General features: G+C 32.8%; 6 protein-coding genes and 1 long non-coding RNA gene across 9 annotated transcripts; 3 read left to right on the forward strand and 4 right to left on the reverse strand.

Moving 5' to 3' along the window:
• Nucleotides 1–15,276: 15,276 nt before the first annotated feature.
• LOC105798168 (transcription factor MYB54) lies at nucleotides 15,277–16,867 on the forward strand. Its single transcript, XM_012628131.2, has 3 exons — nucleotides 15,277–15,773; nucleotides 15,856–16,290; nucleotides 16,394–16,867. Exons 1-3 carry the CDS (start codon nucleotides 15,404–15,406, stop codon nucleotides 16,660–16,662), a joined length of 1,074 nt encoding a protein of 357 aa, XP_012483585.1. The 5' UTR covers nucleotides 15,277–15,403; the 3' UTR covers nucleotides 16,663–16,867.
• Nucleotides 16,868–37,252: 20,385 nt separating this feature from the next.
• LOC105798171 (probable calcium-binding protein CML46) lies at nucleotides 37,253–38,030 on the reverse strand. The gene has a single exon (XM_012628134.2). The coding sequence runs from the start codon at nucleotides 37,842–37,844 to the stop codon at nucleotides 37,296–37,298; it is 549 nt and encodes a 182-aa protein (XP_012483588.1). The 5' UTR covers nucleotides 37,845–38,030; the 3' UTR covers nucleotides 37,253–37,295.
• An 8,555-nt stretch (nucleotides 38,031–46,585) lies between these two features.
• LOC105798169 (probable flavin-containing monooxygenase 1) lies at nucleotides 46,586–48,506 on the forward strand. Its single transcript, XM_012628132.2, has 5 exons — nucleotides 46,586–47,047; nucleotides 47,122–47,359; nucleotides 47,456–47,622; nucleotides 47,696–48,045; nucleotides 48,118–48,506. Exons 1-5 carry the CDS (start codon nucleotides 46,586–46,588, stop codon nucleotides 48,464–48,466), a joined length of 1,566 nt encoding a protein of 521 aa, XP_012483586.1. The 3' UTR covers nucleotides 48,467–48,506.
• On the reverse strand, nucleotides 48,495–50,942 carry LOC105798170 (cyclic dof factor 3). The gene is made up of 2 exons (XM_012628133.2): nucleotides 49,866–50,942; nucleotides 48,495–49,492 (listed from the first exon to the last, which is right to left on the reverse strand). Exons 1-2 carry the CDS (start codon nucleotides 50,062–50,064, stop codon nucleotides 48,750–48,752), a joined length of 942 nt encoding a protein of 313 aa, XP_012483587.2. The 5' UTR covers nucleotides 50,065–50,942; the 3' UTR covers nucleotides 48,495–48,749.
• Nucleotides 50,943–69,428: 18,486 nt separating this feature from the next.
• On the forward strand, nucleotides 69,429–70,596 carry LOC105798172 (hypothetical protein). Of its 3 annotated transcripts, none has more exons than XM_012628137.2 (2): nucleotides 69,429–69,626; nucleotides 69,754–70,596. In XM_012628137.2, exons 1-2 carry the CDS (start codon nucleotides 69,622–69,624, stop codon nucleotides 70,427–70,429), a joined length of 681 nt encoding a protein of 226 aa, XP_012483591.1. In that variant the 5' UTR covers nucleotides 69,429–69,621; the 3' UTR covers nucleotides 70,430–70,596. The 3 variants fall into 3 exon arrangements, with proteins under 3 accessions (XP_012483591.1, XP_012483592.1, XP_012483589.1); XM_012628138.2 differs by having other exon boundaries at nucleotides 69,430–69,626; nucleotides 69,785–70,596; XM_012628135.2 differs by having other exon boundaries at nucleotides 69,430–70,596.
• Nucleotides 70,597–77,433: 6,837 nt separating this feature from the next.
• LOC105797384 (uncharacterized) lies at nucleotides 77,434–77,923 on the reverse strand. The gene is made up of 3 exons (XR_008188613.1): nucleotides 77,868–77,923; nucleotides 77,659–77,757; nucleotides 77,434–77,547 (listed from the first exon to the last, which is right to left on the reverse strand). It is a non-coding gene; the product is annotated as an uncharacterized LOC105797384 (long non-coding RNA).
• A 61,832-nt stretch (nucleotides 77,924–139,755) lies between these two features.
• Nucleotides 139,756–140,549, reverse strand: LOC105798174 (E3 ubiquitin-protein ligase MPSR1). Its single transcript, XM_012628139.2, has one exon. It carries the CDS (start codon nucleotides 140,435–140,437, stop codon nucleotides 139,913–139,915), a length of 525 nt encoding a protein of 174 aa, XP_012483593.1. The 5' UTR covers nucleotides 140,438–140,549; the 3' UTR covers nucleotides 139,756–139,912.
• Nucleotides 140,550–144,179: the final 3,630 nt, after the last annotated feature.

Raw genomic sequence — 144,179 nt, forward strand, 5'->3', positions numbered from 1 at the left:
GTTTGAAATTCGAGTCGAATCGTCTCGGGATTTGGGCCGCCACATTCTAACTCTATTTCTGTTTCTACAATTTTTGGCAAAATTTTAAAGTTGCACTACTGCTATTGAATTGTGAACAACTTATGTTACCAAACTTAAACATGTTCATACAAATCTTTTACTCTTATAAAAATCAATTGCTAACATCATTTTCACTTATTTAAATGTCTAAATTAATCATCATTTGCCCCAAATCATTTATTCATTTTAATGAGATTTACTCTCAATTGTTAGTAAATAAAAATTCAAGATGACATTTCCTACTTTTCTCTTCTTATTCAATTCAAACCACATCAAATTGTCTATCTAACCATTCCTTTAGTCTTCTCACTCATCTATTGAATTTAAAAGTTCATCATTTTCCATTAAACCTTTCTAATTAAGATTTTCATGACACACATTAAGTTAAGCTTAAAGGTAGTATAAGCTCAATGAAAATTCATACTCTTTTATATTTCAAGTTGGGTTCAATACTTTAGCTATTTTCTTAACCAATTATCCTTTCGCGCACACACACAATGACACATACCTATATTATACAAATTCTTAGTATTTTTCATTTCCTTGTCTACGAGTTTAATTCACAAACTTGCTAATGATTTAAATTTTCAAATTTATTCTACACATTTGCCACAAAAAAGTCTTATGTCATTTTGCCACTTCTAAAATACTCAATAAAAGCATTAGACATTTTGATAAACACTATACATAAATATTCCATGACAGAATTCAAGAGAGCTCATATCTTATCAAGCTCAAAATTGACATTACTCCCTAATTTCTCCTTCTAGATATTCCCAATCTTCTCAACCTCTTTCTTTTTAGGTACATACATAAAAAAATCAATACGTAATCATTACACATTTTCAACTTAGCTAAAATATAATTTCTTACTAAAATAAAACATAAAATACAATATAAACCCAAAATTTCTCACTTTGCTTCCATAATATTTCCATGCTTTCTAAACTTTCTCTAGATTTTCTTCTTTAAATACATGGATTCAAGGGTTAAAAGTAAGCTTAGAAAAGTCCAAAAAGTAATATTTCTCATGGATTTTCAAGAAATTTACTAAAGCTTCAAGTGGAGGTTTGACTAGAGGAAAAAGAAAGAAATGAAGCAAGATGAAAATGAAATGGAAAATAAAAGTTTAATCTCTATTTCCAGCAGCCAACATGAAATAGAAAAATGGGGAGGAATTTCTCCATTTTTCATCTCATAAAATCACGTATAAAGTCCCTATTTGATCCCTAAATCTAATGGTTGCAAGTAGGCTTGAATCATGAGATTTTAAATTCAAAGGCCTAAATTAGCTTCTACTCCCACTTTCTTGAAAATTTACCACTTTGTCATTAATGAGCTCCAAGGGCTAAGATTAAATCACTAGTGTAATTCAATGACTCGTAGAATTCATGTTTTCCTATATTCTCTTTTCCTTCAAATATTAAATTCACTATATATGACATTTCTTTTAATCTATAAGTCATTTGACAAATATTCCTCTATAAATTACTCAACTTCCTAAATTGGGAAAAATTGTTCATCAAGTTATTCCACTTTTCAAATTAAACCCAATATCTCAAAATAAATTATACCTTATCATGTTTAATTATCTTTTTGTTATCTAACTAATTCTATAAATATTTTTAATAACTCTAAATTCTTTCTCTTAGAAATTTTATGATCCTCATTCTCGTAATATTATTGTTATTGATCTGAAAATTTTTGAGGCGTTACATTTACTATCCATATCGAGAACTCAAAAAATTTGAAACTATAATGAAATAAATAACCAAATATTAAGCTTATTTAAAATATGATAGAGTATGAACTCAAATACTCTAAGTCCGAGATCAAACGACTCGACCCGTTTTTTAAATTTATAATATATTATATCATGTCATGGAGGAGAAATGCCAAGAAAAATTTCAAGAATCTAATGTGATAATGTTGTTAGTGATGATACTATGGTGTCTTTGGATAGGCATCCATTAGAGAATACAATTATTTAAGGACATCCATTTAATCTGGACGTGATAGGTGTTGAAGATGAAGAAGATGATCAATCCAATAATGATGATCTTACTTTTATTAATGATGATGATAATGAGCTAGATTCAATAAATGAAGCTAAAATAAATGATGATGACAACAACTTTAGGGACGTTTAAACGATGGATTTAGTTAGTAACTAAATTCAACTATTATTAATTAAATTAATTAAAAATTTAAAATCCGTAATTGTTAATTAAACTGGTTTTTTAGAAGTCTATTAACGGATCAATTAATTCGGGTGGTTACTCACAATTCTATGGCATGCCAACTATATCCAACGGTCTCAAGGGATCACAAGGCCAACATATCTGCAAATACACATATTTACATACTATTTTAATGCACATAATCTCTATTGTAACACCCTAAATTTTGGGGTTAGAAGTTTTGAGTTCTGTGATTAAGGTCAGTGTCTCGGTCGACCAATTATGTGTGTTTTCACGTTTTAGTGTTAGAATGGGCCTACTGGTGTAACACCCCAAACCTAGCCTAGACATTATGGCCGTTTCTGGCAATGTCACATGATAGTGTTTTTGAAACCCCGTTGTTACATTGAAAACATTCCATGTTATTATCTTTAATAAACCTTTGTTAGAACTTAGGAAGTCGTCTTTATTCATTTAAAACATTTGTTTTAAAACATCTGTCGCTGCAGAAGCTTTAATAAAACAGTCTAAGTGGTCATGCATTTAGAAACTACTTTAACTTTTTGAAAACTGAATTTCCTACGACCAGCAAGTATAAATCCATAAAGTAAAATAAAGAAATAAAAACCCAAAATTTAAATCCAAAGTCCCAGAGAATCTTTAAATTACAACCCAAATAATCAATAATAATCAAATCATAAATCGTAATTGAAAACCATGAAGTCCAAAAACCACTATGGTCACCGTTAAGTCCTCCGTCGCACCGATCCGTCTACGTCTGGGGATTACATGTGCACATTAAACAAAAAGGGTGAGTTTAAGTAAACTCAATGTGTAATCCCGCAGAAACAAACAAACAATCAGTATTCATAGTACATAGTCAAACCGTCTTGGGCTTAAGCCCTTTTCAGTATCAGTGACAGTTTGGGCCTTAGCCCATCTCAATACAGTGTCAAAAATGCAGTAGGGCCTTAGCCCATCATAGTATCAGTAGCACTAACAGTTATGCAATAATCCTACCCAACCAGCCTCTACACATCATCTCTATCCAACCCTACACTCCATGTTGGGATATAATCAACCCACCCATCCCTACACTCCAAGTAGTACCGAATGCAGCACAAAACAGTAGTTTGCAGCTGAGCTGCCAGTAAATTAGGCTTAAAGCCTTCCAGTACACTTCCTCCAAATAACAACATCCAATCCAATGCAATGCAACATACCATGGATGATATGCTATTATGCAATTTCAGTATATATATTCAGTTAGATATTAACATGCTCAGTACAAATATCATCCAGTCAATTTCACACATTTAAGGGTCTAAGTAGCGCTTATCGACCTTACAGTAGGTTCACAGTCGAATTGGGCTGTCATGCTCATCCTCAGTCCTCGAATAAACCGATATGTCATCAATGAACACCACTAGAAATCGATCCAGGTAGGGCTGAAACACTCAGTTCATCAGATCCATACTTTGTCATGCTTCTCTAACCTCTCTATGATTTTTGCGAGCAATCTTTTCAATTCACTGCCAAAAAGTAATGGATCCAACGGGTTTCCTCTAGTCATAAACCAAAAGAACCTGCTAGAAGCAAAACAAATGAAAAAAATTAGAATATAATAATTAAATTAAAAAATATTAAAATTAAAATAAAAAATGGCTAAATTATAGAAATAAACTTTTCCTAATATTTTAGTCCCTGGCAACAGCGCCAAAAACTTGATGTCCATGAAACCAACTAAAAATTGACAAAAGCAAGTGCACCTATCAATTAAAAATATAGCTACAGTGAGTACAGATATCGTTCCCATGAAGACTAAAAGTACTAGTAATTATCGTCTTTCTATTATTTAACCGACAAATTAGAGTAATTGATTAAAAACTAAAATTAACTAAACGACACAACGAAGAACAAATTAGGAAAACAAACGATTAACAACCAAGAAGCGAAACAATACCCAAGAAAGAATCCACCTAGATTTCATCTGTCATTATCAAACTGAATTAAACAATTTCTCCACTTAGTATCTTGATCCGTAGAAATCCCTATATTATGCTAATATCTCTTTCAAGACTAATAGCAACTGGCTCTAGGTTGATTAATTGAAATTTATTTCTAATTAAAACCCCTATTATCGTATTAACTCGATCTATAGATCCCCCATTAGATTTGACTCTAATTCAATAGATTTATGTCGTCCTATTTCTAAGATTTCATGCAACTCCACTTAATTATGCTAGATCTACTCTTAAACAGAGACTTTTCCTCCTCTATTCAAGCACATCAAATATGGATTAATAGTCCGAATATATTAAACAAAGAATTAAGCATACAAAATTGAGAACAAGATCCAAGTATTTATTGCATAAAACAAAAATCAAAAGACAGAATTTATCCTAGGGTTCATCTCCTAGGTATTTAGAAAATTAGTTCATAGTCGCAAATAAAAATATCTTAAAGACGGTATAACCACAAAAAAATAAAGAAACTCATAATAAAATTTAAAGAAATCGAAAGGAGATCTTCTATCTTGATGGAAACGTGCTTCAGAGTCGGCTTCAATGGTGTTTTCCAAGTTGTTTTCTTGAATATTCTCTGACGGCCTACCCCTTTCTTCGTTTTCACTCGTTTTTCGCTCCTTTTGATCCAAATGCTCTCATAAATATAGAGACATGAATTTAAAGGATTAGAAGTATAAAATTCACCATTTTACATTGTATAATAATCCAAAACGCATTAAGAACGGGATTAAAACATGTTACTTTTGGCCTTTATCGAGGTTTCCCTAAGCTTTTTAGATTGAGTGTCATCAATATTGGTGGTAATCGGAAGATATCATCTTGAAAGTATTGAATGCCATGCTTTCTCATCTAAAGCTTTGATGAAAGCTCCCATATTAGCTTTCTAGTAAAAACAATTTGATCCATCCAAAAAGGGCAATCGAAAAAACAAACTTCCTTGTTTCATAAAAGCCAAAACTATGAAGCAAACACAAGATCACATCAAGTAATTTTATTGTTAGACTTTTATACCAAATGAATATATCTAATTATTATTATACCAAGTTGTTACAAGAATTTCTAGAATAATACTTTTAACAAGAGCAACAAGTAAGGGAATCAAGCTTAGAAACACCATAAATATCTACGTAATTTGATAAATTTGCCTACATTTATTGCATTTTATTAGAGAGTAAATCCTCAGGAAAAAAACACAGTACAACTCCTAATTACAATTCAACCAACCACACTCTTTTGGATTTTGCACTCATCATTTCTCACCACCTTACTAATTGAAGGTTTCTAAATAACATTCAAAGAGGAATGAATTATACTCAAACAAAATACATTGATAAAATGTTCCTTTCGAAAAGAATTGCTCTCTTCCCTCAATGATCACCAACAGGAAATGAAAAGACTCAACGTATCTTCAACCGATGATAACCAACCCTTAAAATTAGGGCTTGGGTTTATTTAGATCATTCTAATGATGTCCTCAATACCTTTGATCTCCTTTATTGAAATCCATTAAAATAGGAAAGAATAAATCTCACATAATATAGACTTTACAATATGTAGTTTCCTATATAAAGAGATGTGGACGTATCGAATGAAGACAACAATTCCTGAGACATTCAATAAGGAGCTAATGACACCAAAAGCCAATATGTGGATGAAATTTGTTTGTTCAAGAATATGACCTATAACAAAGATTTTCGAGATTAATCCAATTCAAGCAATCATAACTTATGGAGTCCTCTAGAAGAAGCAAATATGTATTGGAATCTAGATATATAAAAACATGGTTGATTGTGCGAGAAATTTAGGAAAGGGAATAATTTTCCCACATCTAATTAAGGAACTATGGAAAAGAGTAGGTTACCCATTGAACGGATGGATAAAACCACGAATCCCTCAAGGAAATTACTCGATGATGATTTATTCAAGCAATTTGTTCTTCTACAGACGAAACAAAAAGAGGAAAGGAAGAAAAAGAGGATTTCAGGAAGATGAGGACTAATACTCAAGAGTAATCTAGTAGGATTAGGAGTACAAAAATTTAGGAAAACTTGAATGCTTATTTCTTTACTTGTATTTTTTTTATTTTAGGGATTGTATTGAATTTTAGGGTAATGCAATTTTGTTTTTAGGATAGGGATAAATACATAATTCTTTGTTTTAAAGTTTATTTAAATTTTTCATTTAAAAAAAACTCAACATGGAGGAGACACAAACAAATCGAGCTTTACACGATCAAAGGAGGAAGCACCCAACATTATCCACCACAATCAATCGAGTAACTGTTGGAAAAAATGAGTTTGGAAAACGTAACGAAAAAACAAATTTAGGGAAAAACTAGAGTTTTAAATTTTTATTCAAAACAAGATCCTGGTTGTGATATCTAAAGTAATAAACACTTAATCAAAATTGTACATTTTCAATTACTCCAAGATGACCACTTCGACCGAGTAGTCTTCTCTGCTATCCTCAAGCTTACGTCTGCCGAGTGTGGGTTTGCTTCGATGCAGAAATTTTTTCACAAAAATTAGCAGTGGGGTAATTTTGCAATTTCTCTAAACTTTTGGGTCAAGTTATAAATAAAAAAATATCTCTAGAAATTTTATGGAATAATCTCTTCAAAGAATTTTTCTCTCTACAACTTTCTCTTGAATTCCAGTATGTGTAAATAATGACCCAATGCTCTCTTTATATACGGAGAGTTTAGAGAGTTCAACTATTATTAAACTTAATCACTTTAATATTAAATTAATATAATATTTATCAAGATAAATATAGATTAAATTTAATATTAAATATTATTAAAATAATAGAATGTTTATCTATAAGATAAATGTTTAATTTAATTTAATATTAAGATAATCACTTTAATATTAAATTTAATTTAATATTAAACTATTAAAATAGTATTATTTTTGGAATAATTAATCTGAAATCAAATTCTTTAGTAGAATTCCAATAGGAGTGTAACTCTTCCACTATTCAACCACTGATGACCAATCGCCATCGGCCACCAGGGCGGTACCGTCGTAGCCACTTGCTCCGCCGTGTTCGGTTGATTTATTAATTTTGTATTCAACTCACTAATTTCTCGATTTGAAAATTTAAATGGTTGATTTAAAGAATTCGACCTTGAATTGGGTTTTCTGACATCAACAAAAATTGAGTCATTATAAGGTATCTCTCTAATTAGACTTGATACATAACACAATAGTCCATTAAATCAATTGCTCAATTTTGATTCCGCAGACTACAAACCATTTAGATTACCTACTACTAAAAGTTGTCTTCTCGAATCATAATTCATCCATATGATGCAACTTATTATTATTTGAACCTTAGTTAATCATTGAACCAATATTTGTTTTCTTCATTTTGCTTTCCATGCAATAATTGATGAGGACAATTATACAAAAGATAATAATTTAACTATGGAATTTTATCAATTAACGCGTTTCAAAAATTACAAGCATAAGGAAGAAATAAATACACTAAGGGCACAAAGTCCCAACAAAAATATTAGATACAATAGCTTTAGACTTTATAGTAAAGGCAACATAGTTGCTTATCTAACCGTTATCATCTCTTGCTTCACTTTAGTGTCTTTGTCACCCTAAATTACATTGAATGCCTTCTTCTTCTTCTTCACCATCATCATCCAGGTCTTAGCGCATTCAAGTTGCCTGTGGTCAAGCCTTTACACTCATGGCATTGAATACTCTTTTATTTTTCTTTTGGCTCTTCTTTAATCATCATATGGCCAAAACTATAACACCCCTAACCCGTATCTGTCACTGAAACAGGGTTACAAAGCATTACAGGGGTTTACAGATCAATCAAACAAAAATTTTTAATGTTTCATTACATATCAATATTCATAATAAAACCAATCGAATTCAAACATATTGTCCATTATACAAGCCCTTGGGGCCCAAAATACGTGCTAGAAACAAGTCGGGACTAAAGCAGGTACTCAAAAAAAATTTCAGAAATATTTAAAATTTTCAACACTGCAGGGGTCACACGGCCGTGTGGCCAGGCCATGTGACTCACACGGTCAGGAGACACGCCCGTGTTTTAGGTCGTATAGGCATTCAAAATAGGGACACACGATTGTGTCTTAGCCTGTGTCCATACCCGTGTAACTCTCTGACTTGGGTCACACGCCCGTGTGCTAGGCCGTGTGAGCATACTGACTTTCATTCCTAAAAGATACAGCTTTCAAAAATATTTAAAGTTCTCAACACTATAGGGGTCACACGGCCGTGTGACTCACACGGTCAGAAGACACGCCCGTGTCTTAGGTCGTGTGGGCATTCAAAATAGGGACACATGACCGTGTATCAGCTTGTGTCCATACCCGTGTAACTCTCTGACTTGGGTCACACGGCCAAGTCACACGCCCGTGTGCTAGGCCGTGTAAGCATACTGACTTGCATCCCTAAAAGATATAGTTTTCAAAAATATTTAAAATTTTCAACACTGCAGGGGTCACACGGCCGTGTGGCCAGGCCGTGTGACTCACACGATCAGGAGACACGCCCGTGTCTCTACCCGTGTGGACGAAAATAGGCTATTTTCTAAGCCACATTTCTCACCCAAATTGACACCAACCTAGCCTCAAAAAATTGCACACCAACAAGCTAAAACTATGTCTTAAACATGTATTATCACCACATACAACCAATATGCTATTAAGTACCTTAAATGATCATTTTAAAAAAATGTCCAAGCTTACCTAATCATTTACCTAACCAAATTACTGAAGTTCACTATAATTCAATTACATACATACATACATATAACATTCATACTCATATCACAATATACCTCATTCTCATACCAATATGTAAGTTGGTTATTTAAACAAAATATCTATCATAATATTTTCATAAGTCAAGCCTTGACTAAACCGTACAAAAACCTATACATGCCATATAAACCATATTGAACGTTTCAAAAACTACGAAATAAGTTGGATAGTGTGTCTTGTGTGTTGATCCAATCATCCAACCTTCCGAAAATCTACAAGGACATTAAACAACGCAAATAAGCTTAATGAAGCTTAGTAAGTTCGACGAAATAAATAAAAATCTTACCAAACTAACTATAATAAATCAAAAAATAAAAATCATTCACAACAACTTCTTGTCAATCACAACTTCAATCGATGAATGCATCTGTTTTCAAGTCGATACCAAAAATAAATAACATGTTTTTAAATTTCAATAAATAAATCACCTTACCAAATATTTCCCAAATCGAAGAATGACTTATGGATAAGAGTACATCGTCAACAGAAGCTCATAAGAGCTGGGCCTCCCAAATACGCCAACAGAAGCTCGAAAGCTTAACAGAAGCTCGTAAGAGCTGAACAGAAGCTCGAAAGAGCTTAACAGAAGCTTGAAAGAGCTTAACAGAGACTCATAAGAGTTTAACAGAAAGTAAAACATGAGAGTTTGCAACAAATACTGAACCTTGGTTTACTTGGGAAAAATGTCATTGTCTCCTTCCAATATCATCATATACCAAAATACGAATGTACTCAAATCTCGCATTTCATTCAAACCGAAATCCAATTCAATATTATAATTCCAACAATAGAATAAATAAATAATATCATTCATCAATTTATACAAAATATTAAATTTTTTAACCGTATGAACTTACCTAGGCTGAATTGTAGCAATTGTAGAAGTTCAGGGACTATTCTGCTATTTTTCATTTTTCACGAGTTTCTACGAGATCTTGATCTAAAATATAAAATATTTCACTTCCAATTCATTTCACAATTAATACCCTTTTATTTTTTGAATTTACACAACTACCCCAAACTTTTACAATTTTTGTAATTTAATCCTTTAATTAGTTAATCTATCAAATTAACTATTTTTTCTTAATCAATAATTTATCCAAATATTCTAAGCCATTATAAAGCCCTAATAATCCAAAATTCTCTATCAAACCCTAATATTTTAACCTTTTCACAATTTAATCCTAAAATCAATATTTAACAAAATCACTTCATAAAATCATCATACAACACAATCAAAGCTCTAAATCCATATTATTCACCAAAACATCTAATATTCATCAATGGAAACTTCCAAAATTTTAATAAAATCAAAAACTAAGGTAAGGTTTAGTTGAACATGATTGTAACAATCTCAAAAATATAAAAATTACAAGAAACGGGTAAGAATTGAACTCACATGAAGCAAAAATTGAAGAAACAGCTTAAACTTTCTCCTATGTCTGTTTTGAACCGAAATTGAAGAAGAAATGTCTAGAAAACTATCCAAATCTAATTTGTTTTAATTTGATTTCATCAAATTTACAATTTTGCCATTGAATGGCCTTATTTTATTATTTTTTTCTCTTATGTCGCCTAATCCTTTTAATTTAGGTTTAATTCCTTCTTAAGTCCTCCCTTATTTATTTATCAAGCCATTTAATCACTTAAATATTATTATTAGCAAATTTTGTACCTTTTTCAATTTAGTCCTTTTAATTAATTAACTATCGAAACGTTAAAATTTTTCAACGAAACTTTAATACTACCTTAATGACACTCCGTAAATATTTATAAAAATATTTACGGCTCAGTTTATAGAAACGAGTCCTGATACCTCACTTTCTAAAACCCTTTGACCTAATAAATCATTATAAAACACAAATTACCAATTCAAAAACCTTTTTAAAACCACATTTGACTCATACATATTAATTAATAATATTTACGAGTTTACTCGCCAAATTTGGTGGCCTCGAACCACTATTTCTGACACCACTAAAAAATCGGGCTGTTACAAAAACCTTCTAAAAGCTTTATTGATTTTTTTAATAAGTCAGTTTCTTTTCGAATTAGTCTATTAAGGAAAATGTTTGATTGTTTGTTACAACATTAAATGCAATACTTTTCTCAGCATTAACTTTCTCATTGATATTTTCTTCAAAATTCATTTCAAAGATTTACAATGAACTTGTTAATTCATCGAACCTCATTTTTTTCGATATCACATAGCTTTTGCATTAAATTCAGATAGATTTTCATTTTTATAACATTCTAAGGATCTCAAACCTAGAAGTAAGTATCTATGGTTTTGACATCCTAACTCTTAACGTTCCTTCATGTGTTGTTTCAAGAATTCTCCAAGATTCTCTAGTGTAAACACATTTCGAAATACATTTAAACTCTTAAAGATCTACTCTATAGAAAAAGTGCATTTAGAGCCTTAGAGTTGTAGCTAGATAGTTGTTTTGTCCTCTTCAATAGTCTAGGTTTCTTCAAGCTTTTTAGATTGAGTGTCATCAATATTGGCGGTAGTCGGAAGATATCATCTTGAAAGTATTGAATGCCATGTTTTCTCATCTAAAGCTTTGATGAAAGCTCTCATATTAGCTTTCTAGTTAAAACAATTTGATCCATCCAATAAGGGCAATCGAAAAAAATAAATTTCCCTCTTTTATAAAAGCAAAACTATAAAGCAAACACAAGAGCATACCAAGTAATTTTATTGTTAGGCTTTGATGCCTAATGAATATATCTAGTTGTTGTTATACCAAGTTGTTACAAGAATTGCTAGAAGAATACTCTTAACAAGAGGAACTAGTGAGGGAATCAAGCTTAGAAACACCATAAGTATTTATGTAATTTGATAAAATTGCCTACATTTGTAGCATTTTATTAGAGAGTAAATCCACAGAAAGAAACACAGTACAACTCCTAATTACAATTCAATCAACCAAATGACTATTGTAACCTTAATAATTTCACACTCTTTTTTGGATTTTGCACTCACCCTTTCTCGCCACCTTACTAATTGAAGGTTTCTAAATAACATTCAAAGAGGAATGAATTATACTCAACAAAAATACATTGATAAAATGTTCCTTCAGAAAAGAATTGCTCTCTCCCCTCAATGATCACCAACAGGAAATAAAAAGACTCAACGTATCTTCAACCGATGATAACTCAACCCTTGAAATTAGGGCTTGGGTTTATTCAAATCGTTCTCATTATGTCCGTAATCCCTTTGATCTCCTTTATTGAAATCCATTAAAATAGGAAAGAATAAATCTCACAGAATATAGACTTGTAGTTTCCTATCTTTGTTAAAATAAGTTCAAATCAATTTTTCTCTATACAATATTGGAGTGAGATGGGGTCACACGATTTAAACCCATATCATATAGGTGCCTGACAAGAGCTTTAATAACCGTTCTTTACAAGTCAAGACAATTTAAAATTGTTAACATAGAAACAAGGCTTGTAATGATATTCACATATTATTTGAATTGTTATAACATTCACTATAACTAAATTTTATTGTAACACTTAATTTATTTATATTAAATGTGTACAATTGAATTAATATCAAAATTTACCAAATCAAAATTCTGATATCATATTACATATTGAATTAAAAAAAATTCGTAATTTAAAATATATTTCTAATTTCACTTTCAATGAACAAAAATAAAATAAATATGTAATTTTTGGATATATATATATATATATATATAGCAAAGACTCCTCAAAATTCTTGGGGGCCATAGCCCCTTGAGGGTCTAGGTACCATCGTCCCCTGCAGTAAATATAACATTGAATGGGGCCAGCAGCAGTGGCCAACTTGTTTTTTTTTAAGCTAGAAAGAATCCCATAATTGATGAAAAAGAAAGAGAGGGTTAGGGTTGTCTGATTTCAAGAGAGTTTACACGTTACATGAGGTGACATTCACACGTGTGTAAGTGATGCTAGGGAACAAATGATGAGCATGTTTCAAACACCACTCGCAGTTGTTAAAGGCAGCTAAAGATACAACACTAATATATACATACATTCATATGTATATGAATTATCATTAATTCATGAAACATGCAGTGCACTGTGAGTTTTGGTTTTGATTGCAGATTTTGCAGTGGCTGAAAAAATGCAACAGGTATAATGGCAGATATATAGGGTCATGAAAACTCAAAGGCCCCTATGAGCAAAAAAAGAAAACTCAAAGACCCCATCAAACCCTTTTTGTTTGCATTTTAATAAAGTATATCAACTACACTTCAATATGAAATTTTATAATTATATGTTATCATTAAAAAACAAAAAATGTAGTGAAAAATTTATAAAAGTAATATTTAATCATAAATAAATACTTAAAGTTTAAACTATAAATTTTATATCGAAACTTTAAATTTGTGAATTATTAGTATTTCTTTATAATAGTTATAATTAATTAATATTTAATTTTATTTAAATTAAATTATTCAATGATGAAGTATAATATTATTATTTACCGATGATACATGAAACTTATGTATACGTCAAATATTTTTCCATATTTTTCCATCTTATAAATAATGAAAACAACCTAGGAAAAAGTTTTTCCTCGTTTAAGATTCAACATGGCTTGATCTTAATATGATAATTGGATATAGGAGGATTTCAAACAAATAATAATAATTCTCGTGTATCTATAATATGTGCATTAAAAATATATATAAAACATTTTAAATGGAAAATAATAATTTTAAAAGACATAAATTATGGCATATCCATGATATTGATAAAAGAAATTATATAATAAATACATTTTAAAAATTGATGTAAAAAATAAACGGGGCTTTAGTTGAATTGGTCAAAGTAATATAAATGAACAAAATTTAAGCATGTTTAGAATTATATATATATGGGTTAGGTCAAGTCAAGTGTGGACACTTTATTAATTGTTCAAACTTTATTAATATAAAATATAAGTATAAAGTAATACAATAGCTTTTTATATTTTTTAATTTTTATAAAAAATGTGTGTGTTTTTATATTTTTATACCATGTCTACTTTAACCTATAATCTCTCACCAACCCTTAAATTGAAAGAAAAACATGCTTAAGTGCTTTTGAACTTGTGTTTTCCTCCTTTTGTAATAGTAAAGGTGTCAACCGAGTTAAAGCTTAACCAATAAAAATATTATTTGTATTTAATAACTTTTTTGGTATTTAATACTTATTTATTATTTAATTTTAATCTCCGCATTTTTATTATTTTCTACAAAAATACTTTATTTTATTTACATCATATTATTACATATTCAATTTTCATATTATACAAAATTACATAATATTTTAAAACCTAACATATTATAAACTTGAAAAAAAAAGATTGAGTTGGATCCTCAGATATTGAAGCTTAAATACAATTTGTATTTTTATTTAAATTCATTTTCAATCTTAATATTTTTATTCAAATTTCAAACATATCCTCAAGTTTGGACAAATAAACAAATAACAGACTCATTAGTTACATTATTGGATACATATACCAAATGACTCACGTATTTTGATATTTACTAAGGTATAAATGAAACATTAATTCTTACAAGTTGTTGAAGTTCCATTCAAAGAAAAGTAATTATCAAACTGAGTTGAAGTAAATTGAGCTATCAATCGAGTAAAATTTGAGTATTGTAATACTAGATTCGAACGATTCGCTAGTCTAATTTTATTTTAATATATTTATATAATATGAAATCACATTTTTACCTTTATTATATGAAAAGAGTTTAAGTACGAACAAGCTCGAACTGAAATACAAGTTTATAATTTAATAATGAAAATTGATAAACAAAATTTGGATTATGTCTTGAAAATCCTAAGGTTGGAAATTGATATTTGATCAAATTTAAACTAAATTTGGAGTCAAACTGGATGGTTACTATTCAGGTTGAACACAAGTAGAATACCCCTAATATTTACTGTAGAATTGTGCAAGTTCCACACGCACTATGAAGTAGCGTAAGAGTATATCCTTTTGACAGAAAGGGTCAAAGCTGTAGAGTTTCAGGTTCTTTTTTTTTCCTATCACAGACTAGTGAAACACTTTCAACAGAAGTTAAGTGTAATTCGTGTGGGAACTTATATTTTTTTTTTCTTATTTTCCTGTTAGAAATACAACCAAAAAACAAAAAACAAACACTTCCTAATTCCCCCCCCCCCCACCAAATCTCCCCAATTTTTTTATTATTATTTTTCAACTTTTTTGCAGACTCTCACTTATTTTCCTTACCAAAACCTCTGATATCTCTCTCACTTTCTTTGTTTTTGTATCTGCAATCTGCACTATCTTTTTACTACTTTGGGATATGAAGATGACCTTGCAACAGTTCCACAACAGCTCCTGTTTTCATCACCAAGAAAATAATGGCTTTTCCAAGTACTACACCATATATCAACCTCCTTCAAACTCATCAATGGAGGTCTTAAAACCCATAGAGGGGTTTTCATATTGCTTGGAAGATCATTTCTCTAAAGGGTCTGAAATGGGCGCAGTTTCCATGAGTGTTGTGAGGGGAAGAAGTGAATTTTTTCTCAATGGGAAAGATGTTGGGGTCTCAAAGATTTGCTCTAGAGGGCATTGGAAACCAGCTGAGGACTCTAAATTGAAGGAACTTGTTACTTTATATGGTCCTCAAAACTGGAACCTTATAGCTGAAAAGTTTCAAGGAAGAACAGGTAAAAATCAGCTTGCAGACTTGTGTGTTTTTTTGTGTTTGAATTTGTTATCAATGAAGCTTTCTTTTACATTATTTTGAAGGTAAAAGCTGTAGATTAAGGTGGTTTAATCACCTTGATCCAAGGATCAACAAAAAGGCTTTTACAGAAGAAGAAGAAGAAAGACTAATGGCAGCTCATAGAGCTTATGGAAACAAATGGGCAATGATTGCAAGACTTTTCCCTGGTAGAACTGATAATGCTGTTAAAAACCATTGGCATGTTATAATGTCGAGGAAATATAGAGAACAGGCTAGTGCTTATAGGAGGAGAAAGCTAAGTCAAGCTGCCATTGGCGACTTTACAGACTCCACTCAAAACCCATATTTAGCTTCATTTGTTGGCCCTAATGGATCTTACAACAAGGGTTCAACTTCAAGGAAAGAAGATGAAATCAACGGTGGAGATTTGTTTCTTGGGTCAAAATCTAAAAGCTTCAAAGCTTGTGAAAACTCCACACCCTTGGATTTCTTTTCTGGTTTGTTCCTTTTAGTCCCTTCTTAACACTGTTGCATTTACAAGTTCGGATGTTGTTTATTTTGCAGAGAAGCCCATAATAAATTTCTGGGTTTTGTTTACAGATTATAGAAGCCAAGAAGGTTTAATTAGCAGAAACAGCAGGCAATGGAAAATGGTTCAAGAAGAAACAATGTTAATGCAAGAATCATGTAACCATTATCAGCCATCGGGTTTCTCAGACTCAATGGCATCTGCATCTCAAGTCACAGTGACCGAACCATCGTCGTCATCAGTGAGCCATTTAGAGACGACCATTACGGCACCATCAGCAGCAGCAGCAGCAGCAGCAGCATCACCACCGTTTATAGATTTTCTTGGAGTAGGAGCTTAGTGAAAGAAGCACAGGGTTTTCTAAAGAAGGTAAAATGAATTAGAAACTGAAAAAAAGGAAGGGTCCAAAAACTAGCTCAGACTTGATTGCAGGCAAAGAGAAAAGGATCTTTGTTGTGTCATCAGCATCTTTGTCAATGTAAACCATTGTGTCACAAAATCCAAAACTTGAAGCAGTGAAAACTAATACCCTTTCTCAGTCTTCACACACCCTTACTTTTTCTTTTCTTTCATTTTTTCTTTTTTAATCAAATTAAAACATTTTTTAAATTAATATATAAATACAAAATCATAATTTAAATAAAATTGAAATTTTAAGTTAGATTTTTAGTATAAAATTTTGTAACTATTTGTTATGTTAACAAAAAAAGTGTATATAATTATATTGTTTAATAAAATTTTACTTATTTCATAATTTTAAATCTTATTACTATAATATTTTATATTATCTTCAATAGTTTTTGGATAAATATTTAATTTAATAATTTGAATATTTAATTTCTAACAAAAGTATTGAAATAATTTATTTTGAATATAGTTGTTTTTAAAAGATAACCAACTTAATCTTTTCAACATTAAGTAATAATATTTATTTTATTTCATATTTTTTTGTTAAAAGTTTTGAATTAATTAAGAATTTATTATAATTATCGAACACATGAAAAATGAAAACTTAAAAAGTTTCTAAGACAGCCTAATTTTTTTGAATAATAATCTTATTATAGGTTGTTATTATATATGCTTTTTTTGATAAATGCCTAGAATTACGTATAATCCCTCTCGTCCTTTAAATAGAAGGATAATGAGCTTCAACGCACTCGAACTCACGTCCTCCTGCATTGATAACAATGTCGATGTCAATCAAGCTAAGACTCAATTGACAAACACACCCTAAATTTAAAAATGAAAGTTTTCTCCAAAATTAAATATGCTTTGAGGTGTTGATCAAATCTTAAATTGATTGGCATCGGCATTGTTGCCAGTACAGGAGAACGTGAGTTTGAGCGCGTTGAAGCACATTTGTTCTCCTTTTTAAGATTGGGGGTTATAAATAGTTCTAAATTTTGTGTAAAAAATTAGTTCGATGTTCCAATTTATGACTGTGTAATCATCATAACTGAGGTAAGAATGATTTGTGGTTTGTACCGGTTAAGCTTACTATGATTGCAATATAGTTGATAAAATCTTATATATATTTAAAATTTTAATTGATTTGGTGTCAACCATAATCGAGTTCTAACTTAGTTATAAAGTTACAAAAATCTCTTATTTTTACAAAGTAATAGATATTATTTTGAGGGTAATTTCATTTTTTCATATAAAATTTAGAACAAATACTTTTACCTATCGGGAGTTGAACCCAAAACATTATGATTTCAACTAAAGTAATATAATAACTACCAACTCAATAATGTTAACTAATATTATTATAGTACTTTTATCTTTTATATTTTATATAATCTTTAAATAAAAATTAAACCTGCGTGTCCAAAATTGAAAACATGTTTAATAAATTGTATATACAAGCTTTTACCACTCCACCTATGGTTATTGTTGAATAAATTTTAAAAGAAATTTTTTTCTACCCAGTGACATAATCTAATGTATAGTTAAAATTTTGATTGAGTTGATGACATTCATAATCAAGTTCTAACTCAGTTATAAAGTTACCAAAAGTCTCTTACTTATACAAAGCAATAGATATTATTTTGAGGGTAATTTCACCTTTTTACATAAAATTTAGAACAAATACTTTTACTTAACGGAGTTAAACCCAAAAGTTACGATAAACTTTATGATTTCAACTAAAGCAATATAATAGGTACCAACTCAATAATGTTAACTAATATTATTATAGTACTTTTATCTTTTATACTTTTATATAATTTTTAAATAAAAATTAATCACCACGTATTCAAAACATGTTTAATAAATTTTATATACAAATTTTTTATCAGTCCACTTACGATTATTGTTGAATAAATTTTAAAAGTAAATGTTTTATAATCTAATATATATTTAAAAATTACATACATGTGTATATATTGATTTATATGATAGTGATAAATGTGATGCAATGGAAATGGAAAAGATGTACCAGAAATGAGAGATGGAGAGTGATGCTAATGGTGGTGAGAGCAGTAACAGAATAAGGAAAGTGATGGGGTGGAACAACAGTGAGGCTTATAAGTTACAAAACAGATGAAAACAAAAACAAAAACATTGGTCACTTTTCAAAACATACAATTTTCATGGGGCTTTACAATCCTGGATGAGATATACTTTCTTTTCTCATAAAGCGTATTTTAGACACCTGCTGTGTTGAACTCGATAGTTATAATTATATTACACGAAGATCAGATAAACAGATAATTTGAAGTTATGGAATAATGATAAATCTGATTTTATAATTGAAATAAGAGATGGATATAAAAGCTGAATTACGTAGTTCGAATTTTTTGCATCTATGAGGTATTGATTACAGAGTAATTCACTATAAATTAATTTGTATAAGACGTGATTTAAGTCTAACTCACTAAATTACGATCAGTAAGAACAATTTATTTACAATGAAATTGCATTAGAATAAAACCCTAACATGAATAAAATAATTTCTCTCTCAATTTCATCGAGTAACAAATAAAAGCCTTCTTTTAAATAGGCATACATTGCCTTGTAATTTTGTTTAATAAATGTAAGTGTATATCTCCTTAGTTTTTGCTTCAAGTAGGTCTTAAATAAGAAAACAAATGTTAGAATTTTGAAAATTAGATCTCTTTACTTGAAACTTGATCACATTAAAAGTCTTTAAAAGAGCTTTTATTTGACTTTTAGCTTCTTCAAAATTAATATCTTTTTAAATACACAAATCAGACTAAAACTTTTGAAAACTTTTATTTCTTGATCTAATTTTTTCTCCGGTCATAATCTTGAGATTTACTAAAAATCCCTTGTTGAAAATTTGAAAAGATCGAGAAGTGATTGAGGGAGTGCCTACTCCCTAAACCACTATGATAGAATGTTTAGTTTTCGTATTTGTGTTATTGAGAATTTATTGAACCATATTTTTCAGGATGTGCTAATATTGTGGATTGTATCTAGCACATCAATGAAGATCATATGACTTGAGGAAACATATTTGAAGAATCGGATCTAATCGAGTCATGTTTATCTAATCCCTTAGATCAAAGAAGTTCAACTAGATCGAATCAGTCAAGATTTAACTGTCAACAGTCTTTGTTTATTTTGTTTGTTATTATTAAATTGTAGTCAACTTATATAGTGGTTGTTTTATAGAGATTGTGATTAATCTTCTTTATGCTAGCAAGTCTCGAAATAGTCTATATAATTGAGAGACTAGTATAGGTTGATGTACAGGAAATTGAAAGCACTTAACATGTTCAAGTGAGGAACATTACTTGTAAGAGTGCATTTGATTGTAAAACCTTTGTGTTGTGGTTTTACATGCTAAGTTCACAATGGTGACTTTAGTGGTGAGGAATCTAGTCTTCAAAGGTACAAAAGTGAGGAAATTGCCACTGGGGTGTGATAGTTTTAGGATCACTTGTTGTAAGTGTTTGAAGATAGTGGATATTTCTCACTGAGCTAACCTCAGCAAACGTAGAAAAACTGAACAACATCAAGTTGTAAGTGTTTGAAGATAGTGGATACTTCTCATTTAGCTAGCCTCAACAAACGTAGAAAAACTGAACAACATAAACAAACTTTGTGTCCCTTATTTATTTCTTATTTTTCGCAATGCTTGAAGGAGCACCTACTCCTTTAGCCACTACTTTCAAGCACATAGTTTATATCTCAACAACTGTTTCAATCTAACATCTCAAAAAGATGTAAGTAAATAGTCAAGATTTTTTTGGGGATTTTTTTTCACAATCGAAAAAATCACATAACTAAGGTAATAGCTTAAGGAGTGCCAAATATTGCCCTTAACGATATTTTGTTGTATAGCACATCTCCTAGAATTCAGCAAGTTCTTTTGTTCAAAAGAATATGACTAGGAAAAATAAATAATTTCTTTTCTCAAAAGAACAAGGGCAGGAACAACAAATAAATCACAAGGTGAAAATACTCTTTAACTCAAGAGGATGGAGAAAAAAAGTGAGTGAGGAATATACATTTTTTCTTTCTTTCTTTCTTTTCTTGCATGTTTTTATAAAGATAATTAAGTCAGATATTTATAGCATAATTGCTGGCTAAAAATTAGATAGGCGAGTAAAGAAATATAAGATAAGTAAGCTTGACTTAGATAAAAAAAAAGTTTAAAGTAGTTCAATGAATCTAGTATTAGTTAAAAACAACCTCCAACAGTTAAGCTATTTCTATAAAAGGATCAAACTTTGTGTTATTACCACACGTTGGGGATATCCATCGGTTTACACTACATTGGTCTGTTGGGCCTAGTTCTCATGCGCATGAGCACAACCCCTCAACTTGGTTCTTACAAGCCCAATGATATATAACAGCTTATAAAAAAGGGTCTCAAAGTTTTCCTAAGAAATGTAAGATTTTGTTCTTTTGAAATACCTCAGTTTTTCTAACAATCCCCTACATATTTCAAAAGAATTAAGGAAAAAAATTTAGTTTTTCTTTTTTTGATAATGCATTGACTCTAATATCTTTTAGACTATAAACTAGAGCTAGAATAAATGAAACATAATTTACATAATAATTGGTTAAACTTTAAGTTTCTATGAACCAAGAATTCATTATGTAAATTAAAATTCTCACTAATCATAATATACCCATGATATTTGTTGTTCAACGCAGTTGTAGCTAATAAACCATTTGTGTTCCTAAGTTTTCGTGAGTGCTCTAGAGATTTCACCAAAACTCTCATAGAAGAAACTTCACTTCACACTCACATATGTCAATCCATCAAGTATACACTACAAAACACACCACCTATGACGGATATGGATTTGATTAAAAGTTTACTCAACCTTACTTTCCTTGTAGTTTTAGCACTATTTACACTATATGAAGGACATAATTTTTATAGTGCTCAATAAATCAAATAATGATTTTTATTACTAATATGAACCTAATTCATGTGATCATCAATCGCATAAGTAATAGTTCATTCCCCTTGATGTTTTATTATTAGTTTTCTCCCAAAAGTTTAGTCAAAGAATTGGTCAATTTTACTTCTGGCTACATAATTCATGGATCATGACTATATCTTCTTTACAACTACCTTATCACTGACCGTTTGCATACGTGCCCAAGAAATAAGCAAAATATGAAACAATTTAAAAGTGCAGTTTTACTGCAAGTGTACAGGTCCAATTGTAATACAGTTTTTTTACAACAAAATATGGAAGTATTCTGAGGATCGTACCCAAGGGATTGTCAAATTGGTAAATGTGATTTTCAAGTTAATTACAAGTTAAGAAATTATGAATCTAATTGAGTCAGAAATTATTAGCACAACCAAATAAAAAGGATATTTAAACTAATTCTAAATTAACAAATTAAACAAACTGATCTAATTTTCCTCCATATTGCTTTGAATGATGTAAATGATAAAACGATGGTCAGTTGACTAGTCGATTGCAAACTAAGCTAATAACCTATCACGATTATACCTCTTGCCACTCCTAACTAAGAATCTCCTCTCGGTCTCACTACTTGGCACAATTATATAAAATTAAAAAGAAAAGTAAAATATTTTCTACCCTAATTTAATTCTTTACATAAAACTTGTTCCTAGTCTAAATCTAATTGTCTTTGGTTGATAAAACAAGTTACATTTATAATAGAAAACAAGTGAAACTATCAATTACACATTTGCCCCTATTATAATATCCAACTAAGGCAAGTTTGACCAGTTTTTCCCCTTGATTGCCTTTCATTATTTCAGCAGATTTGTCAATTACACAACTTGATTTGTGATATTGAGTTTGGATGTCATGACGCTATTAGTTAGGGGGCTTTGTATCACAACACCTCAAGTCTAGTGTCATGACTTTTCTTAATCTCCTCAGTCCATCTTCAGGGTCGATGTCACGACCCCACAGGCTGATGTCGCAACCTTGAAATTCAAGGGCCTTAGTATCACAACTCGACAAGTTTGAGGTCACGACACTAAGGCTTATCAAGGTGGCCTTCTTGGAAAAATGAAAAAGTTGATGTCACGACATATCCCTGATGTCACGAAACTGAGAGCCATCATGCTCCATGTTACGACATTGACATCCCAAGGTTGCAATACCGGAGTTGCTTCCTTCCTTCCTTCCTTCATTATTCTTCCTCTATTAAATCCTTGAATATAACACTCAAATTTCTAATAACCTGAAAACTAGAGGTCATTAGAGAACTAGATTGAAAAAGACCGCAAGTTGGCGGCCTCTATTGTAAGAAATAGGAAAGCTAGAAACCAAATAAGAAATTGTTGAGAACCAAACCTGGTTCTATTATAATGGAACCCGTCAGTTCCTTAGTGGGAGACATAATGATTGTAAATGGAAAGTCCTCATAAGGTTGGAAATAGAACGAGAAGGGTTATAAATAGTTACAAAATGGCTTCCTAGGGATATTTTTCTTCCGGATTCTTTTTCATTTTCTCTTATTCACCTTATTTGGTTGTTTTGAAAAAGATGAGGCCATGAAAGGTTCTACATGAATAAGAATTCATGAGGATTAAGATGGAAAAGTAGGGACAGTAAGCTGGTACGATTCTTAGCCTCTCTATGTGCGTAAAATAAGGTAAATGAAGTTATGGATCTCCAGAACTGTCTTAAGGGTTCTGCATGTTATAAAAGTTTATGCATTAAGATGGAAAGAAAGTTTAACTAGTAGATTTTTGTTGTAATTCTTAGCTACAAAGAGAATGAAAGCTTTAGTGTTCAAGAAAGCTAAGTTGCAGAAATGATAAAGCTTCAGGTGATTTTTAGACTCCAAACCTGCTGAAATTATTTATGTTGTCTAAGTATGCCATGTTGCATACGCATGAAACAATCATAGTATAGCGTACATCTCATAGCCATGAAATATGATGATATTTGCATGCATTGCATGACTGTGAGAAAAAACCTCAATGGGATAGATGGAGATAAAAAGGGAACTGAGGAGTGAACCTATTAGTTAGGGTGTTCGAGCATTAAGGTGATGTGGTGTAAAGGAGGTAATGAGAGAATGATTCGAGAAATGAAAATTATGGAAAAGCATTTACCACGATGGTGGTATCGACTGGTCCTTCAAAGCAACACCATGACGATGGTATATAGTGGAAGACCATAGATGAAAGAGGCTATGGCAATCTGGTATGAGGTACGTAATGTAAGATCATAGATGAAAGATGTCATGGCCGCATGGTAAAAGGTATAAGGTATATGGCGTAAGACCATAAATGAAATATGCTATGATAGTTTGGTATGAGGTACATAGTGTAAGACCATGGATGAAAGATGTATAACACCCGGTTCCCAATAAACCCAGAAATTAAGAATAATGAAAGGACTAAATTGAAAAAGACAGTAAGCTAGAAGCCTCTATTGAAATAAATGGGAAAGTTGGAAACCAAGTTAGACATAGTTGAAAAACAATTCTAGTTCAAATAGGATGGAACTCATCAGTTCCTTAGTGGAAGACATAATAATTAGCAATGGACAGATCTCACAAGGTTGGTAATAGTGCGGGAAGGGCTATAAATAGTTGGGAAACAGCTTCTCAAGGATGATTTTCTTCCCAATCTTGCTCATTTTCTCTTCTTCACCGTATTCGATTACTTTGAAAAAGAGGAGACCATGGAAGGTTCTACATGAAGAAGACTCTAGGAGGATTAAGTTGACAAAGAAGGGAAACTAACAAGTGAGTAAGATTATTAATCCTTCTATGTATGTAAAGGTTAATAAATGAAGATAAGGATATTAAGAATTATTTTAAGAGTTCTGCATGTTTCTGGAAAAATGGGATTAAGCTGAGAATATTGAGTATAACTCATGATATTAGTTGTAATGCTTAGCTACTAGGAGAATAAAAGCTCTATCATTCAAGGAAGCTAAGCTGTGGAAACGATATAGCTTCAGGTGAGTTCCAAAAACTCAAACCATGGACGTTATGATTTATGTTGTTTAAGTATGCCATGAAAAGTTATGTTCTGTATGAAATATGATGATATGTGCATGTATTACATGATTGTGAGAAAAAACTCTATGGGAATAGAAGAAGATAGAAAAGGAAACGGGGAGTAAACCTATTAGATACTGCCTCGGATGAAGTTTCGGGCATTGCGGAGGGAACACTGTGGTGTTTGAGCATCAATGTTAGGTGGTGTAAAGGAGTTAATGGGAAGATGATTTGAGAAATGAAAATTATGGAGAGTTCAACCAAAGAAAGGTCTTGAGGAGAGTTGAGTAGCTCGGAGGATCAGGTGGAGTCTGTCACCCTGATAACGAACACTCTTCTTGAGTAAACAGGAAGTAAATTTACGTTTAGTCTATTTTACATTGTTACCCTCGAGTGATAAGATTTAACTATGGTGTAGTAAAGGAAATCACTAAGTTTATTTAAACTTACAGCAGTGTGGCTAATGTTCGTAGAATTTGTGAGGTTGATCGATGACTCAGAGGAGGCATCAAATCAGATGGAGAGGAGATCGAGGATCCTAAGCAATTAGATTCATGCACATAGGAAAGGGGTACCATTGGAGGCTTCACCTCAGGAATTGTTATATCCAGATAGCGCCCTTAAAATCGGGGTAATGGAGTAGTTAGCTTTTGATCGGAGTTGTGAGAGATTCATTGTAAACGAATAGTCTGATTAGAGATAGAAATATAAGAGACTAAACATTCAATGGCTTGAGGCCTTAGTTGTAAGAATTATTATTTTTAATATCATTATTAATTTTTTTTGTTTTAGACTATTTAATATTGGCTAAGTTAGCCATATATTAAAAATAGGTGAACATGGCCCATTTGTGATGCCCCATACCCGAATCCGATAAACGAGTCGAGCGTGGGGTGTTACAAGAAGTCATAACAACATGGTACAAGGTATAAGGTATATGGCGTAAGACCATGAATGAAAGATGTAATGGTGGCATGGTATAATGTATGAGGTATACGGTGTAAGACCATAGATGAAAGATGTTATGGCATCCAAGTATGACGAGTAAGACCATGGATGAAAGACTCCATGGCATCATATGATAGTACGCCAGGATGGTGAACCGGTTTAAGACGATAGGAAAAAGGCTCCATGGCATCCATAAAATAGATAGTCCATTGGGACAATAAACACAGAATAGATAGTCCGGTAGGATAGTAAACATAGAACAGAGATAGTCTGCTGGGACAGTAAACATAGATAGAGTCTCCCAAGACACTAAACAAGGGGTAAGTTCGATGGGACGAGAGAAAAGAGGTCAGAAGGGTGCAAGACCATAGCTCGACTACGGTAACCTATAGAGTCTGCCAAGATAAGATAAATGAGATGAGACGATTATAAGATCATAGCTCAGTTATGACAACAAACAGAGTCTGTCGTGACGTGAATGCATATAGTTCATCAGGACATAAAGCACAAGGTAAACTATTAGAGCGCCAAATATAAGAAACCACAAAGGTTGAAGAAGGGTCAAAAGAAATTGGTAAAGATAGATGTGTGAGCCAACAAGGCATAGGTGAAGACCCAAGAAGAATTAGAGGAAGATAGGTCATGCGAGAGCTAGCCTGATAATGAAAATGTAAAAAACAATTATCTGAGGATCGCAAGAAAGTATCAGAAATCAAGATCCACCAGGAAACGCTCTATGAAACTGGTAAGCGAGAGATGAATCACATGAGAAGATTGAGAGATGCACTCTCAAGATAAGGAATCTCCCCAAGAGATAGAATGTATATCAAGACTATTCCTAGTAGAGGAAGGTCTACTGCGGATGCAACCCTAACGTAGTAACTCCGTAGGGAGAATTTAAGTAAAAGGGATAGAAGGCTTGAACACTCGCATTGACGATGACCTATTAGATGGGTAAATTAGATTGTACTTCCTAACTAGAATATGTAAGTTCCCATGTAAGGTCTCGTAAGTAGGGTAGATTACTAAAGGTAACCCAACAGCCCGGACACCCGATAGTAAGGAAAGTGAAGGTAGATTCACCAAAGCGGCAATGTTTAGTACCAATCAGCTAGTTTGACAGGATGTCAATAGGTCTTTTGGGACTAAAGTACGAATAAGGAGTCCACCAAGGATTAGTCCAATCTATAAGGTTCAACACAGGAGGTAAAATGTATGAATGTCTAGTATATGAAAGGTACGAAGTAATGCGTGAGGGTTCACCGACAAGGCAGAGTATACGAGACTCCATCAAGAGGTTATGAGTTCAACCAGAACGGGAAGCTCAATGCCATGCTGATCCTTAGAGAGGTTTAGAGGTAGATAGGGAGTTCACCACTCCAGTTGAAGAATGAATGTTTGGATAAGAACAGGGGATTCAATATATTTTTATATGGTCTCTTACACCCTCCCAAATGGGACGAGATTTATTTTAAGTTGGCATAGACTCACTAAGTTAATTTGAACTTACAACAGTGTGGTTGATGTTTACAAGACTTGCGAGGATGGTTGATCAAGGACTTAGATGAGGGACCAAGCCAGATGTTACTGAGATCAAGTATCCGCGGATGGTTCTGAGTCATGTACATAGGAAAGGGTACCATTGGAAGCTACATCTTTGGATCAATCATAGTGTAACCAGACAACATTCTTAGAGTCTGGATTCTGAAATTAGTTAACCCTAAGTTAGAAACTAAAAGGGTCTCATTGTAACACCAAGTTAGAGACAAAAATTTAAAAGGCTAAACATTTAGTGGCTTAAGGCCTTGGTTGTAAGATTTATTATTGGTTTTATTTTTAGTTTGTTTTATAACAGTTAAGTTAGGAAAAAATTAAGGATAGTTGAACTCGGTCCATTTGTGATGCTCCATACTCAGATCTGACGAACGCGTTGGGTTAGGGTGTTATATTGAAAGTACCTTAGCTACACATTAAGCTCAAATGGACATGTAATTGAGGCTTTTACTCATAAAAGCATTAAGACAACTAAAAATTGCATTAAATATAAATTATAACTAAAATAAGAAAAAACGATAAAAAGACTTGAACAACACTCAAAAACAAGCTATTTAAGTGTGAAAATAAGTTAATTTGTCATATTAAAGTATGACGTATCAATCACATCACATTTTAGACAAAATGGATTTTTTTTATCATTTAAATTTTTATTATTGGCAATGGCTATTTCCAATTAGCAATTACAATGGACGAATATAAAAGGTGTTGGTTATGCTTTTTGAGAAGTTTTTCAACCATTTAGCTTCAATCCCAACCGACTCTAAAGCTATAAATTCTAACTCTATGGTAGATTTAGTTATAAAAGTTTGTTTGGCTGATTTTCAAGTAACTACACCACTGCTAAGGGTGGACACATAACCACTAGTGGATTTTATCTCATCTGAATCTAAAATTTAGTTAACATCATTGTATTGATCTAATACAACAAGTAATCCACTAAATAGAATACCACACTTCATAATGTCTTTCTAATATTTAATTAATCTAACTATAGCATCCTAATGCACATGATTTGAGTTGTGTGTATCTGTTAATCTATCATTCATCATATTCTATATCAAATCAAGTGAAATTAATCAAATGCACTAGACTCTTTATAATTTGTGCATACTCAAATTGACCAACATGGTTGCTGCTCTTTTTTTTTAATTAGGTATTAACATCATAAAGAGTACTCATAGGTTTGACATCAAAATCTTCAAACTTCTTTAAAAGTTTCTCAATACATTTTGTGATATCATTATACTATCGCCTTTCATTATGATTTTAACATCAATATTGTAACACCCCAAATTTTTGATATAGTAAGTGGCAATGTTTTGGAAACTACTATAGTGAAGTTTTGAGAAAATTCAATAATGAAACTAATAAAGAGAATTTTAAAAAGGATTATAAAGATTTATTGTTGGAAAAATCAATGAAGTAAATTTTGGATGTGAAATTGTGGGTAAAAGATTAAGTCAAAAGTTGAAAAGTATAAGGACTAGAGTGTAAAGTGACCAATATGAGAAATTATAGATTAATAATGATTTTCTAATATTAATTTGACATGGATATGTATTTGTATCGAGAAAAGCAAGTTTGGACTAAATTGAATAAAATGAAAAGTAAATAGACCAAATTGCAAAATTTCCAATTTTGGCCAAGAAGGAATTAAAATGCAAAAATGCATTGTTGGATAGCATTATGGACCTTTATGATGTTGTGAGAAGATTTAAAATGTTAAGTGTTGTAATTGATATTAATATGGTTGACGTCACGACGTCAACAGTATATCCGACTCGGCCTTAATAGCTGATAGGGTAATCAAATTTCCGATTCATTACTAACAGTTCAAATCATACTTTATCATTTCTAATTTATCATCAGTTCATCAACTTATCATATAATACAACATGTTTCAACTCAGTCTTATGCCAAATTTCAATTATCAATCAAATCATAAAACTTCCATTTTATTTAATTTAGTATTTGTCTCGATAATCAATCCTAACCATATCAGTTCAGCCCAAATAATAATCAATAACTCCATATAATGCAAAATGACATGAATATGCAAAAAATAAATGGTTCATAAATCATAGAAATACAAACCGAATTTTTGAGCTATTCGTCGTCCATTTTCTATTTCCCTTTCCCTCTCAACGGTTTTGGGTCAACGTTAGATAAATAAAATCATAAAATAGATAATATTCTCAAATTCTATTCAAATTATAACCAATAAAAAAATCAAGCATACTTTATAGTTTACTCAATTTAGTCCATAAACCCAAACATAACTTTAAATCCAAAGTTTTGGATTGAAATCCAATTTCAAATTTACTCATTAAGGACCTCCTATTTCCTATTCCTAAAGTAATTTCATGTAAAGTTTAAATTTTATTCAATTTGGTCCCTAATATACAAAACTAACAATTAAGCTTTACAATTTAGTCCTTTTCTTAAACTAAGCTTGATTTCTATCAATTTAACACCTAAATCATTCAATTCTCAACAATGGAATCTCATCAAAAATTCACCAATCGATCAAATTGGTCCTTGGGTTAGCTTACTCAAGCTTCCAAGATAAAAATTTTTTTATAAAAATCAAAGGAAAATGGCTAGAAACTTACTTGAAATTGAAGCTAAAAGCTTGAAAACCCTCAAAATGGTGTTAAGTATTTCTTCATGTCTTCAATTTGATTGGAGAAGATGAGTCCCTCTCTCTTTCCACCGAAATTCAGTTTATATAGCAGGATTAATTAGTTAATTAAGTTAATTAACCTTAATTTAATCAAATAAACTTAATTTTTTTAAGTTAATGGCCATTTCATTTTACCATCCACTAACACACATTTAAAAATGGTTTAATTTCTGTTTTGAACCTTTGTTTAATTGCAATTTAAGTCCCCAAGCCATTTCCTAATTAAAAATCTATAGCAATTAGATTTTATAATTTAGTCCCTATGCCTTAATTAACCACAATTTCAGCCAAATTGACCATCCAAAATTTAATTCATTTATACAATAACTTAATAAATATCTTTATTTAATATTTATGGACTTATTTTACGGAAACAAAATCCCGAAACCATAATATTTGATACCACTAGAAATCGAGGCTTTACATTAATGACTTTGCTCATTCAAAAGGGAGGTAAGTTCTCAAGAAACCATCCTTACCTTGTTGGATTAATATTGATAAATCCTTAAAGTTTAAATGGTAAAATGTTAATATGTGATCAAATTTTAATATTTAAGTAAAGAAAATAGTTTAATAAAATGAAAATAGAGATAAATGTGAATTTGCATAATCTTAGACTAAAATGTGAATGTGCTGTAATATGAAATTGAGACAAAGTTTGACTTGAACAATGATAAGTAGAGCTTTAATGAAATTTACTAAATTGTGAAGAGAGGAATAAATTACGGCATCAAATGGACTATTAAATGATTTTGCCTTCAATGTGAAAATTTAGGGATTAAATGTATAGACTAGTGTAGAAACAATAAAGTGGCTAATGAGAGGGTAATATGGTATATAGGGAATATGTCATTATAAGTCATCCTGTGTAACAAGAGAACTTGTTGTGAATAATATGTAAAATGTGGCCTATGAAGCCTTAATGAAACTTGTATTACAATGTGTTAGGCCTATGTGAAATTTCATGAAACAAAGCGTAATTATTAATTTTGAAAAGTTGCATACAGAAATGCTTTTTTATGAATTTGGTATGTGAATGCTACTTTGAGATGCATAATATGGTAATATGTAAGTATAAGGTATGTATGAAATGATATATGTATATGTGGACGTGATTACGGTAAAATGAAATTGAAATTGCTAACCAAACTTTGCCCTAGTAAATTAAGAGAAATAGTTAGGATTTAGTTGGCATGTCAATAGGGATAAATATGTACCTGAATTCCTATGCCTTCAAGTCTTTCACATATTATGTACACTCTATGTTGCCTTTAGGTTTTCTAGTCACATGCATACTCTAATGCATTCGGGCTTAACACTTCAATGCCCTCTGGTGTGTTTTAGTTGGCTTAGCACTACGATGCTCTCTGGTGTGGTTAGGAGGGATGTGTTGTGATGCCTTAGGGTGAAGCATTTTTGTGCTCTTGATGTGTTTTGAAGATGTCTCATGCATCCAAGTCTCCTACTAGAGTTTACTAAGGGCCATAGGTAATAACAAGATGAAAGCAAAATATTTGAGAATATAAGTCTTGAAACGAACACTAAAAGCTACATTTCATAAGAAAAATGAGAGCATAATATATGAGAATAATAAATTTTAAAGGTTTAAGATAACTTAACTATATGAATTATACAAAACAATTCTACATAATTAAATGGCTTGATTTAATGCCTTCTTAAGTTATAAGTTGATATTGAATCATGCGACTATAAGGAATTGAAAATGATTAATGAATCATGTGACTAAACTAGCTCAAGGAAATTGACACATAAAAAGCATGAAATGGAAATTTAAACTACATTTACATTAATTATAATAGTATTGTAAATTGGTAAAGAATGAGCAAAGCCTTAAAGTGAATTAAACCTCATAGACCTCAAGGTAAATTGAGTATTTTCCTTGATTACTTACTAAGAATTTATGCTTAACGTGTTGTTGTTTCTTGCATATAGATTCCTTTATGGATTATGAAAAACCACAACCATTTGGAAGTTTCCATCACCTTTGCAAAGTTGAAATGTACGAAATAATATTTGGTTTTTGTCTATTATAGCATTGCATGTACATAGATTATGTCTTATCTAATAACAATTTTGTATAATAGATTTTAAATTTATGAATGACAAGTTAAATTTTGTTTCTTGAAAATGTCAAGCATGTTTTCATGAATGAATGAATGTAAGTTTAAAAGTAATTTAATTGTTTTTAAAATGATTTGGAACTTAATGATTTGTCATATTACAGTTTGGGGGATGTTTTATAGTGTTTTTGGACTAATTTTTAGCTCCAGTAGTCTTACCATCGGTACTTAGCCCCATAGGTATTGCAACAAGTAAAAAATAATGCAAATGTATACAATATTAGAGAGATGTATTGGTACATATCCTCACTTGTACTGATACCATAGTGCAGGGCTCAAGCCACTACACTATTTGGAGCCTTTTTTATCTCCTAGGGTCCGGTTTGGGTCCAAGCAACCCCGTTAGCTTATGAACCATTTCTAAATGATTTTAAGATGATTTTGAAGCCTTCAATTTTTTTTTGTATTTTATTTAAATTTCCTGAAAGCTTTAAATTATAGTAAAACTATTACCTTGCTTAACCCGAACAATCTTGATTTTAACTCAAAAAACTTCAAACACTAATTTTATGATTTGAACATGTCCCTATATGTTTTTAAAGACATACAATGAATTAAAATCATATATGAATTCTTTTAAACTCGCCTCATTTGACTTAAAGAATATTAATATGTTGAGAAACAAGTATTTTATTAAAAGAAACTTTTTGGCTAAAGTTTGAAAGTTCATCAGTAACAAGTCCCCTTATGCTCGATGGTGTCAATTTATGCCTACTTGAATGTGAGAATGATGGCTTTTATCAAGTCATCTGATGAAAAGGCTTGGAGGTCTATTCTTATTGGATGGGAGCATCCATTCACTAAAGTTAATGGAGTCAATACACCAAAGTTAGAATTCACTTGGACCACTGAGGAGGAAAAGCTTTCCAACACTAACTCTAAAGCTCTCTATGCAATTTTTTTTATAGAGTGGATCCTCAAGAGTTTAAAAGAAACTCCAACTGCACATTGTTAAGAAAGCCCTAGATATTCTTGAAATAGTTCATTAAGGCGTGAATATGGTGAAACAATCTAAATCGAAGATGCTCACAACCGAATTTCAAACCTTAAGTATGTAGTAGAATGAGACAATTGGTAAGTTTTCTGTTAAACTCTAGGATTTATCCAATCAGGCATTCACTCTTGCAGATGAGTATTCGAATTCTAAACTGGTCAAAAAGGTTATTTGATCATTGCTTGAAAGGTTTAGCATCAAAGTTACAACCATGGAGGAAGTCAAAGACCTTGATACTATGTTCATTGATGAGTTGATTAGATCTCTTCGAACTTTTGGGATCAACCTAGAAAAGAGCATTGCATTTCAAGTGACTGAAGTAGTGCCCACTGATCATAGCACTATCATGGAAAAGCTTCAAGAACAAATAGCCTTATTGACTCAAAACTTCAACAAGGCTTTCAAAAATTTATCTAAAAGAAATCAAAGATTCGAAAAATTCAAGAACGTTTAGCAAGGAAAATCCAAAGGAGTTGTCACCAATGAGGAAGTTGCCAAATATAAAAATAAATGGGTTCAGTGCCATGAATGTAATGCCTTTGGGCATATTCAGACATAATGTGCAAACACCTTGAAGATGACAATGATGATGATGATGATGATGATGATGATGGTGATGATGATGAAGTCCTTGCGTATCACATGGAGTGACGAGGACACAACTACTTGCTCCAAATCTAATGAGGAACACTTGAGCAACTATGTTGCTTTTACTTCCAAGGTAAATATGGAAGATGTTGAGAGTGACACTGATGAAGCCTTTGAAGGAATGTCAGATGTTGAGTTCTTAAAGACTTACAAGACTATGCTTAACAAGTGGGAAATGATCTGTATGTTAACTCTAGATTGGTGGTTGAAAACAGTGAATAAAAGAAGGGAAATTTGAAGTTGATTAGGCAAGTAGAAGCAAAGGAGTCTCAACTAGATATTAAAATAGAAAATTTGGAGAAAATTCAAAAAGAGCTTGAGTCCACAAAGTTGATGCTCAAGAAATTGAGTACAAACAGTGAAAAATTTGATGAAATACTAGTTGCAAGGAGACGGAATCTAGCGAATTAAGGCACAACAAAATGATAAAAAAAAAAATAGAGCTCTATCATAAAAAATTAACATGGAATAAAAAAAATCATACAACATGACAATTGCTAATATGATTAAAAAGTTGATAATAATACCATGAAACATTTGATGTATAATATAATCACATTTTATAAATATATCAAAAAAAAGTGCTTGGTTAAAATATTTAGCATAAACTTAATATTAAGATTATAAAAAGAAAAGAAAATGGTAGAACAAACTGAAATATAAGAAAAATATGAAATATACGAAAAAAATGTCAACAGATAAACATAAGAAAAGAAAACATACCTAAATGAATTGATATTTTAAAATTACCCATTCATAAACATTTCATTCTGTGAAATATTTATTGTTGTGAATGAAAACAAATATTCACATACATGCTCCTTCAATTTCTCAACTTCATTATTTCAACCACCCACATTTGATTTTTATATAATTTTTTTAAATTGTTGTTACAAAATTCTTTTCACCTACTTTGTGGATATGTCGTAAACTAGTTTATGTTAAGGTTTTGTATTTCAATCAATTCTTTTTGAAATATTTTTTATTTATGATAATTATATATTTGAAGAAAATGTTAACGATTTTTTTGGATATAACCATAGATGTCCTCGTCCATTTAACGGTCTAAGCATAGTCTCGTTCGGGTCGGGGGTGTTATTCAAGTGGAGTTTTCTTAACAATATCGACTTTAAATTTTGAACTTGATCCAAATGCCTGAAGAAGAAATTCACTTTTACTTCTTCCAACTGCTTGTTGATAACTAATTTTAAATCAACGTAGTTTCTATATACGAAATGAAGTTTTTAATTATTTATATTTTTAGAGAGTTATTTCAATTTAAGATAGGTTTCTTCAATAATTGGGTCGGACTTTGCCATGGCTCAATCCCAAAAACCCTTAAAAGCCCAAGCCATTTTTTGGGCCAACTCATCTTAAAAATCCATTTCACTGTTTAAAATATTGATAAAGTTAAAATTGTAATTTTACATTAATATTTATATATATTTAAAAATTATATATTTTTCTAATTAAATTTAAATTTGAAATTATTTGTATTACTTAAATCAAATTCGGAATGGACAGCACTAACCCAAGATAAAATTTTAGTGTGGCCACTCTAATTTAAGATATGAAACGAAATTTATTAAAAAAATATAGGCATAAAAATAAATTTAGTCTCCAATGTTTGCATTTTTATTAATTTGGTTTTTTATTATGTAAATTTAGTGGTTAACCTTTTCAAAAGAGTTAAATCGCTTTTCTTAATAGAAATCTTGAATAGAATATTAATTTTTAACGATTTTTCATGACAACTGCATGGCAATTTACATGTACTTCATACTGACATGACACTATTTGTCTTATTTCACTTCATCAAATAATTTAAATATTTTAGAAATATTCAAACTAATAATAAAATTGAAATTCAAAAAATAATAAAATTTTCAAAAGAAATTAACATAAAATACATATGGATAGGGGTGAGTATTCGATTGATTCGAGTTGAATCGAGTCAAAAAATTTCGAGTTAGTCGAGTTGACGAATTCTATTTTAGCAATTGAACTTAATTTGAATTTTTTTCGAATCAAATCGAATCGAGTCAAAAAATTTCGAGTCAAGTCGAGTTGAGTTAACGAATCCTATTATTTATACTTAATGTTGCTTTTACATGGACTAATTATTTAACTAGCAAACGAAGTACAAGATTATTTAACTACATAAACAATATAATGATTTTATCTTTTAACTTAATGGGTAAACATTTATCAAAACGACATAGTTTTATCTTTTAACTTAATGTTTTTGACTTTTAACTTTAAAAAAAAGTAAACATTTATCAAAACAACATAGTTTTGCCTTTTCTTATTCGGATTTTCGGATAACTCGAATTGTGTAATTCATATTTGAGTTAAACCGAAAAACTTAATTTTTTATTCGAGTTGATCCGAATAACTTGATTAACTCAAATAACTCGAACTATTTAATTCAAAATTTGAATTTTTTATCGAATTTTTTAAATCAAATCGGATTTTGCTCACCCTTACATATGGATTGTCATGTAAGCTACCATATTTAAGAATTTAACGTTTCAGTCAGCAAGTTTGTTTAAAATAATAATAATCTAACTCTTTTGAAAGATTAATTATCAAATAAAACTCTTTTTAAAAGTTGAGGGAGAAATTTAGCTAAAAAATTAAAGACTAAATTAGAAAATTTATGCCAAAAATATAAAAGAAAATACATATTGACTATTTTATAAATAATTAAAATTTTAAAACTAAATTAAATCAGAACATTTAAATTCATAATACATATCACCTATTTAAAGTTAATTATCCACATCCATAGCTTTAGTACATATTGTTTGGTTAAATTCTACTATTAGTCCTTATATTTTATAAAAGTTATGGATTTAGTTTTTATACTTTAATTTGACCAAATTTAGTTCTTTTATTTTCAGAATCGATCAATTTTAGTCCTTGTACTTTTTAAAATTTAAAACTTTAGTACTACCCAAAGCGATGAGCAGTTAAATTTGCTTGATTCAATTCAATTACTAGTCGTATACTTTGCATGATTGTAGATTTAGTTAATATTCTCTAATTGAGTCATTCTAAGTCTTTATATTTTTCAAATTTTGAAATTTCAGTCTTGATGCAAATTATAATAGTTGTCCATTAACTAGATTTTTAGTGAGTAATGTTTGAAGATTACAAGCTAATACGACATTACATATATAATAATATGTTTGTTAGATCAGATTTTGAAAAAATAGAACTTAATGAATTTAAAGGTTACTGTTTGGAGAGGACTGACATTTTAAAATTTGAAAAGAAGAGAGACTAAAAATAACCAAACTAAAGTATAGAGATTAAATCCATAACTTTCATAAAGTACAGGGACTAATAGCAGAATTTAACCAAGTTGTTTTCTCCTTCGAGACCAGTGCAGATGTGGGAGATTATTAATTTTCTTTCTGAAATTTTCCTTTCAGACTAATAATTTCTCGCCTCCCAAACACAGATTCGTACTTAAAAGTACAACCACAACAGACCAAAAACAGAAAACTAAAGCCACATAACAAGAAACTGAGATCAAAATATTAAATATATATTAATTTTCCAAAATTAATTCAGCAAAAACCGATCTCCATAAATTTTACAAATTCTTTAAAATCTATTCTACCATCATCGTCTTCATCAAAACTTTTAATCATTTTGTTACAATTCTCAAGGTTTAAACCTTGTTTCAATCCCAAAACACCAAGAACTCTTTGCAATTCCTTTGCATCAATAAACCCATCTTTATTCACATCAAAAACATCAAAAGCTTGTTTCAGTTCATCCAAACTTGGTTCCTCCTCTTCAAACAACCTTGAAACTTCATTAAAACCGAATGATTCATTCAGTTGCTGACTTTCTTGGTCGCAAAAAATCCCCAGATTTCCCATCAATTTTTCCACGTGTTTCCTATGAATTCTCACACCATCTTCTTTCTTCGCCGATAAACTCGAAACTCCATTGCTTGAACGATCAAAACAAAGAGTTCTCTCGCAATCTGGTGCCTTGGAGCTGTCATTTTCATGCTCTGGGAAAGACCAGCATCTCGAGAGAAAGCTTTTGTTGCTATTATAACATGTTAAAGTATGAAACAATAAGGTTAAATCAAGAAAGGTTTCCATGGAAGATGAGAAGCAAGAAAATTGCTAGCCAGGTTGAGAGAGGATGATATTGAAAAACAAATAATTTTCATGTATTGATGAAAAGTTGAGGATATGGTGATGAGGTATTTAAAGGCTTAGCAATCAAACCTGGTCAGTTTTCAAAGGGTGTTGAAAGAGGAAGTTGCCTGTATGTTGCAGGCAAGACCACGAGGAAGAAGAACATGAAAAGAAATCATGAAAAAGAAAATGGGGCCTTTCCCGGGAAATTTCCAAGGTTGAAAAACCTAATTGGAAAACGTCATCGGATGCTACAATAGTCTTGACATTTTTTAAAATATAAATTAAAAATAAATTAATTTAAAAAAACAAGTATGAAATGAATCAAAATACAAAACAATTTTTAAAATATATTTAATGCTTTTATAATTAAATTTAAATGAAAATATCTTAAAAATTATTGAATTGAAATTCAGGTACTTTTAATTCATTTTCTTATATACTTTAATTAAACATATGTTTATTTAAATTATAAACTCATGTTACAGTATTATTTTTGATCTTTTATGAACATACTAATTTATATTTAATTATTTAAATCATTTTAATATCGTATATCGGAACTAATCAATACACAGTTATATTATTAAATATTTTTATAAAATTCTAAGCGAAAGGCTTTAATTTAATAAAAATATTTTAATTAGTATATATAATCAATCCGTGCATTGCATAAGTAAAAAGTTTAGTATTATATAAAAGAAGATATATATATATATATATATAAAAACTTTGAGTTTTAGGATGGTTGTTTGAATTCCAAAATATGGGGAGCATAATATATTTATCGTATTATATTCCAAATAATTTATATAAATAATAAATAAATCTAAAGTGTTATACTTTTCTACGAAATAAATAAAACATTTTGTATAAAATAATGAGAGAGCAGGTGGAAAAGAAAACTGGGTCTAACTTGGCCTACCTACGTGGCATTTGTTTACTTGAAAGTGGAAGTATCTCGTTTGTTTGCTTGGAAAATCTGCCTTATCTTCCTTCACTGCCACTTCCTTTTGTTGAATGAAGTTTCTCGGAAAATAATAATAATATTTATAGCCGGCTCTTCTTATTTATTATCTATGTTAATCCAACATTAAATTAATTGAATAATAATAAAAGTATTTTTATTTTATAAAATAAATTATATTATTTTAAAAAAAATTATCTTTTTTTCGTTTAATAAAAGGTTATTATTTAGTATAATCATATATATCTTTTAACTCTACAAGTATAGTTAAAAAATTGTCACGTGTCCTATTTTTTTATATATTTACTTTTTAATATTTTAGTGCACTCTATAGGACACATGTCATCCCTCCAACCATACTTGTAGAATTTAAAAACTCTACTAGTAGGTACTAGAGGTGTCCATGGGTCGGGCCAGTTTGGGTTTAAGCCTGGCCGATTGGTAAGTTTAGGCTTAGCCTGGCCCGGCCCGAAAAATGGGTTGATATTTTTGTCTAAGCACGGAACATGTTATATATGCTAAACCCAGACCCGACCCGGCTCAACCCTTTTTTTAAAAAATATTTTATTACATGAAATAAATTTAAAAAACAATATATCAAATAAACTAAAAAATTAAAACAAATAATTCCCAAAATTATCAAATTGCATTAACAAATATTGAAAATTGGATGAAAACTTATTAAAAAGAGGCAAATGAGTTACCACAAAGGCATCTAAGTACAAAAAAAACACATAATTGATGCAGTTCAAATGTTCAATACAAGCATCTAAGCATAATACCATAATCGATGCAAATAAGTTACCATATCTAAGTAAAAAACATAATTGATGCAATTTAAATGTTTAATATAAGCATCTAAGCATAATACCATAATTTATGCAATTCAATACAAGTATCAACCAAATATTTTTTTTCAATCTGGAAATAAAGTTGGAAATTAGCTTGTTAGAAAAAGGAAAAATTATATAATTTTGTGAATTAACAAAAAAACAGTGGAAATAAATAAAGATAAACAATGATCAAGTGTTTAAATGTGAGTGGAATATTGATATTTTTAACAATAATGATAAGGATACATGATGGACGTCGAAACCAAAAAATATAAATTCCTATGACAAATATAACAGTAAATTGAAATATAGAGTAGTAGGGTCGAATCCACAGGGACTGGTTATCTAATTTCGCCTTTTCTTGTGACCAGATCCGCTGTCGCTGTCATAGTCGTGCCCACAACCTATGCGTAGTAGTGCTAAAAAAAAGAAATAAAAATGGGGGGTTTAAATTGATTAAGATAATAAAATAAGGAAATATGAAGTGTAATAAAATAAAATAAAATAAAAACAAATTCGAAAATACAAAAATAAATTGGTAAATAAAATATTTTTAAGCTTAGCCTTAGCCTCGGTGTACTCCAATCTTGAATCAATCATTGAAACAAATTTTCCCTTCCAAGCGATAAGCTGGTTATAGCAATCAAGGATCTCTAAAACTGCCAACTCTTCCTCTCGTATTCAATCCTGGTATAACCTGCAAATCGACCCTTGCCGAATTTCCAACCACGTGGCACGTACTCGTAATTTAGGACTTCGACAGTCTTGTAATCTGAAAAGCCCAACTCGAATTAACGGCCTCAACCATGTGAGTCGTCTAAATCCGATCACTATCTCCCTTGATGAAATCCATCTAGCTTTTTCTAATTGAACACGTCAATTTGTTCACGGGATTTTGAATACAGCACCGCCAACTCAACTTCCCAACTGTACGCCAACCGTTCCAACCCAATGCGCGCTTTTTGAATTGAAATTGAATCAATTTTAAGGGACGAATATGTACTATCTCATATACCAGAGAGATAGCGAATACCGAATTGAGAGGTTTTTTTGAGCGGGTTCATATCTCACGATTGTTTTGTTGGAGCAATTTCCAGGCTAAAGCTAAAAAACGTTTAGTTATTCATGGAAAGAATCATGCTTGAAAATAAATAGTTTAAATGGAATTTTGGAAAGTAAATCTTCAACCCTTCAATCTTTATCCAGTCATCTTTGTATCTTCAATCTTTCAATCAAGCCCTCATCTTTGCTTTTTGTTCCAACTTAGCCCATTTTTGTAAGAGTTTGAATTCAACACACCAACTTTATTCCTGATAAGAAAAATCTAAATTTAATAACATTTTTTCAATAATTAGCCAAAAATAAATATATTAAAAATACGAATTTATCTTACTATCAATACAAAAAGTATTTTCACTGTATTTAAATTTTAAAAATGATGTTTTTATGATAATTGGAGACAAATGAGCAGCGGCGAAGTTGCAAAAGGTAGAGAAGTGAAAACCAGCAGCAGCGACTAGCAAAGAAGCAAGAAGCGAAAATAGCAGAAGGAAGAGAAGCAGCAATGGCGGCAGTGGCAACAAAACAAGCGAAAAGCAGCTAAAGGAGGAGAAGCAAGAAGCAAGAAACAAGCAAAAAGAAGAAAGAAGCATAAAAAAAAAATTGGGATTAGGGATTAAAGGGAAATGAGAATATCGGGACTGGGTCTGCTGGGAAGTGGGAATAAGGGTAAAAATTTCATGTTATTAAAATCGGGCTGGGTCAGACCCGGGCTAAAAAATCTTTGCATGAAGTCTGACTCATTCTTAAACTCAAACCCATTTTTCGAGCCTATATTTTTCTCCAAACCCTCTCATATTTTGGGTGAACCTTCGGGCTGGACTGGGTGACCCGACTCATGGACAAGTCTAGTAGGTACCAAATATTTTCCTTTAACAAAAGTATTATTTATTATTTATATTAATTTTTTATAAAAAAATATTTGTTACATAACTTTATTTTTCATGGGTTTGATATAATCTAATACCTTTCCAAATGTAATAATATATTTTTGTTAATAAGATCTTAGTGTAATAGAAAGGTTGAGGTCTCAAATTTGGGCGAATTCTCGATTCATAAATGTTTGGACGTAAAAATAAAGGGAAATTGGTGGATCTCTCCGTGAATTCCCATTCATGCCTCTTTCAAGGCTCTTAGTAAATGGAGGATTCATTATTTCCTGTATTTCTATATTTGTTTTAAGTTTGAAACTTTGTTGGAAATTTAAATTGGTTAATAAAAATATTAGATTGAAAAAAAGTGTTTCAACAAAAAATTTAGACTATGAATTAGGCTCAATTTCTAATATTAAAGATTGATTTTAATTCAATTTAAATATTTTTGTGAGAATTAAAAAGTATTTTCACGATTTTAATAGTTTATATATTTATAATCTTTAAAAGATTAAATTAAAATTTTATCATTTTAGAATTAAAGTTTAATTTTACTATTTATTAAATTAAAATATTGTAAAACTTAAAAGCCAATAGTGAAATTTTAGAATGGAGTAGAAAACATTATATTCAATTCAAGCACTTCAATCAAGCAAATTCCCCCATCGCCTGTCATCTTCATCTAATTTAGCACAACTACTTTCGCCCGTTCTGTACTTTTAAACGTAAACTATGGAAAAAAATTCATCATTTAATTAAAAAAATTATAATTTCATCCTTGAATTATTTGAAAATTTTCTTTTTAATGATTAGACTGTTAAGTTTTTTTTAAAAAAGTTTCATCAGCAGATGATTTAATGATTAATACGATACGAATAGAACATACTTTAGTTCCAAATCGATCTGATGATTTGTTATCATTCCACTTAGATTCATTATTAAATAAATTTTTAACATAAAATATTTTATTTCACCCACATCGCATCGCGTGCATAGCAAAATCTAGTATATATAATGATAATAATATATTAAATAAAAATAAATAGAAGTTTAAAAGATAAAAACATGAAATATGGGATTGGGAGGTTAGAGTTGCAACATGATGGGCGAAGCAAAGGATGTATTGCATCAGTGGAACTTGGATTGCATGAACAAAATACAGAATTGGATCAAATTCAACAATCCCACAATCATAATGAGTAGATTGTAGGGAGAAATTGGATATGCAAGCCCATCAGGGTTATATTTAATAAAATAATAAAATGATGACTAAATGTTAATTGTGCAAGTGTCTTAATGCAATATGATCAATCCGTCGCTTTTCCTAAAACTAATCTTTGAGATACTCAACTTCACTTTCTTTTTACACCAACACAAATAAAATTAAAATTAAAATTGTAATATGTTTTTATCAACATAGAAAATATGTCAATATTGTTACATGGCATTGCTACAGACATACCACATAGCAATGTCTACATGTCATTATGAGTTTCCTTAAAATGATTTTTCTAAAATAAATTACAATTTTCTCAAAATTCTATTTAAAATTATTAGTATTTTATATTTCGGTTAAAATTACTTAATTGCCTTATGTAATATGTAATAATTACTTAAAATTATTGGTATGATATGGATATTGAATAATTTTAACAGTTTTGATAATTTATTTTATTGGCTCAAATGTCAAAAAAGTCCTTAAGAAAATGCGAAAAAATCAATTAAGCCCCTGTATTAAATTCACACCCAATTGAGTCTCTGTCGTTGATTAAAATAATCAATTAAACCCCTCCGTTAATGATTTCAATCATTTACCACATTGACCATTAAAATAAATTGACGGACTAATCAAATGATGACATGTGGTAGCTCCTGGCTTAATCTAATATTTTTCATAAAAATGATTAAAAATAAAAAAATATAAAAAAATTAAAATTTATAAGTACAATACACTAATTTGGACCTTGAAATTTTGAAAATTGTTTGTTATTTATTGTATGATATAAAATATTTTTGGTACAATTAAATACTATCAAACCAAAATCTCATTATCTAACTATTAACATATGTCAGTATGGACTATTTTGACCAAGGTTTCAGTGGAAAAGTGTTTAGGGACTGATGTAAACTGGTTATGTGGCTATTCAATTGTGGTTGGTAAGGATTCAATTTTTAGAGTTGAGGCAAGATCGGTGTTAGAAGGGTTGCACATAGCTTGGGAGAGGAGTTTTAGACAAATTGACGTGGAGTGTGACAATGCCTTATTAGTGAAAACTATTCTAGCCGGCAGTCTTGCGGATTAAACGCACATTTAAACGACAAAAATGTGCGTTTAATGGTGGCGTAGGATTGATTTCTTTTGAAGAATCCCCAATTTCGGTGCGCGACTTGTTGTTGGTGGATAGAATTAATTCTACATGAGTTCGCTATGTGCTTATTAATGTAATCGGCTAATGTTATTTTTTTTCTACCAAAAAAAAGAAGAAGAAGAAAATGCCAAAATAAAAAAAAATTAGGGAAATGGGTCACTTTCTGAGATATTTAGGGAAATATGTTGATTTTGGAGAGAGAGCAAAAACGCGTCCTACAGTCCTTTCTTACCTTTTTGGTATATCAGCTCCTTTGGTTAGATGGTTAAATGTTAGTGGTTTTATACTTGAGTTTTAGGTTCAATTCTCCTCCTACTCACATTTGTATTTTTATTTCATGTTGTTTCATGTTTTTTTAATTAATAAATATATTGCTTTCAAGTTTTTTTGTTAATTAATAACTCTTTTATTTATAAAATCAAATAATAAATATGTAATTATATAATAAAAATATTATATATATATCATTATGTTAACAATATTTGAAATTAATAACTCCTTTATATATAATATAAACATCAACTAATTTTTTGATATATTTTTCTTTATATATAACATTTAATGTAAAATATTTATCTTCGCCACCTATAATGTGGGTATGGTGATTTCTAATATTATAAAATGAAATAATTATTTCAAATATAATTTTTTTCATCTATATTGTGAGTATGATATTCCAAATATTTTTATATGTGAAATATTTCAATTAGTTATTTCAAATATCATTATGTTTGTATGTGAAATATTTCAAATACACATACAAAAATATATAATATTAAAATTTACTACACTCATGATATGGATTGAAAAATAAATATTACACATATAACAATTATAAAAATTTACTAGTCGTGTTGGTTGTTTGGGTTTTGTCTTGTTATTGTATTCCACAAAAAATAATGATATTTGCAATAATTATTTGATTTTATAAATAAAAGAGTTATTAATTAAAAGATTAATTAAAATTAAAAAAACTTCAAAACAATATATTTATCAATTATAGCATAAAATAAAAAATATGAATGTATTTAGAAGAGGAATTGAACCTATGACTCGAGAATGAAATCACTATTATTTAAACATTTAACCAAAAAGTTAAATGCATTAAAAATTAATTAAAAGTAAAAAAATTAAAAATGAAATAAAAAAATAATAGGAGAGGAATCAAATCTAAACTTAAAACAAAACCACTAACATTTAACTATTTGACCAAAAGAGCTAATATGATAAAAAAGAGAGTCAAAAAACGCATCTTGCAGGACATGCTTTCAGCTAAGGTGGCTAAAAGCGCAACACATAAGACGCGTTTTCATTTTCTCTCTTCAAAATCGACCTATTTTCATAAATATGTATAATATATATATACATATATATATTGGCATTTTCAGCAAATTTAGCCATAAAACTATTAGATGCTTTTAGAATACTAAAGTGAGATACTTCAAAAGCTTTGTATTATAATATCTAGTAGGTTAATTTTGTTGGGTACAAATTACAAATGGGATGGGAATGGCAATCACAAATTACAAAGGAGTTTAACCATTGTTTCTTTATGTTGCTGGCAGTAAGTTAATTTGTTTTTCAAAATCTTTACTTTTAAAATAAATTAATTCCCCATTTTATTAAAAATAAAATATTCAAATTTAATCTTTTAACTTTTATCTAATATAATAATAAGATTTACTATTATCAAATGTGCTTAATTTCTATAAATACATCAAACAGTTTTTTCGTATAAATTCAATGTTTATAAAATTCAATACTTTATTTTTCAACGCTTATTTCTTTAGTTTATCAAACACGCTCTAAGTGATAAATAGTTATGTAATTACTTATCATAATCTAACATTTTCAATGGTTTATCATACAAGCCTAAGGGTAATAAGCATTCACCAATTAAATGCCATGTAATTAAGACCAAAGGTGATGAGCCTTTCTTTTCTTATTTTTTTTTATAATTGAGGGAGGAGAGTGGGATTGTTTGGTATCGAATCGTGACCCTCATGCTTACAATATCATGCTCTTGCCATTGGGCCAATTATTACAAAGCTGGTTGCTATATAAAATCGCCAAAGAAAAAAAAACAGATTGCAGTATTCAATTTATACACAACATTAAGATTTGCTTATAAAAGTTCGACTGTTGAACCAAAACAGCCATGCAAGAAGTACAGCCTGTTGCATGTTCTTTCTTTTTCTCTTGGGATTGGGAATTAAAACAGGTGATTTATCTCAACCTGCATGCAAGAAACCTCCGATTCGTCTTTCGTATGATGAGGGATGCATCGTTAACGAGACTTGTTGCAGTTTTTGACAGATGTTGATCATGAAAATGAAAGTACTGTTAAAAGTAGGCTCGCATTATATCACCAGCTGGTCCACTTCAATTGCAACCATCTGAATGGCTAATACCATCATGGTTTAGCTGATGACGACGACGATATAACAGCTCTAAATTGAATGCCATTTCTCCCTATTTTCAGGTCGGTGATCACTCGGTTTAGTTTTGTCCTCACTGACCTAAAGGGAGTCAAAAAAGCACTTTAAAAACTGTTGCATTTGTCACCTATGCCACCACACCAGACCACTATTACTAGTCCAAAATGGAGAGTGATAAGAAGAGGATAGCCATCATAGGTGCTGGAATTAGTGGCTTAATGGCATGTAAGTATACACTAGAGAAAGGTTTCAATCCCATTGTGTTTGAAGCAAGGAGTGGCATTGGTGGAGTTTGGTCACAAACAATAGAGTCTACTAAGCTACAAACACCCAAAGATTTCTATCAGTTTTCTGATTTTTCATGGCCTCGTGAAGTGAAAGAGACTTACCCTGATCACACCCAAGTGTTGGAATACCTCCATGCCTATGCTCTTCACTTCAACATCCTTCCTAGGATCAAGTTCAACTCCAAGGTAACATGCATCGATTATGTCACATCCTCTACTGCAGATTTGCATTCTTGGGACTTATGGGGTGGCTCCGGTGAGCCATTTTCTCCCTCGGGGAAATGGCGTCTCACCATACGAAATGGTCAGAATCCATCTGCTTCTGCTCCAACAGATCAGGTAGCCACTCACCAGTACAAAATTCTAGACTTTGTCTATGTATACAAGAATTGACAACTGATGATGACAAGCAGGTGTACCAAGTGGATTTTGTGATTCTTTGCATGGGAAGATATAGTGACTTGCCAAATATTCCTGATTTTCCATTGAGCAAAGGACCTGAAGTATTCAATGGCAAGGTGTTACATTCCATGGATTATGCTGCAATGGATGATGATGTTGCCGCTGACTTAATCAAAGAAAAGCGAGTCACAGTCATTGGATTTCAGAAATCAGCAGTGGATATAGCAGCAGAAGTTGCTAACAAAAACGGTACAAACCTTGGCTCATTCTCTAGGAATAATCCTCTTTTTTGTATATAATCTACTTTGTTTTGACACTCGACATAATTTTATGGTTATCAAAAAGGAGCAACTCACCCATGTACACTGCTATTCAAGACGGCTCACTGGATTGTCCCCGAATATTTACTCCCACTTGTGTTTCAAGGCTTGAACCGCTTCACAGAGTTAATGATCCACAAGCCTGGCGAAGGTTTCTTCATCTGGCTCCTAGCCATGCTGCTTTCACCTCTGGTAAGTAAGTTTTCCTGTGTTTTCGAAAAAATATTCATGCAATCATGCAGTTGATGCTCTTACTGTGTTCCAGCTCTGGATATTTTCAATGTCGATCGAGTGCTATCTCAAGTACATGTATCCATTGAAGAAATACAACATGGTACCAACACATAGATTCCTCAAACAAATTTCTTCATGTATGTTCACAGTTCTGCCAGCTAATTTCTATGACAGAATCAAAGATGGCAGTCTTTTCTTGAAGAAATCACAAAGCTTTAGCTTCTGCAGAAATGGTTTAATTGTACAAGGCGAATCTAAACCTCTGTTGTCTGATATTGTAATTCTTGCCACTGGGTACAAAAGTGAAGAAAAGTTGAAGAACATGTTCAGCTCAACTTTGTTCCAAAAATGTATTGCTGAGTCATCAGCCCCATTCTACAGGTATCTTTTGGCTTCTTTTTAGGCTGGGACATCATATAGGACATGCATGCCCATTTATCTTTATTATTGCAGGGAATGCATTCATCCTCAAATCCCACAGCTAGCGATACTTGGATATGCAGATAGTCCAGCAATCCTGTATTCCACTGAAATGAGAAGCAAATGGTTAGCACATTTTCTTGCAGGAAACTTCAGGTTACCAACAATAAGTAAGATGGAAGAGGATGTTATGGAGTGGGAAAAATGCAAGAGAAGGGATGAGAAAGAGAGCTATAGAAGGTCTTGTGTGAGTACATTGCTCCAAATATACTGTAATGATCAACTATGCAAAGACGTGGGATGCAATTCTAGAAGGAAAAATTGGTTTCTTGCAGAGCTATTTGCAGCTTATGGTCCTAAGGACTACAAAGACTTATCTTAATCAATTAAGCTATGGAAGAGATTGTGGATGTTGAAATTTAGATCACTATTTCATTTGAAATACAAACTTAGATTATGGTACAAACATTTACCTTATCCTACCTCTCACCATTTCATATGTATTTCACAAAACTTGCAAACCATCTAAACGAAAACAAATATATACATTGATACATATGCGTGTGTGTGTGTGTGTGTGCATGGTTTCTACTTCAGCTAAACACTATGCCTTCAAAAACAGTAAGACTTGATTTGTTCTCTTCAGTTAGCTTGCTTCAAAAAGATTATGAGCTCTCTTGGAAGTTTATTGACCTAGAAGATGCTGCTGGACTTGCTTGCAAGATTGGAGATGTTTCAAGAACCTGGTTCCTTTTATCACCCTTTGATTGAAATCCTTTAAACAGTCTTTCATCGCCTATTGAATCCAATTTATCATTCTTTGAACTCGATGTGACCCATATAGAACTCCTTGATGCTTCCCCTGGATCATCGATCCTCAATGTTTTCGAAATCCAAAGGCACCTCTCAGCATTGTTTTCATTCACCGGTTCATCTTCTCCGATGCTGCATGGTTTCCCCATGTCCTCGTCTCTTGAATGCTTACCCAATGATGGAGAATTCGAACCAGAACTTGGGGCCGTTTGCATTTCAGAGGAAGGTTGAGGAAGCCAAGGGACATTCCATGAGGTTGGTAGAGCACAACCCCAGTATGGAGCTGTGGGATAGAAAGGCATCGAAAAGCTCGGAGGGCAGAAAGTCGGTGGAGGTAGAGGTGAGCTCCACCGAGCTGAATTCCATGAGTAAGGCAAAAAGAACCCGGGAAAGCATGGCATATGAGGTGGAAAACTTCGACAATTCTGCATCATTTGATCTTGTGACCCAGCTTTGTAGACCTCATCATTTGAAGTTGCAATCGATGATCCATTCAAATGCTCAACCCCATTTTTTCCACCTCTATAAGAAACATGAATATTTAACTCCTCAGGCTTATGAAACCTGTTTTGTGTGGTATTGCACATTGTTTCATCTGCATTGGTTTAAAACAGATTCCATTGATTCATAAAGGGGTGTGATTGGACCAAAGGTAAGAATAGTACCATTCGGTTCATTGCCAATGTGAACTCCATTATGAATCCACCATTACAAGGATTTCATTGATTCATAAAGGGGTGTGTTTGAGCCAAAGGCAAGAATAGTACTGTTCATTGAATATGTGGACTCCATTTCAAATCCACCATAACGAGCATTTCATTGATTCAGAAAGGGGTGTTTGAGCCAAAGGTAATAATATTACCGATTGGTTTCATTATCAAATGGTGGACCCCATTACGAATCCACCATTATGAGCACTTGATTTGATTTACAAAGGAGTGTGTTTGAGCCAAGGGTAAGAACGGTACCATCACATGCATTCCGCAGGGGCTCAGAGACAATCACGTGACGATAGTGAGAGGATGAGTTCTTGCTCCTTCGACGTCCAGCGCCCACCGGTACATTCCTCATCGTCCCTCCAGCAGTCCAGTATCTTTGGCAGTTCTTACAAAAGTGTCGCGGTTGACTCACATTGTAATTGTTGTAGTAACAAAACTTGGTATCCATGCTGTTGCATCGAGGGCATGGAAGAACTTTGTTCAATTTCTTCAAGGTTTTTTCTTCTGGATTACTTGTCTCATTACGATCTTCATCGGTTTTACAAGTTTCTAAACCAGTGCTTTCATTCTCTATAGAAAGTGCATCACGCTTGTCACTAGGCCCATAGGTCACCTCCAAATTCGTAAACTCTTCAGAAGCAACCAGAGGAGCTGTGCCATCCTGTTTAGATCGGTCCTCCTTTCGATCTCCGAGTTCATGCTCGGCGTCTATCGTTTTATCTGTCACGATGTCCTGAACAATTTGTAGGGGAAATAAAACATAAGCACCAAAATACTAAATAAACTCTTAAGCATAGACAACTGCAAATTACAAATCATTTGAGAGTACTAAACGCAGTTTCTTTCCATTTTATTTTGTTTGATAAATGACGAACCAGTTTTAACACCAATAGCAAGCACAGCATTTAGCAACTACAATAGAAATTACCAAATGTTGCTTAAGAACTGATGATTTAGTATACTGTTGGGCAAGATTCAAAGCTTTTCAACTAAGCTTATTAATGCCAGGGTCCTCAAAGAATATATGTTGCAACAAAATATTAGGATCATAATTGGTTACAAAGAAACCACTACTTTTATCTAAATTTATATCTATAATTTCTTTCAAGAATGAATTATTTTCATAATTTCATTGCAGAGAATTCTCTTGAAATTCAAAGAAAAGACACCCAGAAAGCTTCATAATAGAAAGGCATATGATGATTAATTCAACTAAAAAGAATATATAAGACCAACCCATTGTTCATTTCCATGTTCTTAACAATGGGAATTCTACAAATCAATCAACTTTCAAAAACTTAAAATTTTCTCAAACCATAAACGAAACTTTAACCAATTCCTCCGCAACCATTGTTATAGCGAAAACTAAGAATCAAAAACCAACCCATTGTTCATTTCCATGTTCTAAACAATAAGCATCCTTCAAAATTCTCAGAAAACAAAAGAATCAAAAGAAAAAAATATCCCTTTTACCTTTTTATAATTATTATTATGGTTACAAGCATCATCACACGTAGCATAAATGTTAGATATTGTTGCTGCTACGACTGCTTTTGGAGATTTCACAGGCAAAGGAATCGTTTTTCCAAATAATTTAATTGTCAAGTCGTTTGGTTCCATCATTTTCAATTCCCTTACTCAGGATTTTTTTTCTCTAAATTATCTTCTAACAAAGGATAAAAACTAGAACGAAATTTTTATTTTTTAAAGAAAAAAAGAAAAATATCTGACAAGTTTGAGCCTTTGTGGTGTTTTAATGTTTTTTATTTCTAATTTTTTTTGTTTGTTAAAAGAGAAAAAAAAAAGTGTTGTTGGTCCCGTGGAGTCAACAATTTTATCGGTTCAGGAAAGATGGGTATGTCATGTCAGGTTAAAGGCAAATTCTCAACCTTAAGCCCCTTTGTGGCTTTGAAATATCTTTCCCTTTTCAACAAGTAGTTCCTTTTCCAAATAAAAAAGCAACCTTTCATATACTTAAACTATACATTTCACATAAATACTATCGTCCATCATTTTGGTAATTTTTTATTACTTTATTAATAAATATAAATGACATGTAATAAGTGTTTTTATATTATTTTGTCAATACATGTAAATATGTATCTTTAGTCATTTATTCATGCCCTTTCGAAGTAGGTGACTTATGATAGAATTGGGATATGAATGAAATGGTCAGTCAAATAGTATACGTGATCTATGTTTAAGGTTAGTCTTTTAGCATTGAGATTGAATTGATTTGGTATATGAATTGTGGTGCCAAGTGATGGCATATTAGTTAGGCATATAGGTTGATTGATTTTGGCATACTTTAGGTATTTTTTATTGTGTTTTTAATGTGTGAAAGTGCTTTGAAATGGTTTGGTTTGGTGTGCAAGAAATGGTGTTGAAATGACTTGCATTAGGAGTTATTTAGGAGCACACAGGCTGTCACACGACCGTTTGTCATTTAAATTTTAAGTGCAGGACGAACCGCACAGTCCCAAAGAGTTACACGGCTGTGTGACCAAACTTCGAATGCAGACACGGTCTGGCACACGGCCTGCGACACGATCGTGTGACCTTATTTCGAATACCCACACAGGCGAACACACGGGTTAGGACACGGTCATGTGTCCCATACTTCTAATTGTACACGGTTGGCCACATAACCATGTTTTTAAGCCACACAACCGTGTAACCCCTGTTTCCAAAAGTTTTCAGTTTTTCCAAAATATTTTGTTTTGTTTCAAAACAATCCCTGATTGTTCCTGAACTATTTTTAAGGTCTCATAGGCTTAGTTTAAGACCCATAAATGTATTTATGTTTTGAATAAATGTTGGAATGGAATGTTAATATTTTAAATTGGTTAATTGATTTTTAGGTGACGTTAAGTGATTCGATTTTTACGATAATACTCTGTAACCCTAATCGAATGACAAAGATGGGTTAAGGGTGTTACGCGAGCAAAGGTAAACCTCAATTGCTTACCTTCACTACCTTAGTATAACTCAACCAAGGATTTTTCAACTCACTATACTTAAATTGTTACCTTTCAAAGAAAAAAAGTATAACTTTTACAACAATATTTTTTTCTTGAGGTTTAGACAGAACCCTTCCCCTAGCTTTTATGGCTAAACTAGATCCCTTCCTAGTTTTTGTAGCTCAACTAGAACCATTTACAAATTACTCAAGGTTTTATACCTCAAAAACCTTAAGTAGTTTTTTGTAAATGCAAGTAAAGATGTAAACAATGAAAGCCTCTCAAAGGTGTGGGTTTACAAGTGTTTAGCTCTACCAAAGAATTGAAGTGAGAATAATAAAAAGATTTGACAATAAGTATTTAAGAGGGATGTACAAGAGAAAATGAAGAAATAAAGAATTTGATGTTTTTCTCTTGATTTCTATGTTTGGATGTTCATATTTTGTGTCTTTGACTTGTGTTTATACCAAGGAACAAGTTTGTACCTTGACAGTTACCAATCCAATCGGTTGATTTGATCCAATTTTAAAAACAATGATCGAAAGTTTCTTTTAGAAGATGTGAAGTGTGCAATAACTCTAATATATATTTTTTAAAATTATATTTATCTTTTTTACGTAATTCAATTAAAAAGCTTTAATTTGATAAAAATGGATGGACTATTTTCCATGCAAAAGAAGCATAGACGTTTGAAGAATAAACTCAAGTTTCATGGGAAAACGAATGAAAATTAAACAAAAAGTAAAGAAAATGTTTTAGGCACCGACTGTGGCACTCTTTTTCCTAAGAAAACAAATTAAATTCATGGAAAACAAACAACCTTGTCCTTATAAAAATATGGGCAAACATGTTATAAAAATTTAAATTTTAAAATTCAAGTCTAATTATAAATATTATTAAAATTTTTCTATTAAATTTATCGGGTAACGTTTGGAAATAAAAAAAGTTCATCACTTGGTAACCACGTAACAAAAAATTTAACATTATAATAAAATTAAATTTAACAAAAAATTAATGATGTTAATAATTAAACTTGAATTTCGAAAATTAAAAATAAAATTAATAATTTTTAAATAAAAATAAAGGAATTACGAAGACTAAAAGCATATTTTAATATTTTTTTAATGTTGAATTCAATCAAGTCATATGGTTTTCGTGACCTGTTCCTTTAGAGGCAAGAAAAGGTTGGAAAGTTGTAAAAGATATGTTTTAAAGCGAGTTTAAACAGGAAGGTTTGCTTAATATAGGCAAACTATAGTCATTCAATTATTAGAAATAATTTTTTATTATAAAAATTATAAAACATTTAAATATTTAAGTTTGCCTTTTCTAATTACCAGTGATTAATGACGGTAACTTTTAAAATTGGCATAATAACAATTTTAAGCCTTAACATTTAATACATTCGTCAATTTAGTATTGATTCTAAAAAATTAACTCTCAACATTTAAATATTGTGTTTTTTGGTCTTTTTACAGTTTTATTTTTTGTGACCATTTCACCTAAAAGCTAAATAAACAAATTTATCAGTTAAATTTGATTGAAAATATAAAAAATAGAAACACTTAAACATCCGAATAATAATTTTCATCTTTCTCATAAAAGCAAAACTTAAAAAAAGTTACACAATGTGTAAATATTTAGGGTTAATTTCTTTAAAATCAAGACTAAATTGGCATGATTTATAAATGTTGAGAGTTAAAGTTTCTATTATGTCAATTTTAAAAACTATCTCTGGTGACAAAAAGATAAAATTAAATAGTGGAGTGATCATTTTATAACTTTTCATAGTTAAGTGACCAAATATTACTAACAGTTGAATGTAGTTTACCTTTTTTTATTGAAATTTACCCTATTTTTAAATAAGAAATTATGATATTATTTCAAATATCTATTTAATAAACAAGATAATCATTTACAAAGTTTTAATCAATGTTACTCTTTTAGATCTCATAATAAACAAGAGAGGTGTATGAAATCTTTCATAATAATAATAATAATAATAATAAAGAAATAAAATATACATATAAGTGTTTAATATTACTATAAAAATATTTTTAAGAAATAAAATGTTTATTATAGATGTGATATTATAAAGTCAACAATATACATTTAAGTAATGTTAAAATTCATTAATATTATGATATTTCTATAAAAATATAATAAAATAATATTATTAATATTTTAATTTATGATTATAACTAGATTACGGCACACACGCATAATGTAGGTGAAAAATGTATGTAACAAATTTAAAAAGTTTTGATACAATAACCAAATATGGCTTTAGCTAGAATGGTAAAATTGAATTATTAAAAATCATAATGTTTTGAGTTTGAATCCCATTAAGAGCAAATATATATATTTTTAGATTTTATAAGAAAAGAAAAATTTACCTCAAAATAATATTATTGTTTTTTTAAATAAGGAGCTTTTGGTAAATTCTTTACCAAGTTGAGACGTAGTTGGAGGGTGACACCAACTCAATAAGAATCTTAAATATCAGCATAGATTTTAATATAATTTTGATAAGTTGAATAAGTTTTGATATGTTTTTATAATATTTTTGTCAAGTATGACTCTTACTTTCAGTTAAATTTGAGAAATAATCTTCTAGTTAAACTCTATTTATTTGTTTCAATCAAACTCGATTAGTTTACATTATTTTATTATTATTTGACCTATGAATTTAGCCGATAAATAGACTCTTTTACAACTTTAGAAAAAACACACCCATTAGAGATTAGAACTCAAAACACATTTAGAGAATTTTGTGTTTACGTTTTGAGGATTCTTTATTTTCGGGTTTCGGAGTTTAGTTTCTATCTCCATCTTTTGTACTATTTGCTCTTTTGCCATTATAGTAAATTTATCTTTTCCCATGGTTTTTTATCCTCCTTGGAGTTTGTGTGTTCGATTTCTCAATTTCTTTCACTATTTTTACTTATTCGTTGTTTAATCGAGTCGATCCCCAACAAATAGTATCAAAGCTGGTTCAATTTTCGTAGATCAATCCATTCAGAGATGACAACAACAAAAATTTGAAATTGAGAAGTTCGATGGTGTCACAAATTTCAACCTATAGTGTAACACCCTAAATATAGCCTAGACGTTATGGTCGAATCTGGGAGTATTACGAAGAAGGGTTTTGAAACCAACGATACTTCGATAAAACCATGCTTTTTTAATTTGCTAAAACGTCCAAGTTTTATAAAACATATTTATATATTACTGAAACAGTTATATGTAATCCTTTAAAGTTAACCATTTATCATGCAGCGGAAGTTTGAAAATCGTTTAAAACAAATCCAAGTAAGTGTTTCCCAAAACCATTTGTTAAAACCATTTGTTTGCGTAAGTGTTTTTGTTAATGTTGCAGAAAAGAAAGCAAAACAAAATCCAAATTCAAAAGTTAAAACCATAAAGCCCAGAGAGTCCAAAAACTTACAAACTCTTAAGAAAAACCAAATTTTAAAATTAAACCGATAATACTAGATAAAAATAGTTCCCTATCGAGTGGTCACCGCTGAGCCTCCGTCACACCGTTCTGCTTATGTCTGTGGATTATCTGAACAGAACAAACAATTAGATGTGAGTTTTCGTAAACTCAGTGTATAACCCGACACAGTCTATCATATACAATCAGATCTAGATTAGGACCTAAGTCCATAACAGATGCACATATCAGAATCAAATAAACAGAACAAATATACAGAATCTTACCCCCATCCTCTACACACCATTTCCGACCATCCTATCACACTATGAGGGGTTAAGAACATCCACTCATCCCTACACACCATATAGTGTTGATGCGACACATAAAAGATAATATGGAGTCAAGCTACCAGAATATAGGCAAAAGGTCGCCGTACAGATCACTTCCTCCACATATACAAATCTCACCCCAAACACAGATACAGAATACAGTATTAACAGAGTTAACATGCTTAACATGCTCATATACAGATATTATATATATACCCAAACAGAACAATCCTACATACTTATTAGTGTCCTACTCAAATCAGACTATCAAAATATCAGATTACATGAATTAGGGTTTGGTTAGGCCTTATCGAACCTACGATAGGTCCACAGTCGATCAGAACGATTCGTGCGACCTTAGGGAAAATTTTAGAATTTTGGGCCCACACGCCCGTGTGACCCATACGACCAGATTGGCTTTGCCTATGTGGCCCACACGGCCTAGCCCAAAACCCACACACCTGTGTGGCATACTTGTATGGGCCCACCGCCCAATCTGGCCTAGCTAGTGTGGCCCACACGGCCACACTCACATTGTCACACGGCCTTCGTCAGTCACACGGTCGTGTCTCGCACATGGCCTACCACACAGTCGGCTACACGACCGTGTAGCGTCGATAAACTCCATTTTTGACTTTCTTTGAAGCTCGATTTTTCGTGTTAGGAGTACACACATAGTTTGGTTTTGATGCGAAAACACTATCGAGATCACCAGAACTTAACATCGACATAACAAACTTCCAAAATTAGTCTAAATCCTCAATTAAACCGAATTAATGAAACTGACAATGACGAGATTCAAGTTTTCAACACTTACCCGATTCCCCGAACGATAACGACTATGATTCCGCAACAGAAGAACTTCGTACCTCATGATTCACTGATGCTAAAACCACAATTTCAGTACTTAACGAAAAAGACAACATCGTCAAAAAGAGAGAAACAACTTAAAAGAATTTACCATCCAAACCCGACTTACTAACCCTTACGAAAAACCAGAAACTCAAAACACCAAAATTGAAAAGGGGAAAAATAACACAGAACTTCAGAGGAGTAGAAAGAAAAATTGTTGACAGAGAAGAAAAAAATCAACAGAAAGGGGAGAACAAAAGTGTCGCCAGAAAATTTTTTGGGAAGAGAGAGAGAAAATTAGATAAATCCCAACTCTCCACTAACAACTCAATCTCAACTACCCACTCACTCAGACTTTCAGTCTCATCCAAACTCCCTCAGCCAACCGAAACAAAAATATCACTCATGCTTATGCTGGGATTCAAACACAAGACCTCCAACACACTAACTCCTTACCACTTGAACCTACAGGCTCATTCTGATAGGAGTTTACAAACAATATTATATAAGTCCACCCAACAAGGATAAAGCTTGGATCAAAAATAACAAAATTTTCCAAATGTGGGACTTGAACCCAAGACCTCATACACACACCTAGAATACTTGGCCACTGAAGCAGATACTCATTTATGTCAGATTTCACAAAAACAACAATAAATTAATTGGGGCGTTACAAATCTACCCCCTAAAAGAAATTTCGGCCTTGAAATTTACCTGATTCGAACAGATGAGGATATTGCTAACTCATCGAGTCCTCAGGTTCCCATGTGGCTTCTTCAGAACCATGATTCCACCACAAAACCTTAACCAACGGAATAGACTTCCTCTTCAAAACCTTAATATCTCGATCCAAAATCTGAACCGGCTCCTCCTCAAAAGTTAAGTCCGGCTAACCTCGATCTACTCAACAGAGACAACATGTAATGGGTTAAACCGATACCACCTCAACATCGAGACGTGAAACATATCATGGATACGGTCTAACTCTAAAGGTAACTCTAATTGATAAGCAACTGGTTGCACACATCTTAGAATTCGATACGGCCCGATAAACCTAGGGCTTAACTTGCCCTTACGACCAAACCTCAGAACTTTCTTCCACAGAGATATCTTAAGAAATACGAAGTCACCCACAAAGTACTGATATCCATCATTTTCAGATTCTTATAGGACTTCTGTCTATCAGAAGCCGATTTCAGATGATCCCGAATCAGTCTAACCTTATCTTCAGACTCGAAAACTAACTCAGGACCCAAAATCTGTCACACAGCTAACTTAGTCCAACATAGCAGAGTATGACACTTACAATCATACAAAGCCTCGTAAGGTATCATCTGGATGCTAGACTGGAAACTGTTATTATAGGCAAACTCAGCTAACGATAGAAAATCCTCCCAATTACTTCGAAAATCAATTACACAGCTCTGAAGCATATCCTTCAGTATATGAATCACCCTCTCAGACAAACCATCGGTCTGAGGATGGAATGCAGTACTGAAGTCCAATCTCGAACCTAGAGCTTCGTGAAGTTTCTTCTAGAATCAAGAAGTAGAGCGAAGATCCCTATTAGAAATTATCGAAACTGGAACCCCGTGTAGTCTTACAATCTCGGAGATGTAGAGCTTCGCTAACTTCTGCAGAGAATAGTCCGTCCGGACCGGAATAAAATGGGTGGACTTGGTCTATCAATCCACAATGACCCAAACAGAATCCTTCTTAGTGGGTGTTAAAGGCAACCCACTAACGAAGACCATCGTCACTCGCTCTCATTTCTATAAGGGAATTTTAACAGGTTGTAACAAACCCGAAGGTAATTGGTCCTTAGCCTTAACTTGTTGGCACGTTAAAAAAACAGGCAACAAAATATGTTACCTCCCGTTTTAAACCCTCCACCAATGCAGCTCATGAAGATCTTGAAATTACCACCAGGATGTATAGTATAAAGGTCATTATGCGCTTCCTTCAGAATCGACTACCTCATATCAGAATCATTTGGTACAAAAATTGACCTAAAAAATATAGAACCCTATCTTTATTCAGTCCAAAATCAGATATACTGTTGCTCTTAACCTAATGGAACCGCAAAACCAGATAATCATCCCCTAACTACTTTTCTCAAATCTGCCCAATCCAAGTCGGCTTAACTTGCAACTCGACTAATAGACCCCCATCATCGAACAGACTAAGACGAGCGAACATCACTCTCAAATCAGTCATCACTCTACGAATGAGAGCATCGGTGTAAGATTCAACTCAATTATACAATCATAATCCTTGAGCAGCTCAATCCAACGATGATGTCTAAGATTCAACTCCTTTTGAGTAATGAAGTACTTAAGGCTCTTATGATTGGTGTAAATGATACAACTCTCACCATACAGATAGTGTCTTCAAATCTTTAAAGCGAACATCAGGGCAGCTAACTTGAGATCGTATGTCAAATAATTCCTCTCGTGTGACTTAAGCTGATAGGAGGCATAAGCCACAACCTTACCATCTTGCATCAGTACACATTCTAAACTGACGTGCGATGCATCACTGTACACCACAAACTCCCTACCAGATTTAGGTTATATCAAAATAGGAGCCTAAGTTAGAATAGACTTGAGCTTCTCGAAGCTCGATTGTTACGCATCAGACCAGACAAAGGGAATATTCTTGCGCAGAAGCTTAGTCAGAGGAGCTGCAATCAATGAAAACCCCTCAACAAACTGCCGATAATAATTTGCAAGTCCCAGAAAACTGCGAATCTCAAAAATATTCTTAGGTTGTTTCTAATCAAGCACATCCTCAATCTTTCTAGGAACAACTCGGATCCCCTCAGCAGAAACCACGTGCCTTAGAAAAGTTATCTCTTACAATTGGAACATGTTTCTCTCGAAGCATTTGAAGCACTACTTTAATCTGCTCATCCGCAGTCTTAGAATACACCAGAATATCGTCAATGAGGACTACGACAAACTGATCTAGATACAGATGAAAAAATTTGTTCATCAGATCCATGAATGCAACCGAAGCATTCGTCAAACCAAAGGGCATAACTAGGAACTTGTAGTGCCCATAACGAGTCCTAAATATCGTCTTATGAATATCAACTTCTTTAACCCTAAGCTGATGATACCCAGAACGAAGATCTATCTTCGAGAATACCGCAGCCCTACGAAACTGATTAAATAGGTACCTATTCTTCACAGTCAGTTTATTCAATTGCCGGTAGTTGATGCACATCCTCATGGTACCATTCTTTTTCTTTACAAACAAAATCGGTGCCTCTCACGGAGACATTCTAGGACAGATGAAACCATGATCCAGAAGCTCTTGAAGTTGAGTCTTAAGCTCTGTAAGCTCCTTCGGTGTCACACGGTATGGAGCGATGGACACCGAAGCAGTTCTCGATAGAAGCTTAATGCCGAACTTAACTTCCCGATTCGAAGGTAAACCCGGTAACTCCTCAAGAAAAACATCTAAAATTTCCTCATTGTTCTGATATCTCCAACAGAAGATTTTTCAGAAACTGAAACATTAACGTAGGCTAAATATGCCTCACACTTTTTCTAAACCAATTTCTCAACTACTAGTGCGTAGAATACATTAGACTGGTAATCTCAGCGCTCACCAATCACAACCACCTCCTTATCATTCTCGATCCTCAAAACGACCCTCTTAGTTACCCAGTCTAAGCTAACTCGGTGCTCAACTAACCAGTCCAAACCCAAGATTAAGTCAAACTCCCCAAATGGTAGCTCCATCAGATTTGCTGGGAACACAGCCCCTTGTACTTCTAATGGAACATTCTTATAAAGTTTATTTACCCGAACAACTACCCTAATGAACTCAGTGCAGTAATCTCACCAGAAGTACACTCAACTAAAATCCCTAAATTCTCAGAAACGATAATAGTTACATAGGAGTGTGTAGAACTTATGTCTATCAAAACAGTATATGGAGCATTAAAAATTAAAAATGTACTAGTGATTACATTAGGTGCGTCTCTGGTCTCTCGATGTCGAGCAGCATAAACCAGTGCAGGCTGCCTCGCCTCTGAATGACTAGCACCTCTACTCGGTGCTCTCTGTCTTTAGCCCATACCATTGCCCCCTCTAGCCGGTCCTCGGCCACTGGATGGCTGCTGTACTGCCCTCTGAGGCTAAACAGAACTCAGCCCTGAAGCTTGCATCTGACCAACACGATGTGAACACTCTTTAACCCAATGCTCTAAAGACTTACACCGCAGACAAGCCTCTAATCTCCTCCAACACTCGCCTAGATGGCGCCTACCACAGTCACCACAAGGCTGAATCCCAGTAGGAGCAATAGGAACTCCCACTTTAACAAGCCTATCAGGTTTGGTCCATTTCTTAGGCCTCTGAACAGAACTAGAGGGCTCTGGATCCCTCTTATTCTTACCTCTCTCTTGCTTTGTTCTGGCACTCCACGCGCTTAACCTCTTCGGCGATCTTCGCCTTATTCACAAGAACAACAAACTCATACCCTTTTTGCGGAGCAATTAGAACCCTTAGACTATCCCTCAAACTGTCATCAAAACGGACACATTTATCATATTCGGATGCCACCATGCTTCAAGCGTAGTGACTTAATCTGAGAAAGTCAGCCTCATACTCGGCCATAGACTTATCACCCTGCGTGAGATTCATGAACTCACGCCTACGAGTATCCACATAGCTCACGCCTATGTACTTCTCCTAGAAGATAGTCTTAAAATAATTCCAGTTCAGACAATCCGGTTGAATACACTCCTCAACTAACAGGCATCACTGATAAGCTTCTTCGCGAATCAAAAAAACTGCACATTTTAATTTCTGCTTAGGAGTGCAGTCGATGTCGTTTATTATCCTCTCGGTGGCCTCTAACTAGTACTTAGCTACAGTAGGAGCGACTCTAGTGATGCCCCTAAACAACTCAGCTCCATTAGACTGGAGTCATTTAGTTACCGACCCACGACCCCTAGATCCGAAATGGGGTCCAACGATCCTCTTTTTAAAACTCTCAACATGGCTCGGAACAATGCGTCGTCCCAGTAGAACGACTTTGAGACTCGATCTTAGTAGTGTGTGGCGGTGTCTCACTCAGATCCAAATTTGACATCTCGCCTGAAAAGAAGACTCACTCGTTTCCCTACAGGCCACCGCGCCCACAAATACTACGACTACGAGTTCCACGAGCGCTCATCGTATTTTTATTTTTATCTACATTATAAAATTTTATGCATTAGTTCCAGTGTTTATTTGCAGATATTTTATGCTTAAATTATCAGAACTTCAGAAGTATTTCAGAGGTTTTAGTTTCTAACTAACTCAGTACAGTTTCAGAAAGTACTAACTATAGTGTTTTCTAAATTCAGAGATACTTATAGGATCGGCGTCGGAAACTCGGTGTACCATATACTCATTCAGGATAAACAAATTTTGCTTGAAACCAATCTTTTTCAAATGAGATTTTGAAACCCAAAATTCACAGCTCGAGTTTTACAACTTGGCTATGATACCACTAAATGTAACACCCCAAACACAGCTTAGACGTTATGGTTGAATATGGGAGTGTTACGAAGAAGGGTTTTGAAACCGACAATACTTTGATAAAATTATGATCAGTTAATTTGTTAAAATGTCCAAGTTTTATAAAACATATTTATATATTACTGAAACCGTTATATGTAATCATTTAAAGTTAACTATTTATTATGCAACAGAAGTTTGAAAATCGTTTAAAATAAATCCAAGCTCATGTTTCCAAAAACCATTTATTAAAACTATTTGTTTGCGTAAGTTTTTTTGCCAATGTTGCAGAAAAAAAAGCAAAACAAAATCCAAATTCAAAATTTAAAACCATAAAGTCCAGAGAGTCCCAAAAATTACAAACTCTCAAGAAAAACCAGATTTAAAAAAAACTAATAATATTAGATAAAAATAATTCTCTGTCGAGTGGTCACCGCTGAGCCTCCGTCGCACCGTCCCGCCTATGCCTGTGGATTACCTGAACATGACAGACAATCAGATGTGAGTTTCGTAAACCCAGTATGTAACCTGATAGAAATAGTTATGCATCATACACATTATATCATGTACAATTAGATCTAGATTCGGACTTAAGTCCATAACAGATGCATATATTAAAATAAGATAAATAGAACATATATACAGAATCTTACCCCCATCCTCTACACACCATCTCCGACCATCCTATCACACCATGTGGGGCACCATATAATGTCGATGCGACACATAATAGATAATATGTAGTCAAGCTGCCAGAATATAGGTGAAAGGTTGTCGTACAGATGACTTCCTCCACATATACAAATCTCACCGCAAATATAGATACAAAATACAGTATTAACAGAGTTAACATGCTTAACTTTCTCATATATAAATATTATATATATACCCAAATAGAACAGTCCTGTATACTTATCAGTGTCCTCCTCAAATCAGACTATCAGATCACATGAATTAAGGTTTGGTTAGCCCTTACCGACCCTACGGTAGGCCCACAGTCGATCGGAATGACCCGTACGACCCTAGGGAAAATTTTAAAATTCTGGGCCTATACGCCTAGATTGCCCTTGCTCGTGTAGCCCACACGGCCTGGCCCAAAACCCACATGCCTATGTGGCATACCTGTGTGAGCCTACATGCCTAATTTTGCCTAGCTCATATAGCCCACACGGCCACACTCACATCGTTACACGACCGTGTCTTATGCACGGCCTCGCCTTCATCAGTCACATGATCGTGTCTCGTAAACGGCCAACCACATGATCGGCCACACACCCGTGCGGCGTCGATAGACTCCATCTCGATTTTTCGTGTTAGGAGTACACACCTGGTTTAATTTTGGTGTGAAAACACTCCCGAGACCAATAGAACCTAAAATCGACAAAAAAACTCTCAAAATCAGTCTAAATCCTCAATTAAATCGAACTAACGAAACTAACAACGGTAAGATTCAAGTGTTCAACACTTACCCGATTCCCCGAACGATAACGATTATGATTCCACAAAAGAAGAACTCCGTACCTCACGATTCACTGATGCCAAAACCACAATTTTAATACTTAATAGAAAAAACAACATCGTCAAAAAGAGATAAACTGCTTAAAAGAATTCGCCTTCCAACCACGACTTACCAACCCGCACAAAAAACTAGAAACTCGAAACACCGAAATTAAAAAGGGGAAAAATAAGGTAGAACTTCAAAAGACCTTTAACGCTCACGCTCACCGAAACAAAAATATCACCCACACTCACGCTGGGATTCAAACACAGGACCTCCAACACACTAACTCCTTACCACTCAAACCAGTAGGCTCATGCTAATACAAGTTTACAAATAATATTATATAAGCTCACCCAACAAGGATAAGGCTTGGATAAAAAAACAAAATTTTCCAAATATGGGACTTGAACCCAAGACCTCATACACACACCCAGAACACTTAGCCACTGAAGTAGATACTCATTTGTTTCAGATTTCACAAAACTAAAAATAAATTAATCGGGGCGTTACATGTGGTAAGTTCAAATGATGGCAATTTTAGTTCAAACTGGCCTGAAAAAGGTTGTTATCGGGAAAAAAATCTAAGACTCTAAATCAAACAGAATGGGAAGAGCTTGATAAAAAGGCCTTGTCTGCAATCCAGTTGTACCTCGCGAATACGGTATTGCAGAAGGTATTGATGGAGAAGACCTCACCTACTTTGTGGAAAAAGTTAGGAACTCTTTATGCAACTAAGTCTCTGGCTAACCGATTAGTGTTGAAACAATGTCTATTTATGTTTTGCCTGAACAAATGTGAGCTTCTTAGAGATCATATCAGTCAATTCATTACTCTTTTAAATGATTTAAAGAACGTTGAGCTTTAGATTGACGATGAAGATCAGACCATATTATTTTTGTGCTATTTACCCCATTCATACAATTCTTTCAGGGAGACCCTGATTTATGGCAGAGATAACTCTCGTTCGAAGATGTGAAGGGTCATTTGTTTAGTAGAGACAAACTCGACAATGAGTTTGGTTTGGATAGCAAGACAGATAGGTAAGCTTCCGTTTTGATAGCATCAAAGAAGCGAGATAAAAGATGTCACTATTGTAAAAAAGTTAGGTCACGTCAAAGTAGATTGTTATAAACTGAGAAATAAAAGAGTTGCTGAGAGTAACAGGGAAGATGTAATTCGTGCTAATTTGGCTAACGAAAGCGATGATGATTTCTTGTTAGTGTCAATGAGCGAAAGCTCCGAGATTACGTCCAAGTAGATCCTAAATTCAGGATGTTCTTTCCACATGTGTCCCAATAGAGAATGGTTCTTCACATACAGTTCGATTGAAGGTGGAATTGTGCGCATGGGAAATGATTCATCTAGTAAGGTAATTGGTATTGGTACTGTTAAAATTAAAATGCATGATGGGATGATTAGGACACTCTCAGATGTCAGGTATGTACCTGGTTTACGAAAGAATCTCATCTCCTTGAGTATTTTAGAATTGAAAGGATGCAGAATCAACATCAAGTCGAGCGGCATTAAGGTATCTCATAGAGCTCTCATTTTGTTAAAAGGTAAAAGGATTGGCAACCTTTATATTCTGGAAGGTTCTACAGTGATCGGTGAAACCGGATGTCCCTCATCCTTTACAGAGTCGAAGTCAACTCGTTTGAAGTGGAGGCAACTTGGTCATAAGAGGGAAAAAGGTATGACCGTTTTGTTGAAGAGAGAGGTTTTCTTTTAGATGCAGGTTTTAAAAAGTCAGGGCATTGTGTTCGTGAAAATCAGACCCTAGTTATTTTTTATTTGGCAATGTACAAGTCGGAGGCTAGAAGTCTTCTAGTTTCTAAGCATAGATTCGACTCAATTAATTCCCTGCATAATTCAAGATAGGCTCGTGGCGAGCTTTGGCAAAGATGGCGTTGTGGAAATATGAGTCAAGGTGGAGATTTGTTAAGTATGACTCCTATGTTCAATCAAATTTGAGAAATAATTTTATAGTTAAACTCTGTTTATTTGTTTCAATCAAATTCTGATTAGTTTAAATTATTTTATTATTATTTGACCTATGAATTTAGCCTATAAATAGGCTCTTTTACAACCTTAGAAAAAACACATCCACTAAAGATTAGAACTCATAACACATTTAAAGAATTTTGTGTTTATGTTTTGAGGGTTCTTTGTTTCGGGTTTCGAGGTTTAGTTTTTATCTCCATCTTTTGTACTCTTCGTTCTTTTGCCATTATAGTAAATTTATTTTTCCGCGTGGTTTTTTATCCTCTTTGGAAGAGTTTTTCTATGTTAAATTTGTGTGTTCAATTTCTCAATTTCTTTCGCTATTTTTACTTGTTCATTGCGTAATCGGGTCGATCCCCAATAATTTTTTATTAAGAAAATAAAATATTAAATATAAGGTTAGTACGTGTCACCATCTGATAAGTCTATTAATTGGTTTTAATGGTAAATGGGTTAAAGAAGAAAATTGTTAACAAAGAGGGTTAATTGATTTTTTGAGTTAATAGCAAGGATTCAATTAGGTGCTAATAAAGTTGAGGGACTTTATTGATTATTTTATTTGTTCTTAAGGGTTTTTGAGAGTTATAATAATTTAAAATGCCATGTGATTTTGATTTTAAATTGTGTTAGTTATTTTATATTTTCATTTTACCGTGATGAATATTAATTTTTTAGGGTTCATAATTGTCCTTTCGAACAATGCCTTCTTCAAGGTCCAACTTTAAGTTCTTTTTAAGATTTGAAGTCGTATTTTAATTTCTAAGTTGTATTATATTTTATTAGATTATGACATACCACGTATGGGTGAAATTTTTTATGTAAAAATATATTTATAAAAGATCATTTAAAAATCACATGAGCCCTCGGTTAAAATAGTAAAGTTGATGTTGTAAGAATCTTGGTTACCTTAGTTTAAATCTAATGATTGATGAATTTATTTTCGGTTAGTAAATTATTTTTGAAAAGCAAAAGGTACCATTATAATAATATTTATTTTTTAAATAAAAATATTTTTAGTGATTTTCAATTCAATAAATATTCAGTTGATTTATTATATCAAATCAGTTAAAGGCTTGAATATAGTATAGATATGGATTAAAGTACCTCAAAAGTTCTTGTATTATAGGAGTGTATCAAATTAGTTCCTCTATTATTAAATAGATCAATTTAGTCCCTATACTATTAAAAAGAATCAAATAAATCCAAATTATAACAAAGTTAACATTTGTTGTATAAAAAGTCTTGAAAAGTATTTGTTCCAACTACAGTTCAATTCTCAACAAAAGATTCCATTTACGAAACCATACATATTACAAATATATTAACTCTGTTAAATATTAACTCTATTTTAATTTGACCTTATTTGATTCTTCTTAATAAAATAAAGACTAAATTAATTTATTTAATAATAGCAGAAAGACTAATTTAATAAAGTGGAGGGGCTTCCGGACTACAGTCACCTATATGGATATGTGGAGGTCATTGGGTTTGAAAAAGCAATCGTCTCCGCATTTTGTGGTTGACAATAAAATGGGGGAAAAAGTCATGGAAGCCTATCAAAGACGGAGTTGAAAATGAAAACGTGTTGCCACATTTTCTCTCTTTCATTCAAATCACTATGAAAACATGAAAAATGACTACATTACGCGTATTACTATTTTTGAAGGCTTATCTTAAATTCTTATTTATTATTCAAATTCATTTAAATTTAAATAAATAAATATTAATATTATTAAAACAAACACTTATAACTAGGGGGTCGATTTACTTGTGACAAGCGACTAACCGAAAATTTTGAGGGAAGAGGAGATAGGAATTAGAAGAAGAAAAGGTTGAGTATGCAAGTTAATGGCTTGAGTGTGTTTAGGGAAGAGAGATCCTTCATACATCGTGTGTTGGGATATTTATAGGAGAGGTTTCCTTATCATGTAGCACCATGTCGTTGACAATATTTTTATTTGAATTTGAGAATTTTTGATAAGAAGATGATATTGAACATATTTTTTTTTCATTATTATTAGATATTTTCTGAAAATAAGAATGAAATAATTGAATTAAATTTCAAAGTCAATTATAATGTTTCAAAAGAATATGATCTTCAGCTTGACTAAAATGAATAATCAAGTTTGATTAAAATTCTAAGTTTCAACCATAATCACAGTAACCTTTTTTAATGACTTATCCAATTTAAAAATTATAAACATTTTAATAAATTTATCAAAAATTTAATATTTAAAACTAAAATTCATTTAATAAAATATATTTAATTTTAATAAAATTTAATAAATTGTTATTTTAATTGGGTTTTATTTAAATTAAATGGATAGAGAGATTGAACTTTTCGGAATAAAAAAAATTAAAAATTCAAAAAAAATTATATATATGTAGAATTAGACAAAAAAAGAAAAAGAAAAGAAAGATAGCTAATTTATAGAATTAGGGATGACAATAGGGCAGGATGGGGTAAATACTGCTAAATTCATCATTTCTCCACAATTAGTACACTCTTTAAAAACTGCTACCACTCCGCATCTATCCTTACTCCACCCTACTCTATTTTAATTTAATTTTTGTTATTTATCTTTAATATTTTCAATCTTTTTAAAGTTAAGTAAATATTTAAACATTAATTTTTTAAAAAATCTATCTCATTCCGCTTCATATTCACTTTTTAAAAATCTATCTCATTCAGAATTTATTAGGGATTTAAATTTTATTGTGATAAAGAAATTGGTGATATTTTGGGTTAAAATACAACTATGCCATCGTATTATTTGTAAATATTGAAATATATGTTTGCTGTTATATTTTGGGAATATACTTAAACTTGTCTAAGTAATTTTTATATTAAACTTTAAATTATTGAATTTTTAATTAAATTTTATTATTTAAAGTTTTACTACTTAATATTAGTTTTGATGATTTGAAAACAAAATTTAACAAGAAAATATTTTAATTTTATAATTAACAATAAATTAATTTCTAAAATTATAAATTAATAAATTAATTTAAAATGAAAAACTTGGAATATATTTACTTCTTATAAATACTTGTTTTTATTAATTTTTAGTATCATATCAATTTATTATTTTTAAGTATTAAAATAAATAATATTTTGTTTATTAAATTTTGTCTAATTATTTTAAATAAAAAGTTCAAACTAAAAGTATGCAAGAGTAGTAAACGGCAAATTTGAGTGACAAATGCAGAGTCAGACATTAACCCTAAAATTTTTAAGACAATGGAAAAGGTCAAAAAAGACTATTCCTTTATTCCTTTCTATCAATTTGGGATTGAAAATTTCCATTTATTTGGTTGTTTCGTGAAGGAAATTAATCATTTGCGGACTAACAAAATCATCTGATCTTGAGGTGGAAACAATAAAGTTGGCTGCTTTTTGAGTTCGTATGAGGTGGGTCTGAATTTGGATTTAGTGTTTGGATTGAAGGAAAATTGATAAGAGTTTCAAATTTCCTTTCGTTTTTTTCTCTTTTCAATTTAAAATTCTGGGTTTGATTTCAAATGGTCAATTTCCTTAGCTCAATCTCAGTCTGCAACTCCGTTGACCAGGCTTCAATCATGGCAAATTCCGTGAATTCAAATGATTTTCTGATGAACTCCAAATCATCATCGTCAAGGAAACAAAAGGTATCCACCAATTCACCAAGTTGTTTAAAAATTCCTTCTTGTGAAAGATCAAGATCTGCTGCCATTGATGTATTCATCTTAATTGCTGTGATTGCTGCTTGTGGATTCTTGTTGTTCCCAACTATCAAGTGTATGTCTTTGAAACTCATTGAATTGATTGAAGCAGCCTTTTATTTGTTTAAAGAGGAAATTGTGAGAACTCCAATGATATATGCATCTATAGGACTAGGTTTTTCTTGTGCTGCCATAGCTACTTGGATTTTGCTTCTATGTACAAATAGGAAATGCAGGAACCCTAATTGTAGAGGTCTTAGGAAAGCGGCTGAATTCGATATCCAATTGGAAACCGAAGAGTGTGTTAAGAACTCCAACACTTTGGTTAAAGACGGTGCTAAAAGAGGGCTCTTCGAGTTGCCCCCGGATCATCATAAGGAATTAGAAACCGAGTTAAAGAAGATGGCGCCGGTTAACGGAAGAGCAGTGCTCGTGTTTCAAGCTCGGTGTGGATGTTCTGTTGGTAGATTGGAAGTTCCGGGGACGAAGAAGCAAAGAAAGGTCAAGAAGTAGGATTTGATAGAAACATGAATTAAAAGCAAATACAGAAAACTAGTCATAATGCAGAGAGGAGAGTGCCTTCTCTGGTTAGTTTAAATAAGCTCTTATGGCTATAAGTTGTAAGGATTATATACAATTGATTATAGTGGAGAATATAATAATCTTTTCTTTTATGATAATTTACATCTGTTGATCATTGAAGTTTGAAACTTTTTCAATATTAGATTAAAATGCTTTCTTTTGATATGTTGATTGCTAATGCTTATGGTGACTATTCCACTAAACTTATCCGGAAAGTGCTTGATTCGGCAAGATACTATGTAGTAAAAGTTTTGGTTTGCCATTTAGCCGATGCCCCAGGGTGTTAAATGCTTTTCCGCAGACATGCCGGACTCATTTTACCGGATACCTTCATGGCAGAGGTAACTTCTCTTGTTTCGTTTCATTTCTTTTCGTTTTTTTACGGTTAATTGGCAACTTATTATTATTCTGTTTGTTGTCCAGCTAGTTCTTCATTGGTTTAAACTGTGAAATTTGATTTTGGAACTGGAATTCAAAAACGGTACGTGGTCTCAAACCTCATTTTATGTTTTATCTAATTTCTGTCTGCATTAGAAGATGGATGAGTTTTGCTTGTCTTGGTTTAGCTATGGTTCAATCTCGTGAGTATATGTATTGTGTTTATCATATGGCAATATGTGCTGGATTAATGCAAAAATGATGGCTTGATGTTCCGGGTTGAGCTATCACGAGTGGTGTTAAAATTAAACATACCGGTGTCGGGATACATTAGATTCCTTGATATCTTCGAAGTAGGAAATCTAGATATTTGGTGAATTTAGGCAAGTAGTTGACTTTGTACATTCTGCTTTAGAGATATGTGTCGGGTACAGATATTCGTTCAAGATGTGTGGAACATGGATGGATATGTAAAGAGAAATGAAAAGTCGAAACAACTGACGACAACTGGAGCAAAGATCTGTTACAAGATCTTTCCCATCTTGCATTTCCCTGCCGAACTTGAAGTTTTTGACAGGGTTCTAGGGGGCCAGTAGTAAATTATAAATGTTTGGGAGGGTCAAAATGCAATTATACCACCGTACTAATTTATATTTTTATGATTTCTAAAGGGATTTAAAAGCAATTCTACCAATTTGGGGGTCAAGATCACTGCTTGCCCCTTCCAGCTCCGCAGGAAGAAATCTCAAGTTTAAAGTTAGTTCTGAAGATATCATTGTGGCAAAAGTACTATGGAGACTTCTGTACTAGGAGTTAGATTGTATTTTGTTTCTTCTATTAAAAAAATAGGTAAATTAGTCTTTCATTTCTATTAAAAGTTTCATTCACTTGTACTATTTAAAACTGGCGTGATTGACGAAATAACTAAATAGTTATACATGGCGTGCCACATGTACATCATGTTGATGTACAAAGACCAATTTTTTACGGTAAGAACGGAAGAAATTTTTCATAGAAGGATTAGGTTATTCTTTGATTTAACGTATGAAGATTAATTTGTCTATTTTTTTTAGTGGAGAGTCTAAATGCAATTCACCTCCTAATATAAAAACTTCCATAATACATTTATATCTGTTATTGTCGTTATTGGATATTTAATATTAATATTTATTTCTATATTAGCATAGAACATGATGCCCACTATAAATCCAAGTAGTATGATTCTTGGGAACAAGATTAGGATTAGATTGGAGAATAAAAAAAAAAATATATTCTCACAGGTGATGGTGATTGCATTACCATATATTGAAATAAATACGCATGGAATTAAGTTCTTAGATTCTACCTCAATCATGGAGCATATATCCCAAGTTTAGGCATTGCTGCCATATTCAATCAATTACGTGCAATTCTGAATTTTCTTTTGCTAGACATCTCAAATAAGTGATATAGACATGTTTATATGATTGTAGCCATGTCTTCCATTAATGTCTAGCCTGTCACTATGAAGGTTTGGCCTCAAAATTGGTCAAAAATAATTTTAATTCTTATAAGTTTTTATTTTGAACACCGAAAATAAAATAAATATGCAAATTGGGCATTGTTGACAACAATTGCTTTCATTTTAGTTATTTTATTAATTTTTCATTTTGGTCACCCATTGTTAAACAATATTATTGTACATTAGTCACTTAACTTTAATAAGTTCTTATTTTGGTCATTTATTTTATCTTTTAAAAATTAATTTTAATTTTTTAGTAAAAGAAAAATTGAGGTTTTATAGGAAAAACTTGAATTTGTAAGAGAAATTATTTTTGTTAGAATTAATTTTGGTTTTTTTTTCGATAAAAGGGAAAAATAATAGATTTTACATGGAATTATCTAGACTTTTTAGGAAAATCAATTTTAATTTTCTTTTTTTTAGAATTAATTCTATTTTTTCAAGAAAAACATAAGGTTTGACAGAAAATTACTTAGGTTTTAGAAAAAAAACATTTTATCTTTTTAATTTCAAATTTTTTTTACATTTTAGAATTAATTTTTAGTGTTTTGGGTAAAGAAGAGAGAAAAACTCTAGGTTTTCTTAGGGAAAATTTTGGGATTTTATAGAGAGTTGAAATATAAAGAAAAACTTAGATTTCATCTTTAAAACTCAAGTTTTTTTTGAAAAGATTAAAATTAAACGATTAATCAAAATAAAAACTTATTAAAGTTGAGTGACTAAAATAATTGTACAATAACATTAAATTAATGTAGTGACCAAAATGAAAGCTTATTAAAGTTAAGAATAAAATGTCCAATTTATAAATTTTTATTTTCAGTGCCCATCAATTATGTAGTTTACTCTTTCTAAATTTGTTCTGGTTGATTTATACATTAGGTTTTATAGATTTGATCATTCGAACCAGGTTTTGATAAGTCATTTTTTTAATTTCAATTCATCTAATCCAATCAAAATTATTTACTATTAAAAATATTTTGTAGGACTCAACATTTACATGTGTTGGTATTAGGAGAATAAAGTGATTCTCTACTAAACTCAACACTCGTGTTGTTGAGATCTTCATAACATAGTTCAAAAAAAAAATAAAAAATATTTGATTTGATATGGCTTGATCTCAACTCCAATCGAGGTTAGACTTTTTTGTTTCTAATTATCTCCTTTATAGAATAAATAAAGTCCAAACAACTATAGAGCCCATTTACATTTATCCAAACGCCCCAAATTACATCAACCCAATAAACCTAAACCTAAAACCCAGCCAACCCAAGCCCAAAACCAATAGCAGAGGAAGGGTCGGGAAACCCTAACAGCATATGGCCTCCAGCAGACCCCAGCAGCCGCTCGTCTCGGAACCGGTACCCCCACGTTCACCTGCAAAACAGATTCAAAGAGTCCAAACATTGTAAAACAGCAAAAAAAAGGGGAAATAAGTTGTTCTAGGTCTATAAAAAGGCCAATCTTTTGTATTGAAAAGGGGAGATTTTTTTTGGTAACAAAAAAGAATACAAAGAAAAGAAAACAGATTCGAAAATTTTTGGAAAACGGAGGTGATTATTTTTTAGTTTACTTTGTGGGTGTTTGATTTTATTTACTTATTTATTATTTAGTTTTTTTTATTTTTTTATTTTTTACTTAAAATATAAAAAGGGAGAAGGAAACTTGCCTTTTTCGCCGGAGTCGTCGAATTGAGGCCGTCTCTGCCGCAATCGGAGCATTGGCACAAGATGGAACGGCGGCTCAAGGGTTAAAAGAAAAACCCTAAACTGAGCAGGGTAGTTTTTTAGGGAAAAATTGAAATAAAAATGTGTTTTTTTTTTTAAATTTTTTTCTCTACTTAACTGAGGAGCAAAACGGCGCTGTTCGGTTTTTGGGGGGGTGAGTCCGCGCGTAGACCCGACACGCAGGTTGGGTCCGCGCGTTTTCACCCTAAATGGGTAATTTTTGCGATTGCCCCTCGGTGTTTTCCCATAGTTCCAAATCCATTTTTTAAATTTACCCGGTTTAACTTGAATTTATTCATTTTAGCCTTTGTCAATGCAGGTAGGTTATTGTTAATCTGGTCCCCCATGTCATTCGCGTGTTGCATTTTCGTCCTTCATTTTACTGTTAATCCCATTTGTTACTTGCTGATTCAATTTCAATTACAGCATGATCCTTTTTACTCAATTTATTACCTTTAGCATTATTATTTTATTATTACTACTCTTATTTTATTCCCGTTATTGATATGTTCATTTAATTCTCATTTGCCTTCTCACATACTTATATTACTTTACAATATATATATATATATTTTATATACTGCCAATTTTTTTACATGAAATTCTTTTTATAAATACATACATTTTTTACAAAGCGTATATATCTTTTACATTTCGATTTCAGAAACAATTTTTTTGTAAATATATACATATCCACATACTTTTATATTTTTTATATATTATTTTATTTTCATAATTTTTACATTCATATGTGTACATATATACATACATATTTTAATTCTTATATATCCATATTTTATATATATATATATATATATTTTATTTTCATAGTTTTTTATAACATGTATATATATATATATATATATTTACATTTATATTTTATAATACATATACATTTTCTTTATTTTATAATCCATGCACATATACATGCATTTTTATAATATATATATACATACATACTATTCTTTAGAAATTATTATAAGTTTTTTTTGTTTTTTTTGTTTTATATATTTCATTCTTTTTCCTTTTATATGTATACTTATATATATATATATATATATATCTTTTAATATAGGCATATACATATTTTCAAAATTTACCTATGTATCATACTCATATATATACATGTTTTGTAAATACATATACATATATAATTTAAATTAAAGTATGTGTTTCATGTTGTATATTAGCATTTTATCATGCTTTTAAAGAAAATATGTTTGATTTCATTAAAGCATTAAAAACATTTTTGTTCAAAGGCTTTCAAAATAATGCGATATTCGATATTTGGGATTTTCGAGAAGATTGAGCCCTAACGTATTGGGTTCCAATTTTCCTTGTCAAACCTAAATAATCGACCATATCGTTTTCAAAACGCATAAATGTAAAAATCATTTTTGGGAATTTGACTGAATTTGACTTGTTGTGTCCTAATGTATTGGGCATGATATATCGCTTTCTCGAGATGGAGATTTTCTTATAAAATAAAAGCGATATTCAAAGTTTGGGGATTTTGAGAAATTGTACCCTAACGTATTGGGTCTCGATTTCTTCGTTTGACTTAAACAATTTATTATCCTTTTCAGATTTCATCATTTGAGTTTTTTTAAAAAAATTTTAACCCTCGACACTAAGGCATTAAATAATTAATTTCGTACTGATTTTTAGGTGTTACGAGGGTGCTAACCCTTCCTCGTGCGTAACTGACTCTCGAACTCATTTTTCTTAAATTTCGTAGACCAGAATAATTTTTAAGGTGGGCCGATCACACCTCAATAAAGGATCGGTGGCGACTCCAGTTTTTATTTTTAAAGTCGACAACTAAATTTTTGTTTTCAAAAGATGGTTTCGACAATATGTTCTTCAAAAATAATTTAAAATTCTCTCAAAGTTACTTTCAAAATCTACAAACCCTAACGGTGAATTCGAGTACAATTGCTTATAATTACACATATGTGACATGTTTGAATAACCAATACAATTAGGGTGCGTTTGGTTCGCTGTATTGGATTAGAGATGTATTGGATTAGAGGTGTATTGGATTAGAGGTGTATTGGATTAGAGGTGTAATAGCAAATCAACTGTTTGGTTGAATGTAATGGAATAGAGGCGTAATAGTAATCTTGTGTTTGGTTGAATGGAATAGAGGTGTAATAGCATAGTGGAAAAAACTAAAATGACTAGAATACCCTTAGCATAAATTTGTTTTGGTAAATGATTATTGTTATTGTTATTTAAATTTTAATAATAATATTATTATCAATAATAAATATTTTAATCATATTTAAACATAATTATTATTAAATATATTTTAATTAAAATATATAATTTAATAAAATTCTTAATAATTACCGAAATTTGTTTTGGTAAATTATTATTGTTATTGTTATTTAAATTTTAATAAGATTATTATTAATATCAATAATAAATAATTTAATCATATTTTAACATAATTATTATTAAAAACATTTTAATTAAAATATATAATTTAATAAAATTCTTAATAATCAATATTCTTATATAAATTTACTAAAATCATAATATATGATACTATAAAATATAATTTAACATAATTATTATTAAAAATATTTTAATTAAAATATATAATTTAATAAAATCCTTAATAATCAACATTCTTATATAAATTTACTAAAATCATAATATATGATACTATAAAATATAATTTAACATAATTATTATTAAAAATATTTTAATTAAAATATATAATTTAATAAAATTCTTAATAATCAATATTCTTATAACAAAAATTCAAAGTAATTTCCGACGGCTAAAATGTTAAGGCTACAATTGTAATAGCATTACATGTTAGATCAGTAAACCATATAATAAAAGTATTGGCATATCAAACACTTTGCCTAAACCATGGAAAATGACAAAAAAAATGGCGATTCCAAAGTATCTTGACAAATAAGCATTCGGATTCACAACAACTACCACAGCAAATGTAAAGATGGGAAACCCCCAGTTGGGAATGAGAAGTCATTGCTTGTGCATCCTCCATTTGCAATGTATTGTTTGGAGCTTGTTGATATACTTGAACCAACAATAGGACCATTTCCCATGGCTTTGGTTGAGTCCACGTTCATGTTACATACTTTTTTGACTTTCTTCTCTTGTACCTTTACAAGTTTGAAATGACATTAGAAATACCCAGCAGGATGACAAGGTTAAATTTGTAGATTTGCTATGTTGTCGCTTTTGGGATATTGATATTCCTTGGGAAAAATAGTGGAGTTATCACAATAATAATTTGTGTATAACTTCATAACTGTAAAATCCGGAATAGAAAATATGCCTTTACCTACCTTCCATAACTTTATTGTTCTATCATTTGTCGACAAAAGAAAAAGAGCACCATTAGATGACTGGCACCACCTAATTTTGTTAATTTTCTCCTCAATTTCCAAGCTCTTCAGATAGTCAAACTGTATTAAACCAAGGGAGTACACGTTTTCAATATTCAAGTCCAGAAAGTTTTTAGCATGTACTCCCAATAATCATTATGTTTATGTCTACCACAAACCAAGCATAAATACCTCAGGTTCGTGGCTCTGAAACTCTGTTTTATAGTGAAACTCAGGATGCCTATTGATTGGATAATCCATCTTCTCTAGATCTCTTCGATGTCCAACATGCTACATATTATAAAACGGTATGACAAAGTGTGAGAACAGAACAGGAGAATCACGAAGAAGTGAAACAAGCGTGTTCGAAATATTAAAAGAAAAATGGTCAGAGAACGTACGTCTTGAGTGTCAGTCCTTTCAAACAAAACCACCCGACCCCCACGATCACCGGTAGTAAGGTGATCGCCATTTCTATTGGATTCAATTGCAGATATGATATCAATTGAAAAAGAAACAATGACATGTAAATCAAGTGAAAAGAGAAGCAGAACATGTAGGACATATAAGTACCAAGTATATCTCACCCGCAACTGTTTTATTCACACAAGCAGACTCATCAAGCAAAGTGTATCATGGAAAAGCTCTTCAAAATTTTCTATTTAATCACGCTTAGACTTGGATAATAAAATAACTATAATGAGAAAGGGCAATGCTCAGAAAGCCTTCAAAGTCGATATATATATGAGATGGAGAGTAGGTTAAAGAGTTACATGCAAATAAGACATTACCAGAATTATATTCTATCCAATAATTGAAGCGGAGTGTATTGAAGGATGTTTTATTAGATGGGGCTATCAAAGTAGGCTTTCTTATTTCTTCTAAGGGAGCTTATAATCTTAGAACCATGGAAGAATGATTGAAATGACAATAGGTAATTATTTTGGTAACTTGGAGTGCTGCTGGTTTTATGTTCTGGTAATGTACTTTTTTATGGTAGAGTTAACAATCTTGCCAGTATCATATTAGAGAGAATTAAGTTAAAAGGCTCATAGTTCTTCAATACTAATCTCAGTAACAGTAAAAAAAATCAAATAATTTAATTGCAAAAAAAACTTACAATGACTCAGTGAATACAAGAGGCTTAGTTATGGGTGGAGCAAGCAAGCCAAGGGACTAAGGGAGTAGTGCTAGTGGCCGGAGGCGAAGCAAGCAAGGGAGGTTGGGACTGAGAGGTGAAAATAAAAATACAATTTCAATAATAAAAAAAGAAGAAGAAAAAGTAAAGCAATACGTTTGAAGAAGTAAAACAACATGCCCATAACATAACGAATAAGAAACACATAAATAACATAACCCAACAAAGAAGAAAAAGCTAAATAGGAATATTTCATGATGTGTAATAGGAGATGACTAGCACTTCGAATTTAAAGGAATTTATGTTATTTGGTTTCATAGTTTAGGGATTCATCAGATGACCGTTGGTCTAGATCATTGGTCCGATACAACTTCACGAATGAGTTTCTATTTGGTTTCAATGATTTTAACTTGTCTTCATTGTCTTACTCGCTTAGCTTTGTTACGGAAAAAGGTTGCATTTAACTAGAAACTCATGGTGTCGTGGTTTATTCCAAGAAATCCACTAATTACTTCTTCAACTATGTTTGTAGGTACCATCGAAAACACATGAAAAGAAGTCTATCTTAAAGTTTTTCTCAACAATGAAAGTTAAAAGGAACAAGAATCAAACATGGAACAAAGTGTATGCGATGAATATGTCAAAAAAATTTCTTTGAATAACTTAAAGGAGGAACCTAAAAGCACAGATGATAGACTTGCATCCTAATGAGATAAAACCGTTCACCTCTTTTAGTAAGCAATTCACCATTCACTTTAGCATACTTTAAATGACAACAAAATCAGTCGGTCGCAAAATAAAACCAATCAAATGCATTGCAAATAACTTCAATTAACACAAAGTGCTTTCTTTTACACAACAAATCAATAAGAACAACAGAAGAACACATGCAACCCCAAATCCCCCGTAAAAACGCTTCTTTTTCCTTTGATTAATTAACGCTTTTAACAATTTAAACCCAAAATGAAACAACTTCCAATTCCCTGTTAGAACGAACCAATAATGCCTATATACTTAATCATGAAGTAAATAAAAAAAAAAGAAATCACCCACTAATAAAAAACATAAAGGTCTTTTTTTTTAAATGGTGCAATATAAAACCAAAAGAGCTAAAAACCTCAGTAAATGAATGATATTAACACACAAGGAAAATGATCATAGTTTATATGAAGAAAAAATACCTAAAACTAGGTTAAAACTTCTGGGTCTGTTACAGAAAACAAAGAAAGAAAGGAGAAGCAGCTCTCTTCTTGCCTTTCTCTATGGCATGCTCAAGAAGAATTTGGGGCTACTGGCCGAAGGCGAAGCAAGCAATGAAGGAGATAAAGGAGAGTTAGGGGACAGAGGGCAAATTAGGGCGTGAAAACTAAAACGGATGTAAACTGAGGAGAAGGCAGGGATTAGAAAATAGAGAATTTCGGGGATTAGGGGCGTAACGTATTAGGGGTGTATTAGGCAATACATTGAACCAAACACCTGCTTAAGAGGGGCTTAAGTGGGGCCCACGGATTAGGGGTGTATTGGCTAATCCAATACACCCAACCAAACATGCTCTTAATGTGTCATACTAAATTGAGTGTAATTAAACATCCAATTGCACTCTTTAATTCTCAAGGAAAGTGTGACCGTTGGAATAATTATATAAATAATCACACATAATTGTACTCAAATTTGATTATTATAAGCTCTTTTTAGACATTCTCATACATAGTTTATAGTTAAAAATAAAGTTAATATGTAATTTAGTAGTTGAATTATATATCTCATTCCTCAATGTGGTATTTAAAGAACTTGAATAATCATGTCATTAGACGTTATAGAAGACTGACGTGAAAATAATGAACTAATCATCTTCTCTCATTCGTCTTTCATCCCCCGTTTGAGTTAGTGAGAATCTCCCTCTCAAGATTTGGCGTTTTCTTTTCTTGCTTTGTTTTTTCGTTGGTCTGTCTTTGTTCGGTTTCACGAATAATTAGACGGTTGTGAGTGGGTGGGTTAGTGCTGTCACTGTGGTGGTTATGTTTGTGTTGCGTGTTCCATTTTCTTGGCAGTGAATTGCATCACCTTGGATGGTGGTTTTGTCGTCTTGTGCGATGGAGTGTTGGCTTCTTGAATACGTTTTGGTTTTCATTCTTTGATGGTGGCTTCGAGCGGTGATCTTGTCGTATTTGTTGTTGCATTTTTTTACGTCTTTTCTCATGTTTTGTTTTGTTCTCTTCTTGCTTTCTTTTCTGGTCTCGAGCTGATCGGGGGGTGGTTCGCTCTCGGTGTGTTGGGGTGAATGTTTTCTTGGTTCTCCGTGGTGGTTTTTGGGTCGTTCTTTCTTCGACGACTGGTGCACCTGGATCAGTGTTGATTTGGAGTGATGGTGGCGGTCCTTATGTCCGGGCTTCCTCTCGATTTTTCTTTATCTTGTTTAGTTCTTTTTTCGTCTTGTAATTTTGCTTCAGTTTATGTTATCTTGTAAAAGGATTGTATAAAGAACTGTTTAATATTTTGTTTTGGTTTGTTCTTTTTTCCTTTTGTTTCGTTGTTGTGTTTGTATGATTGCTGGGTTTTTCGATTGTTTTTTCTGTTCATGATGCTTTCCTGCTGTAGTTACTAAATTTCAGCTTTTGGTTCTTGTGCTATTATTTTTTCTTGTGTCTTTTGTCTTTGGTACCGTGGTTTAGTGGCTCTTTCCGGTTGCGGTTGGGGGAGGTGGCCTTGATTTGACTTGGTGCTCGTTGGACTGTTTCTTCGACGATGTGAACATCTGAAACTAAGCTCTGATAAGAATGATCTGTCGAAAATTCTCGAAGGGAGGGTCTCCCTTCAAGGCAGCGACCGGTGATCAGCCTCACCCAGATGTATGAAAATCTTTTGTTGGAACTGCCGTGGGGGAGGGAGCCCTGCGAAAGTTTGTGAGTTGAGACAACTTCTTGCTGTTAATGATCCTAATATTGTCTTTCTAAGTGAAACTAAGCTTCGGGCTAACGAGTTCGAACATATTTGGGTTCGTTGTAAAATAAGCTTCGGGCTAACGAGTTCGAACATATTCGAGTTTGTTGTAAAATGGATGGTTGTTTTGTTGTCGATCCAGATGGTTGTAAAGGTGGTCTTGCTTTATTATGGGGGATAGGGTTAACGTGACTATTCATAATTACTCTGAGCATCATGTGGATTCTGTGGTTAAAATAGAGGGGAATGATCAAATTTGTTTTATGGGCTTCTATGGTTACCCTAACCCTAATTAGAGACATTTGTCGTGGAGCACTATTCGGAGGGTTGGGACTCTTATGAGTGGGGATTGAGTTATTGGGGGGATTTCAATGAGGTGATGGATGATGCAGAGAAGTGTGGGTGGAGCACAGGCCTAGAGTGGCCATGGATAACTTCCGAATGGTTATGGATGAGCTTACCTTGGTTGATGTCAAGCCCGATAATGTAATATCCTTAACCCTTTTCCGTCGCTGAATTAGGGTTACAGAGTATTACTGTCTAGGAAAAAATATTAAACATCATAACATTCAATAACATAAATATATCATAAACCATTCATTCACATACATTTCGTCCCTAAATTGAGCCTTTGAGGCCCTAGAGATAGCTTGGAAGCAATTCAGGACTAATTTGAAACAAAATAGAAAGTTTAGGAAAAAGTTGTAAAAATTAGAAACAGGGGTCACACGGCCGTGTGGAATCACCCCAGGTCGTGTAACTTTCATACAAGGGACACACGACCGTGTTTCAACTCGTGTCCTCACCCGTGTAACTCACTAAGTAGGGTCATACGACCGTGTCACACGTTTGTGTGTCAGGTCGTGTAACTCTCTGAGTTGCCCCACACGCTCGTCTGTTAGGCCGCGTAACTCACTGACTTGAATACTAAGGAACTCCCATATGACACACGACTGTGTCGTCAGGCCGTGTGCCTCACATGGCTGGGTCACACACCTGTGTTCCAAGCCGTGTGAACCCAAAAATACTTATTTCAAGCCTATTCCTCACCTATTTTCACGAGTTCATACATTATGACTTAATATGCATGAACAAGCTTTCATAAACACCAAATCCAAGTCATTTCCAATTACTTAAATCATGTTCATATATTAACTAACAACTCAATCCAAATACATTTGCATATATCATTTTGTTTCACCAATTTTCAAATCTCAACTAAGCTTAACTATCCATACAAAAATCTAGAAAATTCACTTAGCATTTCATACATATTCATTTGAGTACACAAGCTCATTCATTGCAATAATACAACTACTTAAAACATTCAATACCAACCATAAAGCACAATTCAAAACATATCAACATAGCATTTTTCCTATTACATGCCATATAAGCCAAAATGATACAAAGTCTACAGAATGTGACCCACAAAACATCAAACAAATACGAGTAAGCTTCCAAAAGCTTAGTAAGTTAGTAAAAAATTAATACATCTTACCAAACATAAACTAATTCAATAGCAAGATATAAACTGTAATTTCATGTCAAAACACGACTCATAGTAAGTGAAAATTCATCAGTACAATAGCTATGATGTTGAATGTCTTTCTTATCAATTCTCTATTTCGATAATTCACAATACAGTACGAAGACCGGTAAGAAAATTTAAACATGTCATTTAACCATCCAGTACACTATATGCTCAAGTGAGCCATTCCAACCAGCACACCAAATGCTCGCAAGAGCCAATCCATCCAGCACACCAAATGCTCGTAAGAGCAAATCCATTCAGCATACCAAATGATTTATTCTGATTAGTCCGCAACAAATGCAGGACCTTGATATGTTCAGTAACACTTTAATCTCCTATGTCTTTTGGTAGAGTCGCCTGGTAGCAGGAAGCGCGTTTTGATTTTTCTCCAAGATTTTAAAGCATTCTGTTCTTGGTTCGGTGGGTGTGGTGTCCGTTTTTATTCTTGCTAAAAGAATAATTGGATGGTTGAGTGAGGTGGGTTGTCCTTGCAAATAGTGGGGTTTTAATTTTGGTGAAGTGGCATGTCGCTCAAGGTTGTACGATCGTTGTATACGTGGTTGGCTCTGAATTTCGTAGCCTGAATTAGGTTTTGCTCGATGGGAAAGAAATTCTTTCTTGTAAAGGTTTTGTCATTTCTTTTCTATTTTTAACTCTTTTCCTAAAAGATACGTAGGTTTGCATGGTTTTGTACGTTAATCCTACATGTTTCTTGTTCGATTTTACATGCATGCCATTAATGGTATGTTTTCCCTTTGACTTTTCTTCGAGAATATTAAATGTGATCATTTTCTTACTGTTTTCATAAAGCGCATTTATTTTCTAATTTTCTTGTTCTCTGATTAGGTTTTCTGCCTTTTCTTTTTAAAGTTTAGGTAGGGTTTATTAGTTTTCTGTAAGTTTTTTTTATCATCATTCTTGTTATTTTGCTTGTGTCCATCTGCCTGAGTTTTGGGGATTTGTGTTTCTTCATGCCTTAGTGGATGGGAGAGTTCGCTAGGGCGTTAGCCAGTTTTTTGGGTTAGTTTCTTTGCGTCTTGGTTTCTTGGCTGGATTTTAGTGTGGCTCACGCTTTCTTTATCTTCTTGTGTCTTCTTCCCCTTCTTAGCCCATGATATCTGTTCGTGTTATCTTTGGTTTTTTTAGTTTCTTTTCAATTCTACTGCTCTTGAGTATTTCTGGTTACTGCTGTTTTGTTTTCCTTGTTTTGGTCCTTCGCAGAGTTTTTGGATCCACAGTGGCTACTCTCGATCTTTTTGTTTGGAACGTGGTCCACCTTCCTTTCTTGGGTGTATCTTAGGGTGCCAGAATGACAGAGGATATTAACAAACTTTTGGAGAGGTTAAACTTTTGAGAGGAAGAAGTTACAAAGGTCGTTAGTACTAACATGGGATCCAATAATTCCCAGGGTTTTAAGGTATGGGCTGTTGGGAAAATAATGTTTGAGGAAAAGGCAAATAGAGAAGCAATGTATTGGGTGCTTAAGTCTCTATGGTTCACTAAAGAGGATGTTAATTTCGTGGCCCTAAAAGAAGGTGTAATCTTGGTGAAGTTTGGTAATGTGGAATATAGGAAGAGGATATTGAATCTTTCCCCTTGGTTGTTCGACTAGTGTCTATTCATTATGTTACCCAATTTCAAAGATTAGGACGTGGAGTCTTGTGCTTTCAACCTAACTCCATTTTGGGTAAGTATTTTTAATATACCCCTAGAATACATGGACAAACAAGTTGCTATGGATGTGGGCAAAGCGATTAGGGAAGTTGTTGCCGTTGATTGGCGAGACAGAGATGGTGGATGGACAGAGTACATTCAGCTTAGGGTTATAAAAGATGTTCTCCAACTCTGTGAAGGGTGGTTCAGTTTGTGAATAGTGAGGGTGCTGAGTTTGTTTGTGCTATTAAATATGAAAGACTGCCCATTTTCTTTTATATTTGCGGTCTCAAAAGCCACTTAACCTAAAAATGCGATAAGAATGAAGAACTAAGCAAGTCAAACAATATGAGTTTCCAATATGGAAACTGGCTTAGAGCTCCTATAGGAGTGCCAAATCAGAATCGTGGTTATTGAAGAAATGGGGTAGAAGTCATTATAGATAAAAAATTCATGGAGAGTGAACCGAAAAGGGTGACACAAGGAAAGAGGAAGTGAATGAATCAATAGAACCAAAGGGAAAAGAAAAAAATCAAACATATTGAGGAAGAATCAGAATCGAGTTCTCCAATGGAAAAATGACCTACAAAGTTTTTTTCATGAAGGATTTGGGAAAATGAAAAGCAAAGGAAAGAGGATAAGAGGAAGCAGTAGGGAGTTAACTAAAGAGATCCCTAATAGAACTGTTCGTAGGAAGCTTGTGGATTGCTTATCACCTTCAAAGGCGGCGGTTGGTGACCAGCCTTGCCAAGAACAGTAAAGTTTCTATGTTGGAACTGTCGTGGGTTGGGGAACCTCGCGGCAGTTCTGGAGCTTAAGCGACTCCTAGTTGCTAACAACCTCGACATTATTTTTCTTAGTGAAACAAAGATGAATGCTAATGATTTCCATAATGTTCAAAACAAATGCAGGATGCAAAATGGTTTTTCTGTGAGCTCTGAGGGTCGAAGTGGTGGTCTCGCATTGATGTGGAGGGATGGGGTGGATGTCGCCATTCAAAACTACTACAAATACCACATAGACTCCTTGGTTCGACTTGAGAATTATAACAATGCTAGATTTACCAGATTCTACGGTCATGTGAATCCAATCCTTAGAAGCAGCTCGTGGGACATGTTGAGAAGGGTTTATGGCTCGGTTAGGGAGGATTGGGTGGTTGGGAGAGTTTTTAATGCCATTTTGAATGATGTTAAAAAAAATGCTGTCGTAGGAAGGCGCGAGTGCACATTAGTGATTTTAAGGACATCATGGATAAGATGGCACTCGTGGACATTAAACCTGATATAGGGTGGTTCATTTGGGTTAACAATAGGAGTGGTGGTAGCATGATAAAGGAAAGGCTGGATAGGTTTTTAATGTCGGTGTCTCTGATTGAGAATTTCTCTTTTATGGCTACTAGTGTTGTTCGTCAAATAAAGTTTGACCATGATGCTATAATGTTGGACATATGGGGTCGCAAGCCAAAAGAGCAAATCAAAGACCCAAGGCTTTGCTTCAGGTTTGATGAATCTTAGGCTACAAACATGGAGGTAAAAAACATTATTAGTAGTGCCCGGAACAGTGGTAATTCGAATTTTGGTGATAAGCTTGATAAAGTGCGTTTGGTGCTTGGCCCGTTGCAACGTGACAAATATAGTAAAATGAAAAGATAAATTGTAAGCTTGAGCATAAGATTGATAAAGTTATTGATTCTTCTCAAAGGGACAATAGTGTGACTGTTTTGAAGGAGAACTGCTGTAGGCTTAATCATCTCTATGCTAAAGAAGAGAAATATTGGCCTTAAAGGTCTCGGTCTCAATGGCTTAAGGAGGGAGATAGGAATACACATTACTTTCATGTGAGAGCCACTTGCCGTCTTAAGAAGAACGACATTGATAAGCTTAAAGACTTGAATGGGAATTGGGTGACTGACAACAAAGATATTTGTAACGTGGCTAAAAATTACCTTTATAGGCTGTTTTAGTCTAATATTCAAAGTGTTGGCAACCATGATATGAACTATATCCAAGAGTGTGTCACTAAGGAAACCAACGAGTGGCTTGTTAAAGACTACACGGAGAGTGATGTTATTCAAACTATCAAACAAATGGATCTAAGAAAAGCTCCTCGAGTTGATAGCCTATCGGGGAGCTTTTTCAAGCATAATTCGAAGATTGTGGGCGATGATACTATTCTATTTTCCTTGGTCGTTCTTAATGGAAGAAAAGATATCTTTTGTTTAAATGATACTATGGTCATACTTATTCCAAAAATTCGAGACCCAAGTGATATTACTAATTCCCGTCCAATTAGTTTATGTAGGTTCATCTACAAGATCATCTCAAAGGTTTTTGCAAATCGGCTCAAAGTCACCCTCCCTGGTTTTATCAGTCAAAACCAAAATGCTTTTGTTCCAGGGAGAATGATACGTGATAATATTTTGATCACCCACGAATTATTACACTACCTCCAAAGTTCTAAAAATGGCCTTAATAAAGGATTTGTTATCAAGCTCGACATGAGCATGGCATATGATCGAGTGGAGTGGAATTTCATTGAGGAGGCCATGAAGAAGATGGGCTTCGTTGACAAGTGGATTGAAAAAATAATGTGTTGCATTCGTTCTGTAAGATATGTGGTTAAATGTAATAATATTTTGTCGGATGTTATTATTCCCGAGAGGGGACTTCGTCATGGTGATCCCCTCTCCCCTTATCTATTCTTATTTTACATGGAAGCATTCTCAATGATTCTTATTCATATGAAAGGCAATAAAATTTTAAGTGGGATTCGGGCCAGTATAAATGGTCCTCAGATAAATCACCTTGTTTTTGCCAGTAATGACCTTCTTTTTCTGAGAAATAAAACAAATGATGTGAAGGTTCTTCTTAATATTCTTAAGGATTTTGCTAATGCTTCTGGTCAAGAGAGTAATTTTGATAAGTTGATGGTCCTTTTTAGTCCTAACACTCCTAGAGTGCAAAGACAAATTTTTGGCGATTTACTTGGTATGAATGTGGTAGAAAATTTGGACAACTATCTAGTACTTCCTCTTTCAGTTGGTAAGAAGAAAACTTTGGCTTTCCAAGAGGTCACTAATCGGTTGTTGCAGGATAAACAGTTGGACTAGGAGGCTCCTATTATTTGGTGGTAAATAAATTTTTATCAAATTTGTTCTTAATCTATTCCAACATATTTTTTCTGGCTCCCAAAGGTGTAGTTGAAGATATGCAAGCAAAGATTAGTAGAACTTGGTGGACGAGCAAGGAGAGGGGTAGATTTTGAAAGATGCTTCATTGGAAGAGCTTATGCCATCCAAAGGGCATGGGAGGGCTCGACATCTGGGATATTCGACTATTCAATTTGGCACTTCTTGGGCGTCAAGTATAGAGGCTTATAAACAACAAAGGCACCTTATGTTACAAAGTGTTGAGTTCAAAATATTTTCGCGAAGGTGATATTTTTCATCCCAAAAGAGTTGACAAAACATCTTTCACATGGTCTAGCATTGCGGTTGTGGTTGAAGCTCTCAAGGACGGGTTCGGTTGGTAGGTTGGTAGTGGTGATCGTATCAATATTTAGATCGATAATTGAGGGTTGGAAGGTTTAAACGGTGGGGCTCTTAATTCAAATTTGTTGAACCCTAATGAGTGTAGTGTAAAAGATTTTTGGCTCGAGGATAGTAGAAGATGGAACAATGGTAGAGTTCGTGAGTTTTATGGGCAAGACTTGGGAGATAAAATTTGTAACTTACCGATTATGGGAGAGAGCCAATGCGATAGAACGGTGTGGTTTCACAACCCTCATGGCACGTTCACGTCGAAGTCAGCTTATTCATGGTTATTGTTGAAGCAAATAGGGTTTGGCCCTCATAGGTTCTTTTGGAAAGCTATATGGAAGCTGGACATTATCCTTAAGATTCGAGTTTTCACTTAGCGGGTGGGACATGAGATCCTCCCTACTAGCTTTAAAATTACATCTATTCAACGTAGTTTTAGGTAGGAATGCCCTAGGTGTGGGGCTGAGCATGAGACCTTTATTCATGCCCTTAAATATTGCCCTACATCTCAGACGATTCTTTCTATTGGTGGTCTGGACAATAGCACCATCTCAAAGGAGTACAAGTGTTGCATCGATTGGTTGGAAAATATGATGAGAGTTCTTGATAAAAAAGCTATGGCTAAACTTATGACTACCTTATGGAACAGTTGGAATAATAGAAACAATTTCATATTCAGGGGTAAGGAAGATGAGGCACATGTTATTTGGGACAGGGCCAGAACCCTTAGTCAAGAGTTTCGCATATGCAATTTGATAAATGACCCGTTGCTTTCTACCAACCCTGTTGTTAAAAGATGGGAAATCCCTCTTAAGGGTTTTGTTAAAATAAATTTTGTTGCATCGATATGTGATAATAGAGTGGGTTATGTAGTTATAGCAAGAGATGAAGAAGGGTTTGTTTTGGGCGGTGGCAAGGGCTTCAAAGAAGTGTCGATATCGGTGGAAGAAGTCGAATGTTATGCGTTTGAGGAAAGCATCAAGCTGACGTGGTAAGCTTAACATTAATACTAATGTGATCTTTGAGATGGACAACGCCTGCCTTGTCAACAAAGTGAAGAACCAACGTACAAATTTCACGATCATTGGCGAGTGAATCAAGGAGAGTACTAAAGCCTTTGCTAATTTTAAGTCAGCTGATTTAGTTTGGACAAACTGGTCTTGTAATTTGGTCACTAATTTAATTTGTAACAAAATGTGTGTGGAGGCTGGTACTTGGTTATTTGACATGGAATATCCTTTGAATATCCATGATGTTGTAATTTGTGATGCGTTTTAATAAATGGTTGACCCTTGTGGTTGTTTTATGTTTAAAAAACAAACACTTTAATCTCCTAAAATTCATCACCTTCACGTTCCTCACTTCATGTTTCCATATCAATGTATTTACTTGGTTCACTAATTCATTTGTATAATCACACAACATCAAATAAATTAATATACAACAATTAAACCAAACGAACTTACCAGACTAATTTGCAGTAATAACTAAAGTACAAGGCTATTCAGCTACTTTCTCCTTTCCTCGGTTTGCCTCATGTCTTGATCTAAAATAATAATTCTCATTAAATTAACTAAATCAAATTTATTTATGCAATTAAGTCCCATTTTTGGCATTTTATAAAATTACCCTCAACTTTCTACTTTCATGCAATTTAGTCCCCAGGCCCTAATTATGCAAATAAAACCAATTTCTCAAATAATCCAACACAACCGATTGGTAACCATCATCATATCCACCTATAATCATGATTATTTCACTTTAAATCCTTGTGATTCAACTCTTTAACAATTTGGTCATTAAACTTTAAAATCATCGAAGATTACTTTACAAAATATTCCTATCTAGCAACCAAAATAAACATTCTACCGTGAAACTTCAAAAATAACTCAATTTCATCAATGGTAAAATCCAAAACATTTAACAGTTTTACCAAAAACATGAAAATTACCAAAAACGAGCTTGATTACACATACCTTTGGAAGGAAATAAGGTAGCAGAATGGTTCCTATTCTTTCCCCTAGGTTTCAGTTGTAATGGAGGAAGAAGAAGAAGAAATTATTTTTTTATGCTTTAATTTTGTTTTTAACCCTTAACTTCCAAAATTACTAAATTGCCTTTAATTAATCCATCAAATTCATTAATTTATTACCTTAAAACTGTCCACTACACTTCTCATGGTCTAATTACCCTAGTAGTCCTCTTTAATTAACCATTATTAACCATTATTTATTATAATGAATAGAACTCCACTTTCACTATTCATACGATTTAGTCCCTTTTATTTAATTAACTATCTAAATGGTAAAATTTCTTAACCAAAATTTAATATGATACTTATGAATTCATAAATATCATAAATATTTAATATTAATAGACCAAAATGTCAGATCTATGGTCTCGAAACTACTATTTTTGACACCACTAAAAATAGGTTATTACAAATAAAGGGTGGTTCACTTGGACAAACAACTGCGAGGGGAATAGGGTGGTTAGGGAACGTCTTTATAGATTCTTGGTTTCATCTTCTTGGTTGGGTCATGTTCCATTCTTATGCTCGAGCGTGCTTCGTCAGACTTGCTCGGATTGTGATGCCATCCTACTTGTGACTTTAGGTAGGAATTCGATAGAGGATATGAGGGATCCAAGACTCTCTTTTCGGTTTGAGGCTTGTTAGGCCAAGAAGAACGAGGCTAAGGATATTATCAAAAGAGTATTCGATCAATGTAATGGGTATGTGTTGACTGGAATTGACCGTATTCACTTTCATTTTGGTAGATGGTAGTTTCGGTAGTTTAAAAAGGGGCAATACCATATGCGGAGTTTAATTGACCGGATTGATAAACCTATGGATGGGCCAATTTTGGATTTTGATGTTGAGAGATTGCGTGCCTCTCAGTCAAAATTAGGTCATTTGTATGAGGAAGAGAAGCGGTATTGGGCTTAGAGGTCTCGGATTCAGTGGCTTAAAGAGGGAGGCTGGAACATCCATTTTTTTCATGTTCGAGCTTCTAGAAGAAATAAAAAGAACATGATTGAGAGTTTGCATGACTTTGATGGTAATTAGGTTTTTGATTTTGAAGGTGCTCGCTAGGTGGCTTGGGATTACTTTCATTCCCTTTTTAAGACTGATGCTTGTGGTAACCTTGAGGAGGTGTTGGTTTTGATCCCAAATTGTATCACTTCTGATATGAATGTTGCATTGGATAGTTGTGTGTCAAATAAGGAGCTTATAGAAGCTTTTAATCAAATGGATCCTCGCACAGCTCTGGGTATTGATGGGCTTTCAGGCTTTTTCTATAAAGAAAATTGAGGGGGTGGTTGGTAAGGATGTGCTCCAGCTTTGTCATGAGGTTTTGGATGGGCGTAGAGACATCAATGATATTAATGAAATTGTTATTGTTCTTATCTCCAAAATTAGTGAGCCCAAGGATATGACTAACTTTCGACCCATTAGTCTTTATAGGGTTATCTACAAGATGATTTCTAAGGTCTTAGCTAATAGATTAAAAAATGTTCTTTTGGTTTGCATCAGTCAGAACTAAAGTGATTTTCTGTTAGAGCTTTTGCATTACCTCTAGAGTTCTAAAAATGGGCCGAAAAAAGGGTTTGTTATCAAGCTCAACATGAGTAAGGCTTATGATTGTGTTGAATGAGACTTTTTAGAGAAAGTGATGATTCATATGGGGTTTTCTGTTTCTTGGGTCACTTTGGTTATGTAGTGTGTCTGTACTGTGAGCTACATTGTTAAAGGTAATGTTTTTCTCACTTATGTGATTATTCTTGAGAGAGGGCTTCATTAGGGTAATCCTCTTTCACCCTATCTTTTCTTATTTTGCATGAAAACACTTTCTAGGTTGCTGCTGGGGACCTGGATGGAGGGAAAGATTCAGGGGATTAGGGCCAATCAGAATGGGCCCAAGATTAATCATCTTTTTTTTGCGGATGATGCTATCCTTTTTGTTCGTAATAAGAATGAGGAGGTTAAGGCTGTTAAGGATGTCCTCCACTACTTAGAGATTATTTTGGGGTAAAGTTTAATTCGTCCAAGTCCATTGTCTACTTTAGCTCTAATACTCCGAGAGATCAAAGGGTACAGTTGAGTGGTATCTTGGGTATGCGGGTTCTCGAGTCCATAGATAACTATTTGGGCTTGCCCTTGATCAATGGCAATAATAAGGTGAGGGCATTTTAGCACATTATTGATCGATTTTCTCTTAAGATAAAAGGCTGGTCTAAAAGTAATTTATCCTATGGTGGTAAGGACATTTTCATTAAATTAGTTTTGCAATTTTTACCTACTTATACGCTTTCAATTTTTCTTGCTCCCAGGGGAACCCTTGATGTGATGATCTCGAGGATGAGGAGATTTTGGTGGGAAAAAAAGAACAAAGACCGTGGTTGGGTGATGATGGCGTACGACTCTCTATGTACACGTAAGGGCATGGGTGGTCTCAGTTTTAGGGGCTTGAGGCTCTTCAACATTGCGCTCCTTGGGAGACAAGTGTGGCAGCTCATCAACAATAAGGATACCTTATGTTATCATGTTCTTTGCTCCAAGTACTTTCCGAATGGGGATTTGCTCCATCCTCATTCACTTGGATGAGTATTTTGCATGTGATTAAAACACTTAAGACTTAGTTTGGATGGTGAATCAGTTATGGCATGACAGCTAGGTTCAGGTTTGTTAAATGGGGCTTTGAGGGTCTTGATGGCAATTCATTGAGGACTTTCTTCAATGGCATTCGAGACAGTTTGGTGAGTGATTTGTGGAGGTCTAACTCGCGTGAATGGAATAGAGATCGGGTGGAGGAGCTTTATGGCGATGGGTTGAGTGGTCATATCTGTGCCTTACTAATTATTTAGCATGTTCCACTGGATCAGATAGTTTGGTTTCACAACAAGTCTAGGTGCTATTCATCAAAATTTTGCTACTATCGGCTTATTATCAAGAAGATTGGTTATGGGCTGCATCGTTTGTTTTGGAGGACTTTTTGAAAACACCATGTGCTTACCAAAATTTGTATCTTTGCTTGGAGGGTTGGTCATAACTTATTTCTGACTAATGTCAAAATGGCCTCAATTTTTTAGGGTTTCGATCGGGCTTGCCACTAATGTGGGTTTGGGGATGAAACTATTATCCATGCTCTTAGAGACTATCCTAAGGCCCAAGCGATTCTTTCTTTTGGTGGGCTTGACAAACTTTTCCTTGATTCTTCTTATGTGAGCTGTATTGATTGGCTTTAGGATGCTACTCGCTTATTAGATCTTAAGGCCTTTGAGAATCTCGTCACGATTTTATAGACTGTATGGAGTGGTCGCAACAATACATTGTTTCGGGGTAAGGAGGATGATGCTCAGTTGGTGGTTTGGGAGCAGGCAAGAACTTTGGGGGATGATTTCAAGATTTTTAATCTTTTGCATGCTCTGATGAACCTCAGGCTCCTTAGGTCCCATAGGTGGATCAAGCCTCCGAATGATGCCATTAAGATTAAGGTTGATGATTAGGTCCCATAAGCGGTTTTTTCCTCAGTGGTGAGCATTGAGATTATTGCGCGGGATCATGATGGTTATGTGTAAGGTGGTCGCATAATTTTTTTTTGGATTATAAGATGGTTGAATGGGTTGAGGCGAAAGCTTTAAGGGAAGGGATTATTTGGGCTCGTAACAACAATGTCACAAAGGCTTTTTTCGAGACTGACTGTACTAGTTTAAGTCTCGTCATGAGGAGATTTCAATCTTTGGTTTTCGATTGAAGGAAATCTTCGGTTTTTTGGATTCTTTCATCAATTTTAAGATTGAGTAGGTTGCTCTTTCGAGCAATAGAGTGGTTGATTGCCTTTGTAAACTTGTTATTAGTAAACATTGTACCTTTCCTTTTAACATGGAGTATCTGAGTGATATCCATGGGCTTGTTCTTATTCACATTGGTTTAATTATTTTTTTACCAAATTATAAAGTACAAATTTGGAATTTAAAATATACTTCAGGACCATGTATTTTTCGTACATGGGGAACTTAATTCACATATTTTATTTTAAAAATTTAATCTCTTTACTCTTTCAATTTAAAATTCAAGTCTAATTGTTAACATTGATAAAAACTCTTTGTTAAATTCTCCGGTGTGACATATTGAAATTTAAAAAAAATACTCATTTGGTAGTCATGTAACAAAAATGGCATTGTAATGGACCTGAATTTAACAAAGAATCTTAATGGTGTTAACAATTTTAAAAATATCACGTCAATTTTTAATCGAAATAAAATATTTAAACTAACTAATGACATTATAAAAGTGGGTATTAAATTATATCAAAATTAAGTTATAAAGATTAAATTTCAAATTTAAGCATTTCAAATTTAAGCATTATATAGGGATCAAAATGAAATTTGATCATTATTTTATATATATATATATATTAAAAAAGCAAAATGATGTGTTTTGGACAAATGTTAGGCATGAGTGTCTAGATTATTTATACTAAATTTAACTAAACTACATAATATTTATTATTAATTATTTATACTTGGCCAATGATCAATCGGTTATAATAAAGATTATAATGTTAGAGAAAGAATAGCACACCAAATATGAGATGTTAGACTAATTAGATAAAATTACAGGATGTCTATTTTTCTTGTTAATATTATTAGTAACTATATATAATGATTTGATTTTAGATTTGTTGCTTGTTTAAAGAAATTTTTTCAAGTATTATTGATGATTTGTATAATAATTAATATTTTATAGAGTTTAAAATTAAATAATTACAATCAATACCACGAAACGACACAAGTAATTACGATGTGTTTACACTATATCAATCAAATACATTTAGAGAATTATAATTCATTTTAATTACAAGAGGGTGTAATTATAAGACAATAATTACACATTTATCCAATTGCTCTATGGTGTCCAAACACACCTTAAACTTATTCTAATTGCTTTTAAAATTGACTACAACTCGTTTTATGGTATAAGTTTGTTTTTCATCGTTATGGTTTCAATATTATGTTATTTTCAATTGTTGGTTAATTTATAAGTGTTTTTTTGCAAAATTTATTTATATTATAGGTTATTTTATTATTATTTTTCTTATGGGAGTAAATTATTGTTGTTTTTGTTGGGTGTTTTGTTATTAATAATTATTGAATTTGTTAGTTTTATTCATAATTTTATAAATATTTTACAACCTCAATTGAGAAGATGTCTAATTAATTTATTTGTCTAATCCATTTGAGTGGATCATTCTTTTGATCGAGATTTGACATTTTGTTTCTATTGAAATCTCTATTTGATATGAAGTTTAGGAGTGATGCCATCTTAGAGGACATGAAAAGAAAGATTATTAGGAAAATCTAGTGTTACATGACTAGAACTTAAGTCTTATGAACCGCAAGGCCCTAGGCGATTTCTTTGCTTCAAAATTTCCAAGTTAGCCTGACACTTGAAAAGTGAGAATTCTTTTGAAAGTTCTCTAAGGCACCGAAAAGTATAGCAAAAGAGCAACGAGAAAATTGAAAAGTCATAAGAAAGCAATGCACACAAGGTGTTTGAGTAATGCTCTCAAATAAATTCTTTAATTATCAATGAGATGATTTCAAATGAAGGGGGAGCGATCTATTTATAGTTGATCCCCCTAAAACCAATGGTACAGATTGAGTTACATTGACAGTCAAAATTAAAGCCTATCTACAATTGAAAGTCCTAAGGATTTAAACTCTATACATCTTATCCCTTTAGGATTTACACTATTTACCTTGGTAACTTTAGTTTTACTGGAGTGCTTCACGAGGTCAAAAAGGTTTCAAGTAGACGGGCTTCTCGATGGGTTCCACGAGTTAGGTCAGGACAAGTAGGTCAAATGAGCCCCATTTCATCTGTTGACCTCAATGGGACGTTTCATGCGTATTAGTCATTGGCTTTGGTCCATTGCCCGTTACATTTCTCCCCACCCATTCTCGCGATGTCCTCGAAATGGAACTAGTTAGACTTGTCTTAGAACTAACTCAATGCCTCGACGGATTCCCGATCATTCTCTTCATCGGGTAGTTTCGCCCCTCGAAACATTTTCCTTGGCTTAAGCCTTTTCCATCACTTAACTTGACCTATTTTTCTCTTTTGTACATCTCGATCGCAAGAGTCCATTGCTCTTCCTTGCCCACATTATAACTTACCTCGATTGGGATCCCCTTGATCCGCACAATTAGGCTTTGACACATTTACATTGAACGCTTGGTTAACCTTGAGTCTCGTTGCTAACTCTGGTTTGGAATCCCCTTGGCTTACCCACTTTAAAACTCTAAAAAGGGCTCATTTTTCCTTGCAAGCTCCCCAACCCGGCCTAGACGACATACCTGGATTTAGGAGATTACATTAACCACCAGAGTGGCTCGATCCTTATCAAATCAGTTTTCAGTTCTAAACTTATTTTGCACAAGTAAATTTTACATACCAATCCATAAAAAATGATTGTGAATATAGCTGTGGAAATTAATTAACATGAATAAACCTATTTATATCATATATAAAAGAAACTATACTAAATCTCATCTAATAACCTTATCAATAATAATAAGAATAAGTAATAGTTCAACTAATTTCATATCTTCCTAATAATTAAAATCATGCATCCTAAATGATCAATCTTTTAAAATCCCATATCCCATGTTACGGTTCCATAATTGAAATAAATAATAATAATATCAATAATAATAACAATGTAATTAATAATGATAATCTTAAATAAAGTCCACGACAAGCTGAGACCCTTTATATCTCGAGCCCGCGTCCTAATCCATTGAATTATCTTGAAAGATTGAAAATAGGGGAGTGACCTATGAAAGTTCAGTGAGAGTACCTTTACAGTAAATCAAATCAATATTCGAATATACATGTCAATCATAATAATTAAATTCACATATTAATCCGATCAATGCGATAATTTAGTTTCTTTCACTTTAGTCAAGTAGAACTTTAACATTCAACCGAAATCAATTGAACAACTCAACTATAGAGTCATAATATCAGTCACATTATATTTATACACATTTATTAGTTCGATCGTTTCGATATGTACTTTTCAATGAGTATGTATAGCATGTCATGCAACATTCATTTAACATTCGTTAATCCTACCCTCGAACACTAGTGCTCCAAATAGGGAGTTCCCTAGAACCCCCTCTACCTTTTTACTCCGCTCGTTGACTTTTACCGCTAGCCACTATGTTCATTGGGTGCATATAAAAGTTGTCGGTAATTGCAGAAACACAATCGCTCCCAGTAAAAAGCTATTGAAGGGACTGTAGGAGCATAGTGAAAAATGTCACAGTTTTAATCTATCGTTCTATAGGTACACGGTAAGACCATCATTGTTAGAATCTACTATTACTGTGAATACATAATGAACATTCGTTTATGCAGTTAATATGAACTACCGTTTCTTCTACCTTTCATATCCTCCCCCCATGCGTAAGCAATATAATCAATTTGTTCATTCAATAATTCATTCTACAATCTATCTCATTGCAAAAATAAGGGTAATTAATAAATCAATTATTAAAGCATGCAGAACATTTATTTGGTATGAATAGCATTAGTAAATATATACAATCATTCACATATTTAAACAATCATTCATAAGCAATTATATCACATTAATCTTGTTAAGATAGTTTAAGCCAAGAACAAAATCGTAATCATTCAAGTGAATTACCTCAAAGTCTTCCTTGCCTTTCCATTGAACAATTTGTAGATCAACTTCTTATGCTACTTCCACATTTGAAACCTCTTTGGCATTTATTGTCTTGATCCTCTTAGTCGATTTGCTAACTGATAGGCCAAGTTTATCCACGGTTTTCTCCAATATGAATAAATCCAATACCCCCATATCAACAAGAGCACTCCTCCTTCGGCCTGCAACGTTGATGTCCAAAAACATCAACCCTTTCTGCTTACAATCGCTCTTTGCCTTAGAAGAATTGAGTATCATTGATACAAGCTTAAATACCTTATTCTCAACAGGCTTCACTTCTTCTTTATTGCCTGTAAATATCTTGGATCACTCTGAATGGTCTCGCATCCTATGCGATCCACAACATAAGAAGCATTCCATTGGCTTCTTCTCATTCTCTCTACCTCTCTTGGCTTCGGGACCCCTCATTATTGAACCAAGCCTCAATGGTATTTTTTTTCTGACTCATCATCCCCTTCGATGGTAGAAAGAACAAATCGTTTCAGATAGTCCCTCACAATGTGCAGACCTTTACAGAGAAAGCATCTCACTAGACCTTTGGTTTATTGTTGGGCTTCCATTGCCTGTTATGCGGTCTCCCATTACTACTATTTTCATTCCCGTTCTTACTCTGTTCTTTTTCATTTCCCCCACCATTACCCTTCTCCTTAGGCTCAGAGGACTCGATCTTGTTTTTTCTCAGAAAAAGCTCGAATAAAGACTTCTTTGCAGTCACTGCTTTGGAAAGTTCCTTTACTCAGTATTGCAAATATTGCTTCACCCAAGGCTTCAACCCATCTATGAAGGAGAAAAATGCCTCCTCGCCTAAATTAGAAATCTAGAGCATGAGTTCGCTAAACTTTTTCACATATTCTTTAACTGTGCGTTGTTGCATAAACCGACACAACTTATTCTAAGCCAAATCCTTAACATACTCTGGGTAAAACTACCCCTTGAATTTACTATAGAACTCCTCTCAAGTCTGAATAGTAGTACTACATTGTCTTTCATCTGTGGACCTACGATGCCACTATAACAAAGCAATATCAGTAAAATGCATAGCAGTAATATTTACCTTGGTAGCATCATCAGTGATGCCTTTAGCACGGAAGTATTACTCTATTCCCGTAAGAAGTTGTCCACATCATTTGCGAACCTTGTCCTATTAAACTCTTTCGGCTTCGAGAGATCTACTTTTAGCTTAGTTGCCACAACCAACACCCCATTTTCTAAAGCAGCTTTGTAGATATTGAGCTCCCTCTTGAGCTCCTCAATTTGTTCCTTCAAGGCCCACACTATAGCCTCGGGAGCATCCTTCTCAATCAGCTTACTCACTGAGGGCCTCTGCCATTTGGTCCTAGAGCTGATCCTACATCGATTCTAACACTGGGGTATACCCATCAACTTTCTCGAGGGTCTCCTTCATATCACCTATGGAGCTCTCAAGTTTCGCCACTCTGTCATATAAAGCTAATAGCATATCCCTCTACTGACTTGCTTTCCTGGCCCTCCCATGGGTCTCTATCGGCTCAACATGCTTGTCTACTCCTTTCAACATCTCGACTAGCACCTTCAAAACCTTAGCTTGGATACCAACTGCCACAGGGCTAAAACTTAAGTCTTGCAAATCGTGCAAACTTAGGCGATTTCTTTGCTTCAAATCTACCTAAGCCAGCCTAACACTCGAAAAGTGAGAATTCTCTTGGAAATTCTCCAAGACACAGAAAAATATAGTGAAAGCAACTCCAAGCTAAAGAGCAATAAGGAAATTGAAAAGCCACAGGAAAGCAATACACACAAGGTGTTTGAGTAAAGCTCTCAAATATATCCTTTAACTATCAAAGGGATGTTTCCAAATGAATAGGGAGACCTCTATTTATAGTTGAGCTCCCCCAAAACTAATGATACAGATTGAGTTACATCGACGATCAAGATTAGAGCCTACCTACAATTGATAGTCCTAATGGATTTAAACTTTATACATTTTATCCCTTTAGGATTTACACTATTTACCATGATAACTCTAGTTTTATTGGAGTGTTTCACTAGGCCACTAAGGCTTCAAGAAGATGGACTTCTCGATGGGTTTCACGAGTTAGGCCAGTTCAAATGGGTCAAATAAGTCTCATTTCATCTGCTGACTTCTATGGGACATTCAGTGCGCATTTGTCACAGACTTTTATCCGCGGCCCGTGGCACTAAGCTGTAGGTACTAATGTATATCTAGTCTAAAGTATAAACTTGTGAGTTCAGGTAGAAAATGTGCTAAATATTATGCAGTGGGTCTTAATTATAATGAAGATGTTGAGATGATGATGTTTGAACACTAGCAAAGTGGCGATCTTGTAGTCAGACTGTTAGTAAAGACCGAAGATGTCCATGATTAGTGATTATATCTCTAATCTCAATGGGCTCACTTCACTAATTTTTGTTAGTGTGACATTTTAAAATTAAAAAAAAAACTCACTTGGTAGTCATATAAAAAAAGGAAAATGTCAATATAATTAGCTTGAATTTAATAAAGAATTTTAATAGTATTAACATTTCTTAAAAATTATACGAGCATTTTAATCAAATAAAATATTTAGGCTAATTTTGACATTAAAAAAGTTGAATACCGAATTATTTAAAAATTTAAAGTATAAAGATTAAGTCGCAAATTTAAGCGTATTACAAAGATCAAAACTGAAATTTAACTATTATGATAGAATCTAAAGCAAAAAAAAAAAAAAAGAAAGGTAAGGAATACCTATTGCTTCATATCATATCATATCATATCATATATATATATATATATATATATATATATATATAACACGATACAACCTATATTTGTCATAAGTGGTGCATAAGTTCTATATATTTTATCTATCAAATAAAATTTAAATAATTTAATTAAAATTAAATAAATTTTAACAATTCGTATTTTAAAATATTCAACCAATTCATATTTTTACTTTTAAATATAATATATTTAAAGAAACTATAAATTTGAAATTAAAAAATAATAATTGAGAACTAAAATATTGATAAAAGAAGTAATTGGTTATAATAATTGAAAATTAAATAATTCATAAAATAAAAATAAATAAAATATTGTACTTTGATCGTTTTCAATTTTAAATCAAAACTTGATGTTGAATATCTAATATTTTTAATTATTTATAAAATGATTTTAAATAATATATTAACTTTCCTATAATTAAAGATAGTTAAATATCACAGTAAAATATATTAAAATGATAATATATTAACTCTCATATAATTAATATTTATTATAAAATGAATTAAATAATTTTAAATAATTACTTTTCTACCAGAATCGAAGTAATATATCATTTTAAATATTATTAAAATCATCTATTAATCACGTGCATTAATTAACATGCATAATATGTTTTAACTTTAATTATTTTACTGCGATATTTAAATATTTTTAATACGATTTAAATAATGTATAAAAATTACAAAGTAATTTAAATATATTTTAAATAATATTACTGTGATATTTAGTTGTTCAAAATATACAGTCTAAAACTATTGAAGTAAATCTTTAAAAATATTGAGATAAAGTCTCTTTCCTATTCTAATATTTTATGTTTCTCCTCATTTTATTTTTAACACAAGTTGTTTAAAACATCAGAATAAATTCTTTAAAAAAACTTAAAACATTAGAACACTAAAATATTTAATTTTTTTAATAAAGCCAAACATTTTAATTTAACAAACCATATATTTTTTTCACATCAAACTTTTCAAACACATGTATTATCTCTCAAATTTCAATTTGGCTATCTTTAAAAAACACACCAATTGGAATAAAAAAATCTAAAAACCAAATTGAACATTTAAACGAGGTTTAATTAAAATAAAAAAAGTATCTATAAATAAATTAAAAAGTAAACAAGCCTATATTAGAAAGAATAATTTGCTTCTTTTTATTTCTTTACAAATTAGTTCCTTCGTTGAAGGATAAAAATAAAATAAAAAATAAAAAAAGAATTGGTACCCCGTGTTATGATTCGAAGAAGTAGCAATACCATCGTCAACTCAACCCGAACCAGGTTGATTGGAACCCCAACCCAAACCCGCCATACCTATCATATTAGCCAAGCTCGCAAATGCTAAAGCCGAATGTAAATATTCCAAACCATTAATTTCCCCACCTTCCAATCTTTGGCGACCACTGTCACCGTCATCGCCTTCGTTTTCAGCCGTCTCAGCCGGCATCAAAAACCGACAAATCGGGCAAGTCCCATGGATCTCCAACCACTTCTCAATACAACTCGAATGAAACACATGCTTGCATGGCATCTCCCTTCCTTCTTCATCAACTTCAAATTCTTCCAAACAAATACAACAATCTTTACCAGTCTCTTCCACTTTTATCCTTGGCATTGCTTCTATAGAAGCCTTGGAAGCCGGCGCTGGCCCAAGTTTATTATCACCGACAGCTTCACCATTGCCAATCTGGAAAACTACGTAAACAAGTTGGCGAGGCTGTCGGGTTTGGGTATGAGTATCCGCCATGTTACCGTACGAAAATCAAAGGAAATTAAAACAAGTTCAGGAAAATTGAAAAGAAAACTTTTAAGAATTGAATAATAATTGAAAGGGAAAAGAAGATTTTTTATAGAGGAAATTTGGGAAAAGAATGTAGATTCCAGGGTGTTGATGATGAAGTCCTATGGGATTTCGTTAAGCAGCTTGTAGAAGTTTCTATTTTATTCATCCATTTTGCTCGAATTAGTAGATTGCTGTATATTAATTGTGTACAATATTTTATATTTATATTATTTAAATTAAGTGCAATGTTTTTCAGAAAAAAGGAAATTAATTGTTATACTATTATTGTAATCCTTCAAAATTAAAAATAACTGATTAATCAATTTATTAAAAATTGGTGTAGGTATAGTAAGAAATTTTGTAATAAGGTATACATATTGTAATTATTTTATACTATATATTTGCCTCATGTAATAAATATTTATTACATGACACGAATTACTATTAGGATAAACTTTCTTATTGGTCACCCAACTTTTTATAAGAAGATGTGTCGAAACCAATTTTCTTTTTAAAATGGTCGACTTTTTATTTTAAAAACGAAAATGAGAGTCGCCACCAATCTCTTTTTTTCTGAGGTGTGATCGGTCACCTCGTAATTTAATCATTTTAATAAGGGGTTTAATTTATTAAAACAACGATATTTTTGGTCTAGAAACTTTGAGAAATGAGTTCAGGAGTCAATTACGCACGAGAAAGGATTAGCACCCTCGCAACGCCCAAAATTGGTACCTAATTGATTAATTAATATCTTAATGTCGAAAATTAAAAACTTTGAAAAGATTTAAAATACGATCCTTTATTAAAATATCGCTTAATTGAAAATTTTTTAGAAGAGGGCATATTTCACGTCAATCAAGAAAAAAAATTATATCCCGTGAGTTAGGACACAATGTCTTAAATCCCTGAAATGAGAATAAACACCAAAAGTTTTATTTATCTTAAAAGATATTTGATTTTCTCGGTTTTAGAAAAGAAATCATATTCCGTAAGTTAGAACACGGTCTTTTTTTAATTTCCAAGATTATTTAAAAACTTATGTTTAAAAAGGTTCGTGCATTCGGATTTATCGAGAAAATCGAAACCTCGTAAGTTAGGCAACGACTTTTCGAATCTCAAAATACGACATATCGCTTACTTAAAAAATTTATGTATTGAGTAATGGTTAATGTAACACGAATTGGTAGAAATAAAGTACGGTGTTGATATGCATAGCAGAATAACAATAAATGCGTTAATGTGAAAGATAATATAAAGAACGAAAATAAAATAAAATAAACGAGCCAAAAATAAAAAGACAAATAATAAGGATAACAAACTAAAAATTTGAAGCTAAAGACCTAATATTAAATAAATAAATAATGTATAAAACAATTTAAGAATAATAATATTAATAATAATGATGATGATATTAAAATAATATAATAATAAAAATCTAAAGTTTTAAATTATATAAAATGATATAAATAAATAAATGACATGATATAATAAAATAAATGTATTTAAAATATTTAGGTAAATAAATAAATAATAATATAATAGAAATAATAATGAAAAACTAATTTATTTAATAATATGGTAATAATAACAAATAAATAAAAGGAAAATAGTAATAGTAATAATAATATTAAATTAATTACTTTTAATAATAAAATAGCAAAAATAACAAAAAGGGACTAGATAGAATTTTAAAACAGAAATTTGGGGCAAATCAGAAAATAATAAAAGGAAAAGGACCAAGTTGAACGCTCGAATAACAAGGAGGGACCAAATGGGCAATAATCCCCACCTTCTAAAACGCGCAGTTTCAGAGTGGACCAATTTGTAAATTGAAATAAATTATAGGGCGCAATTAAAAAAATGAAAGAAACTTGATTGCAAACCGTAAAAAAAAAAGGGGAAGGGCTAAAAGTGTAAATAGCCCATTAATAAAAAACACGCGGATCCTCTTAGGCGGGTCGGGTCGCGCGCGGGTTAGCCACAAAACGACGTCGTTTTGGGGCTTTCTGAATCTCACCAAAACGACGCCGTTTTGACACCCTATAAAAGTCAAATATTTGCCCAAAAAATTCATTTAGCCCATCATTTTAAAAAAACTTCAAAAGGCCTCTTAAAACTCTCCCCCCTCTTGTCCTCCGACCAAGTTTCGATCATCGGCCATCGTGGCGGTCGTCGGTTGCCGGTGACAGTGCCGCCGTCCACATTGGCCGAAAAATTGAAAGAAGGCAATTTTTTTTGGGTTTTTTTGACTCCTTGAGCCTAAAAATGTCATTTTTCATCGGAAATGACGAACCTCGGCCTCTCGCAGCGGCGCAAAAGTAAAAAAAAGCGGTAAGATTCGCAAAAAGAAGCGGTAAGATTCGACTTTTCTTCTTTATTTTTTTTCTTTCCCCTTTTTAGAAAAAATAATAAAATAAAACAAACAAAAAAAATGAAAATAACAGAATCACAAAACTACCTTTAAATTTTTTCTTTTTCTTCTGTTTTGATTGTTGTGTAAAAAAATATTACAACTTGTAGTGGCCTTTATAGTCGAAGAAGAAAAAATACAAGTGTTAATGTTTTTGTTTGTTTCTATTATTGCAGCCTCTGTGTTGTTGCGTGTTTGTTTTGCAGGTACGAGGGTCGGAGGTGCTGACGTGGGAGGAGTAGTGGCTGAAGGCTTAAGGGGCTAGGGTTTTTTTGTTTGTTTTGTTTAGATGTTGGGTTAATTTGGCTAGGGTTTTGGTTTTTAATTTGTAAATGGACTGTTTAAATTTTGACTTTTTATTTTATTTATTTGGTTTGGGTTTAGTTTTGTAATTGTGATTTGGGCCTAGGCCAAAATTGACCTATTACAGCTGCCCCTCTTTGCTCATTGTCATGTAACGAGAATGGAGCAAAGACTTTAAAAGGCCAATTTTGTCTGGTCTTGCCGAATCTTGACTTTTTGGTGCTTCTTTCTTTCAAGTAGCCTCATTCCATTTCACCGCATCTTCAGGGGTATAAGAATTGGTGTTTTGATCCGCTCCAATGTAACTTCTGGGAGAAGAGACTTGTAGCTTTGATCTACTCCGCTGCAACTTCAAGGAGATAAGAATTGGTAACTTTAACCTTCTCCACTGTAACTTCAGGGAGATAAGGCTTGTGTATTTTTATCCTGCTCCACTGCAACTTTAGGGAGATAAGGATTGTGGCTTCGATCTGCTCCAATGTAATTTCAAGGAGAAGAGATTTGTAGCTTTGATCTACTCTTCTGCAACTTTAAGGAGATAAGAATTGGTAATTTCAACCTGCTCCACTGCAACTTCAGGGAGATAAGGATTGTGGTTTCAATCTGCTCTAATGTAATTTTAGGGAGAAGAAATTTGTAGCTTCGATCTACTCCGCTGCAACTTTAAGGAGATAAGAATTGGTAACTTCAACCTACTCCACTGTAACTTCAGGGAGATAAGGTTTGCAACTTGTAGCTTCAATCTATTCCGCTGCAACTTCAGGGAAATAAGATTCGCTATCTTCAGTCTGCTCAACTACAACATCAGGGAGATAAGACTAGTAACTTCAACCTGCTCCACTGCAACTTTAGGGAGATAAGGTTTGCTATGATTTTCAATCCATCCCACTACAACTTCAGGGGTATAGAATTAGTGGCTTTATTGACCTGTTACACCATTCTCTGGGTAACATGACCTATAGAATCCATTTCATGAGCTTATTTGTGCCAAGTGATTAGGATGTCATGATCAGAATGAATCAAATACTCCTAACTAGATGTGTATGAATGATATTTGTATCAATACAGAATGTCATTTTTTTTAGAATGATCCCTTTTTAATGTTTGGGTTGACATTGCTCATTGTTCATCAAGGTTCTATCACTGACGCATTACCCTGCCTTCTTGTTCAGCTGGTATATTTGACAGAAAACCCGAAGAAATAGCCATAATTTAGACTATTCTTTCTCAAATGTTTCCAACCCTTAAGTTTGGTTAGTTCTAAATAATAGTCTTGCTTCAGGTCCTTGCACTATTTAGAAGCTTTTGGAGTACTATGCAAAACTCTTTTTGCTTGAATATTATCAGTCCATTAATCGCTATTTCAATAAAAAATGCTTGAAAAAGATTATCACAATGGACAAGACGAAATTTTATTGAGATCAAAGCTCAAAATGAATAAATTAATCAAGATAACAAATTTTGCTAAGATACGAAATGAATAAGATGAAAATAGGTGCCCCAGATATCGTAGCATGAGCCTCTCTGCACAAAACTTTTCGAGGACCCTTTCAATTTGATACGTGTTTAGAAGTCCTAGAAGACTTTGTTGATGCCCCAAGATGTAGTATCCCTCATTCTCGTTAATTCGTAGAGGACAAGACTACCACATGCCCCACCTTTGATCAAAAATTTGAATTGCCTATTCCTGGGTTTTCAACTCAAAACCCCTTTGGTCTCAAGGCGCCATTTGCGGGTTTTCACCTTGGCCTCTCCTTTTCATTTTCTTCTTTTTCTTTTTATGAAATATTTTTTGATTGAATCTGAACTCATAGGATTAAACAAGTCCTTGTTATCTCTCCCGGTCAAAATCAATGCTTTTCTAGATAATACATTCCACATAAGGTCCTTCCCAGTTTGGCATCCACTTTCTTTTGAAGTCCTTTTATATGGGAAGGTTCTTCTTCGATACCAGGTCCCACTCATGGAATTCTCTGGGGTAAACCTTTTTTGGTGAGCTTGCATCATTTGTTTTTGGTACATTTTACCATGACGGATAACTTTGAACCTTTCTCTTCAATCAGGATTGGATCCAAAAAAACTCAGAGAGAAGGAATCTCGACTTCAATAGGCAAAATCGCGATAAGCCAAAGAGAAAAATTTGCCGCGGTAGAGGTTTTCTTTCTCCACCACACTGTTCATTTTAGGGCGATATGGTGTTAATCTTGAACAGACTGCAAACTTCTGATATTGTGCTGTTGTTTAAATTTAGTGCATTGTCAGATATGATCCTTTTTGACATTCCATACAGACATATGATTTCTTTTTTTCAAGAATTCGCTAACTGTCGACTTTGTGATATTGGCATATGAAGCAACTTCCACCCACTTAATGAAGTAATCAATGACCACAAAGATGAATCGATGACCGCCAGAAGCTTTTGGCGAGATCGGCCCAATGACATCCATGCCCCACATAGAGAAAGGACATGGATTCCATTGATTCTTTGTAAGGTAGGATCTGTTTCTCATCTTGTTCTACCATCCTTAACAAATTAGGAGATATGTTATAGTCTTGGTCATCTTCAAAGTCTTGAGGTTCCTCTGGACACATATCTTGCTCAAAAAGAAGTTCTGAGTCAATAGCAGTGTCACTCGTATCATTGATATCTAGAGACCTATTATAGGGACGAAAGAAGATCCAAAGAACCAAAGAATCTAAGAATATTTATCTGTATAGTATGATTATGAATGAAATGGAAACAATAAAAATAATATTTGCTCGAAGTGAGAAACAAAGATGCATTTTATTGAAATAAAGATGTTGGACATAACCCTATCTCACAAAAGATTCTTATTACTCCTAGGCTTAGAGCAATAAGCGTCTTTTGGAAATTACTCCGAATTAGGTCTAAAAAATCCAGGGATCGCTTCCACAGTCCCATTGTTAAAAACACTCCCAGGTGTGTAAGGGCAAATGCCTGATAAATTCTCTTCCCCAGCTCCCTCTTCGGATACAGCGTTAACATTTAAATTCCCCAACATTCCTGCCAGGCCTTTGACTTCTTCAAGGAATTCCAACTCTTTATTATCCATTAGGCTCTTCACCAAAGCTTTGAATTTAGTGCGCTCCTGGATTTCATGACCTTCTTCAGCGTGGAACTCACAGTAGCTCATCATCCCTTTTGGTATCTCCTCCGATTTCTGAATGATTAACCTCATGTCTATCATTTGTTTCAAAACTCATTTCAGTGGGGTTTTTAGTTTTGCAACATTGGTTTTGGTTCTCTTTCCTCCATTTTCTTTCCTCCACATTAGGTCCTGATGGATCGTCAAACTTCACGATGCCCATCTTGATGAACCTTTCAACTAACTTTTTAAATGTAGTACAGTTTTCAATTGAGTGTCCTGTTATTCTCGCGTGGCATTCGCATTGGGCGTTCGCATCATACCATTTTGGGAATAGAGGTTGCACAGGTTCTGAATAGAATGGAGATACCACATGTGCATTAAACAAATTCTGATACAACTCTCTATATGTCATTGGGATGGGTGTGAATTGGAGTCTTTCTATGTTTGGCTTTGAGTTAGATTCTTACCTTGAAGAGCCTTAATAGCTAGTGGTTACGGCTCTTGGCTGGCTTATAGTGACCGATTTGGAATACCCTTTATTATACATGCTCAGGTTATTCACTTCATTTTTCTTGTTCTTTGGGATTGATCTTTTGACGCTTTCCCCCGCATCTATCTTCCCACTTCTTATTGCATTTTCAATCATCTCGCCACACGTTACTATATCTGAGAAGCTCTTTATAGCACTTCCCAACATATGGTTAATGAATGGGGCTTTTAGAATATTGATGAAAAGCATCGTGGTTTCTTTATCCAGAAGAGGTGGCTGGACTTGTGTTACTACCTCTCTCCATCTTTAGGCATATTTCTTGAAGCTCTCACTTTGCTTCTTTTCCATATTCTGTAGTGTAATTTTGTCAGGTGTCATGTCTATTACATAGCTATATTGCTTCATGAAAGCCTGTGCCAAGTCCTTCCATAAGTGGATTTTGGTTTTTCTCAGCTGGTTATACCATTTGGCAGCCGACCCAATCAGACTATCTTGGAAGCAATGAATTAACAATTGATCGCTATTAACGTATCCTGTCATTCTTCGACAGAACATCGTGATGTGAGCTTCAGGACAAATAGTCCCATTATACTTTTCAAATTTTGGAGTCTTGAATTTCGACGGGAGTACTAGATCTAGGACCAAACTCAAATCCTTGGATTCAACCCCGCTATGGTAATCAGCATTTTCCATTGCTCTGAGTTTTTGCTCCAACCACCTGTACCGATCTTCGAGTTGTTTTGGCAGCTCCACCTTTGCTTTTTCTATTTCTGCCATTTTGTCTAGATCAGAAACTACAGGATTGGTTGATTGTCCCCCAGATTGGAACCCGAGCCTGTCAGGTAGTTAATTGGCGCCAATGTACCGGTCTAATATTGTTGAGGGTCTGATAGTAATGGGCGCCCCTTACGAATGCACGTCTAGTTGGGCCTGGACACTTATCGAGGTAAAACCTAGGGGATAAGCAGGGTCTTCATTATCATCCCCAGAGTTGACCATTGGGCATTTCCCTTTTCCAAGCCCTCCAAATAGTAACTGCATTAATTGGCTCAATATATTTCTTTAGGATTCTAGCATCTAATCCCTCATGTCTTGTTGAACCTTGGCTAATTGCTCTTGCAGCTGCGCTTGCAACTAGTCTTGCATGTTCTTCTGCATTTGTTCTAATCTTTCTAATATTTGATCCATTTCTTTGGTTTTGTGGTGGGTACCATAGCAATATTTAGTTGGTGGATTTTTATTAGTTTCCAGGGTAACTGTAACAATTTCGATTAATTAGGGTCCTTTTGTGAAATTTAATGCATGTAATGAAATGTAATGCAAATGAATGGAATGAATGCAAAAAGAGGCGTTGATTTTGATTCGATTCTATTAGAACAACTTTACTAGAAAACAAATCTCTTTACATAAAACGGATGTCGACATATACGGCTTTGCCCTAATACTCAAAGTGAAGACATCGATCTTTTTCCTCATATCCGTATGTTAAGATCGAATCTCGCGAACTCTTCAAAGGGGTGCCTTCTCTATCTCCCTTTTGCTTCTTCCAAGCCGCGACCCATTGTTCACTCATCCTCGTGATGCTCATTAGCTTTTTTAAGAAAGTTGGAATGTTGGCAGCTCTCAAATAAACTTTGTCAGCTTGAATCTTCGGGCAACGAAGAAAATTCGTGTACTCATTCCTCAGACTATCACCCTTCCCCATTATGTTTTCTTGGACCATATTCGGACGACCGCGTTATCTTCCGTTTTATCAAGAAATCTATTTTCCATGTCAAGATCTCTATTTAGCAATTGAATGTGAATCAAAACCTCTTTTCTATAATGAAAATGCAACGCAATCATAACCAAAACAAAAGAAAACACGTTAGTACAAAAACATAAATAAAAAAAGAGCACCTATTTGGATGACTACTAGGGGTTCGGTACGGTTCTACCTAGGGTAGGCTCTTAGGGCTTACTATATGCGGTTTGGTTTTAAAGTAAATGTATCTGAACCAGTAGATTCCTCGATCCTCACTCATTATAGGCTCATGTTTCTAGGGTTGCAAGGTGGTCTACCTCTTGTGGCAGTGTTACTGGGTCGCACATTTTGAACCTTTTCTTGCAATGTGGTCTACCTCTTGTGGCAGTGTTACTGGGTCGCACATGTTGCAAGGTGGATTACTCATTATACGCCCCGTCTTTCGCTCTGCACTAGCCAAAATCTCGACGTCTACACCGTTGACAATCAGGTTTATTATCCTTAACACTACCTATACTAGCCACAGACGTAGCTTGTGTCTTAGAACCTGCATAATGGTTTGCTCGGTCTCTATCAGGGTAACCCTCTGAAGCAATCGAACGATTATGGTATTCTTTTGATCTCTTCAAATGTGACTGATATGACTTCCCAGTGGACCTTTTTTTTGAATCTCTGGCTTCAAAATCGGCATTTCTTTTCTCTTTGCTAAGCTCCTCGGCTTTATGTGCTCTGTCAACTAAAACAATGAATTCTTTTAGCTTGAGGATCCTAACTAGAAGCTTTATATCCTCGTTTAATCTGTCTTCAAACTATTTACGCATTGCAGTCTCGGTCAAAATGCACTCCCAGGCATATTTACTCAATTGAACAAATTCTCATTCATACTCTGACACTATCATACGGCACACTGCTTAAGCTCAAGAAATTCTTTACGCTTCTGATTAAGGAATCTTTAACTTATATATTTCTTTTTAAACTCACTTTGAAAAAATACCCCGTCGATATGCTCCCTCAGCACAACTAAAATCAAGGTATTCCACCACTGATATGCTGAATCTTTTAGTAGAGATACTGCACACTTAACACATTCAACTAGTGTACAAGATAACTCATCGAAAACTCGGATAGTATTCTCTAACCAAAACTCTGCTTTCTCAGGATCATCATCAACTGTAGCTCGAAATTCTTCAGCCCCATATTTGTGAATTTTATCAACAGGTGGCTTATTAACTCGTAAAGGTTTCGAACCTTGAAGAATAATGGGGACTGGTTGGGGAACAAGTAGGGGTGGAGGTCGTTGAGTCGCCAGGTTTGCCCGTACAAACTAGGTAAACCACTCACTCATCATTTGAAAGAAAGCTTCCTTAGCTTCTCCTACCCGGCCCTCAAATACGAGCCTCGAACCTCTTGAAACTGCTCCGTGAATGGAGGCTTGCGTGTTACTTTCAACTTCATCGGAGTCGGCTTGGTTGGATGTCATTGCTATATAAAAACATATTTTAAAATAATTAGGAGATATCACACTATCACAAGTTACATAATTGCATGTATAGCTAGATTTGTACGAGCCAGATTTAGTACTATAATCGACTAAACTGTAACTATGATATCAATAAATGTAACATCTCTAGCTCGTATCCATCGCTAGGACAGGGTTACAGAGCATTATCAGAGATTCTAAATCAAACGGCATAAATTTCAAACTTTACAAATCATATAAATAAATATATTAAAACCAATTCAAATCATGCATATTGTCCCTTAAACAAGCCCCCGAGGCCCTAAATACGCATTAGAAACAAGTTGGGACTAAATCATAAACTTATAGAATTTTTCAGAAAAAGATAAAAATTTTCAAACTGCAGGGGTCACACAGCCAAGAGACACGCCCGTGTCTTAGGCCGTGTAGGCATTCAAAATGAGGACACACGGCCGTGTCCTAACCCATGTCCGTGCCCGCGTAACTCTCTGACTTGGTCACACGGTCATGTCCTAGCCCATGTCCATGCCCGTGTAACTCTTTGACTTGGTTACACAACCAAGTCACATGCCCATGTGCTAGGCTGTATACCCTTCGAAGTAACCTCACACGCCCGTGTGCCAGGCCGTGTACTAGGTCGTGTAACAGCCTGAATTACAACCCTTTTGAAAGCTATAAGGGACACATGGTCGTGTCACCTAACTGTGTGTCACACACGGCCGAGATATACGCCCGTGTCTCTACCTGTGTGGACGAAAATAGGTCATTTTAAAAGCCACATTTCTCACCCAATTTGGCATCCACCTACACTCAACATTGTGCATATAATCAAACCATAATAATGTACCAAAACCATGGATTTTCTAGCCTTATACAAATGGTATGCACACATGCAACCAATATGTCCTTAGACACCTCAAATGACAATTCATAAACATGTGCAAATATGAACACAATTTTATCATTTATTCAACAAGGGCTTGACCAAAATTATACCATCATATGCCACTTGGTTTACTCATTAAAACATGCCAAAATGTATCATATATGGCTTACAAAAACTAGCTCCAAATGGTCATATAATTTACATGTAACTTGTGCACTAAAACATCATATAAGCCATTCATATAAGTACCAATTCATAGGGGTAAGCAAAATTCGATTTGACTCGAAAAAATCGAAAAAAAATTTGAATTTCGAGTTAAACGAATCGAGTTATTCGAGTTAATCGAGTTATTCGAATCAACTCGAATTTTTTTTCGAATTTCGAGTTCGAATGGAGTTGAGTTTTAATTGAATAACTCGAATAATTCAATAATTCAATATCAAACTATAATATTTTACGCTTTACCCTAAACTCCCAAACTTTTTACTTTTCCTCAAAACTTTTACTCCTTCCCACTTTTCCCCAAAACTTTTACTCCCTCCTCCCAACCCCCAATCTACCCAAAATCCATTTCCCACCAAAATTTTACTCTTCCATTCATTTTTTTCAAAATTTTACTCTCAAAACCCTCAAAACTTTTTATTTTCCCCAAAAGTTTTACTCCTCCCACTTTTCCCTAAAACTTTTATTCTCTTCCCATCCCACCTCTCATCTACCCCAAACCCTCCCCTCCAATTTTTTTTAATATTTTCCTCCAAAATTTTACTCCCCTATTTACTTTCCTCAAACTTTTATTCCCCAAAACTTTTATTTCCCCTAAACTTTTACTTCTCACCCTTTACTCTCAAATAAAAATCAAAATTATCCAAAAAATCACTAAACATAAATAGTAATAATTTTATTTATATATACTATTTATATTATTAAATCAAATTTCACATTTTATATTATTTATATTATTGAATTGTTTAGTCATATTGAATATTTATATTAAAATTGAATTCTTAATTATGCCATAAAATATTCGTGTTAAAATTTTATATTGGTATCAATTTCAAATTTTATTTTTAAAATAAATTTTATTAAAAATCATATTTTTATATTTAATATATTTTAATTCCAAAATACATAGTGACAAGAATCCAAGATAATTGAAACAACTAAGCAAACAAATAAGCTAACCAAGATATAAAAATTAATAAATAAATTATGAGGTGATGAAAGTTAATAAAAATTTGATTAAGGTGGACAAATTTTATTACGATCGGTGACAATGGTTACAAGGACCCAAAATTATTTTTTAAAATTTAACTCGAACAAATATATTCGATTCGATTCGATTCGAATTCCATGTCACTCGACTCGATTCGAGAAAACTTCAAATAAAGTTAGGATGATAAAATGAGATTCGAAAACTCGATTAACTCGAAAATTTTCGATTCGATTCGATTTGATTCGATTGAATGCTCACCCCTACCAATTCACAACAATTCAAGGCTTACACAAAATGCATATTCAAACCACCATTTTATCTTCCATCTTTCTACCATATTACCTCAAACATATAAGGCAACCTATATACACATTAAAATATACCATTTCACCAACACAAAGCAAAAAATGCAAACCAACCAAATGGTCACTTCCACAACCAAATCACATAGGCTAACATTAGCCAAAATACGTATACATGCCATTATAACCAAAATTAAACATCCGTAAGTACCAAAAGAGCCTATAGATAGTGTGATAGATCTTCGACTACTTTTCAACCCAAACAAGCTTCCGATAACTACAAAACACAAAAAAATAAACACAAAGTAAGCATTTCATGCTTAGTAAGTTCGTAACACATACAGTCTAACCTTGCCAATAAGCATTTCATGCTTAGTAAGTTCGTAACACATACAGTCTAACCTTGCCAATATAATATATAATCACAAAACATGTATAACCTAATCCAACATGAGAATAACTAACTCAAAAGCTTATATATGTACATTTATACTCTTAATTTTTCACAAGGTACACATTATCTACCTTTCATCAAACCAATGTAATTTACATTGACAGCCCTTACCGAAGCTTAAATGAGATAATAATACGATGGTTGACAGATCCTTTTTCATAATTTGATAACCGAAGTTACCCTTTTAATAATTCGACAGCCGAAGCTCTCCCTTTTTCATTATTTGATGGTCATTACCATCCCTTTTCATTGTTCGATAGTCGTCACCATCCCTTTTCATAATTTGATAGCCGAAGCCATCTCTTTTCATAGATTGATAGTCGAAGCCATCCCTTTTCATAGTATGATAGCCGAAGCCGAAGCCGAAGCCATCCCTTTTCATAATTTGATAGCCAAAGCTATCCCTTTTCATTCGTCGATGACTGCCGTTAAGTCGTTGAATTTTTTCGTCAACACATAGTTTAATATTATGCAATAATAGCATTTAAATAATAATTGAGAACTCTATTTAAACGTAGGAACTTATCTAAATGATAAACGTAGGAAATGAAGTCGACTGATATGAAGCTTTTTCTTTGCCTCGATCTAGGGTCGTACATGGTTTATCTTGATCTAAATGAATAAATTTAGCTCAATTCAATAATCATTCTATTCAATTTAACTCAAATTCACATTTTAATAAAATTACAATTTTTCCCCTATACTTTTGATTTATAAAATTCATGCAATTTCAACCCTACCCAAGCCTAGCTGACTTTCATAAAAGCTCATAGCACCCCACACATTTCATTATTTCATGATTTACACCATGAATATTTCATATTTTTCAATAAATCCCTAATTAACATTTTCATCAAAAATCACTTTACAAAAGTTGTTTATTTAACAACATAGATTCATTTTCTTCCACCAAATATAAAAAAAACATGAACACATTCATGGAAAAATCCTAATATTTTAACAGTTTTACAAATAAGTCCTTGGGCTAGCTAGATTAAGATACAATGACTCCAAAATCACAGAAATCATTAAAAACGAAACGAAATATCACTCACATGATGGCCAAACCTTGAAGCTTCATTAATTGCTTTCTTTTAGGCTAATTTCAATGGAAGAAGACAATAACAAAGATGAAGTCTTTGTTTTTCTTTAATTTTATTAACCTTTATTTAATAATTTACTCATTTAACCTTATTATTAACCTTTAAAAAACATATAAAATGTTCATAATAGTCCACTCATGATATTAATGGTTTATTTACAATATAAACTCTCCAACTATTTAATTTCATTGTTATTAAATCCCTTTAGCTTATAGAACTCAAGCTTTTCACCTTTTGCAATTTAGTCCTTTTCATTTAATTAAGCATGTAAACGGTAAAATTTCTTAACGAAATTTTTATACTAGACTACTCACATGCTATACACATTAAAATATTAATAAAATAATTATTTTGACGTCAGACTTGTGGTCCCAAAACCACTATTTCAATTTCACTGAAAACGGGTTGCTACACACACACATGACCAGGTCATTGGATAAAACAGTTGGATGAATTACTTTCATAAAGGGTATACAAAAAAGAGTTTTCAATCATGGTACTTCTTGTGGACTGCCTCAACGATTAAGTAATTTTTAATTACCTGAACGATGCTTCTGGACATAATTGCAATTACTAGAGCTTAATTGTATATATTTGATTGGTCCCTCCATTAACTCAACAAAAGCTCGATCGAATTGCATTTGAATCAGAAGAAAATTCTACGACTTTGGAAATAATTTAATTGTGTTGATTTAATCAATGTGGACCTAAATTGGATGGTCGTAAGAATTGTTCAACTAGAGAATTTGATTAAATAATTTTTTTGAAAATTTAATTTGGAAAATCTAAGTGATTTTTAGAAAAAGTAATTTTGACCAGGTAAAATTAAATGAACCAAATTAATTAAAATTAATATGATATTTTTGGAAATTAATTTTCAAGTCAGGGAATTGGCCCAATGGGTAATTGAACTTGAAAATTGGACCTAAGATTGTAAATTGGGCCCAAGAGCCCAAAACCGAGACCAAGACCCAAAAATTGGTCAAACTGAGCCTAGTATGTGAAACTAGGCCGACAGTCCAACCGATGGCTAGACCAGATCGGTTGGGCCGTCACTGGCCCAAATCAAACTGGTAACAATAGAACCAGCTTGGGGTACCAGCGACTACGACGGCAGCATTCAGTGGCTAGCAAATGGTCGACAACGGTGGGTCTTCAGTGGTTGAGCAATGGAAGAGTTACACTCCTACTGGGACTCTACCAAAGAATTTGATTTCAAATTAACTATTCCAAAAATAATATTATTTTAATAGACTCAATATTAAATTTAATTTAATACTTATATTAATAGTATTTTATTAGTTTAATATTTAAGTGATTATCTTATATTAAATTTAATTTAATGTTTATCTTGTTGATAATTTAATACTTATTAAATTTAATCTAATATTTATCTTGATAAGTATTATATTAATTTAATATTAAAGTGATTAAGTTTAATAATAGTTGAACTCTCTAAACTCTCCCTATATAAAGAGAGTCTTGGGTCATTATTTACACACACTTGAGTTCAAGAGAAAGTTTTAGAGAGAAAATTCTCTGAAGAAATTATTTCAAAAAATTTCTAAAGATATTTTTCTTATTTACAACTTGTCCCAAAAGTTTAGAGCAATTGCGAAATTACCCCATTGGTAATTTTTGTGAAAAATTTTCTTATTCAAAGCAAGCCAACACTTGACAGACGTGAGCTTGGGGATAGCGGAGAAGACTACTAGTTGAAGCGTTCATCCTAGACGAATCGAAAAGATACAATTTTGATTAAGTGTTTATTACTTTAGATATCACAACAAAGTTCTTCTTTTGGATTTTTTTTTAAACTCTGTTTTTTCCATAGATTTATTTAATGTTGCGTTTTCCAAACTCGATTTTCCAACAATATATATGTAACATAATAATCATAATAGCCTTGTTCAATTCATGTTTAATATCTCTATACAAATAATTTGTCCTTTCAATTCAATTTCATAACTTAATTTCGCCTGGAGAACTATAGCAAGTTAACCTTGGATACTCAAGATAGAATTTCTCACACGAGCTATAAATAGGGGCATTAACCTTTACTCCATATTGCTCATATGAGCCGTGGAGAATCTGCAACAAATGATGGATCTTATCCATCGGTAAGGTATCCAACACCGGTACAAAGTACATGTTATAATATAAACACCGGTACATAGCACCTACTACATAAACCCTAATGACATGTCATTTATATCCTAATCATTCACTAAGTTCACACAATCCTCGATTTCACATTTTTCTGCTCCAATCCTGTAACATCTTTATTTTTGTATACATTTTCACTTGTAATTTATCAACTAAACTTTGTTTTACAATTCAATCCTTCAATATCAAATTCAATATTTATTCCAAGCCAATCACACAAGCACATGTATATAATACAAACATAAATAATTGTTAACTGAAATAAACCTCATACGAACTTACCTTATCAAAAACAACAACAAACACGACACTAATGACTATTTTGCCGTTTTTTCTTTTTCGCGTTTATCGATTGGTTGATCCGTGTCTTGATCTATATAATAATTTAGATTAATTATCAACTTCAAATACCTTATAATTTCTAAATACATGCATATGACCCTTTAATTAACATTTTACAAAATTTCCCTGAACATTTAAATTTTTTTCAATTTAAACCTAAAATCGAAACTAATATATCTTTTATAAGTAAGCCTCATTTTCAATCTAATTACAACTCCATCCTCTTATAACCCTCTAGAATAAAAAATACAAAATTCCATGTCAAATTCAACATATTTGCAATTAGGTCCTTAAACTCAAAACTAACAAAATCCACTTAACAATTTAATCCTACTTAACATCTAAACTCAACATGCAACCATTTATCACTAAAAAAATTTAAAAATCATCAATGGTAACTTTTTAAAACTTTAACGGTTTCACAAAATAGTCGCTCGGTTAGCTAAATCAAGCTCTCGAGATTCCAAAAACATAAAAATTACAAGAAACTGAATAAAAAACAACTTACCAATTAAAGCTCAAAGCTTGGACGAAGCTGAGGGTTTCTATTAAATGGTGAAAATAATGGTGAAGGTTTGAATATGATGAATGAAAGGGGTCATTAACCTTTATTTTATGTTTTAATACATTTTAACTTAATTTTAATAATAAAATAACATGTAATTTATTAGTAATTTATTCATAAATTGTCCACTATACTTAAATAGTGGTTAATTTCCACTTAAACCCTTGTACCTTCACTTTTAAGACCTTTTAACTAATAAAAATCTATAGCAATTAAGTTTTGTGGTTTTACGATTTAGTCATTGTACCTTAGTTAATCAACTATTCACTAAAATTATCTTACCATAAATCAAGATAACTCTATTATAGGCTCGTAAATATTATTTAATAATATTTACTAACTTGACTGTCAAAAAATAGGATTTTAAAACCACCATTTTTGGTACCATTGAAAATGGGCTGTTACATAACCCTTCCACACTTATACATCAAAACTAATTTATCAATAGCAACATTAATGTCCCCCCCCATCATAATATTTCCCACTAAGAAAATATTTGGTTCTAAAGTAACAAGACTAATAATGGAAATACAACCATTTGCTAGATAGTTAGCAAGATCCAAGTAATTACGCTAGGACCTTAAAAAAAAGGAGATTTTATAATTTGATACTCGAAATTACTATTGTACTTATCATTTCATATTTTTGAGTTTAGGTGTTGTTGGAGGTCCTCTGCATACTATGTAAAATATGGACCATGAGCTACTCAGAACTCAAGAATATATGTGAGGAAAGATGTAAGACTTTTTATGAAGTTGTGTTGTTTAGAGATATAAGTTTAGGCTTTTCTACATGCATGAAATGTTTGTATCTACTGATTAATTTAGTTTAAATTATAAAGAGATTTGAAATAAATGCCATATTGAACATTGGGTTTTTTTTGTCTGAATGTTATTTAATACCAATAGAAGCTTGTTACATTTTTGTTCCTTTATCTATTCCTTTTCCTATGTGTGTGCATGTAAATTTTACATGTTTGTGACATGAATGTGCTTTTGGATGCTTAGGTGCATCTTAGTTGCAAAGGAAACAGTGAAAAAGACCTTTGCATCTTTGTGTAAGATTTTATAAGCCTGTAGATAATGTTGATTCTTCTTCATATATACATTGATGTATGCATCATTGAAAAATTATTTTAACAAATTTAAGTGCCCAATTTCTAGCTCAACCGGGGAGGTTTCTGGTTCAAGTTGACATTCAAGTAGGGTTTTTTAGGGTAAATTACCTAATTGGTCACCCAACTTTTTGGCACTTTCATTTTGCTCACCCAAATAAAAATACTTTCAATTTGATCACTGTCATTAAAGAAAATTTCATTTTAGTCAACCAACAACCCATAACAGAATTCTAAATTGGCACACCAAATTCCAATATAGAATACTTCTTTGACCAAGTCAAACTTCTCCACCAATCAAATTTTTCTTTCATTTTTATTGTTCTTTTATTTTAGGTCATATTTCACTCTTCTTGTTCTTCCCTCCCATGCCACTGCTTCCAACATACAGCCCCTATAGGACACGGTATAAATTCCAGCATATAGATATCAATCGTTGTGAAAAGTACAATGACGATGGTGTTGGAAAATGTGTCCATATTGTATTAAACATGTAATTGTTTTCTATGCATTTGAACAATGAATAAATAAAGTTAATTTCACATTTCACTATAATGTCTTTTGAGTTTCTGCCTTTCATGTTTTGCATGCATAGCGAAATTGTAACAAGCAAATATTAGTTCATTGATTGTCTAAGTTCAAATTGATGATAAGTGGCACTGTAAGAATGTTTACATTGCGAGAAGGATAACTTACTTCACCAGATAACCTAAACAAGTCTGTAATCCCATAAAAGAATCAAAGTGAGCGTTTGATTCAAATTCTTAGAAAGATTATTATGTCGTCTACAATTCCAATTGAGGAGATAGTTAGTTTTGCCTATCGAAGCAGTTGACTCCGTGGATAGAGACATAGATGTACTCATTGGAAGAATGATACATTGGACTGGACCCAAGATGAATTAATCCTAAATCCATTTTTGAATTAATTCACTTGTGATGTTAGTGGTGTGATTTACTTAAATCTTGAGTTAGTCACTAACCATACGTAACTCATGTGATTTGATATAAGTGGAGACTTATACTCTAAAGATGATCGAGCCCATAGCCGATATGTTGGGTAAATCACTTGTTTATGGTACAACTTTACTAGCAACAATAGAATTCATAGCTCGATTACAGAGTTAACAATTTCCTCTCATTGGAATTGTATGGATTGATAAATATGAAACGTGGCAACGGGTTGCTTATTCTCAAACAAGCGATTTCTCATAATCATTTGTTTATAGTGATCATTTAATCATTAAGAAGACACAATGGTAACAATGAGATAAAATAGGATTGTATTGAGTGAACAGATTTAACTCAAAGAAATCAAGGATATCATATGAGGGTAGCACACACATGACAAGGTCATTGGATAAAGGAGTTGAATGAATTCCTTTCATAAAGAGTTTAAAATAAGGAGTTTTCAATCATGGTACTTCTTGTGGACTGACTCGTTGATTAAGTAAACTGCGAATTGTAGGAACGATGCTTTTGGACATAATTGTAATTACTCGAGCCTAATTGTGTATGACTAATTGGTCCCTTTGCTAGCTCAACAAAAGCTCGATCGAACTACATTTGAATTATAAGAAAATTCTATGACTTTGAAAATAATTTAATTGAGTCGATTTATTCAATATGGAATTAAATTAGGTAGTCGTGAGAATTCTTCAACTAGAAAATTTGATTAAAGAATTTTCTTGAAAATTTAATTTGGAAAATCTTAGTGATTTTTGGAAAAATTAATTAAACTAATCAAATTAATTAAAATTAATATGATATTTTTGGAAATTAATTTTTAAGCTAGACAATTGGCGTAATGGGTAATTGAACTTGAAAATTGGAGTTGTGATCGAAAATTGGGCCCGTAAACCCAAAACCAATATTGAGAGCCAAAAACTGGTTGAACTGAGTTTGATATGTGAAATCGGGACGAAAGTCCAACCGGTGGCTAGATCGGACCGGTCAGGCGTCACTGGACCAGACCAAACCGGCTCGGGGTGCTGTGAGGGTGTTGCACCTGTGATGGCACAACCGGACACGAGCGGCATTTTGATGACCGACAGGTGGTCCTTCCGCAGTTGAACGGTGAAAAAAAGAAGAATCACACTACTATTGGGACTACTGGATAATTTGATTTTAAATTAAATATTCCAAAATATAATATTATTTTAATAGTTTTAGTATTAAATTTAATTTACTATTTATCTTGATAGTATTTTATCTTGTAGATAAGTGTTGTATTAATTTAATATTAAATTTAATCTAATACTTATCTTGATAAGTATTGTATTAATTTAATATTAAAGTTATTAACTTTGATCTTAATTGAACTCTTTAAACTCTCCCTATATAAAGAAAGCATTGGGTCATTATTTTTCACAGACTTGAATTCAAGAGAAAGTAGAGAGAAAATTCTCTGAAGAAATTATTTCAGAATATTTTTAGATATCTTTTTATTATTTATGACCTAAAAGTTTAGAGAAATTGTGAAATTACCTCACCAGTAATTTTGTGGAAAATTTTCTGATTCGAAGCGAGCTCACACTTGACAAACGTGAACTTGAGGATAGCGGAGAAGACTACTCAGTCGAAGCGTTCATCCTAGACGAATTTAAAAGGTACAATTTTGGTTAAGTGTATTACTTTAGACATCACAACCAAGTTCTTGTTTTGGGAAAAAAATTGAACTCTGGTTTTGCCCTTAAACTTATTTTCCGCTGTGTTTTCCAAACCCGATTTTCCAACAATTAGAATCAGAGCCAGGTTGTGCTCTATCTGTAAGTGTAAACAGATAATCAAAATAGATTTATCTTTTTCTTGAATGATTCGATTACATAAAAAATGACATTCTTTATATCTTATGCATGTTTTGAGTTATATATGAGAATGGATGTAATATTATATATTTGTTATATAATTATTATTTTTTGTCAAGGTTGTGGTTCTTAGGATATAGATCGTGGATTATCATCTCCACGTAGGACTTTTTTTTAAAATTCATAGAATTATTGTGAAGCCGAAAACGATATTTAAGCTAGAGATGATGACCAAACGTTAAACTGTAACGCCCCGGAATTTGGGCCTAGAAGTATTGGGCCTTGAGCAAGGGAATGGTTTGGAAACTGTGTACAAAAGTATGTCTGCCTTAATGGTTAAGGGTCCTGAGAGGAGTTGGAAAAGTCCTGGGTTCAAATCGGGGCTTTAGCAAAAATTTTGGTTTTAAGTTGGATAAAACCTTGGATGCTTCGATGTAGGCCTTTTAAATTATTGTGTTAAAAAAATATCATAAGGAAGCATGTGGTCTAGTGGTTGTGGTGTCATTAAGGTTGCAAGGGAACTTGGGTTCAAGTCTTGGCTCTTGCAATTTATTTTGGTTTTTCTTTTAAAGGAACCTCGACTTTGGCCTTTAGACCTTTTAGTTAATTGAAGACAAAATGTGACACAAAAGAGCTTGTGACAAGGAGGCAAGTGGCGTGTTGAGCTATTGAGGGGGCTTGGGTTTGAATCCCATTGCAAGCAAAAAGGATATTGTAATACCCAATTATTGCCCGGGGCCCAAACCAAATACTAAAAAACTTAAATACAAACAAATCCAATAAAACTTGGGCCTAATCCTAGTCCAATTGCAAGGCCCAATTAGCCTAAAGTTCTAGAAACCCTAACAGTTAGCAGCAAGTCGGCAGCCGAACAGTCCAGGCGCCACCATCGCCCCCACGTCGCTGCTCCCACGTATAGCAGCCCCGTACACGTCCCACGTACGCCTCATCCGAACGTGCACCTGCAACAAAGGAGCAACAAATAACAGAAATAGTGAAATTTTTGTTTTGGGAATTTTGGGGGGTCCCATATTCGGCCATAAAAAGGTCATTGCAAAGCTGTAAAAAGGGGGGGAAATTGGGTGTTGATAAAAAGGAGGGGGAAAATCAGTGTAAAAAAATCAGTGTAAAGAGGACGAATACTATATCAAAAACTATTAAAAAATAGAGAATCAAGGAGTAATTTGAAGGTTTTTTTTCTCTTCTCGAGTTTTCTTCTTCTGAATTTTTATCTTTATTTATTTATTTATTTTTAAAATAGTATTTAAAAAGGAAAGATCGCTTATCTGAAGGCCGAGGCTAATTCCTTTGTCGAAATCGGAGGTTGGGCCGAAATCGAGGTTTGGAGTGGCGGCGGCAGCTAAAATTTGGAACCCTAGCAGGGAAAGCTAGGGTTCATTAGTTTTGTTTTGAAGAAAATGGCAAAAAAAACTGAATGTTTTAGAAAAAAATGTTGGTTTTATACAGGCATGAAATGGCGCCGTTCGGTGAGGGCAGGATTCGCGCATCGACCCAACCTGCAAGCAGGGTCCACGCGTTCTTGCCTTAAATTCGCCCTCTGTTTAAATTTATTGTCGTTTTTTTCAATTCTGTTTTGATTATAATTCAATCATTTGTATTTGTTTTACTAATTAAGTTTAATATTAGTTTGTTAATATTATTATTGTTATTAAGCTACTGTTATTATTGTTATTGAGTTATATATTACTATTATTCTTAGTATTAAAGATTACTATAATATTTATTTATATTTTTATTTATTCTTCAAATATATATATGTATTATTTTGCTACATACTATTTTATTATTACTTTGTATATAGTTTTGTTTCAAGTTGTTTTATATAATAATTATTTTAAAATCATTATATACTATTTACTTTAAATCAATTTATACTAATTATTTAAAGCTCATTTTCATATAATATTTATTTAATTTTTAACATCTATTTAAATCATTTTTCATATATTATTTTAGATTCTATTTCATTATATTTTTTATTCATTGCAACTCTATGTATATATTATTATACTATTATATGTATATTAATTTCTCCATTTTATATATGTTATTTATTTTAATAATCATGTATTATTTTGTATCTTTTATTCCTAATCTTCTTCATTTTCGATTTATTTCAAATTTTCCTACTTATTATTTGTTTTAAATATTTTATATTGTTAATATGTTGATGATTTTAAATTTCCTTTATTTCATGAAATATTTGTTTTTCTTAAAGCGTTGTATTAGATTTATGATAATTCGCTTAGCTTTTCTTTCAAAATTGATTTTAATTCATTAGTTTTCGAGTGTTGGTTTTAGTATTCATACAATACATGATGTGGAATTATTATTATTATTATTATTATTATTATTATTATTATTATTATTATTATTATTATTATGTGTATTGTATTGTTTGTTCGTATTCAACGATGCTTTGTCAGTCATTAAATGCATATTTTAGTTCACGAATTCTCACTTCGCATTGTATGTTATTATCTCGTCATATTTTATTCATTTAAAAAAATACATTTTATTAAAATATTGAAATCATTTTTTTATCATTTTTCAAAATACTTGGAGTTCCAAATTCACGGGAAGATTGTGCCCTAACTTACTGGGGTTCAATTTTTTCTCATTAAATTCGAATGTCCGAGTATCTCTTTTTCAATAAAATTATACAAATTTCAAATAAAAGCTTATTCTTGGGAATTCAAAATGTTGGGTCCCAACTCACTGGACATGACATTTTGTCATCTCGAAATAAGAATTTCTAAGAAAATAAACACAATATTCAGTATTTGGGATCTTCGAGAGGATTAAGCCTTAACGTATTGGGTTCCAATTTTTCTCGTTGAACCTAAATAATCGAGAATATTCTTTATTTAAAACACATAAATAAAAAATCATTTTCGGGAATTCAACATGTTGTGTCCTAATGTATTAGGTATGGCATATTGTTTTCTCGAGATGAAAATTTTCCTAAAAAATGAAGGCAATATTCAATGTTTGGGATTCTGAGAAATTGTACCCTAACGTATTGGGTCTCAATTTCTTCATCTGACTTAAACAATTGAATATCCTTTTAAATTTCATCGCTTGAATTTTTTTTTGGACAAGCTCATTCTTGTGGATATGAAATATCATGCCCTAACGCATTGGGTATGACATTTTATTTTCCCTAAATGAGAGGGTTTCAACATGTAATTTAATTTATACAAGTTTGTACATACAAGGATCGTATTTTAAAATCTTTTCAAACGGTTGACACTAAGACATTAAACAATTTATTCGGTATCAATTTTGGGCGTTACGAGAGTGCTAACCCTTCCTCGTGCGTAATCGAATCCTTAACCTATTTTCTCAAAATTCGTAGACCTAAAATTGTTTTCAAGGTGAACCGATCACACCTCAATAAAATATTGGTGGCAACTCCAATTTTCATTTTTAAGTAGACAACTAAATTTTTTGTTTTCAAAAAATCATTTCGACAGATATTTATTTTGCTAACATGAGGCGGCAGGAGTTTGAGGTGTTTTCGAACTCTGTTGGGTGAGAGTTTGAATGGGTCTTAGAGGTTGTTATGGAGGATATCTGATATGAGTCACAAAGGCCCAACCCAAGCTCAAGAACGTGATGGGCTCAAATTACCACAAGGCCCAATAACGAGGTCAAAGGCCAGACAAATGCGTTCAAAACTAAATGGAACCATTCAAGAATTTGTTAGCAAGGCCTTAGATACGTACACGAAAGAAAAAGAAAATCAAGATTCACTTTCTTGTTTTCAAGAAAATCAAGAAACCGAATCTTGGCCCAATTTTGTTGTTTGGAGTGATTTCAAGAATCAAGAAAATCAAGATTTCAAATCTTGGAAATCTTGGTCCAAGAAACTGAATCTTGCAGCTAAAGCGCATTGGATCTCCGTTACGAGCATCAACGAACCAATTTCGGTAGGAGACGGACAACAAGCCCAAGTTCTTGAAGGCAAGGCCCAATAAGAGGTTCCAAGCCCAACCAAGAAATTCGAACCATACTTAGTTGAAAATCAGGCCAAATTATTAAAGTGGCCCAATTTGTAAAATTTTAATTGTTTAAATACCTAGTTTAACTTTTAGACTTCAGGATTATTATATATGTAAAAATTCGACCCAAGCAGCCCATTAAATGCCTTGGCCGAATTTTCCCTCTAAATTTATTAATTAGGCTTTTTTTAGTTTTCCTAATGAGATTAGGAAAATAGTTAGAAGGCCTATTAATAGGCATGGCCGGCCACATTATTAAACTCATTAGAATACATTAAATTTTCAGATTTGTTTTTGAGTGAAAATTCTCTTTGAGTTCTCCAAAAATTTTCTCTTGAGTTTTCTTTAGAAGTAGTTTTAACAATCTTTTTGATTGTGGGAGCCATCTTCAGCCTTCTTCTTACCATTGTTCTTCATTGGAAGGGAGATTACAGCCGTTTGAAGGGAGTTGTGAAATCTTTCTCGATTTCAAGGCTTCTTAGGACTTTATCTTTATTTTCTTGCTGTTCGTTTTTCTTTTAATTCCTATCTGGTGCCGATTTCATCATCTAACTTATTTACAATTTCTTGTTGCGTTTCCAGCTTTCTTCAACATTAAAGAGGCTGATCGGCACTCTTTTTGCAGCAAGAACCATTCGTTCATTCATCTTTTCCATTGATCTTGTCGACTTTTTCATCTCAATTCTGATTAAATTCGGTTTGCTGGAATTTAGAGTTTGATTTGCTATTTTGGAATTTAATCTTTTCAGATTAGGCTTGGAAAGTTCATAAACGTTCTTGATTATCGAAGATCATCCTTAATCCTTAATTTCCCTCTTTCTTGCTGCACGATTCCTCATTCTAATTCAATTTTCGTTTTTTTTGTGATCTGCTAAATTAATTTCCTGTTTTGATTCAATTGACAGATTTGGCTGAATTGGAGACTTCTTTGAAGCTTATTCACGAGTTCTTGACATCCGAATACCCTAATAATAAGTGTTTTGATTCTTGGTTTATTCTCTGCTATTTTAGGGTTCTTTAATTTCAGATCTAGAAATTCTAAAAGTTAATCTTTCTGCTTCGTTTCAGATCTGATCGTCTAAGAGTTTTCGTAGGAGTTTTTCGTGATTTGACAACTCGATCTTGGTTCGCGCACAACCCTCTATCATTTGGTATCAGATTTTTGGTGTTTTGGGTGTTCTTGATTGATTTCTAAACTGATCTCTATTTTTAAAACAGTAAACAATAGTTTTACCCAGAAAAATTTTTGGAAAAAAATTAATTTGAGTGGGTAAACATTGTCCAATTGATCTGAAATTTTATATACATATTTGTGGCATTGTGATAGAATATAAAAAAATATTTTCCGCAAAAAATTCAGTAGAAAAAGTCAAAAAAATAGAAAAATACGAAATCCAATAAAAATTAAAAAAATATTCAGCGGGTTGAGTTTAGTGCCGAAACTTTCTAGATCAAAAATAAAATATTTAAAGACATTCCAGTTTAAATTTTGTGATTTTTGGAGATTGGGAACACCTCAAACGAAGTTGTCAAGTTACTCCGTAGTTTTTCGGGTTTCCGGGTTTCAGCAATTTTTATTGATTCTTAGCTGTAGGTTTTCATTTGTTTTGCCTTTATTCTTCCTTTACATTATCTAACACCTTCTTGTTTCTTGTGTTAGTAGGATTTAAAGTGTGCACAATTCTTCCTCAGTGCAACACAATTCAATTGGTGTCTCGTCAGTTTTTGAACTCACAAGACTGAATTGTACCTCTTTGAGAATTTTATTTTTCTTTTTGAGTGATTAACGGTGAGGTTTGCTAATTTTCCTTTTTGAGTGTTGAGTGTTTGTTTTGCAGGTTTTTGAAAATGTCTAGGATTGGTCAAGGTGATAATGACCATAATGATGTCTATGACACATTTACAAAATTCCAACAACAGTTAGATGAACAGGTTGCCTTACTTCGAACTTTGAGTGATACTATCAATGAGGTGCGATTGAATCAAGAGCCTCAATATCGAGATCCAATTAAAGAAGATGTGTATAACCAGCCTCCTACTCATAGGCGCGCTCCTCGATGTGTCCCTAGAACTGATTTTTATTTTCATGATCGTGGGCAACCCTCTTTAGCAAAACCGAAGTTCACAATTCCTCAATTTCGTGGTAAGAATGATCCAGAAGGAATGGGAATCTAAAATTGAACTTATGTTTCGCTATTATAAATGTCCGGAGGATGAAAAGGTAGCGTTAGCACGCTGGAATTTTCAAATTATGCATTAAGTTGGTGGACTCAACTTGGGGTAAATCGTCATCGGAATTATGAAGGTGAGATTACGACATGGGATGAGTTGAAACAAATTATGCGTAAAAGATTTATTCCACCTCATTACTATAGAGAGGTTAAAATAAAGCTTAGAAGACTTGTTCAAGGTAGTAGGACGGTGGATGAATATTTTAAGGAGATGGAAATGCTCATTTAGAGAGCTAATGTGGAGGAGGATGATGAAACAACTATGGTTCGATTTATTGATGGTTTGAATAGGCCAATAGCTAATACATTGCGACTACAAACTTACATTGATTTAGAAGAAGCAGTTCATAAAGCCATTGAGATCGAGCAACAATTAAAGGAACAAAGGTTTGGTTCCTTCTTTACTTCACAATATTACAGAGGTAACACTTCCAATTCTGATTTTAAAAGTTCAAAATCACCTTTTGTTACTAATAAGTCTTCTTTGAGTAATGGAAGTAAGCAATCAGATTGGAAAAAAAGGGGCTCCTGTTAAAGCGCAAACACCTTCTAAGCAGCCCGATTTAGGTGATTCGAATGTGAAGAAGACTCGTGAGATTAAATGTTTTAAGTGCAAAGGGTGTGCTCATTATAGTAGGGAATGCCCTAACACGAGATTACTTCTTCTGAAAGATAATGGTGAGTACACTTCTGACTCTGATAAAACAGTGCCAGATGTGCCAGAACTTGTGGATGACTGTGATAATGGAGAAGAGTTGGTTAAACCACCAAAAGAAGGGGACTTTGCTGATTTTCAATGCCTTGTAGTTCGCCGAACCCTTAACATCTAGATGAAAGATGGTGTTGATAACCAAAGGACCAATATTTTCCATTCTCGGTGTTTTATAAAAGGTAACTTATGTTCACTCATTATTGATAGTGGGAGTTGCTCGAATGTCGTGAGCAGTTATTTGGTGGATTCTTTAAAGTTGCCTTGTACCAAACACCCTAAGCCATATCACCTTCAGTGGCTTAATGAATGCTCCGAAGTTAAAGTTACAAAACAGTTCTTGGTCACTTTTAAGCTCAGAAATTATGAGGATGAGGTATGGTGTGATGTGGTCCCAATGCATGCGGCACACTTGCTCCTTGGACGGCATTGGCAATTTGATCGCGATGTTACACACCAAGGTAATCTTAATCGTTACTCCCTTATGTTTAAAGGCCGAAAATTCACTTTTGCTCCTTTAAATCCCACTGATGTATATAAAGATCAATTGAAGATGATGAAATTTTGTGAGGGGGTAAGGGAGAAAGGACAAGTACAAAAGACAGAGAGAAAAGAGGCTAGTAGTGAAAAAAGTCAAAATCTAAAAAGCCCAAATGTGAGTGAATCCACAAGTGGTAAAATGAGAGTGAAAATTTTGATGGTAACAAAAAAAGATGTGCGAAGAGCCCTACTCAATAAACAGCCTTGTATCCTTGTGAGGTTTAGGCAAAATTATTTATCTTTATCTGACATTAACGAAAATTTGCCTAATGTGTTTCAGTGTCTTTTGCAGGATTATGAGGATGTTTTTAGTGAGGCCCCTAAAGGTTTACCATCTTTATATGGGATAGAGCATCAAATTCACTTAGTACCCGGAGCTTCAATACCAAATCGACCAGCCTACAGAAGCAATCCCGAGGAGACAAAGGAATTGCAAAGGCAAGTTGAGGAATTACTAGACAAAGGGTACATTCGTGAGAGCGTAAGCCCTTGTGTCGTTCCTGTCTTATTGGTACCAAAGAAAGATGGTACGTACAGAATGTGTGTTGATTGCCGCCCAATCAACAAAATAACGGTAAAGTATCGACATCCAATTCCTAGACTTGATGATATGCTTGATGAATTACATTGCTCAATTATATTTACTAAAATTGATTTAAAAAGTGGTTATCATCAAATTCGAATGAGGGAAGGGGATGAATGGAAAATAGCATTTAAAACAAAATTTGGATTGTATGAATGGTTAGTTATGCCTTTCGGCCTTACTAATGCACCTAGTACATTTATGAGATTAATGAATCACGTTTTAAGGCTTCACTTGGGTAAGTTTGTAGTAGTTTACTTTGATGATATTTTAATTTACTCCAAGACATTAGATGATCATGTTTTCCATGTTAGAACAGTTTTGGATATTCTGCGAGCTGAAAAATTGTTTGCCAACCTTGATAAATGCACATTCTGTTGTGATAAGCTAATATTCTTAGGTTTCATAGTTAGTGCTCAAGGTATTCATGTCGATGAGGACAAAGTCAAGGCAATCAAAGAGTGGCTGACTCCTAAATCGGAAACTAAGGTGAGATCTTTCCATGGTTCAGCTAGTTCTTATAGACGATCTGTGAAAGATTTCTCTACTATTATTGCCCCATTAACAGAGGTTATAAAGAAATCCGTGGGTTTCAAATGGGGTGAAACCCAAGAAAAGGCTTTTCAAACCCTAAAAGCTAAGTTATGTTCTGCTCCTCTTCTTAAATTACCTGATTTTACTAATACTTTAGAACTTGAGTGTGATGCTTCAGAAATTGGCATTGGCGCTGTTTTAATGCAAGATAAGCAACCAATTACTTATTTTAGTGAAAAATTGAATGGTGCACAATTAAACTACTCAATTATGACAAAGAATTGTTGGCATTGTTTCGTGCACTTCAAGTATGGCAACATTATTTGCTGCCCAATGAATTTGTTATTCATACGGATCATGAATCCCTCAAGTGGTTAAAGGGACAAGGTAAGTTGAGTAAATGGCATGCTCGATGGGTAGAATTCATTGAAACATTCCCCTATGTGATAAAATATAAAACAGGTAAAGATAATGTAGTTGCGGATGCTTTGTGTAGATGATATGCCTTAATAACTACATTGCATGCTAACGTATTAAGGTTTGAACATATTAAGGAGTTATATGATGATGATGCTGATTTCAGCCATATCTATAGAAATTGTGGACATACTACTTTTGAAAAGTTTTATCTTGTAGATGGCTTTCTTTTTCGTATAAACAGGTTGTGCATACCAAAGTGTTCCATGAGAGACTTATTGAATCATGAGACCCATAGTGGGGGTTTAATGGGACATTTTGGAGTGGCTAAAACACTAGACATCTTGCAAGAACATTTCCATTGTCCACATATGAAGAAGGATGTCGAAAAGGTATGTTCCAAGTGCATTACATGTAAACAGGCAAAATCCAAGGTAATGCCTCATGGCCTTTACACTCCTTTACCGATTCCTATTTCACCTTGGGTAGACTTATCCATGGATTTTATTCTAGGTTTGCCTCGAACTAAGAAAGGAAAAGATAGTATATTTGTTGTTGTTGATAGATTTTTAAAGATGGCACATTTTATTCCTTGTAACAAAACAGATGATGCTACACATGTGGCAGACTTATTTTTTAAAGAGGTGGTAAGACTTCATGGCATCCCTAAAACAATTTTTTCTGACAGAGATGTCAAATTCCTTAGCCACTTTTGAAAGGTATTGTGGGGTAAGCTTGGTACGAAATTACTTTATTCCACTACATGTCACCCCCAAACTGATGGCCAAACTGAAGTAGTTAATCGAATCTTAGGAACCTTGTTACGATCTGTTGTGGGAAAGAACATTAGAAATTAGGAAGAATGCCTACCATTTGTTGAATTTGCATATAACAGATCTATTCATTCTACAACTGGTTATTCTCCATTTGAACTTGTTTATGGTTTTAACCCACTAACAGTACTTGATCTTTCGCCATTACCACTTGAACATATTGTTAATTTAGATGGCGAACAGAAAGCTGAGTTGGTGAAATCCTTACACGAGAAGGCTAGGCAACGAATAGCCAAAACAAATGACGCCAACACCAACAAAGCAAACAAGGGGCGCAAACGGGTTGTCCTAGAACCCGGAGATTAGGTTTGGGTCCATATGAGGAAAGAACGATTTCCTACAAAAAGAAAGACCAAGTTGGACCCAAGGGGCGATGGGTCTTTCCAAGTACTCGAGCGGATCAACAATAATGCCTATAAAATTGATCTACCTAGTGAGTACAATGTAAGTTCTACTTTCAATGTGGCTAACTTATCCCCATTTGATTTTTCAGATTCGAGGACGAATCTTTTTGAGAAAGAGGGAATGATACGAGTTACAAAGGCCCAACCCAAAGCTCAAGAACGTGATGGGCTCAAATTACCACAAGGCTCAATAACGAGGTCAAAGGCCAGACAAATGCGTTCAAAACTAAATGGAACCATTCAAGAATTTGTTAGCAAGGTCGTAGATGCGTACATGAAAGAAAAAGAAAATCAAGATTCACTTTCTTGTTTTCAAGAAAATCAAGAAACCGAATCTTGGCCCAATTTTGCTGTTTGGAGTAATTTCAAAAATCAAGAAAATCAAGATTTCAAATCTTGGAAATCTTGGTCCAATAAACCGAATCTTGCAGCTAAAGCACATTGGATCTCTGTTACGAGCATTAACGAACCAATTTCGGTAGGAGACGGACTACAAACCCAAGTTCTTGAAGGCAAGGCCCAATAAAAGGTTCCAAGCCCAACCAAGAAATTTGAACCATACTTAGTTGAATATCAGGCCAAATTATTAAAGTGGCCTAATTTGTAAAATTTTAATTGTTTAAATACCTAGTTTAATTTTTAGACTTCAGGATTATTATATATGTAAAAATTCGGCCCAAGCAGCCTATTAAATGCCTTGGCCGAATTTTCTCTCTAAATTTATTAATTAGGTTTTTTTTAGTTTTCCTAATGAGATTAGGAAAATAGTTAGAAGGCCTATTAATAGGCATGGCCGGCCACATTATTAAACACATTAGAATACATTAAATTTTCAGATTTGTTTTTGAGTGAAAATAGTTTTAACAATCTTTTTTATTGTGGGAGCCATCTTCAGCCTTCTTCTTGCCATTGTTCTTCATTGGAAAGGAGATTAGAGCCGTTTGAAGGGAGTTGTGAAATCTTTCTCGATTTCAAGGCTTCTTAGGACTTTATCTTTATTTTCTTGCTATTCGTTTTTCTTTTAATTCCTGTTTGGTGCCGATTTTATCATCTAACTTATTTACAATTTCTTGTTGCGTTTCCAGCTTTCTTCAACATTAAAGAGGCTGATCGGCACTCTTTTGGCAGTAAGAACCATTCGTTCATTCATCTTTTCCATTGATCTTGCCGACTTTTTCATCTCAATTCTGATTAAATTCGGTTTGCTGGAATTTAGAGTTTGATTTGCTATTTTGGAATTTAATCTTTTTAGATTTGGCTTGGAAAGTTCATAAACGTTCTTGATTATCGAAGATCATCCTTAATCCTTAATTTCCCTCTTTCTTGCTGCACGATTCCTCATTTTGATTCAATTTTTGTTTTTTTGTGATCTGCTGAATTAATTTCCTGTTTTGATTCAATTAACAGATTCGGTTGAGTTGGAGACTTCTTTGAAGCTTATTCACGAGTTCTTGACTTCTGAATTCCCTAATAATAAGTGTTTTGATTCTTGGTTTATTCTCTGCTATTTTAGGGTTCTTTAATTTCGAATCTGGAAATTCTAAAAGTTAATCTTTCTACTTCGTTTCAGATCTGATCATCTAAGAGTTTTCGTAGGAGTTTCTCATGACTTGACAACTCGATCTTGGTCCACGTGCAACCCTCTATCAATATCAATGAGGGATATTTTGAGAGATTTGAGAAGAGAATATTGGGATTTGGGGAGGTTGTTATTGTGGAGAGCTATATATCACATCTCATTTGTTCCTTGTTCTGAACGGGGGGAGATCGGCAAGGCTTTCAATGTATTCGTCGCTTTCTCCAACCTGCGTTGCTTCCATTCCTAACTAGTGGTGGTCGACGTTGATTTGCACATTGCCTGGGAACCAAGGGTGCGATGATCATTGATATACGAAATAAGAGTGTTCGGATCGAAGAGAATCTGCAAATCGCATCAGATATGTAAACTCTTCACTGTAACTGTAGAATGACAAAAGCCGAAAAGCTGAAATACGTCGTTTGAGACCACACGAGTGTGTGATCACTCGTGTGGAAAGCCAAACCTACGAATCATGGGCGATAAACTTTGAGGCCTCTATGAGCATTTTCATGGGCTTAGGTCGTAATGGGCCACATTGGGCCGTGTGGGCTCAATGGGCTTGTGGGCCCCACACGGATGAAACCCACTATTTATGGCAAATACTAAACTGGGCTATGTAGATCTCGTAGCTGGGGTGAAATCTGGGATGAACAGGCCACACGAGCGTGTGGGCCCACTTGGGCCGAGTAATGGGTCTTGGGCCCATTTACACTATTGTGACCAATTAAGTTACCTGAGTTGCTCGAGGCGACTGCGGACCTTTCGAGAGGTCGATATCTAAACCTAAATACCTTCGAAAGGTAAAATGAATGAAATACCCTATATGGGTAAAATAACTGAAATGCCCCTATAGGATAAAATGACCGAAATACCCCCGTAGGGTAGAATACTGAAATACCCTTATATGGTAAAATGATCGTAATACCCCTGTAGGGTAAAATGACCGTAATGCCCCTGTAGGGTAAAATGACTGTAATGCCCCTATAGGGTAAAATGACCATAATACCCCAGTAGGGTAAAATAACCGTAATGCCCCTGTAGGGTAAAATGATTGTAATACACCTGTAAGGTAAAATGACCGTAATGCCCCTGTAGGATAAAATAATGGTAATACCCTTATAGGATAAAATGACCGTAATACCCTTGTAGGGTAAAATGACCGTAATACCCTCGAGGTCAAATGATTGAATTGTCTGTGGTTAAATGACTCATTTGTATTTGTTTGGTATGACTGATTTGTCTGTGATTTGAATAATTGATTTTAAGCATGGCATTCTGCATACACGACATACTGCATGGGGTTGAGATACTATTATAGAAGAAGTACTGTACTGGTGGCTCTGCCACAATCACTGTTTCTGGTGGCTTGGCCACATATACTATACTGGCAGCTTTGTTGCGATACTACTGCTGGCAGCTTTGCTGCGATGCCACTGATGGATTTGTGCCAATCATATTACCATTACTGATGGCTTTGTGCCAATCATATTACCGTTATTGATGGCTTTGTTCCGATCATATTACTGTTACTGATGGCTTTATGCCGATCATATTATCGTTATTGATGGCTTTGTACCGATCATATTACCATTACTAATGGCTTTGTACCGATCATATTACCGTTACTGATGGCTTGTAGCCATTCTGTTTATAGCTTATAGCTATCCTGTTTATGGCTGTTAGCCATTTTGACTACTGGCAACTATGTTACTATTTGGTGTAAGGGTTGGGTGGGTCGACTCTGTCCCCACATGGTGTGTTGGGTTGGTACGGGTGGTGTGATGGCTGGTTTGGGATGGGTTTGCATACTTGTACCATACTGATACTGTATCGGGATTAGGCCCACACTATTTCTGTTTTGGGCTAAGTCCCACACTGTACTGTTACTGTCAAAGGGCTCAAGCCTAGACTGATTTTGTTTCTTTAATAAGGGGATTACACCCTGAGTTTTCGTAAACTCACCCCGTTTTTAACCTTTCAGGTATTACCCAGCGTTAGCCGGTTTGGAGCTGCGAGGGACTCGAAGAGGGCCACACAACTGCACAAGTTTTATTCTGTTTTTCTTAATTACTTAAGCAAATTAGTTTTCATTCAGGTTGTAATAAGGCTTCTTTTAATTTCTGGTTTTTAATTTAGGATTTGATGTGATTGTGATTTATATCTGCTAGAAGTAGATCACGGTTTCCAAAATAATAATTGTTTTCTAACACTACGTTTTCACACCTCAATCTTTAAACATCACGTTTTCGTAAATCAGTTACTTTTAAATTAAGCTTCCGCAGAAATAAGGTTTTGAAGGTAATAACTTTTTATTAAACCTCGATTGAAAATAAACAAACGCAAACTGAGGTTTTGTACAAGTTTTAAATGGTAAGAAGTTGAAATTTCAAGAAGGGTTTTTAATGAAAACATGGTTTTCGAAAAACTCTTCAATGTGACACGCCAGATTCGGGCCTAACTTCTAGGCCAAGTTTGGGGTGTTACATAAACGATTGTTGGTTGGTGTGGAGTCTTGAGAATAAAGATTCACGAACTGATTGGATGTAATTCATGTTATTGTTAGTTAATCGTGGGACCCAATGTGACATGATTGATGAATGTGAGAACGATTGTAGCAGCGAAAAAATGTTTTTCAAGGTTTTAATACAAGATGCCTACATCATACTGCATTCTTGATATGTTGCTGAAATGAAAATATTTGCCTAATACAAAGATAGTAATTAATGAATCTTTATTATTTTTCAGTCCAAATATGTCTCCTACTCCTCTTATTAGCGTTCTTACTGAGAATAAATTGAATGGAATAACTTTCGAGAATGGAAACGGAACTTTCTGATAATTCTCAGCTGTGAGAAACACAAATTTGCCATTGACTAACCATGCCCACCTGAAGCTCAAGCCAAAGCGAGAAATCGCTGGAGAGATTCAGACTCGATTACTCAATGTTATATGTTAGAGAGCATGAGTATGTCCAAAAAACAAGTTTGGAAAATGCAGCGGAAAATAAGTTTAAAGAAAAATCAGAGTTTAATTTTTTTTTCAAAAAAAAAAACTTGGTTGTGGTATCTAAAGTAATAAACACTTAATCAAAATTGTACCTTTTCAATTTGTCTAGGATGAACACTTCGACCGATTAATATTCTTCGCTATCCTCAAGCTCACGTCTATCAAGTGTGGGCCCGCTTCAAATCAAAAAAATTTTCCATAAAATTACCAATGGGGCAATTTCATAATTTATCTAAACTTTTGAGTCAAGTTGTAAATAAGAAAAATATTTCTAAAAAACTTTTGGGATAATTCCGCTAGCTTGGTACAACCTTGACGGTTTGCATTTGAATTAATGAGAAGAAAATATGAAAGCAAAGAATTAGAGAAATAGATCGCATGTATCATTATCCGTAATGAATGCATTTTCTCACTATGAGAATGAGATGATTTAGAGATTAAAAATATCCTCAATTATTATTTAATTGATTGTAATTAAATAATTAAAGTTTGAAGTAAAAATTAAGTAATTAGTCATCATAGTTTTGTTGAAAATATAATTAAATTTATTTATCCATTGATTCTTGTACTGTAAAGTCATAATGAGTGTAACGGAATTAGAATTGGGTTGATGAGAAAATAATTTAATTGGAAAAATTAATTAATTTTATTTTAATTAATTAAATAAATGATATTTTGGGAATAGAAATTTGTTTATTGGATTGGTTAAATTATGTGAATTGGTTAAAGGTCCAGATAACACTTATAATTGTACCCAATACATGAGGTAGGTCCAATGGCCCATTCTACATAACATGGTCGACAACCGTAGCTCCTAAAGTAAGGGGATGGTACCGCTACCCATAACCTATCCTAGTAAAGTTGGGTTTGGATGGACAGTGCATTTACCTACTGTTAGTGTAAAAACAGCGTTGATAGTGATTAGATAATGTAGTGATATTGTAATGTGAGACCAAAAGTAAGCTAAACGCACTGCACCGCACCCTACCGCCTATCCAAACCCACCCTAAGGGATAAATGTACTTTCTATTAAAATATTATCATTTTGCTTTTTCTTATTCAACTAAGGCTCTTGTGTTTTTCTCTATAAATAGAGACCATGTGCTAGGTCAAACAATACTATACTAAGCATCAATACTCTGTCAAAATTTAGTGAGATTTATTTTCCAAATAAATTCTTACTTTGAAAGAGTTTTTTATTGGTTTATAGCTCATTGAGATATTATGTTTATCGATTCACAAGTAACATAATCATGTTAGTCAAAATAAGCCAAGGTTCACAAATAACAAAGAAGATCATGTTAGTCAAAAGTCAAGAAATTACACAATCCACCTATTCCAAAATAAAAGTTTGATTTTGGTAAAAATTTTATTGTATAAATAACACAACTGCTCGGGTTTAAAAAGAATTAATTGTCTATTATGCAACAAAATTATTTTCTAAATCGAATTTTTCAATAAAGTACATGAAATGACTATGAAATGCTTAAAGAGCCCTTGAAAAGTGATAATGATAATAAAGAATAATAAGATGTTGTAAAGTGAAATGTGCTGATAAGTATATCTTTTAAAGTGATTGTATAAATTCTTAAATATTTATTTGCTTATTGAAGTGAATTGTCCTCATAAACATAGTGAAATGAATTAGCATATGTGCTATGGTTGGGTTGCAGTTTCAGTGCAATGAGTGTAGGATGTTTAAAGGAATAAGTGTTTATGATAAATGTTAAATGAAACTCATAATATTAAAAGTGATGGAAGTAAATGTATCAAAAGTGAATACTGGAATTATTAATAATGAAATTAGGGAACAAAACTTAATTTTGAAGTGATTGAAAATTCACTGACAATAAAAAGTAAAGCTTGTATTGGATGATCTTAGGAGACTTTTATTTTGAATAACAATAAATTAATATCTTTTTATTTATTTACAATTTACTCCCTTCTTAAACGGTAAAATATATAATACAATTCAAAAAAGAAAATTTGCGTCAATTGCAATCCGTGCTTTGATTGGAAGACCTATCATCATCAACTCGATCCGAATCAGGTTGACGGAAAGCCCAACCCGAACCCACCATACTCATCATGCTAGCCAAGCTAGCAAATGCAAAAGCCGATTGTAAAAATTCCATACCATTGATCTCCCCACCCTCCATTCTTCGCCGATCACCATCACCGTCACCGCCTCCCGTTTCAGTCGTCTCAGGCGGCATCATGAAGCGACAAACCGGGCATAACCCATGGGTCAACAACCACTTCTCAATACAACCCGAATGAAACACATGCTTACATGGCATCTCCCTTGCTTCTTCTTCAACTTCAAACTCTTCCAAACAAATACAACAATCTTTGCCACTCTCTTCCACTTTTATCCTTTGCATTGCTTCTATGGAAGCTTTAGAAGCCGGCGCCGGCCCAGGTTTATTATCGCTGACGGCTCCAACGCTACCGATCTGGAAAACAACGTAAACTACAGGACGAGGTTGTTGGGTCTGGGTAGGAGCTTCCGCCATATTAACTAGGAAAAAAGAAAAAAGAAGTTTTTTTTTCCCCTTTTTTTTGACCAGGAAAAACCAGAGAAACTTGAAAGAATCAGAAGAAGAAGAAGAGAGAGAAAAATTTGAATTGAATAAAAATGAGGGGGAAAGAGGAGATTTTTATAGAGGGAATCGAAAAAGGAAGATCTGGAACATTCGGGAACAATGTAGATTCCAGGATGTTCGATGATTTCGTACGAAATTACGTAAAATAGATTCTAGAAGTTTCTATTTTATTAATATATTTTATCTGAAATTTCTTTTGACAGAATGTATTTTATATCTTAATTGATAAAACAGAAAAGGTTTATATATCCAAAAGTTCCTGTACTATTTTGAAATTTAAAATTTAGTCCTTATATTTTAATTTTTTGTACTTTTTAGTTAAAAATCTTGGTCCTTCCATTTAATTTTTCCATTAAAGTTAACATAGTTAAAAGTAAAATAATTCTTTTAGTTCTCAACATTTATAATTTTTTGTCAATTTAAAAGTATATAATTCTTTGCCATTTAAAAGTACATAAAATCTTTTAAATTTTTTTTTATGTTTTACTTAAAAAAACATAAAAATTAAAAAAATATATTTTAAAAAATTAAGAAAAAATAAAAAATCTTTAAATTTAAAAAAATATGAAATATAAAAATTCAATGTTATCTAAACTGGACCGAACTAGTTAATGGGACCAAGAACTGGTTGGGGTATTGACCCGACGAGAGGTAATAAAACCGGTTGACTTGCAAACCAATACAAACTAGTTGAACCAAACTAAACAAATTAGTTGAATCAATTTCGAACTAGTCTGACCAATTGGTTCTCAGGACGATTGATTCAAAAAAAAATTTATGAAAAATAAAAATTATAAAAATCGATTTAGCTATTAGTTCAACTTGATTTTTAGCCCGCTTAATTAGTTTGTACCGATTTGTGGGTCAATCACTATTTTACCTCTTATTGGATTGATACCCTAGTTGATTCTTGATCCAATTAGTCTAGTTAGGTTTAAATAACATTGAATTTTGGAATTTTTAAAAATATTTTTTTATTTTTCAATTTTCAATTTTATATAAAATTATAAATTTAAAATTTTAAAATAAAAATAAATTTTAATTTTAAAATTATGTACTTTTAAAGGGTATGGAAAATTTGGTAAAAAAATGCAAATGTTTAGGGTTAAAAAAATTAAAAGCTTTAAAGACCGATTCACCTGCGAACCCCACAGTAAATATATTTTAGAATCTAATAGATTGTTTTCCTTTAATGGAATTTTTTATTTCAGATTTTCTAACGTAGATGAGTTTGTAATAAAAACATCTTTATCGTCTTGGTTTAAAATACGACTATATTACTATAAAATATTTTAATAATTGCCTAATTAAAGTGGTTCCTGGACAATTGGATAATTATGTAAATTCTTAACAAATGATTTACTCAGAATACATCATCTATTTTAATCCTACAGATTTTTTTTAGAGTAATACTATCATAAATTTAGTACATACATTACAATTATGAGAATTTAACTTTTAGATAATACATTAAACTTTACTTCTGACAATCTTACCTCATATATTTATATCTTAAATAATATATAAGTATAAATTTAAATCGATTAATTATTATATTAATGATTTTATCATTATATATATATATATTTATTACTTCTAAGATTTATCACATTTACAAATAAGGAAAATATTTTGTGATATTTATAAATAAGATTTGTAATTCTGGTAAATAACTTTTATTAAATAAATTTATATAATAAATAAAAACGTTAAATTTTATAGTGAGTTCTTTTACATTTAATTTATTGTTTTTATTATAAAAAAGTAAAATATATAAAATATATTATTTTAGTTTGAAACAGAAAATTTTAATTATTTATATAAAAATGTTATATTCATATGTAAAATTTTATAATAATACATTTATATAATCTAATATTATATTTACATTAATAATGTATATTATTTATGGACTACTATGGTCAATTTATCGACCATTAAGAAAAGAAGAAGAAATCTCAAAAAAAGGAAAAGAATAAAAAAGACAATTAATATTTTTATCCCTTAAGAAAGTGTAGTATTAATTTTTAATGTATCTCTTTTAAGGATTAACGGTTAAAAAATTTCAATAATAATAATAATAATTAGGACATGGTGAAAATTTTGCACTCAAGTGAGTCTTTATTGACAAATAAAAATATTTAATTTAGCCCTCCATTAATAGAAAAGTTTGACTGTTAATAAATATTGATGTGGCTAATGAAAGCAATGAGAAACTAATACATGACATTCCTTGTAGATGTATGTATTTTAGAAGATAAAATCTAAAAAAATTATAAAAATGTATGTCCTAAATGAATTTGGACAATTTATTGTCCACGTTCATTTAAATATGGACATTAATTTATGTAGATTCATTCTAGATATGATTGTAACACCTCAAACCCGGCCTAGACATAAGCACCCAATGTTGAGGAATTACATTAACTTGTTTAAAAACTTCTGATTTAATCAAACCCAGTGTCCGTTTTGAAAATATAAATTTTGGTACAACTCTCACAAATGTTTTTTAAAAAAACTTATGTTCGAAAACAACTATTTTGTACCCAGAATTTGATTCTGAAATCATGCATTTTGAAAGTATTATCTCCGAAAAATCGTTTTCAGTACAAAAGCAAATGTTCGTCTTAAACTATTTTTTATTTACAAAAAAGAATTCTTAAACAATTACTTAATTTTGTGACAGAAAACTTCAGAGGTTTAGTTGAAAATTGAGTTTCAATTTGTTAAGCTTGAATGATGTCGCGGTTTAATGTTAAAATGCCGAAAACCGAAAACCGAAACACAAACCAAAAACTTAGCCAACACAGAATTACAGTCCCAAAAGTCCAAAATAGTTAATTACGAAAACCACCTTATTTTAATTAACTGAGAAATAGTGTGAGTTCCCGTACGCCATCCAACTTTAAACTTACTAATTACCTGAAAAGTCAGAAATAAAATAAAGGGGTGAGCTGTAAAACCCAGTGTATAATGAAATTCAAACATATAACACACATATCACAATATACGAATCTGATTATCACAAAGAATTTCATTACGAACAATTAAGTAGAATTGAGAATGCATGATTATATTAATGCAATATTTTTCAAAAATCATAATGTAGAATTTTTAGAAAACTTTCTACCCAATCAAATCACACCAACAGATAGTTGTGGACATTGCCACCAGAATTGTAGTTAAAACTGCCAAATCAAATATTTGTGGTCAAGCCATTATATCGCAACCAAGCTACCAGAATAGAAGTATGTGGTTAAACCACCAAATAGTGCAGATCATTAAACTGTCAGAACTTCCTCCATACCATATTATCCAAACCCCATGCAATATGACATGGCATGCAAACACAAAAACAAAATGATAAGCATGTTAAACATGCATTCATATCTTCAACAGAAACCAGTAAGCATGCGATTACATGCTTTGCAAACAAATATATCACAAACCCAATAGAACCAAATTAGTTTTGCCATAACGTCACATGCACGGTCATATAGCAGATTTAGAGAAATACAAAATATCATATCCAGACATCATTTCCTCATAAACAAACCTAGCAGAATAGATACATGCCATCAGAATTAACAGTAGTCAGATCATGTGTACTTAATTCACATACCTTAATCATATCACCTACGGTAGCATATCA

Source organism: Gossypium raimondii, chromosome 9, assembly GCF_025698545.1.
Source record: "Gossypium raimondii isolate GPD5lz chromosome 9, ASM2569854v1, whole genome shotgun sequence".
NCBI lineage: Eukaryota > Viridiplantae > Streptophyta > Magnoliopsida > Malvales > Malvaceae > Gossypium > Gossypium raimondii.

Bases quoted from the DNA above. Each gene is read 5' to 3' on its own strand.
- LOC105798168 (XM_012628131.2), top strand. From the start codon at position 15,404: ATGAAGATGACCTTGCAACAGTTCCACAACAGCTCCTGTTTTCATCAC. The intron at 15,774-15,855 runs GTAAAAATCAGC...ATTATTTTGAAG, and splicing joins AAAGTTTCAAGGAAGAACAG to GTAAAAGCTGTAGATTAAGG. The intron at 16,291-16,393 runs GTTTGTTCCTTT...TTTTGTTTACAG, and splicing joins ACCCTTGGATTTCTTTTCTG to ATTATAGAAGCCAAGAAGGT.
- LOC105798171 (XM_012628134.2), bottom strand. From the start codon at position 37,844: ATGGAAACCTTTCTTGATTTAACCTTATTGTTTCATACTTTAACATGT.
- LOC105798169 (XM_012628132.2), top strand. From the start codon at position 46,586: ATGGAGAGTGATAAGAAGAGGATAGCCATCATAGGTGCTGGAATTAGT. The intron at 47,048-47,121 runs GTAGCCACTCAC...GATGACAAGCAG, and splicing joins CTTCTGCTCCAACAGATCAG to GTGTACCAAGTGGATTTTGT. The intron at 47,360-47,455 runs GTACAAACCTTG...GTTATCAAAAAG, and splicing joins AGAAGTTGCTAACAAAAACG to GAGCAACTCACCCATGTACA.
- LOC105798170 (XM_012628133.2), bottom strand. From the start codon at position 50,064: ATGGATACCAAGTTTTGTTACTACAACAATTACAATGTGAGTCAACCG. The intron at 49,493-49,865 runs GTACCGTTCTTA...AAACCAATGCAG, and splicing joins CCTGCGGAATGCATGTGATG to ATGAAACAATGTGCAATACC.
- LOC105798172 (XM_012628135.2), top strand. From the start codon at position 69,737: ATGGTCAATTTCCTTAGCTCAATCTCAGTCTGCAACTCCGTTGACCAG.
- LOC105798174 (XM_012628139.2), bottom strand. From the start codon at position 140,437: ATGGCGGAAGCTCCTACCCAGACCCAACAACCTCGTCCTGTAGTTTAC.